The 144179-nt window shown below is 44.8% G+C and overlaps 1 protein-coding gene across 3 annotated transcripts; it reads right to left on the reverse strand.

Annotated features, from left to right (window-relative positions):
* Positions 1 to 9344: 9344 nt before the first annotated feature.
* On the reverse strand, positions 9345 to 110110 carry SPDL1 (spindle apparatus coiled-coil protein 1). Of its 3 annotated transcripts, XM_083181787.1 has the most exons (12): positions 63831 to 63986; positions 48883 to 49056; positions 47459 to 47635; positions 46261 to 46455; positions 44863 to 45012; positions 43439 to 43537; positions 34060 to 34170; positions 26292 to 26432; positions 25987 to 26090; positions 20681 to 20868; positions 20064 to 20406; positions 9345 to 11105 (listed from the first exon to the last, which is right to left on the reverse strand). In XM_083181787.1, exons 2-12 carry the CDS (start codon positions 49042 to 49044, stop codon positions 10955 to 10957), a joined length of 1821 nt encoding a protein of 606 aa, XP_083037913.1. In that variant the 5' UTR covers positions 49045 to 49056; positions 63831 to 63986; the 3' UTR covers positions 9345 to 10954. The 3 variants fall into 3 exon arrangements, with proteins under 3 accessions (XP_083037913.1, XP_083037912.1, XP_083037911.1); XM_083181786.1 differs by lacking the exons at positions 9345 to 11105; positions 63831 to 63986 and adding an exon at positions 109983 to 110110 and having other exon boundaries at positions 19563 to 20406; XM_083181785.1 differs by lacking the exon at positions 9345 to 11105 and having other exon boundaries at positions 19563 to 20406.
* Between the last annotated feature and the right edge of the window lie 34069 nt (positions 110111 to 144179).

The raw sequence follows: 144179 nt of genomic DNA on the forward strand, positions 1-144179 counted from the left end.
CAGCAGTTTCTGGGGTGGCAGTGGATGAGTATGAATCAGCCCTTTTTAGTTTGGCATTTGTGCTTGCGTTTTTTGGGGCGTTTAGGATTGGGGAGTTAGTGGCAAGAAATAAATCGTGTGTGGTCTCTGGGGTGTTGAAGGAGAATGTGGTGATTAAAAAAGATTTAGCGTTGATAAAGATTCAGAGATCAAAAACGGATCAGCTGGGTAAGGGGCGCTGGATTTCTTTGAAGGCAGAGGAGCATAAGGGGATCTGTCCGGTGGAATTAGCAAACAAATTCAATTTGGTTAGGCCAAAGGGGGGGGTTCAGTGGTTAGTGCATAGGGATGGTACGCCGTTAACTAAATTTCAATTTTCTAGTGTTTTTGGTAAATGTTTGGTGGCCTTGGGCATCCCGGAGGAAGAATATGGTACTCATTCCTTTAGAATAGGAGCAGCAACTTGCGCAGCGGTAGCAGGCAGTTCAGAGGAGGCAATAAAGAGGCTGGGTAGGTGGAGATCGTCAGCTTTTAAGGCGTATATAAGAGGGGAGAAGTTATAGAGAGCGCGCTCCTGGCGAGTTTGTTTTTTAGGTAACCCAGGGCCATAAGCCGCCTGCCTTTTATGAAGGGGGATTGGATGGCGTTTCACTTTTTTCCTCTTAAAATCTGAGGTTTTGTGTTGTTCACATCCATCTGGGTAGCCTAAACAACTCAGTTTACCTTACCTTGGCTAGTTGCTTTAGATATGTTAAGTAATTTAAGTTTCTAATGGTTATTTTATATAATTTTATTCTAGGTTCGGCTGATGTGGTGGGTAGGGTGTGGATTGTAGGACACTCATATGTATATTGGGCAGGAAAGCACGAGAACAGGACCAAAGGGGCTGGTAGAGTGAAGTGGATTGGTGTGAGAGGTCTTTGCTGGTTCAGATTATGGGACTTGTTATTGATTTCAGAGAAGAAGTGGGGTGCTCCAGATGTGCTGATCATTCACGCAGGTGGCAACGACTTAGGGTCGTGCAAAGGCGTTGAATTGATTATAGCGATTAAGATTGATCTTCAGGGCATAAAAGAGAGATGGCCCGAAGTGAGGTTGTATTGGTCGGAGATGATTCCGAGGAGGGTATGGAGAGGGACACAAGGAGGAGCTGCATTGGATAAGGTGAGGAGAAAGCTCAATGCAGCAGTGTCCAAGTTTATCTGGAGCATTGGAGGTTTTGTAATTAAGCACCCGGGGATCAGATATGAGCAGGCGGAGCTTTATAGAGCAGATGGAGTGCATCTTAATAGAGAAGGGATGAAGTTATTTGTCACAGCCTTGTTGGGAGCGCTGGGTATGTGAGGATTTCTGCTGGGTGGCGGACTCTGGCCTGCGGTGGCGGCCTTCGTTTTGGCGGAGAGCATGGCTCCTCGGTTGAAAGAGATTAGCGTGACAGAAATTGGCTAGCATTTTCCCTGGGAGAGAGGCGAGTCGGTCACTACCTTAGGGGAGGACCAGGTCACCATCTTAGGGAGGGACCAGTGCTCTGCCAGTTAAGGGAAAATTTAGCTACTCAGTTAGGTTACGCAGGGCGTGGCTATGGCCACGCCCATTTTTGCATTGATACATAGGCGATTGCCGAGGGCCATGCTTCTTGGGCCACTTTTGATTAATCCTTAAATTTCCAGCCATTCGTTTAAATAAATTTTGGCTGTGACCTTAATTTTCCAATTTACACAGTTGTCTGAGTCATTATTTATTGTCTACGAGTCAAATTATTTGTGTCCGAGTCTTTATTTCATTAGCGTAGAATTCTGAATGAATAAAACATATGGGTGACTTAATAGAATCAAAAGCTTACCTAAGCTTGAGATGAAATAAGCACCCTGTTTTTGTAGTAAGAATTAGTAGAGCAGTTGTCATTGGTGGTTTAGTGCTAGGTGCTGGTTGGTTGCAGGTCAGGTGGGTTAGCCAGTAGTGACAGAGTAGGGGGAGGAGTTTGAAAGGTTATATAAGTGTTAGCTGAGGTAAATTATCCCTCTTGCCATTTTTGGATTCCCACCCACCCACCCGAAGTAAGAAATTTTGTTGTGTAAGTGCAAAGGTTTAGGACCTTGCAGGAGGAGGAAAAGGAGAAGTTGCAAAGGCTGAGGGCCTTGCAAATTGAAGGGCGAAGGAAAAGTGCAAAGGTTTAGGACCTTGCAAGAGTGATGGAGGGCGGAGAGCATGGCTCCTCGGTTGAAAGAGATTAGCGTGACAGAAATTGGCTAGCATTTTCCCTGGGAGAGAGGCGAGTCGGTCACTACCTTAGGGGAGGACCAGGTCACCATCTTAGGGAGGGACCAGTGCTCTGCCAGTTAAGGGAAAATTTAGCTACTCAGTTAGGTTACGCAGGGCGTGGCTATGGCCACGCCCATTTTTGCATTGATACATAGGCGATTGCCGAGGGCCATGCTTCTTGGGCCACTTTTGATTAATCCTTAAATTTCCAGCCATTCGTTTAAATAAATTTTGGCTGTGACCTTAATTTTCCAATTTACACAGTTGTCTGAGTCATTATTTATGGTCTACGAGTCAAATTATTTGTGTCCGAGTCTTTATTTCATTAGCGTAGAATTCTGAATGAATAAAACATATGGGTGACTTAATTAATATTTAATATTTTTTTGAGACAACGATCCAATATTAGTTCCAAATTTATTGGCAGAATACCACCAATGAATATTCCTCAGAATACTCTTTGATTGGCTCAAAATAAGCTGGTGCTCTGTTAGATAACTTAAATCAGCAATCAGATAAGTGCTCTGTGAATAAGGGTGTGCACTGCTGAGATCCAAAAGCCATCTTCCATAAGGATCTGTACCATTCATTGCACATAAAGACTCCATTTTGTTGCGATCAGATTCCTAGTGGAAATAAACTTGTCTGAAGTACACTTTTGTTATTTCCTTAATGGGTTCAACCTTCACATTTTTTTTTTAAATCAATATATTTTTATTAAACTTTTGATATACAACTTACAATATTCAAGAGTTTCAAAAAAAAAATACATACATACATACATAAAGCGGAATAATCAACTTCCAAATTTTGCAAAGAAGAGTGTGGGCCTTATTCTAGTTCACTCTTAAGAGGCAAATTCCTTCTTAGCTGGACAAAACCATGTGCACTGCAGGGGGCAGATGTAACATGTGCAGAGAGAATTAGCTTTGGGTGTTGGTTATTTTGTTTCTGTGCATGGAATATACGGACTGCTTTATTTTACACTGCAATATAGATCTCATTTTGAAGAAAAACCCCACCCAAATCCAATTCTCTCTGCACGTTACATCTGTCCCACCTGCAGTGCACATGGTTTTGTCCAGCTAAGAAGTGCATGGCAAATTCACTTTTGCCTAAAAGTGCGTTTAAGCAAAGTTTATCACCACCGAACGGACCGGGCGATACTGAAGACTGCAGGATTTTCCTGGAGGCCAGGTAACCGCTGTAACTTTGAGGTGACTCCTGACCAGTATTAAGGGACTCGACACCCTCTGGGTTTATATGCTTGTTTTTATTTATAAGATGTGAGTGCACCAATAAATTGTTTATTGGTTTTTACCATACAATATTGTCAGTCTTTTATCAAAGTTCTCCTAGGACTCTATTGAAAGAGGAGAAAAAGGAAAAGAGACAGACCTTGTTTGGATTCGGTATGAAATGCCGGCGGTCGGAATCCCGACCGCCCAAATGCAGACAAGGGGGGGCCATGGATCGCCTCCCCCTTGCGCGCTCGCCACACAGTGGGCCCGGTGTCTTGATACGCTCGCCACACTATTTTATTCTCCCTCTATGGGTGTACATTGTCAATTATTATAATTACTGTGTAAGTGATATATTGTTTTAAAAACTTTCACCAGTGGGTGCACATATTATCTATTCTATGTATCCTATTGCTGAGTTTTTATGGTGAAGGCTTTTTTGTGTGTCATCCTGGGCAGAAATCTGTCTGTGCTGCAGATAGAAGTAATCTCCCTCTTCTTGCTGAAATATGTATTTCATGGTTTTATTAGAAGATTATATAAATAGTTAAAATTATAATTTATGTTCTGTGTGATACTGTAAATAGCGCCATTGAATATCGGTTATTTATTTACACTAACAGAACAGTCGCTGTGAGGGACGTTGGCATTTTTGGTGGATATTTTGAGGATCCCTGACAGCAACGTTGGCACTCAAACATTAATAAATCATTTACAGAGACATCTTTATTACTTTTGTGCTCAGCCAGCGCTGGTATAACCGTTTTCTCATACATATAGCTCTACCTCATGGCTCTTCAACCTGTGGCTCTCCAGATGTTGTGAAACTACATGTTCCAACATGCATTGCCACATTTTTTCCTATAAGAGCATGCTAAAAAAACAACAACCAGGGCATGCTGGGACATGTAGTTCCACAACATCTGGAGGGCCACAGGTTCAAGACCTGTTCTCTACTTCTTACCGGAAGACAGTTCAGGTCCATCCCCGTCAAAACGTCCAGATCCACAAGAAGCTTCTTTCCGTTAGCCGTCCATCACCTGAACAATGCAATCAAAGCGAATGCAATCCCAATATCAACAGCCAAACAACGTGTCCCTACTTGGCGACCGGACCACCATAGTCGCAGCTAGAAATGGAATGCATGTAATGTCTTTATGTAATATATTTAATGCCCCCCCCCTTTCACCCCTGCTTGATGCGGCACTGTAATCCACAACAAAATTCCTAATGTGCGCAAGCATACATGGCCAATAAAGTTGATTCTATTCTATTCTACTGTTTAATGTTGTTTTCAACATTTCAGTGGCAATTAAAAAAAAAAAAAATCACACATACAAGTATACAGTATTTCCACCAGTTTTGTGTCAAGTATATATATATTAGATTAGCGAATACATATTGAAGTACTCATATTTATTTAAATGGAAGTAGGGAGGCCAATCCCGGGTACGGCAGGATCCCGGGATTTAGGCCTAAAATCGTCAGGATTTGAATCCCGGGATTGAATGTTTCAATCCCGGGATTTCGGGATTAGTATCCCAGTGCTAAATGTACTTTTTTTTCAAAGCCAGGCAGCGCTGAGCACTTTAGAATGGCTCAGATGCTGCCCGGCTGTCTGCTCCGTACCCCCCGGTGGCCGATTGGTCCGCTCTCCGCTGTGTGCAGGTGCTTTGTGATGACAGGCATGATGGCGCCCAGGCTGCGCAGCGTGACCCCTGACATCATGCCACGCTGCGCAGCCCGTCCGCCGCCATGCCTGTCAGTGCACTAAATTCAGCACAAGCACACAATCGCTCAGCCGCCCGCCCGGCCGCTGGATGGATGGAGGAACATCGCTCCTGCTGCTGCCTGCCACAACTACCTCTGTAAGTGACAGCACAGGGCAGGGGGATGGGGAAGAGTGGCGGGCGGGCAGGCGGGGCGAAGTAAGAGGGCATTAATATTGATATTTGGGGGGCAGGTCATTTTTTGTTTTTATTAGGGAGGCCAATCCCGGGATTCCCGGGATTGAGCATTTTTCAATCCCGAATCCCGGGATTGAAAAAATGCCCCGGGATTGGCCTCCCTAAATGGAAGTAACTTTCTCCCACATGTCCCTGTGACTCTCCTCTACGCCCATAAAGCTGCTACACTGCTCTACAGATCTACTAATACTCGGTCTCAGTTTAATGGTTAGCTATTATTTCTACATTGGCTATACTACAATGTTTACTATATTTAAGCCTTTGTGCAACTTTTTGCTTTTCCACCTGGACCCTGATGCTACCCATTTACAATGGAAAGATAAAAGGCATAATGGATTGTAAATTCAGTTTTTTGACCCTGAAGGAATTACTGTTGATTTTCAGAACCTTTGGGCTAAATTCCATCACGCTCATACCCAATAACATACTGGCACTTGTACTTGCAATTGGCTCTTGTTGAATGCTTACTCTCCAGTCTTACGTTTACTGCAAGCGCTCTAGATGTGCTGAACACCCTCTTCATTGTAGCAGTGTGTAGCTTCATTCTTTGCTCAAATTGCAGTTGGATGTTTCGGATAACAGTTCTTCAGAATTTTTACATTTGCTATTATGATGAAAATCTTTCATGTTGCAGGAGGTTCATGTCAAGACCATAAATGTAGTGCACATCTCAAAGGAGACATAGAGAATGGTAAATCTATAATCTTAAATGTAAAAATATTGATGACACCTTTGATGGTGCCCATTTACGTTATGATAGGCACTGTGTGTTTTGAACTAGATCGCATCATATCTAGTTCAAACCACATCTGATGTGCTAAAGCACTGTGAATATGAACTAGATACGATGTCATCTAGTTCATAAAGTACCTGCAGCACATACTTTTTGGACTGTACGATGTGCTGTGCCCATCGGCAGCCCAAAATGCACCGAATATGGGCACCATTACACAATATAGAGACTTTTTAAAATATTTGTAATTGTTTATTATTATAATCACGAGCCAGTTGCCATGCTGTGTTCTTGTAATCTGGGCTCTCTCAAATGAAAATGGATTCCCTTGTTCACTGGTATAGGGGAGTATTAAATCTTCATGATTTTCACCAGGCAATAAATCTGCAATTTTCGTCTGTTTTAGGGCGAGTTATAATCACCCTATTTAATCTTACTGCTGATTTTTCACCTGGGCAAAAAAAAATCCAGCACCGGTGCAAAACTGCGTAGATCAACTAATTTGTCGTGAACACACACCCATGCCGATTCAGCTCCAAAGAAAAAAAAAAAAACTGAATGGGCGAACAGTCCTTGATTAAATACCGATTTGTGAACCAGTGCCTCATGTTTCCACGCATCTTTGCACCTCTGTTTCTTAACTCTGCCAAAACCCACAATTTCACACTCTGATCTCTTCCACCAGCTCCAATGTCTTTGCACACTTTCCCATTTATGCCCCCCTACCATTTTTTCACTTTCATTTATGTACTGTACCTCTTTCTTCTGTTCCCTTGTTAGAACTGGTGAATCCAAACTTTAGGGTAGTGACCTCCTCCAGAATGGCTTCCGTCTAAGGTGATTCTAGATGCCGCCAGGACTTACACTGCTGATGGTAGTACAAGCTCAACCCCAAATGACCTGAATCTATGCCGGCTGGAAGGAGGCTCCTACTAGGAGACTGGAGAAGGACTATAAATACAAGGTGGAAACTAGCAAGGGTATTGTACAGTGAGGAGGTAGTAACTGATAGGCTGGAAAGTGAGATAATGAAGAGAGACAATAAAAGCTAGACACGGGCTGATTGAGATGGGTAGAGCAAAGAACGCAGTGGACAAAATAATGGTGAAACTGGGACTAGTATCAGAATTGGAGATAGGAAAACTAATGTAAAGACTGGTAATAACGGTAGAATACTGAATACAATACAGGAGATCAGACAGGGTAGTAGTAGTACGTTTATTTATAAGGTGCCTTAAAGTGTCTGCAGCGCCGTACATAGCAAACAAAAAACAAATTACAAGGTAACGTACAGGGTGTGTTGAAAAATACAGTATGAATAGGGGTATAGCTGGTAGAACTAAAATCAGCATCAGTTCAGAAGTAGGTGTCAAAATTGTCAAGGAGACTGAAGATGAAGTAGAGAAAGGGAAGAACAGGACAGGAGCACAGGTGAGGTAAAGAGGAAGGGTGAGTACGTGAGAAAGGAGGACCCTTCTCATGAGAGTTAACATACGTCAGGGTAACTGACTGAAAACACAATAGAAGGGGAATGGAAAACAGAGCTTGAGAAATATTCAGGACTGGCAGGAAACAGCGCTGGAGAAATACTGAGGACTGGCTAGAAACAGCTGAAACAAATGCTGAGGATGACTGGAAACAAACTGGGACAAAGACAGAGCTGAGGGTTAAGGGCTCACATCACAACTGTAAGCTATGTCCAGCACTGGGACAGAGGCAGACCAGAAACATATAGGGATCATGGACCAATCAGGATGGCTGGAAAAACACAAGCCTCCTGAAACACAGATTAACTGCAGCTAATTAATGAGCCAATTATGTGACAGGTTTGTACAAACACACAGGAGCAAGGCCGTGGATACGAAGAACTGCCAGTGGCGGTTATTACCTATGGGCTGCAGCCCCCCCCCCCCGGTAAAATATGCCACTGTCTCTGCCTAAAGTGAAGCCAGATGCAGTCTGTGAGACTGTTCTGGCTTCACTGTGACTGGCAGTGACTTCCTATTGGAAGGCCGAACTGCCAGTCACTCAAGGCATCCCATCGGGAGGTGTTCCCTCCCTCTGGGATGCCTCTCTCTGTGCAAATGCGCGGCAGCCCCCAAAATGAGTTCTGCACATGCGCAGTATTGCGGACCATACTGCGCATGCGCGGGAACCCGATCAAGCCTCCATGGGCTGCTGCAAAGGCAGCCCCCAGAGACTTGGGCCAGCGCATGCGCAGTATGTATGAAGTTACTGCGCATGCGCTGGCCCCGTGTAGGGGACCAGCGGCAGTGGATCGCGGCGGCGGTGACAGCAGCAGCAGAGGGGGACACATTGCAGCAGCCCCTCTCCTCCAAAAAAGTAAGAGCCGCTACTGGCTGTAACTGTTGTCTGGCAACAGCCAGGGCAGAATACTGACAGAAGATGTAACACAACTTCCTTCTAATGTAGGGTACACACCAGAGCGACTATGATCATGAGCAGATTGTGAGACGATCGTACCCAGATGAAGGGATCTTTTACAAATCCTTACTGCAGCAGTTAGGATCTTCAAACCGACCGGTGGAGGCACATATCGGAATCAAATCTAAAACATGCCCAATTCACATACAAATCGGTCAAAATTCATTCTGGTGTATACCCAGCGTTACTCTCTCAGCAAATACCCCCATCTCATATATCTGCAACTTAAGTTCAAGTATGTAGCTAGAGTGTCAGTCTATTTTTGATTAAATAATTGAATCGGGGGGGGGGTCCTGCTAGTTGGTCCTGCTAGTTGAAACAGCCATTGTTGTCCTTGTTCTAGTAAGGTATTTCAACCAGCCAAATAGTTACAACATTAATGGTTTACTGTATGGCCACACATAAACCAGTTATAGTTTACACAAGACAAATATTAATCTGAAAGAATGATACACACAGCTCAGTTCAACTTTTATGAATTATCTTGTGCACATTCTGGCTACAAAGTAACCAATAAAGATGTCCACTCATACAAAACCATATTATCATAATAATAAACCATAATAATGCATATAGAAGGTGTGGGGTGTACATTAATGAGCACAGTAACCTTAAAAAAATAATGGGTACAGAATGTTTGCATTTGCTAGACAAGCAAAAAAATTCACGTGAAAAGGAAAAAACAAACTCGAAAAAGGGTTTATATTAGTTAACCAATACTTTATTAACATTAAAAACAAATAAAACACCTTACAATGTAGAATATTGCATATTTGTACTGTATTATCATTAAAAACTGAATATTATTAATATAAAAGTTATCCCGGTACATAGCAAAGAAATAGTGGATATTCACAGTGTGCCATTTTTGTTGTTGTTTATTTACAGAAACGACATCAAACAAAATGACCCTGACACATAAAACAATGTGAATATTCTGAGGGAACATTAACAATACAGGAATGAACTTTAAATAAATGCCCCCATTTATCAACAGGTGTCTGCTGTAAATTCTTATTCATCATAGCACCTTGCGCTGTTTTAAGCCAATGCTATTTTAAAATATTTGTAAATTGTAATATTATGTAAATTGCTATTGTAACCAATGGTATTTAGGAAGTGGTAGCAATCACTGGCACTATGCTAGTAGCAACCCTCAAGGAACGTCACCCCCACAGCAACCTCAAAAGAAACCAGTCATGTGTGTGTATCAGGAGAATCCTTATAGACATACACTCCATCACCTCATTAAATGCCAGTAGGTGTCAAGCACATTGATGACAACACAAGCACGGGCCCTGGGATGGAATGGTGCAGCATGTAGGAGGAGAGTTGAAGAGTACATTAGTACTTACCATTTTTTTTTATTGCCCCTCACCCACATTGACTACAGTGGAAATGGGAGGAAACTCTGCCATTCACAAGAAGTATTCAGCCTTTGAAGACCTGCACGGAGCCTTGTAGGATAAACTGCACATGTGCCAAAAGGGAAAACAATGTGCATGCCTCAGTAATACCCCGTTCTCACTGCAGCGAAATTCACAGGTCTAGCACGTCGACCCGGGAATTTGCCTTTTAACCCAGGATTTTTGGCAGTGTGAACAGGTTGCATACCCGGATCTCATACACGCTTAAAACCCTTCTTTTTACCCATGTCTGAGATCCAAGTATGTAGACACGGGTTGACCTGTTCACACTGCCGAAAAACCCGTGTTTAAAGGCAAATTTGCCTTGCAGTGAGAACGGGGGTCCAGCGTGGCAGTTCCCGGCATTTTAATGCCGGGTAAAAGCCGTGTCTTTCTCACTCGCTGGAAAAAAAAACACTTGTTCCACAACCAGCACTGTTTGGACTACAAAAGCTGCGCTGCTGGAGGTTTTAGCATCACCTCTCGCCAGCGGCAGATTCACTGCTGATTTTCTGTTTAAAACAATGTTGTTAAATGGGGGCATAAGAAAGTTAACTTACACAAATCCAAAGAAAACCAGAGTGTCTTAGGATCCAGTATGTTGAATAAAACAAACAAAAAAAATACATGAAGGCAATCCCATAGGGCAGAATTTAATATGACCAGTTCCGGTGGTTTTGCATGTTGCATCTAAGTAGACGGATTCTGTTTGCAGCCTGTGGAGGTCCAAGCAGAATCAGCCAACGGAACCTGCCAAGCTCACATGTAATTAAATCTTGCTCTAGATATCTGTCGTTTTTTCAAAAACAGACTGGATACCAAGCTTTTAGGGCTTGTTCTGCACAATAATAACTCCACCAAATAGCCATGTGTGTTTAGAATATTAAATAAAAAAAATCTATAAAACCTGCAGAGAATGTGTTATTGTTGTGGGCATTGTGTTACTGCAGAAGGTTTGGAAGACACATGCAGAATAGGAGGAGCTCTGTGTCTTGATTTCCTCTCACACTTTCTGAAGTCTGTCTCCTCATCAGTCTTTCCTTGTCCAAATCTCCACTCCTCAGCAGATAACCTACAGGTAAACAGTCATTCTAATTTCAATAACATTCAAAAAGTTTGTAACCGATTCTGAGATTTTGGCCAGAAGCTCAACATGTAGTGAAAACATTTATCTTCGCATCCAACCGATTATATATATAGCATCAATAGACAATGGGCTATCTAATTCACATTTGAGAGCACTGCAAGCTTATATACAAACCTGATAGCGTGTAATATGAATAAAAATTTGCAGCTAAGACAATAGAATTTATATTAAGTAAGAAGAGTACAAAAGATTACTTTATAATGCCATCATATACACTTCCCTGTTGCTTACTCTTATAGGGGGGCCTATGGAGTATCCCACAAACACACCGAATGTCCCATGTATAGTATTAATTGCAGCAGATGTCGACGACATCTCTTGCATTCCCCTCCATATCAGACAGCAGCCGGTACCCTCATCGGTTTATATTTAGGTTGCAAAGCTCGTTAAGCTCTGGAATGCAAATCACTAAGGAATTGTCCCCTGCAGCCAACACCATCTGAAGATTGTGTTAGCAGCACAAACTACAAGGAAATGGTTCTTTTTTAGAAGCCTCCCTGGCAATGGCAACTGTATATGCGTGGTCGGATGTAGGAGTGAAGAGACCACTGACGCGTTCACTTAACTCCAAGCACATCACAGGGACAGGCCCATTAACCTTGCATGTTAAGATTCATACAATTGGATGATACTTAAAATTTCTTATTGTTGCAAACAGAGGTGAAAATAATTTACAATGATAGGATCTAAAATGAGATAATTGCTACATACACCCTATAAACAGAATACCTTTGTTTTATAAAGACACTACATTTTGCAAACTGTAAGCATTATGTTCATAAAGCCATAACTAGGGCGGCCAATACCGGGATCACTGAAATTTGGCCCCCAAAACCCCGGGATTTCGGGATTAGACTGTGCATGTGTAGTCTAATGCCCGGCTTCCCTCGTACCGGCAGTGCGGTCTGCGCAGCGCGACGAGGTGACGAGGCACAGACAGCCTGAGCCACCCACCCACCCAAACCGTTAGCTTGAGTCCTGCGCTCCTGCCCGGCTACCCACCCGGCTCCAGGCAGCATCACCACTATGCCCAGCCACTCACCCAGCTCCCGCAGCATCAGCCCGCCTACCCACCCACCCAGCCCCTACAGCATCAGCCCACCAACCAGAGCCTATATATTGGATTCTGGTCTTCTATATGGCTTATGTTCATGTATTGTAAAGCGCAACGGAATATGCTGCGCTATATAAGAAACTGTTAATAAATAAATAAATGTATTGTAACTATATTACTATGACTGTTACTTTGTATAGCTGTACTTTAGGGGTTTGTGTGGATGCCCATGTTAACAAAATGAATGTGAAACCATTCTTAAAAAGAGATACTAAACATAGAAACATAGAATTTGACGGCAGATAAGAACCACCCATCTAGTCTGCCCCTTTTTTAAACATGTTACCTCAAACCATAGTTGATCCTTATTTTTTTGTAAGGATATCAATACGCCTATCCCAAGCATGTTTAAATTGTACTACTGTATTTGCCTCTACCACCTCTGATGGGAGGCTATTCCACTTATCTACTACTCTTTCTGTGAAGTAATTCTTCCTCACATTTCCCCTGAATCTTCCTCCCTCTAATACTAGGCTGGTCAGCTGTATGCAAGTCAGAGGTTTTAGAATATTAGAAAGGCTTTATTTGAAAGGGTTAAGAAAGAACATAATTCAGGACTTGCATAGTGACTATATCTGTGCCAGGGTCTGTGCAGTGAGGTTATGTTCTCTCTTTAATACTGGGATGAGGACTATTTGATAATTATATTGGCAATATCTATAACAGTAATTTAAAAAGTGTGTAGTCAGTTTAAACCTTATTTCAACTTCCTAAAATATTGCCAGTCCGCTATCTCAATATTTCTTTTAGTGACGTTTTATTGCCTGTTTTGTAATTGGTGGGGATTTTGCTCAGCCTTTGATTAGAACTACTGAGTACATATGGATAGAAACTGTTCTTAAAGAGATACTAGGCTGGTCGGCGGTTTTATATTAGAAGGGTTTTATTAAAAGGGTTAAGTAGAATAACAAAATTCCAGACAAGGGACAAAATCAGACAGAACCCTCCATCTTTGTGGCTAGGGAACTACCATACAACGACCTGCCTTTTACCCTCAGTTAAATTAACCTGCGTATTTAATCATACGTACATACCACTAATTACTCTGTTGTATCTCTCTAAACCAATCACATCCTTTACTATCGCTGCACAATACACATTGCTGCCTCAATTCTACACTCCTCATTTATTAATACTCATGAGATCTGTACTTGTCACACCACATTTAACCTCCTACAGCTACATCTCTCAAGCTTCTATTAGCTGGTGACATTTCACCAAACCTGGGCCACAATGGTTTGCCCTGTTCACACATCAAATGTATCCATACACTCTCCAAATCACTAAAATGTGCTTCAAGGAATGTTAAGCTGATGTACATGAGTATCAGCTGGAACTGGCAAGGCTCAGAGGCCAGAGCGCTGTTGGTGACCCAGTGGAGGAGGATACAGAGCATCATAATGGCAAACTTATACTTCGGATCATCGGCCATAACCACTGAGGTAGCCGGAGGTGGATGGGAGTACTGAACTTTTACTTTCTGTGGAAATTAATAGTGTAAAGTTGGATCATGATGTGGTCTCGGATATCAATCATGGGGACAGAGCAAGGGACAGATTCCAAATGACCGAAGACGCAAAATTTCAAGGGTCGCATGACAACCATTTCCGGAAGCCAAGTAGACGCCAGCTTGGTTGTGGATATTAAAATTTCTAATGAATAAAGAACAAGGTTAGGAAGGTGTATGAAGATGGGGGAGGGGGGGGGAGGAGAGAGACCTTCATAGGTTATTCAGTTCAATGGTGTAATTTAAACCTTTTGGCATCATGGAGCACAGACAATATATCCAGCATGCTTCGCATCTTCAGAGCTTTCCGATTCTATCTCCGCCTCTCTTAGTTGTTCTTTATTCATTAGAAATGTTAATATAACCAATTACATATTTCTGAATTATAAACATTTGAATAATGTAATGTACATCTAGTAAGGTATGATTGAACAGCCATCGAGCAATGATCAAATAAAATCTGTAATAACGTATAATTATTTATATAAGTACTAAAGGGGGGTATTCGATCCCAGGTCACGACTGTCGATCCGGCCCGACAGCCGTAACCCTGGCCAGTTTTCATTTTGCTCGACCGCAGATCACAAGGCGCGATTCAATGTCCCACATCGCAATTGGCAAAAAGTGGGCGTGTCCACATAAACGGCCGTGGATTGTCGATATTCGGCCGCAATCGAAAACAAAACGTGCCCGACTGCTTTTAAAGTTTGGCCCATTCTGTCGATCTGCCTCTTCAATGCGGTCGGGAAAGACAGCATTGAATAGGCGGTTGCCACTATTTCCCCTGTCGTAAATAGGGGGGGTATTCATTCCCGGCCACTAAGTGTACAGGATATTCTCGATATCTGATTCCGGGTACTGATAAAGCAGGTACTATGTCCACACATGTCCCTTTATGTGTGCACCGGATGCTTTATGCAGAAAAAGACCCGGTCTCTGATAGGAGACATTAAGAGAATACATTTTCTTTGAATACAAATTATCGGATTTCCTTCTTTCCTAAAAAAGAAACAATGAATATACTACCGTTGGTTCCTTAAAAGGCTAACGGTGGTGTATTTATTTACATACAGACAGGTTAAAATATATTTGAAACAAAAAATATGTCAAATAAAAACTATACCTATAAAATGGCGAGATTATACAAATATGCTAGCGGCCCTTTCATAGCAAAAGCAGATACATATAAAGTGAACTGCAAAATTTACAAACTACAGCAACAAGTATAACAAAAGTATCAATGTGAAGGGGAAAAAATTTAAGGTCCGAGACCAAAAGAAATACGCATGTGCATGCGTTCTATCTGAAACGGAGGCATGTAAAACCTGAAGTGAGAACGAGGCCTGGTTCCCACAACTGATACGGGCGTTAACTACGAAAGACGGTGCTATTTAAACAGGCTGATCAAAGCCTACACATACATCGAGGATTCTGGGGAAGCCGATGACTAATAATAGAGGCGGGGAAACACCTTACTACTGGCCGACCCCACCCTACTGCCCGGGTTCTGCACTCCTGAGAATGCTGCTTGATTGGAAGCACCAGCAGCCGGAAGCTCAACGGAGGGCGCTGACTACAGGGTGGAAGGCTTAAAGAAGCATGGAGCTATACCAACAATTATTTGTAAACCTTATATCTTTTTACTGCATGCAACTTTACAATTGGCAGCCACTAGCACTGCTTTTGCCTGTTACATTACACATAACTAATATGAATTGATCATGGTCCACCAACCCAAGCCACCCCTGTAAGTGTCCTGAGGCACCCCAGGGTGCCTAGGCACACAGTTTGGAAACCACTGGTCTAACTACTTTTCCTTCGTTTTACTCCCTGCTTGACCTATTTCAATCTGTTTTTTGTCCTCTCCACTGAAACAATCCTCACGTTAGTCAGCAATGCCCTCCTTGCTGCAAAATCCAAAGGCCACTACTTTGTGCTCATAGTCCTCAACCTCTCTGCTTCTTTTGACAATGTGGACCACCCATTCATCCTGCAAATCTTTCACTACCTTGGTCTGTATGATACTGCTCTCTGCATGTCTCAACACTTTCTTAAAAGTGGGATGTTTAAGATGGAGCTGATCAGCTTTCCACACAGGGCTGCTATCAAGGGGGTATGGTCAGGACAATTGTCCCGGGCTGCTCATACCACCAGATGCTGAATGGTGAAATGGCCCCCAGTGCAGTAAGGTGATGTTGATGGTGGGCACGCTGTTTGAGTGCGTGATTTCATGACATCATGCCACGCCACTAAAGAAAAGTAACTGCGGCCTGCATGTGTAGCAGCAAGGACACTAAGAAGATGAGTAACTTTCAAATTGGAGCCAGGAGATTTGCAGGAGAAATTAAATCTATCTGGGCTGATTGGACTGGAGCAAGAAATAGGGGGTACTGGTTGGAAGGAGAAAACAGAAGGACGACTCGCTGGAGAGAATAGATTTGGGGGGGCTGGCTAGAGCCATGCTTTGTAAGTCCCGGGTCCCACAATTTCTGATGGCAGCCATGCCCTTACATGACCTCACCTCCCACAGTTACATTATCTATAAAACACCACTATCTCCTCTAGACCCTTAAGTACACCGACTTATACGTATCCTGGACCTTCAAAACCCCACGTTCATTGCCTTTTTGCCAATCGCAGTCCTGCCATTTCCATCCAAAAAATATTTCTAGGATCCACTCGGTGGTCGTCTCCAGATTGAACTACTGTAACCCCCACCTATATGGCCTCCCTGACTACCATATCTCTCCACTCCTTTCTGTTCTTAATGCTGTTGCTTAAGTCATCTTTTCTCTCGCCAAACATACTATCCCCCTCTTACAATCACAACGCTGGTTCCTCTTCTCATTCAGAATCCATTTTATGCTTCTCTCACACTTACCAAGCCCTCAAACACACCTCTCCTATTAACATCTCCAATTTAACCTCCCTTCACTTCTTCCCACCCTCACAATATAAATGCATGCCATCTCTGCTGCCTACTGATTAGATTTTGGCTGCACTGATCATTATCAGACACTTAACAAAACATCAAAAGTGATCTCAAAACCCACTTCATCAAACCCAGCCACTTCTCATCCTATTTCTTGTTTCTGCTCACTGTCTACCCCATCTATGTCACCCCTATCTGTATGCTCCTCCCCTTTAGAATGTAAGATCTCAAGCAAGGTCCTCTCCCCTCATATGCTTTTCATTCTCTTACTTAAGGCCCATACACATTGGGCGACTGAGCTGAAAGACGCTCAAAACAGCAGGTTTGAGCGGCTTTCAGCTCAAATCCGCCCAGTGTGTATGGTCGGCGATGAGTGCTGCTGCACGCTCCCGCAACATCGCCAGGAAAGCCGTTCATCGGCTTTCAGGATGGCTTTGCATAGCGCTCTGCTATGCAACACCGTCCTCCCCCCTCCGTCGGCGCCAGGCAGGGGGAAAGCCACTCAGTGTGTATGCACTGAGCGGCTTTCCTCGCAGCGATGGACGCCATCATTGCTGTCCATACACGCTGGGCATAGTCGCCCAGTGTGTACAGACCTTTAGTTTTCTGTGTAATGCTGCAATGTTTATATACTGCAAGTCACTGTGTGTTACAGATTTGTCCACATACATCTAGCTTCTTTCCCGTTAAGCAGCCCTTCTAGTAGTGCACAACCTGGTTGCCGGGCAGCTCCTGAGCAGAGAACTGCTGGTTAAATCATGCTGCACAGATGCACAACCAATATGCATGCGGATTTTGCGCCCAAAATCTCAGGATCTCAATACTGGGATTGGCTTCCCCAACAGTGCATATAACGCACATCGCAGTACAGACAGTGTGTTCTATTATATTCAGTGGTGGCTTTAGGTGAGGAGATTAGCTTTATGGTAGATTATGTTGTACAGCACTAGAATTATAACAAAATAAAAATCTAAAGTATAATTATTTCACCACATTAAATTTCCTTCTTTTTATTTTTTACAACTCTAGAGTTTTATGTAAAAAAGAATTATAGAAAGTCCATATAGTCAACATAACTAAATGTAGCTGGAGACTTCTTAAATACAGCATTGCTATAGATTCTTCTTTATAATAGCAAAGCAGAAAAACGGATGTATTTTTTAAATGATTAATTGAACTACTTAAAAAAAAAAATCAGATGTTGCCATGCTCATCCATCCCATGCTGCGTATGTGCGCCCGCCATAGACTGTAATGGTGTGATTGCTGGCTTCCAATAGTTTGCAGTACAGTGCTACATGCATGGGCATAGAAAAAGCAGTTCACCCTGCATGTCTGGTAGTATGAGAAATCTAAAGATAAAAGTTCATAGATATCATAAAAAGCAGCAATAAAATAAAAACTACTGAAGAGGTAAACTGAAGTGAAAAAATATGGACTTCCTGTTTCCTCTAATAATGACGTTACTCTACGTTATGAAAGCTATGCAAGTACTGGGAGATTTGGGTAAATAACTAAACTATTAGCTAACAGACTTCTATTTGCCGTTATCACTTCACGTTCATATCCAACTCTGTGACACCAGTATATACCCAGCATCAGTGTACCTCTATAAATCATAATAAATAATGTTATGGAAAGTACTACTGTAGTGTTAAAATTTAAGCAAGACAAACCTTTAAAAAAAAAGAAAAAAAATAATAATTATAAAATGGATTGCTGAAAGCTTTTGAAGGTTATTCATTTTAGAATGTGCTCTACACATTTCATCATCATTAAGCCTTACTGCAGGATGAACTGATATACTATGTGTGTGTACAATACATTATCTCATCGGAGAATGGGGATGATTTCAATATGCATCATGCTAAAAAAGAACAACTTTAGCATGGATCTCAAAAGCAATGTTTTTCTCTAATAGACAAAACCATGCTACACTGCAGATGGGGCAAATGTAACATTTACAGAGAGTTAAGGCTCATACACAGTGGGAGCTTTTGAGCTGAAAGCAGCTCTCTCTTAAAAACAACCCAGTGGGTGTGGCCTGGCGATGAGCACTGATGCGTACTCCCGCATTCATCGCTGGCCATTGCCACTCATCTGCTGTATTAGCAGCAGATGAGTGATGGGTTGGACGGCTTTTTATAGTGTCATGCTATGGAAAGCCATCCAACTTGGCGAAAACCGCTTGCACTGAGCGATTTCAGCATCATTGCTCTGCATACATGCTGGGCCAAACCGCCAAGTGTATATGCACCTTTAGATTCGGGGGAGGCGTGTTCAAACTGAAATCTAAAAATTGCAGTGTAATAAAGCAGCAAGTATTTACACTGCACAGAAACAAAAATAACTCCCCACGCACCGTAGATTTTCCCTATCTGCAGTGCAGCATAGTTTTGCCCATTAGAGAAAGATTTAGCTTTATTGAGGCTTCTAGCAAACCATAATGAAAACTTAAGATTTACAGTTATTCAGGGACAGAATTATTCAGCTCGGTGCAGTGATAATGTGGCTGGTACTTTATCACCGGCCAATCAGCTAACTGTTAAGTTACAGGCTTGGTTTGCAAAATGACAGGTAGGAGCGGATTGGCCGATGATGAAGACCAGACACTTTATCACTTCACCGAGCTTAATAAATCTACCCCTAAATTCTTTATCTTTTCTAACTGCTACGCAACAGGCACGGTTATAGTTTTTTCTTCAAAATTTCTATCCACCATCACACTTTATACTCCAGAAGCTGTTTTACGGTAAAAGTCAGTCATTTGGTTGATTCTGACTGAACTAATTTCTCATTTGCATTAAACTTTCTTGGGGAAATGAAAAAACACATTTAAAATTAAAAGTTTTACGTTCGTTCTTTAACGAGTGTTTGAGGACTAGAACTTTTTAATACATACGCAAGGTTGAAAATAACACTGCTTACAAAGATTAAACAAAATAATTTAAGAAAAAGTGCATACAAATAAACATAAAAAACCAGACTTAAAGTAAATATTACGTAAGACTTCAGTTAAAATAAATATTAGTAATACTGAACGTGGACAGCTGAATTAACATACATACATGATTTGAGTACATGCACTTGTTAAATCGAAATCACAACATATAAAGCTAAAAACACTCCATTCTTTTAAAAAAATTGCGTGATTTAAAGTTTTTTAAATGGACTGAAAATTTTAAGTCTGGGAAGCCGAAGAGCAGGGACCAGACACCATGCAAAGCTTAAGAGAAACAGAAAGAGATTCATAGCATAGTTCGTAAATCGAGAGAAGATAGATCTAGGTTTCTCTTGAATGCGGTGTTCAAGAATTGGAGGAGAAACTGACCTGTTGGACGGAGCTGTTACGGTGTCACTCTTACTTAAAGTCTGGGTATCCGGGAGGTCTTCTACTATTCTTACTCTTTTCCGTTCTTTCACAGGTTGATCACCGCTGGTTTTGTCTTGGCTTGGGGGCACAGTAGACACTTCTTGCTCAGCATGCGTCTCTTCCAGAGTACAGACATTACTTTCCAATGTCAATGCTACATTTTCTTTTTCTTCTTTACTCATGCTGGGAACAAGATCAGTAGTACAGACAGATGGTCTGTTACCACTGGCTACGTCATCTAGTGGGCAATCAAGTGGAATTTGCTCTCGTCTTCGTTTCTGTGTTTTCAATTTAATGATTTCTGTTTCATGTTGAGAAAGGAAACGCTTTATTCAGTAAATGTTACATTTTAAAATAAACATGTTATTACTAAAGATGATAATTAAGCTAGTCTACGTGCAAAGTTACGGACCAAGCATGTAGCTCTACTATCATGCAAAAAACAATCATTGCTTCCTTGTAAATACAGTAAATGGAATAGATTTTGAATGAATAATAACTTAAATCTAGATTCAGATGAGCCTAGCTCACTTGTGCTATCTGACAGATACAGCTTATAGATATGGGATTAGTACCATCAGGTTCATATTTCATTTTTAGTTCATCCAAGCCGACGCGAAGCTTCATGTTTTCACCCTGGGAGAGCTTAAGATGTCTATCGTTAGTAAACAGCTTCCGTTCCAGCTCCAGGACGCGCTGGCTTTCTGCTAAGGCTTTCATCCTTTGTAGAGATAATTCATCTTTTAGGTTTTCAATTTCCTTACTGCAATGAAACCAGAAATGTTAATGGTAACCATTATGTACAGATGTTTCCTCACACCTCTAACCTAAATGTTACATGCAGCGCAAGAGTGAGCAGTCAGGCCCTGTGCAACTCTAATTTTGGGCTTTTCTTTTTTTCCTACAAAATGCGTCTCAGCCACAACACCATGCGACTAGGGCTCTTGTGAAGACTCTGCTGATAAACTTGATTTATGACATTTTTATACGGTGTACAAATGAGTCTGCATACAGGGCAGAATTTGCATAAGAAAAAAAAACAGCAGCCGATACATTGTAGCACTTTATATACAGATTCAGAGTCAGTCGCATCCAAAGTGCAGCATATCAAATGAAATATGAGACAAAGCTGCACAAGGATGTGGTCCTATTTCAACGCAGATGAAGAAGTGTTTTCTGCAAATAGACAATGGCAGCTAGAAGATTCTTGCACGACCTGGCGTACCAAAATAAGGCTGTTTGGATGCAGCAAAGATATAAGGCTATTTTGGGTGCATAGCATGAACTACATTTACTTTTTCCACAATCTCCATTAAGAAAAACAAAATCTAAAACATTACTGAAATCATGGTCACAAACTGATAGAGGCATAGAATAGAGGGTAAGAATATGGACCAGCAGATGGCTCTCCACTTTAAACATGGTCATCAATTAATATCTAGAAGAATATGAGAAGATGACAATCACTCCTACCTATCAAGCTCGCTGCCTAGGTGTTATCCTTGACTCAGAACTTTCCTTTGTACCCCACATTCAATCTGTCTCAAAATCATGCCACATGCACCTAAAAAACATATTTAAAATTCGCCCTTACCTTACACAAGACACTGCAAAAACTAATCCATGCTCTCATCATCTCATGCATTGATTATTGCAATAGTCTCCTTATTGGCCTTCCCCAATACAGACTCTCACCACTACAGTCCATTATGAATGCAGCTGCAAGACTAATCTTCCTAGCCAGACGTTCATTTCTGCAAAGCTACTCTGTCAGTCACTTCATTGGTTACCTGTATTCTACCGTATTCAATACAAAATTATTTTACTTCCACACAAAGCCATAAACCAAACTACACCAACATACATATCTTCTCTTATCTCAAAATATCATCCAACACGACCTCTACGCTCCTCCCAAGATCTGCGTCTCTCATCCACACTCATTACTCGCTCTCATTCCTGACTGCAGGACTTTCTACGGAAGAAAAGAGAGCCAGTAGGCGCCTTCTGTACACTAAAAAATGTTTTAATCAACAATCAACATACAAGTATAACAATTCACAAACACATAACATGTACCTATGCATGCATGCAAAAGAGATAAAAGCTAAAAAATAAAAAATTAAATAAAAATAAAGTAAAAAGTCTGCATCAGATAATTACCGAGTCCTGATTGGATGGTGTGGATGCCAGTAATTATAATCCCAACAAGGGTCCAGAGCTGTGCAAGATGTTAGTGTCCAGAGATGTAATACTGAACAATTTGTAATCCAAGGTAAGTAGACCACTTGCTTAGCACTCTCTGTTGGATGCCCGATATTAGTTGGTGGTGTCCATACTGTGGAATACAGCACTATCACCCGCGGGGTCGACACTTCAGTATTGTCGGTATTCAATGCTGGGTAGTTGTCACTCCAGCAGACCCGATACTCGTGGATGCGAATAGACTGAATCCCCTGGTGTTACCTTCTCACTGTCATGAGCTTGCACCCAGTATGCTGTGTCGGCGTTACCGCACTGGCCTCAGTGTACGCAGCCGGCAGTAGTAGAACACGCCGCAGTGTCTGAAGGTGCCTATCTCGGGGATCAGATCCTCGTTGGTGAACGTAGCCGGGGACTGGTGGTTAGAGGTCAATTCAATTCCTGAATTGAAAAAGCCGCCTGAGCGCAGCGAAACGTGTTTTCGGGAAGAGTCAATTGTGGACATTGCAGCCAGACACCCAAAGGGATACAGCAGCGACACATGACCGACCTCTAACCACCGGTCCCCGGCTACGTTCACCAACGAGGACCTGATCCTCGAGATAAGCACCTTCAGACACTGCGGCGTGTTCTACTACTGCCGGCCGCGTACACTGAGGCCAGTGCGGTAACGCCGACACAGCATACTGGGTGCAAGCTCATGACAGTGAGAAGGTAACACCAGGGGATTTAGTCTATTCGCATCCACGAGTATCGGGTCTGCTGGAGTGACAACTACCCAGCATTGAATACCAACAATACTGACGTGTCGACCCCGCGGGTGATAGTGCTGTATTCCACTGTACGGACGCCACCAACTAATATCGGGCATCCAACAGAGAGTGCTAAGCAAGTGGTCTACTTACCTTGGATTACAAATTGTTCAGTATTACATCTCTGGACACTAACATCTTGCACAGCTCTGGACCCTTGTTGGGATTATAATTACTGGCATCCACACCATCCAATCAGGACTCTGTAATTATCTGATGCAGACTTTATTTTTATTTAATTTTTAATTTTTTAGCTTTTATCTCTTTTGCATGCATGCATAGGTACAGGTTATGTGTTTGTGAATTGTGATACTTGTATGTTGATTAAAACATTTTTTAGTGTACAGAAGGCGCCTACTGGCTCTCTTTTCTTCGCTAAAGCTTTCTGTAAGGGCGGCAACCCTATACCAGAGGGCAGCATTCTGTACATCACACAGCACACGTGCCCCTAGCGCTCAAAATCACCCCCCAGGACTTTCTACGGGGCTGCACCCACTCTGTGGAATGCCCTACCAAGCACAATAAGACTCTCCTCCAGTCTCCAAACCTGTAAGCATTCCCTAAAAACTAATCTCTTCAGGCAAGCTTATCAAATTCCAGAACCAGTCATAGAACCTTGCATTCTGGTGGAATCGATGCAATAAAGAATACAGTATCTATCCTTATGTATCAATGCCTATTTCCCTATAGATTGTAAGCTTGCGAGCAGGGCCCTCCTACATTTTGACTGTCTGTAAATACCCTGTTTGTTGTATCACTGTCCCCTTTGTAAAGCGCAACGGAATATGCTGCGCTATATAAGAAACTGTTAATAAATAAATAATATCTTCGATATAAAATCAAAGACCACATTCCATCTGCCAATCATGAAGGAACCAGTCAGACAAATACTGAAATAATGAAAACTGCCTGTAATACCTTCATTTGATTCTAAATAGACCCTTATTCTTAAATTAAATTTTTTCTCCTAACTTTCTATTTTCATCCTTTTGTATTACTGTATGTTTATATTGTCAAGAATAAAAAAAAAGTACTCTTGTTTAGCATTGCATAGCAAACTCATGTTATTATGTATCAGTTCTTTTGCAATAATAATCATTTCATTGGACACATTCGGGGAAATTTACTAAAGGAAATGTGTAAAAAATAGGTGTAAAAATAGGTGTATTTGTATCCAGAAATACACTTATTTTTGACATTTTCTATCCCGAAAATACGGCAATTCGTACTGATGTGCTATCAATACGAATTGCCGTATTTTCGGGATAGAAAATGTCAAAAATAAGTGTATTTCTGGATACAAATACACCTATTTTTACACCTATTTTTTACACATTTCCTTTAGTAAATTTCCCCCATTGTATCTATTAGCGGTACTTTACCACTTAGGCCAGTATTCAATGCATCTGATTCACCGCAATTTTCAGCGGATCTGCCCGTTCTCCGGCAAATGTTTTCCCGGAAATTGCAATTCGCTGTATTCAACAGTGACTGTTCGTTGAAAGCAAACAGGTAATGTCTGCCAATTCGCCGTTTAATAGTCGCTACAATTCGCTGGTGGTTTTCAACAGGGTTTTTACTCCAATTCACCGAGAGTGTATTCAATGCTCAAATGGAGAACTGCTTTCTCCGTGATTTTCACCAGGTTTCTCAGTTTTACATTTGTCAGGTGAATTAGAATGTGTTTTTAAAATAAAGGTTCTTATTTTTTATTTTTTTTGGTGTAAAAAAAAAAAAAAAAAAATCAGCTATTTTATTATTTGAAGGGTCTTGCTATTTGTATGCATAAACTTGCAGCGCAGCGCTCCCTGCACTCTCCCTGTGTCCTCGGGGCCCTCCTTATCCCCCTGCTGCTGTGTGCAGCTTGCAGTGCAGGCAGGGAGGCTGCCATCTCTGCGACATTCGCTGGGGGGGTACAAATTCGCCACCAGGGACAGCGAGCCCCTGGCACGTTAAATAGGGCGGAGGGGCGGCTGGCTGCGAATCGTCCAGCTCGAAGAATGCCGGCGAATCCTAAACAGGGTTCGCTGCCGTGCTTCAACAGCGGCATTGAATACTGGCCAGAGACGGGACTTTTCATTATATTGTTACTGCATGAGGTTAAAGTGGTGCTATAGCAACTGCCAGGAATTCTGGAAAACATTTATATATACATATCTTCATAATTTGGTCTGTACTATTTTCTGACAGCCATGATGAGCAGTTTGGGTGAGAGTACAGGATTTTGTTATAGCTACAGTACCTATGTTTAAATGGAATACATATGATATCCCAGCAGTGGGCATGCAAACAGTGGCTCCGTCAATTTCCCCCCCCCGACCCTAGATGTCCCAACCGGTGCCTAACCCTTACTCCCCCTTCCCAAGCCTATCCCTAAATCCTTCCACTAAAGCTAACATCCATAAGGATAAACATTTAACAGTATCTGCAATCCAAGAAAACAGATATGTCCATAAAGGTGTTTAACCAGTCTGGAAGGAGTTTTTTGTTCTTTATCAGGTACTTTAAATATTTGATCAACAGTTGAACTGTATGTAAGCCCTCAACCTTCACCTTCCTAAATCTCGACTCCCACTCACAATCTGCTGCTCACTCAGTCAATGATTCATTTCCTCCTCACTGATGACTTTCCCTTGCTCCCATCTTCCCCAATTCTCTGGACTCAATACCATGGATCAGACATGACACTTCAAGGAAACATTAAAACTCAGATTTTCTCTGAAGCCCTCCACACTTGTCTGTATCACTCTTTATTGTACACTGTATACCCATGTCATTTTTAAGTTGACTTAGTAAGATGATCTAGAACTCTTGTGGTGCCTTGGGAATAAAAGATTGCAAAGAGTGATAATAGATGTATTACACACCTGGAATTCTCAAGTTTCATTTTAAGTAAATCCACGTAATAGACATGATCACCTTGTACCAAAGGATCAGTGCTGTTCTTCACAGATCCACTTTCAATACCTTGCTACATTAAAAAAAAAGGGTACATTAGAAATAAATATGCAATCATTTCTGTCATCCTATTACATTTTCTGAAAATTAATAAATGACTTTGGTTATAATTAGAATACCCACGTGACTGCAGCCTGATCATATCAATTCTAATCAAAGTATACTGTAGATGCTTTTGAATCAAGGATTAGGTTTTTTTTTTCTAGGGACATACCTGATATTTTTCCAGTTGGTGCACTTTCACAAGAAGTTTCTCAATTTCACTGTTCTTTTGTTCAACCATTGACTGCAAGCGCTCCAGCTGATCATGGTCAGCATGACTACCCTTCAGCTGCAGTAATGTTGCTATTTGCACCTATTGGACAAAAGAATTTCAAACAAGTTTTGAAAGCCATCAAAAACTTAATTAATAAATGGACAGTAATGTACCACAAAGCAGCTGTGAAATAACACCCACAGTCATTTCTATATAAAAAAAAAGTGGACACCTTGGTGTATAGATAGCACTGTGCAGAAACTGGCTCCCAAACATTTACAACTCATTTCAATGTAGATTCCCTCCTTCTATAGCCCCTCCATGCAATACATCATTAACTATTATCTAAAATAGCACTTAAGATAACAAAAACATAACACAACAGCAAATACAGTAAACAAGCTAAGAAGGGGGAATACACCATGTCGGCCAAATGGATACAGAGAAAAGCACTTACTCAAGTACAAAAATGCTCATTCCTTCTAGGTCCAATTTGGTATACCCCACACCCAGGGAACAATCTTAAAGATGCACAACACATACAGATGCGTTCTCATACATCTATCCTAAATACGCCATACATTGCAAAATGCGTGGCATGAGCAGAGTTGAATGGGAACTTCCGGCTCACTAACACCTGGTGCTATAGTGTTTCCCAGGAAAACAAGGGCAGGTCATGAAAAGAAGGACTGTTTAATGTGCAATGAGATGTGCAATAGATATATGTAGACACATCTGTACATGTATCTATAAACCGCTACCTTAGAAATAAAACTACTGTGTACCGTAAATGTCGGGAAGTGTGGACAAGGAATCTGCTCAGCTTGGAGTACATGGCCCACAAAGCACTCACCAATGGGGCTATATAATCCCAATGAGGCTATATAATCCCAATGAGGGAAAAACCAAGCAACCCAAGCCTGACCAGACAGTAACCACATAAATCATAGCCCTGCTAAGTTAGATGACCTCTGCTACAGACAAGGAACAAGCCATTTTGGTAGCATGTGCTATCACATTTTCAGGAAAGGCATTTTCTGCTACTGATTAATTATTTAAGAAAGCAAGAATAGTCCTATGCTGCTTTCATATTGCAAAATGAAGGTTTGCACTGGGACTTTGAAACGGGTCAGTCCCGGCGCGAACCTGCATTTCGAGATGTTCACATCTCCACAGCGCCGGTTTGATGGCGTCAATCGGGGGAGCGGCAGGGAGTTGGCGCATCATCTTGGGTGCCTCCTCCACAGAGTGAAAGGGAAACGGGTTGCTCGACCCGTTTAACCTGTTCCCACCGCCAAGCAAAACGGCAAAGAACCGGTAAGAACTCTGCTTTCTTACCAGTTCAAATTGCTGTGTTGCTACCCGTTTAAGGGACACGTAACCGCCTTTCACATCGCACTAATTACCGGATAAAAACGGCTTGTACCCGGTAATTAGTTGCGATGTGAAAAGGGTATTAGTAAATACAGACTAATAACTTGTGCAGGCGTCACAGTATAGCAAAGTTCTTGAGACTTATAAACATAAGTGTTCAAAGACTTAACATCATCCAGCAAATAAAAAATGATTTATCTTCCGAAGACCGAATAATAATAATAATCATAACAATAATATTGAGTTAAATGGAAGCAGAACAAAAATGTTTAGCAGGAAGGAAGATTTTGACTAGAAAAGCCCTATGTTCGTGAAGAATTATATATGGAGATATGCCAGATCAACCCAAAATTCTGAACCTCTACTTACTGTAGGGATGACCAAGAGAGATAGGCTGGTGACAAATTAGCTGTAGGTAGCAATTTATCGTAGGTAATATATTTGGCTGAGGCTATCCAGTTAGCCCCGATAAGCTGGAGTTATTGGGCATAATGCTTCGGATGCCTCAAGAGAGCCACTTTTTTTGCGATAATGCATGGGTCTTGGAACGAAATTGGATATATTTTTGGGCCCTTGAACCATTTTCAATGTGAGGTAAATTAAAGCAGACAATCGGACACTGGCCATAGTTTCCATATAAGAATTTCAGAACCACTCACCTCAAGTTCAACCGGGGAGCAATGCAAGTCTATTCATACAAAGTTTAGCTCCAGCCTGCTGCCATAATGTCTGTCTACCCAGTTTACCTACTTTTTAAATGAATTAGAACCCAAGGAAAACCAAAATTTCCCTGAGAGGTTCATGTAAAACAGAACCAAAGGGAGATTTATGTCTTACCAGTTAAATCTCTTTCTTCAAGGCACTCAGGAGACACAGAGCTAAAGCTGGGTTGTAGAAGATGGAGTAGGCTGACACCAAACCAGTTAAACCTTTTGCCCAGGCTCCTTCCCCTCCTATGCCCCACATCTACCCTGAGGCCATCAGTTTTGGTTAGCAAGCCCAAATCAGGAGGATGGAAGGAAGGAAGGAAGGAAGGAAGGAAGGAAGGAAGGAAGGAAGGAAGGAAGGAAGGAAGGAAGGAAGGAAGGAAGGAAGGAAGGAAGGAAGGAAGGAAAGAAAGAAAGAAAGAAAGAAAGAAAGAAAGAAAGAAAGAAAGAAAGAAAGAAAGAAAGAAAGAAAGAAAGAAAGAAAGAAAGAAAGGAGAACTACATTCAAACAGCTCCAAAACACTGGAGACCAACATTCAAGTCCACACAACAAAAGCGACTACAGAACAAATAAACAGAAAATGCCAAACTAAAGCAGGCGTGGCAGGGAGGGATCCCTGTGTCTCCTGAGTACCTTAAAGAAAGATTTAACAGGTAAGACAAATATCCCTGTATTCTTCGGCACTCAGGAGACACAGGGCTGATGCTGGACCATCCTTAAGCAACACATCAAAGGGTGGGGAAGCACCTGTGCTGCATTAAGCCCAAAGGCTGAGTCTTGGGAAGCAAAAGTGTCAAAAGCACAAAAACGCACAAAGGCATTAATGGACAACCAGGTCGCCGCTCTACAAATCTGCTCCACCCCTAACAGTCCATGAAGCACCCACAAACCTAGTGGAATGAGCACAAACCCCTTAAGGAACTGAAGAGACGAGTCCAGGTATGCCTGCCAAATGACAGAATGAAGCCAGCAGGCTATGGTCTGCTTAGTCGCAGGCCAACCATGCTTGTGAAAACAGTACAGGATAAACAGCACATCAGATCTCCTAATATTCCTGGTTCTTCGGACAGGAGATATGAAGAGGACGGACTACATCCAGGGAAGATTGCTCAGCAGAGACCCTGGACCCTTTGAAAGGCTAGGACCACAATTTCCAAGTTCACATGGAACCTAGACACTACCTTTGGAAGATGACCTGGTCTGGTCCTGAGGACAGCCTTATCCTCCTGAACAGGATGAACAAGGCCGAAATCTGGACTTTCAAGGCAGAAAGCCGTAAACCGGCTTCTAACCCCTTTTGAAGAAAAAGATCAGATCTGGGACAAGTAGAAAGTTTTGAAAAATAGTGCATATCTCACCGTGTGTACCCTTATAAAAGTACAGGCAGCGAAGTGTTAAAAAGGAGAGCCAACAGTGCAAGCACACAGTACACACTATGCAGCTCAACTCAAACAGCAGCAGCTGAAGCTTGGAGGAGAGGCACCCGGGGGCAGGAACACTAACTCTACAAACAGACTCCGGACTGGGCAATGTCCGTTCCGTGTCACTGGCTGTGTCTGAGAGAGGGAAGAAAGGTCCTGGCGGGAAGCCTGTGAGGAGATCTTCACCAGTAACCCCGGGGGAGGAGCTAGCGGTGAAAGCTTCCTCCTCCTACTGACAGAGATCTCCGGAGAAATGGACCCCTCACAGTGCAAGTACAGTGGTGGGGATCTGGCACTGCCGCCAGCTTCCCTGGTGGTCTAGGGTGGAGAATGGTGTGGCCAGACACCTGCAGCCAGTGCAGCCCAGCGCCCCACTGCACTCGGAGCTGCTGGCATCTCAATGCGCAGAGAGACACTGACATCTCCCTGTGCGCAGGAAGCCGCCATTATCTGCTGTCCACAGCATCCGGCTGCGGTCCCTCCAGTGCCCAGGGACCCAGTTGAAGTCTCTCCCCGATGTGCAGTGCTGCATCCACCGGCGCCGGGTGATGAAGCAGGATGGCTGGTGTCTATTAGAAGCCCAGCGCTGCCATCTAGGGTAAAAATAAGACTATAAAATAAATCATAAAATAAAAAAGTTAGGCTACATAAAGCATCCGCCAGTTACTGAAAGGTGCTCTGGCTCCTGCCAGTACAAAACGCAAAACTGGCAGCCTCAGAGTGGAGGCAGGGCATAGGAGGGGGAGGAGCCTATGTTGCCCAGGAGGCAAAAGGTTTGGTGCCTGGCTGCTCCGTGTGTTTCACGAGTGCCGAAGAATAAAATTTGTTATCTGTAATAAAAAAAAGTGACCAAACTGACTGTCCCGGACAGGTCGTCTGGTCTGATGGATGGTCCCGTGCACATCGGACCTGAGCAGGTGGTCGGACCAGCTGTCAGTCCGACCCCCAGATCTGGGTGCTCCCTCCTGGCGGTGAGACAGGCGGGAAGCAGGAACGCATGCGATCAATCACAACAAATTGGATGGGGGGAGGTTATATGTAAAGTATACAAACTAAATATTGAATAAAGTTTGTGAAAATATTTCCTGGTCCTTGGTGATAAGATAGAATATTTAACAGTAATTTATGTGAAAGATTAAATGTGTTCGTTGAGTGTGGTTCCATACGATTAATAATGTTTTCATGTGGAACCAACGATGGGTCTATATGGAACCAATATTGTTTATGTGTATTCATGAATATTGTTGGTTAGAATATCTATGGTTTTATAATCTGGTGTTAGATGTTGAAAGACACCGATATAGACGTTGACATGTCTCGCTTATAATGTATATGTTCTTATATAGTATTAATGGCTTTTCATATATTGTTATATTTGTATAGTTATAAATTAGTATGACTCCCCTAAATACGGAAAATAGTTAGCCAAGTGCAATATCCTAATTATTACAACATTATATGTCTAAAAAAGAACAGACAATACTGTGTTAAAATAGCGATGCTTAATATCATGCTATATGGCCATATATAAGTGGAACGCAAAATGTACTCACTAAGGAGGTCTGGAACGCATAAGAACTCCCCTAACTTCCTATGAAAGGAACGTAAAAGACCCGATAAAGAGGTCTGGTATGCATAATGATGTGAGGCGGAAACTGAGCCCGGCCGGAGTGTCCGGCGCATGCACAGTTCGGAAGAACGCACTATAAATCCCAGAACTGCACTATGGCGAACATCTATCTCCTGAGAAAGCCGCTGAGTATTCTGTGAGGCGGAGAAACGCGTAGAGGAGTGCGGGGGCTACAATCAGCAGCTGTACAACCGGAACTGGTGGTGACTCTTGGATAAGACGGCATACTTTTGGACTGCACCAGCGGTCGGAGTGATCCACCGGGGTCTGGAGGCTGAGACCCTTACCCTTACCCCAACTGAATTGCCACTAACACCATATGCACATAGGTTGGACTTACCCCAATAGAACTATTCCACTAATCTTCTAAAAGCTTATTGCTTGGAGTTCAATTTGCATGCATGCACTAACCAATAGTAAGGAAGTTTGAGGGGATACAATATGGTAACTGATTGTTTAACCAGTTGATAGCTGCTGAATTTTATGATTAATTTTATGAGTTTATTTTATCTTTATTAAATATGTATAATTATTCTGCACAAGCGCTGTTTCTATTTGTGTGTTTTTTTCGGTAAGGTGTCTATTAGAAGCCCAGCGCTGCCATCTAGTAAGACTATAAAATAAATCATAAAATAAAAGTTAGGCTACATAAAGCAGCCCCCAGTTACTAAAAGGTGCTCTGGCTCCTGCCAGTACCAAACGCAAAACTGGCAGCCTCAGAGCGGAGGTAGGGCATAGGAGGGGGAGGAGCCTATCCATTCGCAGCCTGTGCAGGCGAACCGGCACTTCGAGGGGGAGGCACGTGGGCGTTCATTCGCCGGGCGGGGTTCAGTGGACTCACAAGGCTGCGAATTCGCAGCCTAGCGAATAACCCAGAATAACCCCCACTGCTTCTGCAGCCAATTATAAAGAAATGGATTCCCAGCATATCAGTGGATAGAGGGAGAGGAGTTTCAGATTCTTACACTGTCAAAACTACTATAACTCGCAAACAAAAAAGCATTTCAGAAGTTCCTAAGCCCAAACAAAAGGTCGGTGCTGCTACCTGTACAAAAGGACAATACCTAATCTTTACACAGAATGCAATAACCAACAAAGCCACAGGTTTGGCGCTCAGCCTTGTTTAAATGTGTACATCCAAATTACAAAAATACTTAGTCTCCAAATGAGTTCTTAACAGAATGGGAGTTTTGGTTCGAAGTCCATTTAGACAATGCACCTCATGAAAAATGGAAACTATTCATAATAAATAAATTGAAACCCTTATATGAATTCAATATAGGGATGTGCTTGGATAGATGCAAAGATCCACTTTATCCCATACATTTATGGTTTTCCACACTATATATAATAAAGTGGATCCTTGCATCTATCCAAGCACATCCCTATATTGAATTCATATAAGGGTTTCAATCTATTATGAATAGTTTCCATTTTTCATGAGGTGCATTGTCTAAATGGACTTTGAACCAAAACTCCCATTCTGTTAAGAACTAATTTGGAGATTTAATTTGGATGTAAACATTGAAACGAGGCTGACCACCCGACTTATAGTTTTGTTGGATAAAGTGCCCCACAAAAGGATGATCAAAGAAAAAAAAACAAATGACTAAGGGGCATATTCAATCTCCGGCGAGCACCTCCCATCGGGGAGATGCCCGCCGGGCCCTATTCAATGCTGTCTTCCCCGACAGCATTGAGCAGGGTATCTCGGCAGAACGAGCCCGACATCACTAGCTGTCGGGCTCGTTCTGCCGAGAACAGCCGGGAACAGCCGGGAAGTGACGAGCTGCCGGCTGCAGCTCGCCTCTTCCCGGCCGCAACTCGCGGCCACGCCCCCTTTTCGCTCCCCGGCAGGCGGGACATTGAATCCCGCCTGCGTGTTCTTGGTCGAGCTGACCGAGAACGGGACTGGGTCACGGCGGTCGAGCAAGCTCGACTGCCGTGACCCTGACATTGAATACCCCCTTAACCTGGCCATACACTAGTGCAATTTGGCCACTTTTTACCTGATTCCGACGGATCGAGAAATCGGGTGAAAAGTGTTAAAATCACGTGTTTGACATCTGATCCGGTGTCCAGTGCATATTGGATCGGAGATTGGATGCGCTGCAACCTCTGAATCAAGACAGCCTCCCGGCAGCGGGGAATGGGAACGCATAGTACATAACATATATGCAAAAAGAACCGTATACAATATATTGTATGTGATCCTGCCATCCGGAAGCTCCTGGTCAGTTCAAGGGGCATCGCGTGCAACTTCTCCCCTTGGAAAAGTTGCATAGTGTATGAAGGGGCTTTACTTCTCTTCATAATGCTTCTGCCAGCTTTAAAGGGTGGGTCCTCTGTCTACAGCCACCCTACTCCATCACACGTCATCCTTCACTTTGAACAAATTCACACTAACTAATCTACTCGCACCACATACAGCAGGAGAGTCAGGACTGCCAAGAACTTCAAAAGAATCTCAAGCATAACCAATAAATACCAAAAGTGAGAAGTGCTGTGGCTACAACATTATGGAAAAGCTGCGGCCATTAAGGTTGTTTTGCTTAAGACTAATGTCACTAAAACATTATTGTGGCAGTCATACCTTCATTCTGTGCATTTGCTGTCTGGAGAAGGCATGCTGTTTCTGAAGAGACTGATACTGAACTTTCATGCTAATCAGCTGTCGCTCCATTTCTGCTCTGCGGTCTTCCACCTGGGGGAAAAAAGTACAATGACTGATAAAATGGATAATGGTATTCTAGGCAAATCTGGTCTCACCCAAACCGAATGTTGCACAACATAAAACTATTACCGCACAAGGAAAAAAAAAAAAATTCTAATAGAATAGCTCAAGGTGTAAAGGTCCAATGCTACAAGTTTTTTTTCCTTGTGCAAGAAGCGTGGCCCTAAATGTATCAAGTGACTCATTCCCATGAAATCAATCTCCCACTTCACAAATTATAGTAGATTTCTAATGTCAATTTGCATGTGTTTTGAGTGGATTTACAAAGTTTTAAATTAAATGGACTTCGTGCAAAGGTGGAAATATATGTTCCAGTATATGCCTGTGTAGTTGCATTAACCACTTCGGAAATTTTACAGGCTCAGCTGCGCTGTCGCCTACCACCAATATGAAGGTGTGCACCAATGGTGACGGCAGCTGTGCACCACTGGTCACATCACCTCTCCGGGCACCCCCCCCCCCTGACAGTGTTAGCCCCTTCTGTCCCTCGCCCCTCCGCTCCAGCAATCGTACACTGTAGCTCCCCTGCAGCTGCCCTGCCGCCATTAGTTGCAGTGAGTAGGAGGCATGCTCAAGGATGTTCAGGGGGACTCATTCTGTCTGCTGTGAATGCCGGCTGGGTCAGCAGCAGGGGAGCTCCGGCGTACGCCGGAGGTGAGATGAGGAGGAAGAGGGAATTGACGGTGCGGGGTAGCCATATGTTCTGTGGTGGGTTTTAGTGGGGCAGGACAAGCCTTCCCTGGTAGGTTTGTCCTGCCCCAGCAAAACCCACCACTCAAGGGGTTAAACTTGGGAAAAGCAACGGATTATACTTACGATAATGCCTTTTTCTTCTGAGTACTTCATGGCAGCCATTACATTGGGTTCATCCATCTCTCTCTCCCAATTAGACAAGTATTTTTTTCCCCTAAGATCTAGCTCCTCCTCTTCCTGTCCCTATATAGCTGAGCACCTCCCTATTATACATAGTCTTTGAATTTCTCCGCCCAGATCCTAGGGAAAAACACAGACAGGGAGGGCTAAAAAATATGGGCTGCCATGAAGTATTCCAAAGAAAAAAGGCATTATCGTAAGTATAATCCATTGCTTTCTTCTTCATACCTCATGGCAGCCATTACATTGGGATGTACCAAAGCAGTAGGGAGGGTTATACAATACCTCAAGCCAAAGCTTGTCTCAATACTTCACTTCCAAATCGGGTCTCGGAAACATCCAGAGCATAATGTTTGGAGAAGGTGTGCAGTGATGACCAAGTGGCCACCTGGCATATGTCTTTGGCCGAAACTTTTGCCTCTCTCGCCCACAAAACCGCCATTGCCCTTGTTGAGTGTGCTTTAATTCCTTCTGGAACCATACACCCTACTTTCTTGTAGGTGAACAAAATTACTTCTTTGAGCCATCTTGAAATAGTTTGTTTCGACGGAACAAATCCTTTCTTTGTTCCATGTGGAATTACAAATAAAGCTTCAGTCTGCCTAAAACTGACAGACCTATCCAAATAAATTTTGATGGCCCTGACGACAGAAGAAGTATGTAAGTTCTCTTCCTTCTTGTTCGAAGGATTCGGGCAAAAGCACGGCAACACAATCTCTTGATTCAAATGGAAAGAGGATACTACTTTGGGCAGAAATGATGGCTTAGTCCTAAGAACCACTCTGTCCTGGAAAAATCTTCAGATATTGATCTTTCATGCACAAGGTCTGCAGCTCATCCACTCTTCTAGCTGACGTAACTGCCACCAGGAAGGCAACCTTCCATGTCAGAAATTTCAAACTGACTCTATCCAATGGCTCAAAAGAAGCCAACATTAATCCATTTAAAACTAAATGAAGGTCCCATTGAGGAACCATAGACCTCTTAATAGCCTGGCAAAATCTGTTCACCAGACTATGGGCCTTATTCTAGTTCACTCTTAGAGGCAAATTCCTTCTCAAATGGACAAAACCATGTGCACTGCAGGTGGGGCAGATATAACATGTGCAGAGAGAATTAGATTTGGGTGGGGTTTTTCTTCAAAGTGAGATATATATTGCAGTGTAGAAATAAAGCAGTCAGTTAGTATTCCTGAACGAAACAAAATAACTCACCCAAATCTAATTCTATCTGCACCCATTACATCTGCCCCCTGCAGTGCACATGGTTTTGTCCATCTGAGAAGGAATTTGCCTCTAAGAGTGAACTAGAATAAGGCCCTATGTTCTGCAAGTCTTCTATCCAGTAATGCACTCAAGGACAAAATATGTACCTTCAGCGTGGATACTGCTAACCCTTTGTTGAAACCATCACAAAGGAATTGTAACACATGCAATATATTTGCTTTAGGAAAACAAAACTTGCCCTTGGACCACTTTGCAAATATCTTTCATATTCTGTAGTAGATAGCTGATGAAACCACCTTCCTAGATTGAAGAAGTACTTTAACAACTTCAGGGGACAGAATCTTACTCATTTGCTGTTGCTTCTCAATCTCCAAGCCGTCAAACACAACTTCTGAGGCTCTTGGCAATTGACAGGACCCTGACTGAGGAGGTCCACAGATACTAGCAGGAACAACGGATCCGCTATTGCCATGCTCTCCACCATAGGGAACCAAGCCCTCCTGGACCAATACGGTAGCACAATTATGACTTGGCTCCTTTCTGTTCTGACCTTCCACAAACCTCTGTGGATGAGAGAAAACAGAGGGAAGACATACGCTAGGGAGAATTTCCATCTCTGTATTGGGTATCTGGAGAAGAATTGAGGAAGTTTCCTGTTGAATGATGACTTATCAACTGAAACACCGACTCTTTCAGCTCCCAATCCTCTGGCACCACACTTCTGCGACTCAGGAAATCTTGGTGGGGAGGGTGTGGTTGAACCCGCACAGACTGAGAGATATGATAAGGTATTAATCAAAGAACCAATGTGGAGGACTATCTGTAGTAGATTCTGATAGTCATTGATTGGTGGTGCGCCCCAAAATTCAGTATTATAACTGAGTAGGGGTTTTTTTTGTTCACTTGGGAGAAGCGAACCAAAGAAAGAAAAAAGCTTTGTGGGCGCACTCTTATTGTTAGTAAATATGATATTAATTTAAAATTTAACTTTTATTGAGATCCTTATTAAAATAGGGTAACAAGAGTCCTTACATAGAATGGAAAAACAGATAGATTTAATAGAGACATTTTTTTTTTAATATAATGTAGTGTGCTAGCACTAATTGCTTTTTCACACGTTAATCTCCATTCAGCGCATTAGTTCCTTGTCATCATTGGTATATATACACAATGTGATTGTAGGCGAAGTTGAATGGTTTGTATCCCTCAATTGGGTGGCTGGAATTGCCTTGGGGGATATCGGTTGCCCCAGCAGCGGAGCTTTTGGGTATTTATAGCTTGTATTGCTCATGCAGTAGGCGTATCCAGTGCAATCAAATTGTGGAATAAAGTTTGTCCAATTTTTAGATACCACACCAGTGTTTCTTCAGGGGTCTCCCACTAAAACACTGAACTGGCCCTTCACTGCTTTGCTTCCAAGTTCGGGAAGTTTTTGGGCAGTTCCAGTGAGGTATGGTGGTATAATTAGGACCAAATTCCCATTCAGCAATTGCCTGGTTAACTGCAGTTAGAGCATTTATAGCTACCTATATACCATGTAGTTTTCTGAAATCACGAGGACCGGTAATGGTAAATTACAACTGTATATAGAAACAGAGATTTACCTTCATTGTAAACCGTGGGTGCCCTTAACGATACAGAGGTAATTAACAGGTAGAGGAATAATTGGGAAGTGAAAAAAAATGTATATACGTGGGAGGGGGGGGGGGGGGAGAGAAAAGAAAGGAGGAAGAAAATTATTAAATAGGGGGGGGGGGAAAGAGGAGAGGCGAAAAAAAAGAAGAAAGAAAAGAAGATGGGGGAACGGGGAGAGAAAAGGAGTTGAGTGAGAGTCAGAGAGAGGGGGAAGTGGATCAAGACGTTAAGAATGTTACATTTTAATCACAATGCAGGTGATGAGGTCACCAATTTATTGATCACCTGTATTCAAGCAGTGGGATATATAAGTCACTTGTTGGAAAAAATGAATGAAATACTCAACAAAAAATGATGTCACATAGATAAATCAATGTCACTTTGTGCTGGTATAGACACTTATCAATAATATCCCCTGACAAACAGAATATCTCAGTGGAGGCTGCTGCAAGAAAGCAGAAGCACAGTAACCCAATGCTATTGCCAGTGATACTGGCAGTCCTTAATCTGGAAGGTTTCAAGATGACTAGTGAACAAGTTTATGTCCTGGATAAATTAGCACTGAATTGTGCGTTTGCTGCAGACAAGATAGGCACAGTGATCCTGCGCTGTTGCTAGTTATACTGGCTTCAAGGTATATATGGAACACACTTATGTCCTGAACAAGTTAGCACTGAATTGTGCGTTTGTGTTAAACTAGGTGTCACTCTGCCGCTGTGCGCGGACAGGAGACACCAATACCTGAAACGCCTGGTCCTGGCGTTTAGATGTGGGGGGACCTCGGGGGTCCGGTGTGGAAGGTTGAGGTGTCCTGGCTGGTGGGGGAGCTGATAGGCACTGAAACGCTGCTGCTGCTCTGGCTGGGGTCCGTCAATACACGTGTTTCGCCGTTGGCTTCCTCAGTATGCGCCAAGAAATCTGCCACCTGATTGTTTTCTCCTGGCACATGCAGTGCTGATATCGATTGAAGACTTTCTTCTGCCCATGTCATGATATTTTGTACTTCTCCCACTAATACTTGACCTTGCGTCCCTACTTGCCGATTGATATATGAAACTGTTGTAGCGTCTGAAAAGATATGCAGGTGAGATCCTGTAAAATCTTCGCTGAATAATTTTATTGCTTGCCAGACTGCTCTTAGCTCCCTGTGCGTGGATGAGATATCCGCCTCTTGAGGTGGCCATACCCCTTGACAGGTCTTACCTAGGCCGAGTGCCCCCCAGCCTATGGCATTGGCGTCTGTGGTGATCACTTCGTATCGGGGACTCTCCAGTGACAATTTTCTTGCCCTTAACCACTCGCTCTCCCACCATGCAAGGGAATATTTTATTGTATCTGGAATTTGTATTCTTCATTCCAGGGCGATTTGCCTCTTCGTGTAGCTCAAGAGGAACCACTGCAATGGTGTCATCCTCCACCTTGCACAGCAAGCTCATTGCTGTCCTTAATGACACCTGGGAGCTCCCCTGAACTGAGAAAATTAGCTGTTGGACTTTTTTGCATCTTTTTTCAGACAACGATATCTGGAAGGACACGGTGTCTATCAGTATTCCTAAGAATTTAATCTTTTGTGTAGGAATAAGCAAACTCTTTTCACAGTTTACCAGCCACCCGTGGTCTTGAATAAATTGGATGGTATAATCTCTTGCTGCAACAAGACTCTTCCCCTTCTGTCCTGAGGCAATCTTACAGACTTGCCCCCCGACATTCTCTGGATCATCTGATCCAACTTGCTCCCAAAAATGAATGTCTCTTCATATGGGAGAGTGGCCAGTTTGTTTTTGGAGTGGGAATCAGCAGCCCATGACTTAAACCATAGGGCCCTTCTGGCTACAACACCTGATGTTAGTGACTTAGCCAAAAAGTCCAGCACATCTAAAGAAGCCTCACAAATATAGTCCACAGCTAACTGGACTTAGGCTAGATTCTTACTGATCTGCTCACGTGAAGTTCTATCTTGTACATCTTCTTGCAGCGAGGTGCACCAGATTCTAAGCGCTCTGGAAAGAGAGGCTATGGCCACGCCTGATTTCATAGAAACCGAGGTAGAAATATGTAACCTTTTCAAGGTGCTTTCCATTCTCTTCTCCTTTGCGTCCTTTAAGGATGCTCCATCCTCTAAAGGAATAGTCGTCCGCGTAGTAACCTCAGACACTGCCGCTCAATCTTTGGGATGCTACACCATTTTAAAAAGTCCTCATCAATGGGAAACATCTTATCAACTCTCTTAAATTGACCCACTGGTTTATCCACATTAAGCCATTGTTTTTTCAATATGTCCTTGACTACTTTGTGTACGGGAAAACATCTGCCTTTATTTGATCTATCCTCAAACAAGGCATCAAACGCTGTTTTTACTGGCTGTTTGTAATTCAGAGTTTTATAGAGGGTTTTTTTTAACACCATCTCCACCAATTCCAGGTTAAACAATCGCTCATCCTCCAAAATTTCACCGGATTCTGCACTAGAATCACCAGACCCTTCTTTATCAGAGTAAACTTCTACCGATCCACATTCTTCCTCTGGTACTTGCACCCGGCTACGCTATGTTTTCAGCGTAGGATAAGCTACGCTGTCAGCATAGTGACTCCACGGCAGCCCAACGGCTGTCTAGGGTAGTGACAGGACAATGGCTGCCTAGCGTACCGACTCAGTGGCAGCCCAGCTCGGTCTCCAGCATCCATGGCAAGCCTAGTGAGCGCCTCTCACACAGCGCCGGTAACCGCCAGATCCCCTGCTCTTGCGGACGCCGATGGAGAGGGGATCATGCGGGCGCCGGCGAAGAGGCGCTACATCTGTCTGAGACACAGGTGTGTCTCAGTAATTATTATGGCAGGGTACGGCAACCCCGCCCGTGTCCGCTTCAGGGAGACGGGGTTAGGGGGTTCAGTAGCACGTGAGTCTCGTGCACAAAGGGGGTATGCGGGCGCAAGTGCGTCTTATGCACAATAAAGGAGGCATTTGTCAGTGCTCCATATTACATTCTGACAAATGCCTCCTTTTCAAATCCCCACTATCCACGCCAGCCCTAATTGTGGCAAGACCCGCGAGGGGACGCGTTATGCATCCCCCCGACCTGTTCATACTACATCCACGTCGGTGTGAAGTTGATTTTATAAAGTGTGGAGAGTGCAGCGAGAACCCGAGCCCGAAGCGTGGCGAGCGCAGCGAGGGGACGCGGAATACATGTAATCCATGCCACCGGCCCGGACTTTAATAGGGCAAAGCGTCGCAATCCTTGCACTGCCCAAAGTCCAGCAGCATAACCAGCTTGCTGGAACTCTAAAATAACAAACACTTACTGTAGCTAACTACCTGTTTACAGACAGAGGAGACAGGAAAAAGACTATGGATAATAAGGAGGTGCTCAGCTATATAGGGAGAGGACGAGGAGGAGCTAGATCCTGGGGGAAAAAACTACCTGTCTAATTGGGAGAGAGGGATGAACCCAATGTAATGGCTGCCATGAAGTATGAAGAAGAAATATAGTTCTGGCAACATTGGCATAAGGAGTAACAACGGGATTTCAAGGCAAATTACCAGCTACAGTCCTTATAATAGCATACGAATCATACTATTGTATTTTTATTATATGAAACATAGAAACATAGAATTTGACGGCAGATAAGAACCATTTGGCCCATCTAGTCTGCCCCTTTTTTACCCTTCAGGTAAACTCAACCCTTTTTAATCCTTATTTCTTTGTAAGGATATTCATATGCCTATCCCAAGCATGTTTAAATTGTTCTACTGTCTTAGCCTCTACCACCTCTGATGGGAGGCTATTCCACTTATCCACTACCCTTTCTGTGAAGTAATTCTTTCTAACATTTCCCCTGAACCTACCTCCAGTTTCAGTGCATGTCCTCGTGTTTTATTACTTGTTTTCCTTTGAAGAAAATTTCCCACCTGTACTATGTTAAAACCCTTGATATATTTGAAGATTTCTATCATGTCCCCCCTTTCCCTTCTCTGCTCCAAACTATACATGTTAAGATCTTTTAGTCTATCCAGGTAAGTTTTGTGATGTAGGCCATGAACCATTTTAGTTGCCCTTCTTTGTACACTCTCCAATGTATTTATATCCTTCTGAAGATATGGCCTCCAGAACTGGACACAGTATTCCAGATGAGGTCGTACCAATGACCTATAAAGTGGCATTATTACGTCTTTTTTTCTGCTACTGATTCCTCTCCCTATGCAACCAAGCATCTGACTAGCCTTCCTCATTGCTTTGTTACATTGCCTCCCTGCCTTTAAGTCACTTGAAATAGTGACTCCTAGATCTCTTTCCTCCTCAGTAGTTTCCATTATAGTACCCTTGATACTATATTGAGCCTTTGGGTTTTTGAGTCCCAAGTGCATAATTTTGCATTTTTTAGCATTAAACTGTAGTTGCCATTCTCTTGACCAATTCTCAAGTTTACTTAGATCATCAGTCATTTGATTTACCCCTCCTGGTGTGTCTACTCTGTTGCATATCTTTGTATCATCTGCAAAAAGGCATACTTTCCCTTCAATACCATTTGCAATGTCACTAACAAAGATATTAAAGAGCACTGGTCCAAGTACAGATCCCTGGGGTACTCCACTGGTAACATGTCCCTCCATAGAATGCACTCCATTTACGACAACTGTCTGTTTTCTATCCTGCAACCAGGTTCTTATCCATTTAATTGTTTTATAATCCAATCCCACACTTTCAAGTTTATTTAGCAGCCTGCGATGTGGGACAGTGTCAAATGCCTTACTAAAGTCTAGATATGCCACATCTACAGCCCCCCCTTCATCTAGTATTTTGGTCACGGAGTCAAAAAAGTCAATGAGACTTGTTTGGCATGATCTCCCTGCAGTAAAACCATGCTGTTTTGGATCCTGTAAGTTGTTTAATTTAAGATATTCCACTATTCTTTCTTTTAATAGTGTTTCCATTATTTTCCCTACTACTGATGTAAGGCTCACTGGTCTGTAGTTACTTGCTTCTTCTTTGCTTCCGCTTTTGTGCAGTGGAACTACATTTGCTTTTCTCCAGTCCTCTGGAACTGCACCTGTATCTAGTGACTGATTGAATAAATCTGTTAATGGCGCTACCAACACATCTTTTAGTTCTTTTAGTATCCTTGGATGCACTCCGTCTGGCCCCATTGATTTATCCACTTTCAGTCTTGAAAGTTCTGTTAGGACTTTCTCCCTAGTAAATGTACCTCCATTTACCTTATTTTTATGAATGTCCTTGCAACTTAACTGTGGTCCCTTCCCTTCTCCTTCTAAAGTGAATACAGAGCAAAAGTAATTATTTAGATGATCTGCAATTGCCTTGTCTCCCTCCACCAAATTCTCAGTGTCTGTCCGCAGTCTTATTATTCCTCCATTTGATTTTCTCCTTTCATTTATATACTTAAAAAAAGTTTTGTTTCCTTTATCTACCGACTGAGCCATTTTCTCCTCAGTCCTTGAAAGTATAATGCACATCTTTCTTCTACATACTGTTTACACAGACATACCTCAGCAAACAATGAATTGCCTTTACTGTTAGGGTCTTGGGCCTGCTGCAGTGCTTGGTCAAGTTGAACCTGTAGCTCTTTGTTCGCTTCACGTACTTTCTGTAGTTTGTTGGAAAAAAAAAAAAAACCACAACAGAAAAGATCTTTGAGAATATACTTCACTACTAGCTCATTAAAGTGGTAATTTCAATGTAGGCAATGGTGGCAAAACATACATACATCTAACTCTCACTCACATGTATACAGGAGGTGGCAAATCCTGGGCATGACCTTGGTATTACAAATTAGATGTGAATTTTAAACTACCTTCTCCCTTAAATTTCAAACAATCTGATTGGCATTGTTTGGGCATCTGGAGCAAGTGAAACATGTTCTGTTACGAATAGATGCACTTATAAAATTATATGGCATACAGAGCTCTCAGACTTGACTGAGCGCAGGTGCACTATATTAGAGTGTGATATTCGTACACTTCTTTGCAGTGATATTCCTGCATAGAGTTTGGAGCACTGCACAGGTGTGCGATTTCTCCCTCTTATCTTTTGTCAACATTAATTTATGTTTTTCCTTTTATGTATGCATTCCTTACATGTGTGCAAACATATCCTATACACGATTGTGCACCATGCTCTTTTATAATCGAATAAAGTATCTATGGAAGACAGGATAAAGTACCAAGGCAATTTTTGAAGTCCACAAAGATTTAGTTGCGTTCATTGTTGCTCCGATATGGCCATTAGTGCCAGTTTGGTACAACAAGTTGCACCAGTAGCGCTGCATCTCAATGCTGCACCATCAAATGGCTTTCTAGGAGGGAATGGTGCACGTGGAGTATGTTGGAGCAACAATGAGAGTGGTTATATCAGCACAATCCCGACAGTTTCCCCTTAACACCCCATCACCACCTAAACCTCTCGCAGTGTGACTGCCACAGCAGAGCTCTTCCTCCGACGCCTGATTAATTTGTTCTGATTAAAAGAGGTGCTAGACCATCTGGTGGTGCCTCTGTATTTCACAAGTATATTATTGTGCCTAGTACCTAAGTTGTGCATCATCCTCTTCCACACATTTCATATGCTCCCAATACTGATTCAAGAATCATCTTCATCTGTATCTAGACATTATACAAATATCCCTTTAAAACAAGAAAGCCAACATTCTATGTTTTCAATAATTAATGCATACAAGAACAGCATATTACATATGACGACGCCATGGCTGGGTGTCTTCCGGTTATGCCTCCAATTTATTCAAGAATATTGAGTTAGCAAAGCAGTGCGACCTGCTAAATCAGCAGAAATAAATATACATACATGTCCCTACAAGTCACAAGCAGATTTTTTTAATAGGAAAATAAAAAATGTAACTGCATGAAAAGATTGCATAAAGACACACACACACACACACACACACACATGCACTACCTCTAAGGTATTGCAGTAACCAGAAGCTTCTTTTTCTCGATCCTCCTTTTCCATCAGCAGACGTTCAACATGTCGACTTTGGTTGGTATTGGTCAAAATCAATTGTTGTTCACGATACTGTAATTTATTGATTTCTTCTTCTAAATTTGCCTATGGTAACACGTAGAATAAAACAAAAACACATGCATATTTAATAAGTGATGTACTCATAGTAAATGTGCTTACTGGCCAAGAGCAATATTATCAACTTATGTGTGGGCAAAATAGCTTTCAAAACACATTTTCTTCAATGCACGTTAACAGTACAGGGTTTATAGATTTCTATGCTTGAGCACAGATACAGATCAATATAATAGAAAGTCCACTGCACAGATGACTATACTTAAACGGTACTTATGTTAGCCGGGCGCCCGTCTACGCTATACTGACAACGTAGCTTTAGCTACATTGTCAGCGTAGCCATTTTCCGGGTGGCCAGCTAATATCGGGCGCGGATTGTGCAGCGAGCGGGGGCAGCCGGGCAGACAGGGGGGGGGGGGGTTTACTTACATTGTTCGTGTTGAAGGACGGGCAGCGGGGATTCAGCGCCAGCCGGGCGGGGGTGAAACATCTAGGCGGCAGTGCAGCAATGGCGGCGATTTAGCGTAATCACCGCTGGGGGAGCATCACATGGTTTCCCAGCTCCCCCAGCGGCACTACACTAATAGCGTACAAGCCTGGCGCAGGGGAAGACCGTCATGGCGGGCGGGACAGCGGCGAGCCGGGGACATCATGGATGGTAAGTATCATGCACACTACACACACACACACTTACACAATCATATCCCCACTATCCACGTAGGCGTGGAGTCATTTTAGAAAGTGTGGCGAGCACAGCGAGCCCGAAGCATGGCAAGCGCAGCGAGCCCCGTGAGGGGCCGCGTATCCACGTGTGCTCGCCACGCTTCGGTGGCTCGCCACACTTTCGAAAATTAACTCCACGCGGACACTGGGGGTATGACGTGGATAGTGGGGATATGACCCTTTATGTATTAGCTGAGCTCCAGTTACGTAGTTTACGTAGCCAGCATAGTGGTGTATTGGTATTCTCAATACACCACTACGCAAACTACGTAAGGGGCGCCCAGCTAACATAAAAGTACCACCTAAACTCCTCAAGTGTACCTTGAGGAGCAATGTTGGGAAACACTGATCTATAGTAATAGTGGTTACATGGCAAGTGAAGTGGCTACTTAGCTAATTAAAACTTTAGTTTTAACCATACTAAAAAGAACAAACTTGTTTATTGTAACGTGGATTAAAAAAAATAAAAAATAAATACATCTCTTAAATGTAAATGGTTCAGGTATATAAATATAAACACGACATATGTCCCCTCCCAAAACATTAATTACTCACTTTTTCACTTTCGAGTTCATATATCTCAACCTGTAGGGTAGACATTTCAGAAGACATGGTTTCATGTGCCCGCTCAGACATCATCCGCAGCTCCTCAGATTTATTAGCCAACACCTCAGACTGATGGTCTAACTGGTGTTTAAGTTGTTTCTCACTCAGTCTTGCTTCATCTAATTCAGCTTTTAGCTTCTCCATCTGAACAAAAAGTATAAAAACAGAAGAATGTACATAGTTCACCTTTAAAAAAAAAAAAGGAATATGGTTCGATTAATCTACTTTATTACTAGGTTAAAGAACTCATTTGGATAGTGAATATTTCTCCTTTTATCCAATTCACTAAATATTGACGTGTCCACTTTACATTACCAACCAACTTGATATTTTCTACATAGTCAATCATACTTCTTAGTCACAGGTAGAGGTCTGCCAATAAAGGAAGAATAAGTTTGCTGGCAGGATCATTGGCACGCTGCAGGTCCCTCATTACTAACTTAATGATCAGCTGAAAATCCTTTTCTCAAAGGAGGCTACAATGGGGGAAATGTAATAGGATAAGAGAATCAGAAAGTGAGAGATTTGGTAAGAAATCTCCAGTTTTTTAAAGTGGCAATCATTTACACTGCAAAATCAAACTTGTTTTGCAGTGTAAAGGATTGCCGCTTTAAAAAAACTGGAGATTTCTTACCAAATCTCTCACTTTCTGATTCTCTCATCCTATTACATTTCCCCCATCTGTGTAGATGGCTCATCCTCGTCACGGGTCTCTGCACCCAACTGCCCTTTTTTTCCTCCTCTAAAAAGACACACAGAACTTTCCAACGTGGGGATCTTCTTTTATCCCTTCACTAGTTAGTGTTCCTCGGACCGGTCCCCTGGTCGGATCTCAAAATGTAACGGTGCATCTTCTCCAACTCTTTTGGCTGGTCAGAAGTAGCATGGACAAACACAGACAAGACTGTAATCAATGCCAAATTACTGAACTGTTTTGGTCTGGTCATCAAGAATAGCGCTAGTACTGGCAATAACCCTTGATGGTTAGGACTGACTTTGAATGAGGAGGCCTCGCAAGTCAATACCTGATCATTTAAAATAAGTCTGAAAATTCATTCGCACATACATGTTTTCAATGAAAATAATCATTTGTTTATATGTGTTTTTCCTACTTCTAGTTACACCCCTGACAATCTGTATTCCTTACCTTATCTTTCAGTTCACCAACTTCACGATTATGGTTCCTCTCAAGTTGTTCTTGTATCTGTTCAAGTTTAACCTTCTGTTGCTGTTTTACATTTTCCCATTCAGAGGTCAGACTTTCTAGCATGCGATTTTTAAGTTCAACCTCTCGTTGGAGCGAGTACTTTTCTTGTTCCAGGTTCTGTAACATTAAATAAAAAAAAATAGGTTTGTTAAAGCAACAAAACCAGTACAGAACTCACGGAAAGTAACAATTCTGTTCTCATCCCAAGGGCTTGCTTTATGCTTAGTTACTCCTTAGGACTTAATATGAAGAAAACTCCTCTCAAAATTAATAATAATAAAACCTGTTATCTTTCTTTTTTTAATCAATATATTTTATTCAATTAAACTTTTGATATACAGCTTAAAATGTTCAAGATAACCTGTTATCTTAAGAATCAGACCCTAGATGTACAAGCCAATTACCATCAAGAGATGTACAGTTGAACACCGGAAGAGAGGCGATAAAAGTTTAAGTATAGATGTACTTTAGCCTCATACACCATGCTGCGCGAGTGAGCTTCATAGTGCCTTCCTCAAATGCACATCTTAGATGCAATCTAATGCAACAAAACTGAATAGAAAAACTTGATGTGACACTTCAAATATATAAAATATTATTTGTAGTTGCAAACAGATGTTTGCAACAACAACAATTATTTTTTTAATGAAACTTTATACATTTAACGATCTAAAAATAGTATATGAACATAACAGAATTTGACAACAAATAAGAACCACCTGGCCCATTTAGTCTGCCTCTTTCCTAACCTTATTACTATCCCATAAATGTTTAAATTGCTCTACCGTATTAGTCTCTCTCACCTCTGATGGGAGACCCTTCCACTAGTTGGCTACCCTTTCTGTGAGGAAATTTTTCCTCTGAACCCAGTTCCCTCCATTTTCAGTGCATGTCCTTATTTATTTTCTAATACTTCCCGTACATTTAAAAAAGGTTTTTCTTTTAATGTTAAACTTATGATATGAATATTTCTAGTGTCCCACCTTTCCCTTTCTCTGCTCCAAAGTATACATATTACTGTCTTTTAGACTTCCTGGGTAAGTTTGTTCACGCAGGCCATGCACCTTTCTAATTGCCCTTCTTAGTACAGTCTTGAATATATCCCTTCTGGAGATCCAACTTACAGAACTAAAAACAATATTGTAGATGAGGCCGTACTAGTGACATAGTGGTATTACTTATTTTTTTTTGGGGGGGGGGGGGTTACAGATTGGTCTTTAACTAAGCACCTGACTCGCCTTTATCATTGACGTCAGTGAATAATTTAACAATGTTATAAAAAATTATTTAAAAACAAAAAAACACAACTTTCCCTTCAATATTCATTCAAAAGAATAGCTACAGATTTTTATTACAACTTTTACCTCAATAGTACCAGTCATCTCATTGCGCTGCTCCTCCAACTGATTTTGGAGGTCACTTTGACTTTCCAACAGCTGAAGTCCATATTGCGCAGCCTGATCCCGCAGCTCTTCTGCCTCCTTTAATTTACGTTGTAGTCTTAATATAACATCTGATTGGTCCATTGTGTCAAATCCCTAATGTAATAAAAAAAGGAATTTCATTTTATTTGATTCAGCAAGCCTCAAAATTTATCAGAGTAAATACTTAACGTATTTGTAATATGAATACAAGAAGAAATTAGATTTTTCCATTTTTAATGAAAACCATATAAAGAATATTAAATTAAAACAAACAGAAGCACAATAACAATCCAAAATTATGAGTTGTACGTGTCTGTTTTCTGAATAATTTTTTTTTTGAAACTGTGCGTTATGTGCGCCAATACTGCTTTCCCCACAGGTGATTCTGTTGCAGTGTGGGGCGGTCATAAGGCCGGTGGTTGGAATCCAGACAGACAAATACAGACGCGGGAATCCTGACCTCCGCAATGCCGGCACTTTGTCCCTTTGTCGTGGACACCCATAGAGGGAGAATAAAATAGTGTGCCGAGCGTAGCGAGGCTCCTGGCCCACTGCGTGGCGAGCGCAGAGAGCCCCCAAGGGGGGGGGGGGGGCGGTACACTGCCCCCCCTTGTCAGGATTCCGACCAGAGGGATTCACATGTGAGTGAGTGTAACTGACAAAATGGAAGAAAAAGTACCATTCATTTACGGTGTTGCACTATGGTCCTTAAAATTGTACCCTTTTTTTGGTCCCTTATGCTCTTAAAAATATTTGTAACAATCCAGATTACAACTAGGAGCTGCATATTTACTTTTATTAGATGGATAATATTTTTAATTGTTTTATTTTTGCGCCTGATTTGTTTCTATTTTCACTATGGTCCTTGTCTCTTTTTGCAGAGAAGGCCGATTCTGTAGACAAGACTCTTTTGGAATAGTATTGTCCCAATAGGGATAGCGGTGGTTGGATTTCTATAAGCATCGCCAATGTGTTACACTACTGTTTTTATCTAGATGTATTAATCTATTGGTGATGGCTTTCTTGTATTTTTATTGATTGCAGAACACATTAAGGGGGATATTCAATCACCGGCGAGCATCTCCCGTCGGGGGAGATGGCCGCCAGGCCCTATTCAATGCTGTCTTCCTTGACAGCATTGAGCAGGTGATCTCGCAGAACAAGCCCGACTTCACAAGCAGTCGGGCTCGTTCTGCCAAAAACGGCCGGGAATTGCCGAGCTCACGGCCGCAGCTCGACTATTCCCGGCCAGGCCCCATTCTCGCCCTGCGGCAGTTCACGGTTCTCAATGTCCCGCCTGCTTGTTCTAGGTCGAGCTGACCGAGAACGGGACTGGGTCAAGGTTGTCCAGCCTGCTCGACAGCCGTGACCCACAGATTGAATACCCCCCTTTATAAACTTCCTAGTTTGTTTTACTTTAGAATTAAGCGTAAATACACATTTAAAGCAATGCCTGTTAAAAGTGAAGGCGGAAACTTGAATTTGCCATTGTATTTAGATAGAACAAATTGAGATTGATAGAAAGTGATTTGAAATCTTATATTAATGGAAAAAAAAACACACACACAGGTCTGCTTACATACTTCATTATTGCATCAAGTTTAAAAACATTTAGCAAGCTTCACAGTATTTTCCGAAATCAATTGCCATGTATATAACCCTTAAACTGTACGTCACAGTTTGCTATGTCCATTATAGCAGATTACCTGGTAATCTCTTCAGAATGTAGAATCCAGTTTAAAGTGTTTACTCACCATCTGCTGAGCAATATGGTAATCATACTGCTCTTTGATATACTACAGTCACTATGAGCATAGTATAGGTTAACCCTTTAAATGCCAAGTGCCTATTTGTGAGAAAATTGCCAAACATTTTAATTATCAGAATAACCCGTTATATTTCCTACATCTATAACTTAAACCAAAATGTATTTAACATTTATTTTAACACATTTATTTGAATTTATAATACAAATATGAGCGTTGCTGGCATTTTTAGCGGATACTTTGCACATCTCTCAGATGTTGGCACTCATAGTTATATGAGATATGCCCTATTTTTCTATTCGATTTTGCTTATAGAACAATTGTTTTTCTATATTTAATGCAGATTGGATCCCAATGCGTGCTCCTGTGTAGTGTAAAATCAAATAGAAATCTGCGCTATTAGCGCAATGGATTGTGGGGCTTGTAGTCTCTGCGTTTGCCTTGCAGCCAAACTTACGCCGCTGCCAAGCAGATGTCAGGCTCTGCTATTCCGGACCTCTTACATGTAGACCTTTTAACCATTATGGAACGCCTTTATCTGCAACCTGAACAGAATCCAACCAAGGTACACTTTCAGGTAAATATTATGGGCAGGAACCCTCTCTGGGTCACGCTACCATCTTGCACTTGCCCCAGAGTGAACGCCTGTAATAAGAGGTAAGCCCTGCTAGAAAACAAACCTAATCTGCCTAGTCCTAACTGAAAACTAGGAGACAGGAAAAAAAGACAAGGAGGAAGGGGGAGGAGAGTGGATTTATACAGGAATGGGGAGGTGCTAGAAAAAAAACAGCCCGTCTATCTGAAGGGAGAGGGATGAAATCCCAAGGTCTTGGCTGGCATGCGAATCGTAGAAAAAAATAGTCTTGACAGGCAAGACTATATAGTATAGATCTGTACTTTATAGTCAAATCGAATGCATTCTGCGTATCATTCGATTTGATCCTGTTCGAATTGGGATTGAATTTCTAGTAAAAGTGCACGTCTGTACCCACTATAAAAGTTGTATTAACAAAAATCAATTTATAAATGTGTATATTCAAAAATGATCCAAATCATTAAAAAAATAATAATAATAATAATAATAATAATTGATACTGGAAAGGGTAGTTGAACATTTTCCAGGTGTTGGATTGAGAACCCTAGCCTGGTACTCTGTCCAAGACGTATCCTCATCCCATATCCATATGGGTAACATGGGTGCAAACCCTTTGCTCTTTTGTCATCTTATGCAGCATATGAAACAATCTGATGTTAGTCTGCAATATTAACACCAACTCAATAAATAGACCATGGGGGAGTTTTACCAAACCATGCAGAGATATTGGATTAGACAGAAACACACGTCAATACCTTGTCTGCCCATGTACACTAGAATTCATTTTTGTTGGAGCGAACTAACCTACCAGTACATTTTTGCACAAAGTAAATTACTATTCAAAGCTTAATGGCTGCTCGTAGTGAGGGAGGTGCATGTACTGAAGGATGCGCTCCAACCACATTGTTAGTCATAGGGTATATGGACAGCACAAACAGATTCTCCTTTTTGGATAACCGGCATTAGGAGCGAGTGTGCGCAGCCCATGCCACTTCCCCAATGGGATCTAGAAGGGCGTCAGACATTACTGAGGTGCCAGCTAAAACAGATGGACCAGTGGAAAATCCTGCAGCAAATAAAGCCCTCGCATTGCTAAAGGGAAGTGAAAATGTACTGTATGCTGCATGTCCAGAACAAGGGTCAAAAGATAGCCTATAAAGCTTTACTCTTTAAATGTACTCTAGGCTTCCTGAGTAATAACATCTATTTGAAAAATAGTTTGTAAAAAACTACTCACACATGTATGATTAACTATGGTTAGATGAAATATTACAGAGTCTGCTCTGACCACAAAATATCTGATCTTGCAGGTTTTTCAAATAGCTATTTACGTGCACCATGAAGATAGAATAACTGGATCACAAGATGTTGTTTATCAACACAGTACTTTAAAAGTAGCTTTGTAGCAAGGCTTTAAGTGAACCTGACAGATTTTTTTTTTTTTTTTGGGGGGGGTGGGGGGGGGGGGGGGGGGGGGAGGAATGTATGCCATTGGGAGCATTGAAATTAATTTTATTTATTTATTTTTATTTAATTGTTTTAATATTATACATTTATATTGCTTTTTTATGCTGGAGTGGCTGCATTGCATCCTGGGCAGTACCCACAATGTAACATAGGATCTGCCGCAATGCAACCTGGGAACTGTCACAGTGTACCAAGGTATAGTGCTCCGTGGCATTCTGTCCAGGCCATGTACCTGACCTGGAATGAAGACTCATGTGATACAGCATCCCAACAGGAGCACCGGAGTGAACTCACGCCTAAAGCTAGATGACACCTCCCCCTTGCTGGGCTTCCCCCATGGGTATGCGAGCCTGCTAAAATGGAGATCAATCCCCTGACTAATGGGGAGTGATTTCCGCCTGCGCTTAGTAACCTGGATGGTATGGGGGTGGTAACAGACAGCGATTTCTCCACTCTCCGGAGAGAGCATCTCATACCCTCCCAGATCTCCAGCCACGCTGTCCCAGAGGAGTGGTCACTCAGGCGTTGCTAGTTGCTTGTGCGGCTCCTCTGTCCGCTCTACCTAATTAGCCGGAGCTTGCAGGAGGTAATGAATGCCGGCGGAGGTGTCAAAGCAGCAGCGTCAGATGAGAGTTGCTATGGCTACTGAAGCTGCGTGTTCAGTGTAAAAATAAGTTTATAAAAAGAAAAGCTTGGGATTTGCCTGAGGCAATCTCAGGAGAGAAAACTGGTGCACCCGCTTCCTGCAGGCACCAACAAAAAAGTGAAGGCCATGCATGTGCTAGGAGGCGGGGTTATAGGATTAAAGGATCCAGGCATGCTGGGAAGCCCAAAAACTTTGGAGATTAATGCCCGGTCCTCTGGATCCACCTACAACTCGATGTCCCTGAAGAAGAAATCATCATTATGTCACTTTAGCTCAACATAAGGCAGCATACAGCAATGGGTGCTTCTAACACTTAGACAAAGGATTACATCTGTCTTATATACTTAACACAGAGGATTTCAGGCGCTGCACACTTCACCACTTCATTGGATTATGAGTTTTAGGGTCTAATCCAGAGAAAATTTATAGGAGAATAAAAACAGTGCCAGAAGCAGCGAGTCATGCAAGGGGACGTGGTGCTAATGTCCATGTTGACTGTGTCGAAGTTCGTGACAAAAAAAAATAAAAAAAAACACACGTTGACCTTTTGACGGTCAACCTTCCCCATGTCGACCTAATGCTTGTGTCAACCTTACAGCATGTCGACCTAGTTGCTGTCTATCCAATGATCCTTACACTTATTCTCGATATTGGTTGGTACAGAAGTGGTCATCTTTCCCTTTACCATTGTTTCATTGTACTGCGTGCAATACTACATAGCATACAATAATTACTAGTTTCATAGTTTTCTGTAAATAAAAGACATATGAAAGCTCAGTAGTACAAAGTATATTAGAAAAGCTTCTGTCCGTGGTAAAGTATAAGGAATATTTTTATCCAAAGAGTAGAAGATCGTTATCGGAAATTGGACTTAACAGGTAATTGCAAATTGATGCTGAAAGCTCACAGTTTCAGATGGGGAGCAGTGTTGCAGGTTGCATATCAGTCAGAAAAAGTCATAGGCCAGGGGTGGGCAATTTACGGCCCACAAAACGATCCCGCATGGCCCGCTGCCCCCCACCATTGCGCAATGACAAGCAACCCGATTGGCAGAGCTGCTTGTCCTTGCGTACACTACGCTCACAAGATCACAGGGGATACGGTCGTATTGTAGACTGCACTTAGGTCGACAGTCATTAAGACGACACCGTTTGGTCGACAGGAGACAGTGTCGACACAGCGTTAGGTCGACATGTTTTTTTTTTACTGTTTTTTGAGTCGACATGCTGTATTTTATGCCCTACCATCCACTAGGGCGTGGTGGGAGAATAAACGAGTGTGCCGAGCGCAGGGAGGCAATGTGCCCGAAGCATAGCAAGCAAAGAGAGGGGCTGTGGTGGACTTCCAACTGTGTCCATGTCGACTGTGTCGACATTCGGGTCAAAAAAACAGTAAAAAAAAACCATGTCGACCTTCCGACCTAAACCCCTGTTAACCTTCCCACCTGTCAACCCAATGGTGTTGACCTAATGACTGTCGACCTAAGTGCAGATCGAAACCCAGATTACAGTGGGATCTCGGCAAACCTGGAAGTGCGGAGCAGTGTCCAAAGGAGAGAGACGCAGAGAGTCCAGTCTCCCCAGTCGGCGGAAGTAGCAGGATCTACTGTTAGTGGCACACTTGAATGTGTGGTTCAGCAAGCCACCCCTGCACTGAGATCCTGCTCCTCATCAGCAGCAGCACTAAGCCGCTATCACCAAGGGAAAGCATTCCACGACAGCAGCTCAACTGTGCCTGCACATGTCGGGGACTCCATGAGCCGGCAGCCGCCCACACAGGGGACTCCATGAGCCGGCAGCCGCCCACACAGGGGACTCCATGAGCCGGCAGCCGCCCACACAGGGGACTCCATGAGCCGGCAGCCGCCCACACAGGGGACTCCATGAGCCGGCAGCCGCCCACACAGGGGACTCCATGAGCCGGCAGCCGCCCACACAGGGGACTCCATGAGCCGGCAGCCGCCCACACAGGGGACTCCATGAGCCGGCAGCCGCCCACACAGGGGACTCCATGAGCCGGCAGCCGGAGCCAATGCCAGAGGTTGAATGAGCCGGCAGCCGGAGCCAATGCCAGAGGTTGAATGAGCCGGCAGCCGGAGCCAATGCCAGAGGTTGAATGAGCCGGCAGCCGGAGCCAATGCCAGAGGTTGAATGAGCCGGCGGAACTATAATCCAGCAACAGCAGTCCACGCCCCAGCCAGAGGTAAGATGCCATTTGTAAACAATTGTGCCCCCAGTAGTGGCTGACTAAGGTGGTAGTGGTCTTATTTATTGTGCCTTGGTGTGGGGGTGGGGTGAAATGTATATATGTATGTATGTAAGAGAGCATCAGTGTATGTATGGATGGATGGATGTGTGAGTCAGGGTATGTTTGGATGAATGAGAGTCAGTACATGTATGTATATATGTATGACCCTATGCCTCTACTATTCATCAGTCTCTCATGATCTCACCTGCCACTCCCTGCTTCTCTAATCCATTAAGCTGTGTACACACGGGGGAGATATATTGCTTAGTGTCTCCTTTTCATCAGCGACCAGAGATGGTCGCTGATGAAAAGAAATCTCTGCCGGCGGTGCTGCAGAGGTAATCAGCTGAAAGCGGGAGCGCGCACCCGGCAATTTATCGCCGGGGCACACTCCCATCACTGGCAATACCCCCCCCCCCCAACCTTTTCCTGTCATGGTCCCCAGTTGTCCTTTTGTTCTAGATCTGCCCCTGGGCGTGGTCATTGGCAAAAGGGGCATGTCCCTGCAATGCTATTTTGTGTGGCCCTCAAAAAAATTACTGAAATAATTGCCCATCCCTGTCATAGGCCCAGTTTAACAGAGTGACAATCACAGGAATTAGCTTTGTGACAAAGGACTAATGCTGCCATTAAAGGTGACCGTTTCGATGAATCTATGATGTCTAGATCAACCATGTTATATTTGACCATGTTTCATCAAACGCGTCTAGTTAGATGCCTAAAGATAGTCAACCGCATCTAGATTGTGAGTAGAGGTAGTGTTCGAGGGTCACATGGTCTCCATGAGGTTTTCTACTTTTTTTGGCACAGGTTCACACTTTACTGTAAAATGGACATTGAATTTGATTATTATTATTATTATTATTATACAAGTGTGCCCGAAGCATGGCGAGCACAGTGAGTAGGGTTACCACCTCATTCCTTTAATTCCGGACACATTAATTACACAGGTTCTGTGGCTTGAAATCAGCCAGCCACAGAACCTGTGTAATTAATGTGTCCGGAATTAAAGGGAGGAGGTGGTAACCCTAGTGAGCCATGCGAGGGGACACCATGCACTTATACAGTGTCCATGTCAACATAGCCACATGAAATACTCATGTCGATCCCACTCCCGTCGATTTAGATACGGTTAACTATAACCTAAATAGACTGGTCTGACCATAACATGATCTAGACAGTGTTAATCCGCTATACCATAACCAGGTGAAAGAAACAAGTGGGAGCTATGTGATATGTATAGGTCCCTCACAACACAAATAGAACATAGCTTTAGGACACAGGTCTCCTCATCCCACCACTGTGACCACAGACAGGAGAGTGCTCCAGATGCATCCTCATACTTCAGTGCTACAGTTGCAGCCAACAGACCCTGTCAGCATGGGCCTTATTTTGGTTCATTCTTTCTGACAAAATCCTTCTTAGATGGGCAAAACCATGTGCACTGCAGGTGGGGCAGATGTAACATGTGCAGAGAGAATTAGATTTGGGTGGGGTTTTACTTCAAAGTGAGATCTATATTGCAGTGTAAAAATAAAGCAGCCAGTATTTTCCCTGCACAGAAACAAAATTACTCACCCAAATCTAATTCTCTCTGCACATGTTACATCTGCCCCCCCTGCAGTGCACATGGTTTTGTCCATCTAAGAAGGATTTTGTCAGAAAGAATGAACCAAAATAAGGCCCCATGTTAGGTATTTTGCTGGTGCAGGGCATCGAGGATGCACCAGGATAATCTCTTATATATTTAGCCAGATCTGTCACTCATCCCTTGTGTATATAACGTTCTCGCCCAGCAGGATACACAAACCCGCCCCCCCAGGGAAAGTGTTCTATGTGTATAACGTTCTACACACCGCACACCCTTGACATCACCTCCCCCCGCCCAGCCAGGGCTCAGTACACGCCCACCATTACTCCACAGCCACCATCCACCATTACTCCCGCACCCCCCACCCTCTGCCAGAACCCCCCCCTGCGACACACCCCCTCCCACGATTCGTGTGACCCCCCCGCGACACCCCCCCCTCCCATGATTCGCGTGACCCCCCCCCCCCCGTGACACCCCCCCCATGATTCACGGCGGGCCCCCTCCCGTGATTTGCGGACCCAAGCCCCCTACCGGGATTCGCGGACCCCCGCTATTCACGGCACCTCCCGCGAACCCCTTCCCGCGATTCACGGCCCCCCCTCCTGCGATTTGCGCCCCCCCCCCCCCAGAAATTTGCGGACCCCGCCCCCTCCCGTGATTCACAGCACCCCCCGCACCCCCCTCCTGCGATTTGTGGACCCCCTCCCGCGATTCACGGACCCCCACGGCACCTCCCGTGACACACCCCTCCCGCAATTCACACACCTCCCGCGATTCACACCGCCCCACGATTCATGACCCCCTGCATGACCTCCCTTCATTCACGGATCCCCGCGCCCCTCCCGCAATTCACTGACCCCCACAACCCCCCTCCCGCAATTTGCGGACCCCCCCTTCCAGCGATTCACGGCCCCTCCCGCTAATCGCAGATCCCCGCAAACCCCCCCCCCCGCAATTTGCAAACCCCCCTGGCCCCTTTCCGGCATCCCCCTCCCCCCCCAGCAGACTCCCGTGACCCCGCTCCTGCATTTCACATACCCCCGTGAGAATGGGGGATCCTGTACCGCCACAAGCAGGTGCCGCCCCTAGGTGGGAAATCCGGCCCTGGCTGCTGCGCTGCTGGTTCCCCCACAGTCCTCTGCACCAGCGCCACAACTTTTATCAATGTCTTGCCCACATACCACTATTATACAGCCTCCTGCTCTCATCCACCCCCTTACTCCCTCCCAGTGCGAGGAGACGTTCACCCACTGCTGGGAGCTGCATCCTGTCCCCCACCATCCTCCAGTTCTAGGGATGCCCATCGACCAGCAATGATTTCAAATCGATGGATTATGGCCGATGTTTAATACTTTTGCCATCTATGTGGGAGGACCAAATGGTTTCCCTACATCAATGGCAAAGGAGAACCGATCAAGTTCCAAATTTTTTTAAGGTGCCGGAACACGGAGCATAGCTCCGCCCCCCACACCCGGAAGTCCCGTCACCGAGTTCTGATTGACCCACGGCCTGTTCAGTCAGATATAATGGATGACCATCGATAGCTACAAAAATCGATGGTTATCCAAGTAATATGTTACTACTATCTATGGCATGGTGCAAAATCGCCATCAATGCCAACCATCGATGGCGTCTGCACGAATGCCCATCCCTACTCTGCAACAGCCAAAAACCTTTACTACCCCTCATGCCCACACACCACTATCACTGCCCTGCCTCCTGCCCTGTTACTTCCGCCAGTGGGGACCCGCTCACCCTGTGTTGCCCACATTCCCCTATCATGCTTTACCACCCAGCCTCCTGCTCTCATGCAAGGGTTTAAAGTGGATTGCGCTGCTGATTGGAAAAAAATATATATTTGAAACAACACACCGATTGGCTGAGTAAAAATGAATGCTGGACACACTGTTACTTTTGTAAATTTTATATGGAAAGAATATAAATCAGTAAAACATATACATACATTTATTACATAAAAACAATACTAAAATTATCTCATGAACATTATAGTATTGTTTTTATGTAATAAATGTATGTATATGTTTTACTGATTTATATTCTTTCCATATAGAATTACGAAAGTAACAGTGTGCCCAGCATTCATTTTTACTCAGCCAATCAGTGTGTTGTTTCAAATATATATTTTTTCCAACCAGCAGCGCAATCCACTTCAACCCCCCCCCCCCCCCCCCCCCCTTCCCCAATTTCTCTCTTGTGTGAGTCTAGACTGGCTCACAGAAGTGCATGCTGCAGCTGTAAAACCATATTATTTATCAAACCAATCTATCTGAACATACTAAAACTGCCTAGCGCCGGGAGGTGTGTCTCGGAGTGATCTATCCTATTGTCACCCCGACCCACACTCACCCCCTGTTTCCTGCTCTCATGCACCCTAACTCCCACCCAGTAGCAGGAGACACTGACTCAGGGGCACCGTCCTGTACTGCCACGCTGGACCCTCACCCAGCGACCATGAAGCTGCACAGTGTCCCCCACCTCCTCTTTAGTCCCCCTTATGCCCACACACCCCTATCACCACCCAGCCTCCTGTTTTCCTGTGTCGTGACCTCCACCAGCGGGGAGGCGCTGACTCAAAAACACCCTACTATACTATTGCACACACACACACCTCCCCCCCCCCCACACACCCACCCACAAATGTCACTGTACCCTCCACACTATCAATGTACATCTTACTCTAAGCGCTTTTTAATTCAACAAAGCAATACACACCCCCTTCCAAATCATATGCTTTCTATTTAACACATTTCACCTATAACTCAAGTTGCAATACAGGCATTTTTCATACAATTATAACCATATTTCTCACAATACAAACGTTCACAAATTAAGGGGGCGCAGCCCCTCACGACGGTGTGAAGAGCGCCCGTAGGGCGCGTTGAATCACCTAGTTAATTTGATACCTGAAACTAGAAAAGTAAAAAAAGTCATTCAGCAAAAATCAAATAACTCTCAATATACAGCAGCTGCATCTTTGGTTGCAGCTGCTGTGCGAGAATATGTAAGAGCAGCAGTAGACATCTATAGAAGAAAGACACCGATTGTATGCTTTTGTGATGAACTGTTGTGTCTAAAGACACAGCACTGGATAACGTGTGAACATCGGGCAACTGACCATCAATGGTTTCTATCGATTGAAGGACAGGCTGAAAATCCAACAAGCTGGTGACCAGTACTACCACAATGTAGCAATATGCACTTTCATACACGAGAATACATTCTCTTTTATTAAGCAGCTTTATAGTAATTTCAAACTGTATATTATGCTCACTTCTACCCTTTGTGTGTCATTCCTTTCTGTCTGCCCCTTCAATTTAAAATGTTAGCTCTCATGAACAGGGCCCTCTCTCCTCATGCTCTTTTCTTATGGGGCCTACACACGGGATGAGTTGAGTCTCTGTGCTGAGCAATCTAGCATCGTTCAGTGCTGCAGCAGGGGGGTGTGTGCTGAGTGATCTGTCATGCCCATGTTCTCTGGGAAGACATATCTAGTCTGGTGAAAGGGATGTGCAGGACCACGCATCACCATCGTCCATACACACAGAGCGATCAGTGTGTCATTTCTAAGTGATCTAGTTAGATTGCTTAGAAATGGGGCTGTAATTGCCCCTTGTGTAGGCCCCAATGAACTATACATCTGCCACTGTAATAATTTCTTCAGTGTCATGTCCCCTGATGCAACTGTCTTTATTTACCATATACTTGTCCTAAATTGCCTTGTACTGTAATTATTTTCTTCTTGCTCTTTTATGTATTGTTAGGCGCTGTAGAGCCCTGGTGGCACAATGTAAATAAACCATAATAATAAATACAGAGAGTAGCCAAATAAGACACATGGTAGGCATGGTGTGATATGTATTTGTAGACTTAATGGTGTGTACACACGGGGGAGATATATTGCTAGCAATATATTGCTGAGTAATATATTGCTCAGTGTACTTGCAATATATCTCCGCAATATATTTCTCAGCAATATATTGCTCAGTTTCCAGTTTTTCAGAGGGACCAGCAATTTTCCCTGAAAATTGCTAGCAATTTTGACTAGATTTTTTTTACCCTCTATTTAAATTCATTTATGATTGACATGGGTTGTGGGAAGTCCTTCTGGAAGGGAATAAAAGTGTATATGGTGTATATACAGATGTAGCAGGGGTCATCTTTGTATGGGCAGGATAATCTAGCAGCAGCAGCCGCTAGTGCCCCGCTCCTGCCAGGGGTGTGGGGGCACAAGACGGCCGTGCGGCCCCTGCCACCCCGACACCAATGCCCCCTTCATTTATATTGAGCCCACATACTATTGGTGTGGGGCAGCATGGTAATGCTCATGCTGCCCACCGATGGTGCAAATCACCATCGATGGGCAGCATGAACATAATCATGCTGCCCAACACCAATGCCCTCTAAACACAGCCTATGCACTGACTAGTGCGGCTGTGGGTGTGGAGGTGTGGGTGCTGGCACAGTGGGGGGGAGATTTGCGCAGCAGCTTCTGTGCTGTATGCGCGGGCAGGGACGGAGGAGGAAGCAGGGGGGGGCCGTGTTTCACACTGTGACAGGGAAGGTGGGCGGGTCCCGGCCGGCGTGTCACGCTGTGACTGGGAGGGTGGGCGGATCCCGGCCAGCGCTGGACATAGTAGGTGTCGCTTGTCGCTGGTGCACAGTGCTTTGTGCACCAGCAACTTTTAGGGAGAATCGGAGGAGCAAGCTCCTGCGACCAGCGACCATGAAGGGCTGGCCGCGGGAGCGCGCTCCCAGCCATTTATCGCTTGCTGCACATTAAATCACTGGCAATATGGTCACTGAGCGACCATTTTGCCAGCGATTTCATGACTAATTGCAGCAGTGTGTACGCACCATAAGGCCCATACACACTGGGCGATATTGAGCTGAAAGCAGCTCAGTTTTGTCTTTGGAGTTGCGTTCAACTCAAAAGCCACCCAGTGTGTATGGGCCAGCAGTGAGCATTGATGCACGCTACCGCAGATAGCAACCAGCAGATGAGCAACTGGGTGGACAGCTTTTCATAGCGTCCTGCTATGGAATGTCTCCACCCCACAAAAGAAAAAAAAAAAACGCTTAGGTGGGTGAAAATCGTAGTGTGCATGCACTCAGTGATTTTTAGACCAGCGATTTTCCCCATTATCTCTGTCCATACACGCTGGGCAAAATCATCCACTGTGTATGGACCTTAAGAATGTGCCCAATAATTATTTTGTAGCCAAAATATGTACTGCAAGCACTCTTCCATTTGCCTAGAATATGGAAAATTTAAAACTAATGACAGTGTGCAACAAGGATGTCAGAACTGTATAGATCGGGTGTGTATAAGATTCCGACAGTCAGTCAGACATCGGAATCCCGACTGCACAGCGTGGGGAGTGCAATGAAGCCCCTTGCGGGCTCGCTGCACTCACCACGCTGCGGGCACGGTGGCGAGCTGCGCTCGCCACCTATTTTATTCTCCCTCTATTGGGGTTGTGGACCCCCACGAGGGAGCAGTCGGGATTCCGACGTCGGAATACTGACTGTCGGGGAGTCGTCCGGCACCCGTATAGATCTAGGTGATTAATCCTCTAAATTTGCAATGGGTGAGAAATGCTGTCCTGCGGGTTTAAACTACACCTGATATTGCACCCTTTAAAGGCTTGTTAAAGCTCTGGGACCTTATTTTGGTTGACTATGCCCTCCCGATGTCTGCGCATACACAGTTCAAGTTCACCATCCCATTCGTACCCAACAGTGCGGGCGTGAGGCAGCGGCGGATAGCCGCACCCATGGGAACACCCAGCGTTTCATGGGTGTTGCCATGAAAACGCTGAGCATTCCCAGGGAAATGAGGCAGTGACACGGCTGCTGGGGGCGGGCAGCTGACGTCACCGGATGTCAAGTGCCTGACCTATGCTCGTCCAGGGAAACGCAAAACTAAGGCACCAGAGAGTGTCTTACTTTTGCGTGTATGTTCCACATCAATCGATGGTCGGCATACATCTAATGATGTGATCCTCGACCCCTAGGCTGCAAATGGATGTTTATGCAAAACATCCATTCGCAGCTGTGCGAAGTGGGGCAGGCAGCAATGCGAATGGCGGGCTTAAAAATACACGCAGCTCTGTGTGTCAACAAGAATAAGCTCACAAATTCTCTCATTAACCTATTGGGCAGCAAGCATGTGTGCGAATTCTGGACACCATAAAGTGTGGCCGTTAACACTGGGAATTCCTCGCTAATAATAATAATAAATAATAATAATATTGACCCGCTAAGGCTCAGAGCATTTACCTTGTATCAAAACAAATATTCCCAGGTACTAGAGACTGTAGTTAAACCAGCAACTACGGATTCCAGATAATGGTTTTCTATCCGTGCTGCCACTACAGAAGGCAAGCAGCGCTCAGCCGCAACCCCCACCCTTCATGTCACATACTGTACAGTACATCTGTCAAAGCACCATACTAACAGTACACATGGAAATATCTACTGACTTTACAGCACCGTGGTCGAGAACAAGTCACAGGTCGCGCACATATACACGGGGAGTATAGAGGGGTATACTACCTGCCGGCTGCCGTTCCCCCGTTGCCTGCTACTAGTGCTGGTGCCTTCGCTCTCGTCCGCCGGTAACCGGCGCTTGCGCTTGCTGCTCTGTTCAGTTTGAAATGGGACATAGCCTCAGACATCTCGCGAGAACAAACCCTCTCCACACCACCACAACGCCCGATTGGCTGGTGGGAGACTAGAGAGGCGTGGTTACTAGTGTACACTGACTGCGCATGTACCCGCTGTTGGGTGCCCGTCTGTTGGGCTAACGTGGATTAGTGAGACGGGGATGGCCATCGGTGGGTTTACAACGAAGAAAGTCACCGATGGCGAAACTGTTCGTTGCTATCGATAGTAACCAACTATGCCATCGGAGACTATCGATAACATAACATCCATGTTCTTGGCAGCTATCTGCTTAGGAACCCAGCCGTGCTGCTAATCAAATTCTTGAGCACATTGCTAACTGTCTTTGGTTTAAGTACTCAAATGGACTGATGGTATATCAGGATCTCTTAAAAAGGATCTCTGTCACTCTTGTGATAGCTTTTTACTTCTAGCTGACACTGTGGGGTTTGTTTAATGCGAGATAGGTGATGCAGCTACTGAACTGTGGTTTCACTCTAAAGGTGCCTATATACACGTTACAATTATTGTATACAATATTGTATACATTATCGCATCTGATCGCATCTCAGTTTTGCGATGAGATGAGATCTAGTACAAAAAGTATGTGCAGCACATACTTTTTGCACTAGATCTCATCTCATCGCAAAACCGAGATGGGATGAGATGCGATATTGTATACAATAATTGTAACGTGTATGGGCACCTTAAGTAGTATACACACGGTGCAATTTACTTTCTATTCAATCCCGATGCGATCCAGAGTGTATCGGTTTGAAATCGCTGGGTGCCCTGTACACCAGGCATGTCCAAACTATGGCCCTCCAGCTGCTGTGAAACTACACATACTAGCATGCCTTGCTACAGTTTTTCTGTTAGGCAGTGCTATTTTTATAGGAAAATAGGTTCAGGAACTGTGGGCGGGGGCAGAAAGTGGGCGGTGATGTGGGAGGAGCTACAAAAGGGGCGGGCATTACATAAAAAAAAGTGAGAGAGAAAAAAAGAAAAACATAATTCCTCACTCCGTCACGCTTATTATACATATGCCACACACAGAGATTTGCATTATACATATGCCACACACCGTGATGCCCATTATACATATGCCCCACACCGTGATGCCATTATACATATGCCCCACACTGTAACGCTTATTATACATATGCCGCACACAGAGATGCCCGTTATACATATGCCACTCACAGAGATGCCCGTTATACATATGTCACTCACAGAGATGCCCGTTATACATATGCCACTCCCAGAGATGCCCGTTATACATATGCCACTCACAGAGATGCACGTTATACATAAGGCCCACACCATGATGTCCATTATACATATGCCCCACACCGTCAAGCCCATTATACATATGCCCCACACCGTGATGCTCATTATACATATACCCCGCTCCGTAACAGTTATTATACATATGCCACACACAGAGATGCCCATTATGCATATGCCACACACAGAGATGCCCGTTATACATATGCCACACACAGATGCCCGTTATACATAAGGCCCACACAGAGACGCCCATTATATATAAGGCCCACACAGAGATGCCCATGTAGCCCACACAGAGATGCCCAAACATATGGCCCACACCAAGATGCCCATGCTGCCACACTGAGATGTTTCAGACAGCAACAGCAGTGTTAAAGATAAAATTGCATTAATCAGTGATGTTCAGTAAATTACTGTACCAATTGAGGCTGCCGCTCGGCTTGAGGGATCAGATGGGACTGGAGAGTAAGCTCCCTTAGGCAGGCAGGCGGAGGGAGAGTGGATCCTGGGGGCGCTTCAGACAGGTGGGTGGGAGAGAGGAGCAAGAGAGGCGGGAGGGCGCCCGGCGGGAGAGAGCAACAAGAGAGGCGGGCGGGCGCCGGGCGGGACAGCGTGTCTCGGAGGGCGCAGAAGTCACCATGGACGCGCACTGACACGGACGTCAGGCGCATCCATGGAGAAGGAGGCCAAGGGGCGGTGGCAGGAAGTACATCTTCCTTGCCACCGCGGAAACAGAGATTATCATTGCAGATAATCTCTGTGCGTGCAGCCTGCATCCGGCGTTGAACTTCCGGAACGCCGTTCCTGGTGAGGTCATTTTTCAGTTGAACTTCAGGAACGGCGTTCCGGACCGTTCCGCCACAAAAATAGCCCTGCTGTTAGGGAATGCTAAAACTACAATATGGCACAGGCCAATCAATCAAACACAATGGATGACCATCGATATGTAAAAATATCGATGGTCATCCATTGCATAGTTTAGCACTATCGATGGCCCGTTGTAGAATTGCCATCGATGGCAACCATCCAAGGCAATGGCAACGATGGCCATCCTTACTATATAGTCTTGCCTGCACAGTCCATTTTTGCAGCCTAAACAGCCCATAGAAGCTGGGAGTATGTGCATGCGCAGGACCAAGGCTCATAACTACAGAGATTGCCTTGGGTGCGTAGAAAATTCACACCGGACCTGCTTGTAGTGGGTTAGGACTACAAAGACATGTGCCTGTATATACCTCATTATATAAACATTATAACCATACCTCACAACTTTTTTCAAATTTGGGGACCCAACCACGCTTGAAATTTGGGGCATGGGCTACAAATCACATCACTCCCATGAGGACATGCCCCATTTTCACCACTGTGAGGGGCATGGCCAGCTCTGGCATGTCAGCTGCTGGCATGCCCCCAGCCCCACTGTCTTACTGAATTGACACTGTGCGCATGTGCACAGCTTCTATTCTCCACTACTCTGCCACAGTGACTAGCTGGGGGGATCCCAAATGCCCCCCCGCCACGAGACAATGCCAGCTCCGGGTGGGATGAGGGATCGTTCGATGGTCCTGCGAAAACAGGGACAGTTGGGTGGTATGTATAAAGCTGCAATTTTCTTACCAGCAGTCTATGAAGTCTTATTAAGAAACCAACTCTAGTGCCACCTGTTTTTGATGGGGGGACCTGTGTTACCTCTGCTCTAGCAGTATGATCACAGAGTTTGTCAGAGAGAGCACCACCCGAGGTGAAGCCTGCTTGGTGACTCTATGCTCCGGACTCCACTCACTCATGTTCCAATCCATTGAGCTTACCGGAAGCTTTCGCTCACCAAGGGTACTCAAACTCTGCGCCCCCCCCCCCCCCCCCCTGCCATTGACCCATAGGGGGGCAGAAGAAAGATGTTGGAGCAAGAGAGAGAGAGGAGGTAGGAGAAAGAGGAGAGAGACAGGGGTGGAGGGAGAGAGGGAGGCGCAAGAGAGAGACAGGGAGTGGTGTCAGCAGATGTATAAAGATTCCCATTTTTTGATAAAGAAAGCAAAAAACAGACGATAACATTCAAAACATACATACTGTGTTGAAGCACAGCCACAGCACACATGCATACAGTATAGTACATATTACAACATACAGCATAAAATTACACTATAGGCTATACTATGTACTACGCATTCTAATGGTAACATTACAAAACAGTATACATGTTGCGCGCCGCCGTCCGGGACCCCCAGCACCCGGATGGTCGGTGGATCAGGTTGCCTGGCAGCGTCCCAAGCCTCGCTCTGAGCTCAGGCGTCAGGGTGCGCGGCTGCCTCGCTGCACGCAGGCGGCGCCTGATTCAAATAAATAGCCGGCGTTTGCTGGGCACAGACGCCGGTTATAGTTCTCAGCTACCAGCTGTAACTCCCGGTCCCTGGTGTCCTCGGCCATCAGCATCTCACCCTCCTGTTCTGTGAGAGTTGGTTCCTGGTCTCCTGTTTACTTGAAGAGCTGTGTCCCTGCAGTCCTGTGCTTGCACCTTCTTCCATTCCCATCCTTCCGTGGCTGCTGATAACTCCATCCTTCCTGGGCCTTCCTTGCGGTTGATCCACTTTTCTCCATCCTTCCGTGGGTCACGTAAGTCCTCCAGTGGAGCCCGGGTATTTTGCATTTCCCTCCATAGCCCTCCGTGGCTTCTCTCTCCCTCCGTGGGTCCGTAGTTCTGTCCGGTCTCTTCTGTTCCTTTGTCCTTTCCGGTTCTTCCTTTGTCTGTCTCCCGAGTTCCCGTTAGGCAGGGGTCCACCCCTTTCCATCTGTACCCTGCGTTGGGGAGTCTCTTGCCTTTTGTGTACCCCAGTTCCGTTATCCCCATTTTCGTCTCTGGTGTCTGTGACTGGGTCGCTATTTCCGTCCTTGGCCTGGTGCCCGTAGTCAGGGGTACTTTTCCAGCTAGGCCCTGTAGTCAGAATATCCTTTTGAGCCACCCCCTGACGATCGCTCACCCCTTGTCATTTCCTAACTCCTGGCTGCATCGGGGTCGGAGCAGGCTTAACCGGCTCCTTCGGACACGGCGGCTACAGGCGAAGCCTAGCACCTGCAGGGGTGTTCCATCTGCCCGGGGGACTCAACAGAGTCAGCGTAGGTTTCGCTGTGGCCGTCCTGAACAGCGGTCCCAGCTACGGGCTCACGCCTGACCTTCTAACCTTTCCCTCCTATAGTTCCACCCAGTGCCTCGGCAGGCATCGTAACATTATAACCGGCACAAAAAATACTTCTGACTGGTTATATAGTTGGTGTATATAACCATCTTTCCTGTTGTTGTTGTGGGTTTTTCAGTGTTGTGGTAATGAATCCCTCAGCTCAAACATTTTCGGACCAAATCCAGGGTTTAACCCAGATGGTACGAGACTTGACCTTAAAGGTAGCTTCACAAGAGCAGAGGTTGCGTCCGCCTGAACCTGGGGTTCAAGAACCTAAGATGAATCTGCCAGACCGATTCTCTGGGGATCGCAAAACCTTTTTCAATTTCCGCGAAAGCTGCAAATTGTACTTTCAGCTTCGACCGTGGTCCTCGGGGTCTGAAGCTCAGCGTGTTGGTCTAGTTATCTCCTTACTTCAGGGGGACCCTCAAACTTGGGCCTTTGGGCTACCTTCCGATAGTCCAGCCTTGTCCTCGGTTGACAACTTTTTTAGTTCCCTGGGATTGTTATACGATGACCCCGACAGGGAAGCCTCTGCAGAGACTCATCTCCGGGCCCTTAAACAAGGGAAGGATCCGGCAGAGGTCTATTGCACAGAATTCCGCCGCTTGTCTAACGACTGTGGATGGAATGATCCTGCGTTGCGAAGTCAATTTCGCTGTGGTTTGTCTGAAGATATCAAAGACTGTCTCATTCAGTACCCCACACCTAAGTCCCTTGATAAGTTAATGGAGTTATCCATCAAGATCGACCGTCGCCTCCGTGAGCGGAGGTCTGAACGGGGTTCTCTGACTCGCCCAATCCCCTATGTCCCCACTGGTCCTGAGGAAAGCGAGGAGCCTATGCAGCTTGGGGCGGCCCACATTACCCCGGAGGAAAGGGCCCGCGGACTGGGCTTGGGTCTGTGTCTCTATTGTGGGAACAGTAAAAGCCCGGGCCAAGTGAACGAGGAGAGGGTTCACTTAGGCCTCCAGCTTTTTTCCTCTCTCAACTCTTTATTAGTACCAGGGTGCATCTCTTTTCAGGGGGACACTTTTTCCGGGTCTGTGTTTATTGACAGTGGTGCGGCCGGAAATTTTTTGGATTTTTCTGTAGCCCAGAGTTTGGGTGTTCCCTGCCTTAAGCTCCCCATACCTGTTACCCTACGGGGTCTAGACGGTAGTATCAGGGGCGGAGTGGGAATTAAAACCAGCCCGGGAAATATCTCGAAGTAGCCCTAAAGGGGGGGCTGTTGCGCGCCGCAGGCGCGCCAAATTTTTGGGGGTGTGGCCTATCAGTACGGGGCGTGGCCTATTTCACCAAGGCCCATTATACATATACCTCACACTGTGATGCCATTATACATATGCCACACACCGTCATGCCATTCATATGCCACACCCCTTGATGCTCCATTACACATATGCCACACCTTTATGCCCATATACATATGCCGCACCCCCTTATGCTCCATTACACATATGCCACACACCTTTATGCCATTATACATATGCCGCACACCCTGATGCCATTATACATATGCCACACACCGTGATGCCATTATACATATGCCACACACCGTGATGCCATTATACATATGCCGCACACCGTGATGCTCCATTATACATATGCCACACACCGTGATGCCATTATACATATGCCACACACCCTGATGCCATTACACCCATGCCACACAACGTGATGCACCATTATACCCATCCGCACACCCTGATGCCATTATACATATGCCACACACCTTGATGCCATTATACATATGCCACACACCCTGATGGTATTATACATATTCTGCACACCGTGATGCCCATCATACATATGCCGCACACCGTAATGCCCATCATACATATGCCACACACCGTGATGCCCATTATACATATGCCGCACACCGTAATGCCCATCATACATATGCCACACACCGTGATGCTCCATTATACATATGCCACACACCGTGATGCCATTATACCTATGCCACACACCCTGATGCCATTATACATATGCCACACACCCTGATGCCATTATACATATGCCACACACCCTGATCCCATTTTACATATGCCACACACCCTGATGCCATTATACATATGCCACACACCCTGATGCCATTATACATATGCCACACACCGTGATGCCATTATACATATGCCACACACCGTGATGCCATTATACCCAAGCCACACAACATGATGCACCATTATACCCATCCGCACACCCTGATGCCATTATACATATGCCACACACCTTGATGCCATTATACATATGCCACACACCGTGATGCCATTATACATATGCCACATACCTTGATGCCATTATACATATGCCGCACACCTTGATGGCATTATACATATGCCGCACACCATGATGCCCATCATACATATGCCACACAACGTGATGCCCATTATACATATGCCGCACACCGTAATGCCCATCATACATATGCCACACACCGTGATGCTCCATTATACATATGCCACACACCGTGATGCCATTATACCTATGCCGCACACCCTGATGCCATTATACATATGCTGTACACCCTGATGCCATTATACCCATGCCACACAACGTGATGCACCATTATACCCATCCGCACACCCTGATGCCATTATACATATGCCGCACACCTTGATGCCATTATACATATGCCGCACACCCTGATGCCATTATACATATGCCACACACCTTGATGCCATTATACATATGCCACACACCTTGATGCCATTATACATATGCCACACACCTTGATGCCATTATACATATGCCGCACACCCTGATGGCATTATACATATGCCGCACCCTGTAAAGCCCATCATACATATGCCACACACCGTAAAGCCCATCATACATATGCCACACACCGTGATGCCTATTATACATATGCCGCACACCGTAATGCCCATCATACATATGCCACACACCGTAATGCCCATCATACATATGCCACACACCGTGATGCCCATTATACATATGCCACACACCATGATGCCCTGCTTCTGAGGGTCGAGAGAAGAACAGAATCCAGCAAAATTCTGTTATGCGGTGGGAGGGGGGTCTATATGCTGTTATGCGCGGGGGGGGGGGGTCGTCTCTTCACAAGTGTAAAGGTGCCCATACACGCACCGATCCCGGCGTGCGTTCTGGGCTAAACTAGCATCCATCGCATGCCTAGTGCATGCAATGCAATGCGATAAAAAGACAGTACAAAAAGTATGTGTAGCACATACTTTTTGTACTGTGCGATGAGGTGCCGCGGAACGGGCATCTCATCGTATAGCATCGCACCACCGGGATCGGTGCGTGTATGGGCACCTATAGTTGCTGCCTGTGATGGAGTTTTGTGCCCCTTTAAAAAAAAAATATATATACACACACATAAGGGGGGCACAAAACTTCATCACATGCAGCAACTTATAAGCACTTACACGTGTGAAGAGACCCCATCACACACACCCCCTCCGCATAATAACAGCAAAAAGAACCCCCCTCCCACATGCAGTACATATACATATATATTAAACCCAGATATATATATTTTTTTGGTACTTGTGAGTTATCCGGGCTGCCGATTTTGTCCTTAAGTTTGGTTAACTTAAGGACACCCGACCGACGCGATGCCCACGATTTAGCTCCAAATCGGGGGCATCGCGTCGGTCGTGGCCGTTATAAGGGGCCGCGACGCGATGCCCACGATTTCCCATAGACAGTAATGTTAAAAGACACGATGGACCCGATTTCCCATAGACAGTAATGTTAAAAGACGCGATGGACCCGATTTCCCATAGACAGCAATGTTAAAATAAAATTACAATGTGAAATTGGGCAATATGTTTAAAAAAAATGTTTCATGGCCCCCCACCACCGTTAACGCCACCCCGCTATTGACGCCAACCCGAAGCGTGGCGAGCGCAGCGAGCCCGCGAGGGGCGGCGGTACGTGTCCTCCGACCTTTTCATGCCCTACTATCCACTAGGGCGTGGAGTGAGAATAGAATAGTGTGGCGAGCGCAGCGAGCCACCGAGCCCGAAGCGTGGCGAGCGCAGCGAGCCCCGCGAGGGGACGCGGACACCTGTGAAGCCCGCAAGGGCACGCGGATACCTGTGAAGGTGTCCGCATCCCCTCGCCACGCTTCGGGCTCGGTGGCTCGCTGCGCTCGCCACACTATTCTATTCTCACTCCACGCCCTAGTGGATAGTAGGGCGTGAAAAGGTCGGAGGACGCGTATCGCCGCCCCTCGCGGGCTCGCTGCGCTCGCCACGCTTCGGGTTGGCGTCAATAGCGGGGTGGCGTTAACGGTGGTGGGGGGCCATGAAACATTTTTTTTAAAAACATATTGGCCAATTTCACATTGTAATTTTATTTTAACATTGCTGTCTATGGGAAATCGGGTCCATCGCGTCTTTTAACATTACTGTCTATGGGAAATCGTGTCGGAAATCGGGTCCATCGTGTCTTTTAACATTACTGTCTATGGGAAATCGTGGGCATCGCGTCGCGGCTCCTTATAACGGCCACGACCGATGCGATGCCCACGATTTCGGGCGCGATGAAAAAATCAGCAGCCCGGATAACTCACAAGTACCATTTTTTTTTTTTAAACAGAGGCCAAATCCCAATCCCAAAGAAAAAGATAACAGTCCCTTACACTTTATGCTGCTTCCGCCTTCCCCCTCTTCAGCTGCTCACTCAGTCTGTCAGTCAACTGTCTCAGCCGTCCCACCCACGCTGCAGCCACTCACAATTGTAGGCGCTGAGTCAGTTTGTAGTGTACTCAGTGGCCGGGTGCGCGGTGACGTCACCCGCGCACCCGCGATCGATTTTCTGGCGTCTGGCCACCTCTGCATAAGAGCCGCGGGAGGAGCTGCGTGGAGCTGCGCATGCGCAGAAGCCCTCCCGCGGCCATCTTTAAATCTCTCAGTGCCGCAGACAGCCGCGGCCATATTTGTTGTGGCAAGTGATGCTGCGGCCGCGGCCGCTAAACGCTGTAGTCGAGCGGTCCGCGGCCCAGCCATGGAGGCGAGCGGCCTGTTCTGGTCACTTATAGACCGGCCCACCGGGATATTACCCGGTTTCCCGGTGGGCCAATCCGCCCCTGGGTAGTATCCTCTCCAACGGAGCCATATCTTTTCAGACTCCTCCTTTGCTGCTGACCATCGGCATATTTCATCAAGAGGAGATGTCCTTTCTGTTAACCTCTTGCCCATCCGTGCCCATAGTCTTGGGGTTCCCTTGGTTGAAGAGACATAACCCCGTCGTTGATTGGAATCTAGGGGAGATTGCTCGTTGGAGCCCGTACTGTTGTGCGCACTGTTTTAACACCTCTCTCCCTTTAGGTTCAGTCTCACTTTCCAATATTCCCCTTCCTTATCAGGACTTTTCAGATGTATTCTCTAAGGGTAAAGCTCATAGTCTGCTGCCACATCGCCCGTACGATTGTGCCATTCAGCTAATCCCAAATGCTCCCTTGCCCAAGGGCAGACTGTACGCCTTGTCCGTTCCCGAGACTAAGGCTATGGATGAATACGTACGGGAAAGTCTTTCTAAGGGGTTCATTCGGCCATCCAAGTCTCCTCTCAGTGCCGGATTCTTTTTTGTGGCAAAAAAAGATGGTTCATTAAGACCCTGTATTGACTTCCGTGCCCTGAATAAAATCACGGTGAAGAACACCTATCCTCTCCCCTTGATTGCGGTACTCTTTGACCAGCTCCAGTCCGCAACCATTTTTACCAAGATCGATCTGAGGGGGGCCTATAACCTCATAAGGATCAAGGAAGGGGATGAGTGGAAGACGGCTTTCAGTACGCAAACAGGGCACTATGAATATTTGGTCATGCCATTTGGCCTCTCCAACGCCCCAGCCGTCTTTCAGGACCTGATTAACGATGTCCTTCATGAATTTTTGGGCAAATTCGTGGTCGTCTATTTAGACGATATTTTAATTTTTTCGCAGGACGTGGATTCGCATAGAACCCAAGTGCGTCTGGTCCTACAGAAACTAAGGGAGAATCAGTTATTCGCGAAACTCGAAAAATGCGAGTTCGAGGTAACCCAGGTATCCTTTTTAGGGTACATAATTTCTTCTTGAGGGTTTCAAATGGACCCTAAGAAATTGCAAGCCATTACGGATTGGGTCCGGCCCACCAACTTGAAGGCGGTCCAGCGGTTTCTCGGGTTCGCTAATTATTACAGGCGCTTCATCCATTCGTTCTCCTCCATTGTGGCGCCTTTGGTGGCCCTGACCAAGAAAGGGGCCGACCCCTCTGTATGGACCCCTCAGGTGGAACAAGCTTTCAGGACCCTGAAGCAAGCCTTCATTACGGCCCCAGTCCTGAAGCATCCCAATCCCGACCTGCCTTTCATTGTTGAAGTGGATGCCTCGGAAGTAGGGGCTGGGGCTGTTCTGTCCCAAAAGGATCCTGAGTCTCTGGAGTCACACCCTTGTGCCTACATGTCCAGGAAGTTTTCCCAGGCTGAGTCCAACTATGATGTGGATAACAGGGAGCTACTCGCCATCAAGTGGGCCTTTGACGAATGGCGACATTGGCTGGAAGGGGCTGCCCATCAGATTCTTGTCTTGACGGATCATAAGAATCTGCAGTATATCGAATCAGCTAAGAGATTGAATGCCCGGCAAGCCCGATGGGCTCTCTTCTTCATGCGCTTCAATTTCATTATTTCCTACAGGCCAGGGTCGAAGAACATTAGAGCGGACGCTCTGTCCCGATGTTTTCTTCCCCAACATGAGAGTAGGTTTAGCAAAGAACCCATTATATCAGCATCCTGTATTCATGCTGGAGTAAGTCAGACGTTGGAGGGTCTTCTTCGCCAAGCTCAGGGGCAAGCTCCTACCCAAACTCCGGAGAACAAGTTATTCGTTCCTCCATCTTTAAGACGCAGAGTTTTGGCTGAGTGTCATGATTCCAGGATTGCAGGTCATCCAGGAGTGTTTAAAACTCTTGCTCTTCTCTCTCGTGTTGTCTGGTGGCCCGGGATGTCGCGAGACACCAAAGAATTTGTTTTGTCTTGACTGGACTGTGCTCGGCATAAAGTTCCACGCTCGCGACCGGTAGGAGAATTGGTACCCTTAGCCATACCTACTAGACCTTGGTCTCATTTGGCCATGGATTTTATTGTAGGACTCCCGGTCTCGTCCCAATGTCAGGTCATCTGGGTCGTTATTGATAGGTTCTCTAAGATGGCACACTTTGTGGCCTTAAGACAGTTACCCTCGGCCAGGGCGCTGGTCACTCTGTTCTTGCAGAATGTCTTTAGGTTACATGGGTTACCCAGTGATATCGTTTCCGATCGTGGCCCAATTTTGGAGACTGTTCTTTTCTGCCTTAAAGGTGAAGACCAGTCTCACTTCTGCATTTCATCCGCAGGCCAACGGCCAAACGGAGCGTCTGAATCAGTCTCTCAAACAATACTTAAGGTGTTTTGTATTCAAATTGCAAGATGATTGGGCAAATTTTCTACCGCTAGCCGAATTCGCGTATAACAACGCACATCATTCGGCCTCTAAGACCTCTCCATTTTTCGCAGTTTATGGATTCCATCCGCGGGCCAACTCTTTGGGACCTGATGCCCCCAGATCCACTTCCTCGGCTGCCTCTCGACTTAGAGTCATCTGGAGGACGGTCCACAGGGCCCATAACCCCTTCCCGACGGGAGTTCATAGTTCGTTTAAAATGATGGGTTATCTTTATTCTATGGGTCGTTACGATTCCGGTGATACCAAACTTATATAGTTTTCGTTACGTTTTACCACTAAAAAAAAAAATAGAAAATTTTACGGTTTTTCTAATTTGCGTCGCTTCGCCATGTTCTGCGGCTTATAACTTTTTTATTTTTCCACCTACGGACCTGGGTGAGGGCTCATTTTTTGCGGGCTGAAGTGTACTTTTTAATTAATACCATTATGGGATATGTGCGACTTTCTGATCTCTTTTATTTAAATTTTTTTGGGTAGGCGATGCGACCAAAAAACGTAGTTTTGGCGTTGGGAATTTTTTCCCGTTTACGCCTTTAACCGTGCGGGATAACTAATGTTATATTTTAATAGGTCGGACTTTTAGGAACGCGGCGATACCAAATATGTTTATTTTTTTTATTTTTTATTTATTTTTATTTGTGAAATGGGGAAAGGGGGGTGATTTGAACTTTTAATATTTTTTTATTTTTTTTTATTTTTAAACTTATTTTTTTTTTTTTAACTTTTACTACAAGGCCCCCTAGTGTACTTGACCACTAGGGGGCGCGATCGCCTGTACTAGGTTCAGCCATAGAGCTCTATGGCTGAACATAGTGATTTTCAGCACTTCCTATTACATCCTGCCTCAGGCAGGATGTAATAGGAATGCTGACATGGCCAGCACAGGGGTCTACATTAGACCCCTGGCTGCCATGGCAACCGATTGGCACCCTCCGATCTCGCCGCGGGGGGCCCCGATCGGCGCCGGAGGGGGGCGACCCCCCTCCGATCAGCTATTAAAGCACTGCGGGCGCTTTGCCCGCGGTGCTTAAAGGGTTAAACGGCCACGATCGGCGAACTCGCCGCTCGTGGCCGTGAGAGCAGGTACCTGTCTGTAATATACAGCCATTACCTGCTCTCTTTCAAGCCAGCTCACTCCGTGAGCTGGCTTGATTCCCCCGCAACCGACATATGACGTACATGTACGTCATATGTCGGGAAGGGGTTAAAGAAGCTTCTTTTAAGGAGAAGGTATTTGCGGACAAATCCCGACGTCCTTGCCGTCTTAAGGTGGGTGACTGGGTGTGGCTGTCTACCCGTAATATCAGGCTTCACCAACCCTAGGCGAGATTGGGACCTCGATTTATTGGTCCTTTTAGGATTGTCAAGAGGGTTAATCCGGTAGCATTTCGTCTCTCTCTACCTAAGTCCCTCAGAATTGCAAATACCTTTCATGCTTCGCTGCTGAAACCCGTGGTCTTTTCGCAGAAGTTCCTTCGCAATATCAAAAGTGGCTCTGCCCCGGTGACTGTGCAGGGACAACAGCAGTTTCTGGTAGAAAAGATCCTTGACTCCAGACTGGTGAGAGGTTCTCTGCAGTTTCTTGTGCATTGGAGGGAGTTCGGTCCTGAGGAGAGGTCCTGGGTTCCTGACAGGGACTTACATTCGCCCAACCTTAAAAGGTTTTTTTTCAGACAATTCCTGTATAAGCCCGGTGGTAAGGGGTTGTTAACCCCTCCTCAAGGGGGGGTACTGTTGCGCGCCGCCGTCTGGGACCCCCAGCACCCGGACGGTCGGCGGATGTGCGGCTGAGCAGGGAGGCCGGGGACGTTGCCTGGCAGCGTCCCGAGCCTCGCTCTGAGCTCGGGCGTCGGGGCGTTGCTAGGCAATGTCCCCGAACTTCCGCCCGGCGTCAGGGTGCGCGGCCGCCTCGCTGCACGCAGGCGGCGCCTGATTCAAATAAATAGCCGGCGTCTGCTGGGCACAGACGCCGGTTATAGTTCTCAGCTACCAGCTGTAACTCCCGGTCCCTGGTGTCCTCGGCCATCAGCATCTCACCCTCCTGTTCTGTGAGAGTTGGTTCCTGGTCTCCTGTTTGCTTGAAGAGCTGTGTCCCTGCAGTCCTGTGCTTGCACCTTCTTCCATTCCCATCCTTCCGTGGCTGCTGATAGCTCCATCCTTCCTGGGCCTTCCTTGCGGTTGATCCACTTTTCTACATCCTTCCGTGGGTCACGTAAGTCCTCCAGTGGATCCCGGGTATTTTGCTTTTTCCTCCATAGCCCTCCGTGGCTTCTCTCTCCCTCCGTGGGTCCGTAGTTCTGTCCGGTCTCTTCTGTTCCTTTGTCCTTTCCGGTTCTTCCTTTGTCTGTCTCCCGAGTTCCCGTTAGGCAGGGGTCCACCCCTTTCCATCTGTACCCTGCGTTGGGGAGTCTCTTGCCTTTTGTGTACCCCAGTTCCGTTATCCCCATTTTCGTCTCTGGTGTCTACGACTGGGTCGCTATTCCCGTCCTTGGCCTGGTGCCGGTAGTCAGGGGTACTTTTCCAGCTAGGCCCTGTAGTCAGAATATCCTTTTGAGCCACCCCCTGACGATCGCTCACCCCTTGTCATTTCCTAACTCCTGGCTGCATCGGGGTCGGAGCAGGCTTAACCGGCTCCTTCGGACGCGGCAGCTACAGGCGAAGCCTAGCACCTGCAGGGGTGTTCCATCTGCCCGGGGGACTCAACAGAGTCAGCATAGGTTTAGCTGTGGCCGTCCTGAACAGCGGTCCCAGCTACGGGCTCACGCCTGACCTTCTAACCTTTCCCTCCTATAGTTCCACCCAGTGCCTCGGCAGGCATCGTAACAATACAAGACTATGGGTGTGGAGGGTAGGGGGTGAGGGAGGGGGATTCACAAGCCCAAAGCTTTATTGACCAGACAGACACATACTGTATAAGGTTGAGGGCAATAAATAAAAAGACATAAACAAAACAACAGACATTGTGAAGTGAGGGGGAAAAGGCCACGGTCCCAAAGTCTTATAAAACAGTAAAACAAGGGGAGAAGACCAGCAGAAGGGGCTTAGTTCTCTTCTTCCTCAGGGCTATCCTGAATGGAATAGTCTCTGATCAGGCTGTGGCAGTCCTGAACGGCCATTCTCTCCCTCTGCAGTATGAGATGATTTCTGGCAAACCACAAAACGTCCCTAACACAGTTTATAAGGCGCGAGGCTTCCTGGGTCGCCCCATACGTGTGGGTGCCTGGGAATAGTCCATACAGTAGCAAAAGGTATGAAAAGTTTCTGGGCACAGAGTCTCGCGTCTCACCGGGTTAATATCAGTAGCTCGCTTGACGGCGCAGCAAGAAACTGATCTTCTTCTGCTCTGCTGAGGTAATAGTGGTGCTCGCTTGGCGGCCGGAGGTCAACCCCACAAGAAAGTGAACTCTTGCTGCGCCGCCAACATAATAGGGGTGCTCGGTTGGCGGCGGGAGGTCAAAGCTGCAAGAAAGTGATCTCCAGCTGCAAAGTGACTCACTATGCAGCCGGAGGTCACTTTCTTGCAGCGTGAGGAGGTCACTGGGCATTGCAGGAGAACATTTTGTGCCTTCTACATGCGTCTGTCCGGGCCACGTGCTGCACTCCGCCATCACCGCAGCTTCACCCGCCATAGGAGTTCTCCAGACTGGACCGCGAGGCAGCTCCCACACACAGACAGCGACAGCACTGCAGGAGGATGCCGAACTTTCCTCTCCCTGGCAGCAGCAGCAGCAACAACGGTGAGTTGTGCTGCTGGGAAACTGGCACTGTGGGGGCATACCTGGCACTGTGGGGCATACTTGTTTCTGGCACTGTGGGACATTCCTGTTTCTGGCACTGTGGGGCACACCTGTGCCCTGTGTAATGGTTAGCATGGCCGGATTAAAGGGGAGGGCAGTACCCCTGGGCTCCCCTCCAGCTAGGGGCCCCCTGTGGCTGGCATGTATTTTTTTTTTTTAGCTAAAGGTTATATGCATGGTAGTGGGGTAGTGCTGCAGTTTCATCTATCTTCCACTGTGACAATGATTAATGGTGCTAAGCATCAGGAGCCAAGGCACACCGACTGCACAAGTGTGCAGTGCATTACTGGGAGTTGACTAAGGGGGTTATTCTGATTCACTCGGAAAGGCACAATCACTCTCTAATGGACAAAACTATATGCACTGCAGGTGGGGCTGATGTAACATGTGCAGGGATAGTTAGATTTGGGTGGGGGGTGTACTTCAAACTGATATCTATATTGCAGTGTAAAAATAAAGCAGCCAGTATTTACCCTGCACAGAAACAATAAAACACCCAAATTTAACTCTCTCTGCAAATGTTACATCAGCCCCACTTGCAGTGCATATGGTTTTGTCCATTAGAGAGTGATTGTGCCTTTCCGAGTGAATCAGAATAACCCCCTAAGTACCATGACACTTTGCACAACAGGGCAGAGGCTAAGAGGTTTGTGCTGAGCTCTGATTAGTGGAGCTCATTACATGCTTCTCAAGCCCATGTAGGACAGCAGCAGCAGCCTAGTCATGGGAGGGTTTTTAATCAGAGGCAGCACTGAGTCTGTGAGGTTTTCTACAGTCCTACAGAGTAAGGTGCAGAGGGACAAACACAGACTTTTAATGTGGTATGTATGTATGTATATATGTATGTATGTATATATATATATATATATATATATCCCCTGAAGTTACCCATTGACCAAGTTTATACTGCCTTTACTCTGTGTTTTGACAGAGTAATATTCTCCCATGCAGTTTGCGGCCAGTAATGACATGTGCAAGTGGGCCCCCCTGTGTAAAGTGCCCCGGGCCCCCCGAAGGCTTAATCTGGCACTGATGCTTAGTATTACTGCCTCCCAGCACTGAGGTCATGGGTTAGATTCCCACCATGGCCCTCACTGTGCAGATTTTGTATATTCTCCCCGTGCTTGGTGGGTTTACTCCCGGTACTCTGGTTTCCTCCCACATTCCAAAGATATACAGTACTGGTAGGTTTATTGACTCCCAATATTAACCCTAGAATGAATGTGTGTGCGTGTATATTTGGTAGGGAATATAGATTTTAAGCTCCACCGGGCAGGGAATGATATGAATGCTCAAATATTCTCTGTGTGCTATACAAATAACTGTTAAAAAAATAATAATAATCCACATATGGCTTTTCTCTGTCTGTGTGCATGCAGGTGTTTGGTCATGTGTATGTGTTGGTGTGTGTGTGTGGCAGTGCACATGGTTGTATCTCTAGGGGTGTACACACGGAGAGATTTTGGCTAATGGACAATTTTGACTAAGCAATTTTTGGAGAGATTTTGGCTAGATGCACTGGAGATTTTGACTAAGCGATTTTGTCTAAGCAATGATAGTCAATGATCTAGTCAAAATTGCCTTGCCTGTATGCTAAGCAATCTCTGCTAGACAATATTGACTAAGCAGGAGAAAAATAGGGAGATTTTGGCTCACCTTCTTCATGGAGAGTTTGACTATCTAGTCAAAATCTCCTGTTAAAAGTTCTCCGTGTGTACAACCCGTTACTCTGCATGAATTCATTTGAGTGTCTATATATATATATATATATATATATATACAAACACACCACAACACACATAAATGTCAAACAAATAAACCAATTGCTCAGATACTAGTTACAACATAACTGCAGTCTTTTTCCTAACAGCACATTTAACCCCTGGAGTGGTGCGTTTTCCTACCTGGCTTGCCCTGCCCCAGAAATATTCACTACATAGGGGGCAACCCCTTCTGCAGCAGCCCCTGCTCCACTGGGGTTGCTGCTGCCAGCTTTGGCTGTTTATGGCCGCATGCAAAGGTCCAGGTCCGATTGGGGGGGGGGGGGGGGGGTTGGGGATTGGGGGATTGGGAGTGCTCAGGTGTTCGGGCACTCAACCATTCATCTGTTCGGCATTCTTGTATTTAGACGCCTGAACACATGAACGGCTGAGCGCGGCCGAACTTCCCAGAGCGTCCCTGATTCTCGCTGAGTGGGAGGATCTGTGATGGGGTGATGGCAGGGAGTATTGACAACGGGGGGAGTTTATCAGCGATAGGAGGATGGTGGTGCACCAGTGGTTCACAGCTGGAGGCACCATTGGCGCACCTTTGGTTTACAGTAGCATGCCCAGAAATTTCTCAGTAGAGCCCGCTCATGCAGCACAGCTCAGGCCGAGAAATTTCCGGGCATACCACCGAAGGTGTTAAGAGTAAACATACATCGGTACTCTTTACCTAGCAGGGCGCCCACGATTTTGATCGTGGGCATCGTTAGTAAAAAAAAATCGCGTCGGTCGCATCGCATGCGGTCAAAAAATCGCATGCGATGCGACCGACGCGATGCCCGCGATTTCCCATAGGGAACAATGTTAAATGTCCCAATTGACCCGATTTTCATGTTAAATGTCTCAATTGACCCGATTTTTCATAGGAAACAATGTTAAATGGCCCACAGAGGCCAAATAGGCACCCTGAAGTGTGAAATGGCCCCCACAATTGTTAACGCCACCCCACGATCAACGTGAACCCAAAGCGTGGCGAGCGCAGCGAGCCCGCGAGGGGCGGCGGTACGCGTCCTACGACCTTTTCATATCCCCACTATCCACGTCGGCGTGGAGTTGAGAATAGAAAGTGTGGCGAGCGCAGCGAGCCACCGCGCCCGAAGCGTGGCCACGCTTCGGGCTCGGTGGCTCGCTGCGCTCGCCACACTTTCTATTCTCAACTCCACGCCGACGTGGATAGTGGGGGTATAAAAAGGCCGTAGGACGCGTACCGCTGCGCTCGCCACGCTTCGGGTTCACGTTGATCGTGGGGTGGCGTTAACAATTGTGGGGGCCATTTCACACTTCAGGGTGCCTATTTGGCCTCTGTGGGCCATTTAACATTGTTTCCTATGGAAAAATAGGGTCAATTGAGACATTGAACAGGAAAATCGGGTCAATTGGGACATTTAACATTGTTCCCTATGGGAAATCGCGGGCATCGCGTCGGTCGCATCGTCGGCCGCCCTTCTAGGTAAAGAGTACCCATACATCAAACATATATAAAAATAGATTTATATATATGATATGATTTATATTATATAGATTTAAATAAGTAAACATTTTGTAAAAAAATTTATAAAAAATGTATGAAATAGATTGTAACAATCCCCCCCCCCTGAAAAAAATAAAAAAAGCGAACACACGCAAAACAGGAAAAACGCTTAGTAAGCAGAAACTGAGTAGTAATGCTTTTAAAGTGGTAATGGACATGTTTACAAAAAACAATATTTAATTAGATGATTCAAAGTGGCCTAATTGATTTCAATCAAAACAATGAAAGGTGATGTTTCACAAAAGAGCAAGGGCTTTTTGAGCGTATGCGTGTGCAGATATCCGAGTACACGATACCATAGTGAACGTGTGCGTATTTATGTAAATGTGTGTAAAGTATGCATACGTATATTTGCACATGGATTGGTGTGTGTACATTGGCGTTTTGTGCACTCCCCTTTTGTGTAACGTTAAGAACGCTTCGTTATGTTACAAAGAGAGCGTGCATGAGTGTAGGTGCGAACGACTGGCGGGTGTAAGTAAGCGCCAGAGTGAATAAGCGCATGATTGAGCAGGACTAAATCAGGCCCATAGAGAGAGAAAAAAAATTTAAAGGAAGAAATAAAAAAGGAAAAATGATTAACCCTGAATTTGTGAATGGATCCCTGATCTGCAAATCCATACGCAACTCACTGTCCATCCAATGATATCCCAGTCTGTGCAAGTGTGAGCAACTATGACCCTTCACAAGTCCGCAACAGAGGGCAGTATTCAATGAGACAAATTTGCTCTGTTTTATGGCGAATTTGTGCTTTTTTCGCCTTGGACGGAGCATTTTGCTCTCCAAAAGCGAGCAACCCTATTCAATGTGAAATATTCGCCATCTTTATAAGTGATTTTCGCCATATCTCTCCGTGTAGCAATTCTCCATCTTTTCATGGAGAGCTGAAATGTGAACTTTTAAACTAAAAGGTTTTTTTTTTTTTCTTTGGTGTCAAAAAATCAGGATTTTTTTTCTGTGAAGGGGCATGTTATTTTTATTCATGTGCTTATAGCACATGAATATATATTTAATAAAAAAAAATTTAATTTTTTATTTTTTTACACAGAGCAGCCAGCAGGGGGCCGGAGCTCTCGAGCCGCTCATTAGATATTCATATATTCACTGCACCCAATCATTACATATGCACGATCGGGTGCAGTGAATACTGGGTCCCCCGCTGGCTATAGGGGGGGGGCAGCTTGTCCTGCCTGGGTCCCGGGGAGCCCACCTCCCCTCCACATATGTTCTGGGGCAGCCAGGGAGACTTTAATCTTCCTGGCTGCCACCGTCCCACGGCTCCCTGCCAGCTCCCTGCCGCGGATGCTCGTCCGCTGCAGGGGTTAAGACTCGCCGCGAGTGGCGGCGAGTCTTAACCACATTGAATAGAGGGAGCAGGAGTGGCAGCGAGCCCTCCGGAACAGGGCGAGTGCATGGCGAGAGAAAAAATCTCTCGCCATGCACGGCAAATTTTTTTCATTGAATACTGCCCAGAGACAGGAGGATACCCTCTGGAAAAATGCCTGGGCATGCCTGCGTTATTTTTGACACGCCCATAAAATGGAAGGTGTCCCACCCACAAACGGTGGCTTCCTGTCAGTTAAATTGTGAGGGGATTGCAAGAAGAAGTAATCGCTGATTTTTGTCACTGTTCGGCCTTGCGCATGTGCGCTTTGATCCGTACGCATGTGCACTCATTTGATAATTGATTCGCTTACACTACAACTCTGAATAATCCTCACTACAGCATGTACCTGTTTTTCACATAGATACAGTCCTCAGGTAATAGGATGGCACTTATATTGCAGCACAATAGTTATTTTTTTTTAAATATTTGTTGTTGTTTTTTCAACTTTTTTAAAAGCGAGAAGTTATTGAATTCACCAGTTTCAACAAGGGAGTGCTCTGAGTTTAGCAGATGCCTGTTTACTATGGTAACGGACCAGTTGAAGAAACATTTAGCATTTTAAACAGGCTACATGACAAATGGTCTCAGAACAATAATGAATGAATGTTTTGTGAGTCAAAGCTACTAACAAATTAGGAAAATAATCTAGAATTTGTTTAAAGCACTTAGAATAGAATATTATTTTTATGTTATTTTATTATACATGTGTTTTCTTTTTGCTATTTCAGTGCAGATAAATAACAAAGAAGTGTTTTATAGTCTGAATATGTTCTCAGCATGCTTGATCTGAAAGTAAAAGTAGTACGATGGAAAGATTATAGATGAAAAGCAACTGAGGATGAGACAGAATGTTTCATTTGAGTCTAGTTGCAGACAATATTCCTTTTTCACAGTTGTTTCAGTAATTATTATCATATTATAACAGCAGTTTCATTGTCTAAAATCTTTTTCCAACACAGATAATACTGTCTGTAGACTACTCCACCTCTGTAGCAACGAAAATAAGTATTCATTCATCATTTCTTCTATTGAAAACAAAAATAACAACAACATACCTCCCAACTGTCCCACTTATTGCGTCCCTCCTGGGGCCAGCAGTGTCCCAAGGCAGGGGGGGGGGGGGGCAGTTGGGATGCGCACAGTGTCTATTCATGTAGCCAGAGGGGCTGGGGGCATAGCCAGCAGCTCACGGAGCTGCTGGGCATGCCCCCACAGCAGCTAACAGGGGGCATTACACACCCTTACCGATAGGCCATGCCCCCCAAATTTCCTACTGCGTGTCTTAGGCGCACGCTGTCACATCCACCATGGCGTTTACCCAAATCCCCTGTGCTGTGCCCAGCCCTAGGCTCTCTAGCTGCACTTATGATACCATGGCGCTCACCTCTGCTTATGTCCCTGGTCCCGGTGGGGTACATGTGTCCGCGCTGTCACCGCGTGGTGACACCGGTGATGTGTGCTCTGGTTCCATGCAGGGTATGAGTGGCGTGCCGCCATTTGTGTTTGTGCTTGGTTAGCTCTGTGACTGATTGCCAGCGTTTGCGCAGCTGTGTACAGTCCTGGCCGGCTGAAATATCTCGCCCTCTCTGGCGGGCGCCATCTTGTTGGTTCCCTCAGCCTCTCCTGTGCGTCTCCGCCTCCCTTGTCAATTGCCTGACCTATCGCTGCACAGTCCACCTGTTAAGTACTGACTGGCCGGGTTAGACCGGCAGTCAGTACATTGATGTCTAACCCTAAGCATCATTGCTCCAGCCTGGCTCTGTAGTTTTCCACTACACTCCTGAGCGTCTTCAAGGAAGTCTTCCTGCTGATCGTCTTATGCTTCTTCAAGTACCACGGACTCCATTGCCGCCAATGAGGATCCAGCAAGGTTAGCCCTCCAAAGGGGTATTACTTTGCTTCATATTCCCAATGGTTATTTCCCATGGTCACCTCTGTTTGCAGCCACGATCCTATTCAGCAAGGACAAGTCTTCTTCATTCATATTCTTTGTTATTCTTTCATCATCCAATCTTCAACTTAATCATCCAATCTTCAATCCAATCATTCAATCCTCAATCCAATCTTCAATCCAATCCTTAATCCAATCATCCAATCTTCAATCCAATCCTCCAATCTTCAATCCTCCATACAATCATCCAATCTTCAACCCAATCATCCAATCTTCAATTATCCAATCAACTCCTTTCTTCTTCGTTTATTCTTCAACTCTTCAAGCAACATTACAATATTCTTGCAAGTACCAAGCATCATCATATTCTACAATAACATATTGGACTATTGACTTTTTACATTTGCATAATCTGCCATATATCATTTGTGCCATCAATATCATTGTCTTTCAATATCTTTATTAAACCAAATTCATTTTATCCTAATTGTTTCACTCCCTTCTGTCGTGGATGCAACCCCCATACGTTAAAGCACCTAGCCTCCGTTATTCTACAGCTGGTGCCACTAAGAACGTGACACACGCTTTGTCCTGGCTGCCGAACTTCAAATGTTGGGAGGTATGCAGATATTCATCACAATCTGCTATTTTTACTTTGAGGCAAAATTGTACAATGAATGGACCTAATGCTGGACACACTGGACGACATTCAGTATGTAAGTAAGTTTAATTTATATAGCGCATTTTCTCCAACAGGACTCAAGGCGCTTTACAGACATTAAAAAGCAATGCACATAATGTAGAGGATGTTAGTAGCACAGTAACAGACAAGACACAGACAAAAACCTTGAGCAAACAGTAAGCATAATGTAGGATTGGGCAAGCATTTTGGATGATAACTTCCATGGTTTGTGTACTCCACCCTGACAAGGTTTCAGGTACGGCAGCCATTTTAGGCGCACTGCATAGGATTACTATGGGTGGAATAGCTTACCCCTAGAAGATATGACACAAAATGGGAGATTTCAGTGTAGACTCAGGTCCATGTATTTTTGATCCCATCCACAAATGCACCAAATGAGGCAGCCATGGTGGGCGCACTATGAAGGTAACACTGTAGGAGGCGAGCCATACAAGGATCCAATACATATATTGGAAAGCAAATACTTGTGTAGTAGTATGATAAACCATGCACAGAAACATCCACATGAAGCACCTCCTGCCCACAGAGAAACCATCTGAGGCAACAATCTGGGTGTACTGCATAGGCCAGCGCTGGCAGGGTGTGCAATCTGCGGAGGTACACATTACAGGAATAGCACATGGTTGGGTAGATGTATGCTGCATGGAGGTAGGGCATAGGCTGGCCCTCGTGCTTCCCCTCACCGATCCCTGCTGCGATCCCCCCTGCAGCGCTGCCGGCCACATCCCCCATAGGTTTCTATGGGGGATACGAAGCTGCCCGGTGTATCAACATCGGGCAGCCCGGCTTCGCACCCCTGGGCTATCGCCATTCTGGGATGGTGATAGCCCATTGTAGCCTTTGGCTACACAACGCACTGCCCGGGCGGCAGTGCGATCAGCGGGGTCGCGGGGGTCAGCGCATAACCGCGCATGCGCAGACCCCCCGGCTTCCGGCTCCGGGCATCGCAGGGACAGGCTCCTTTCGGAGCCCTGTCCCTGCACCGTCAAACTTAATACATTCAGGTGATATGATCGCATTTTACAATGCGATCCTGGGCGGTAATATTCCGCCCAGATCGCATTGTAAATGCGATCTTGATAAATGTGCCCCTTACTCACATTTGCACAGACTGAAAAAATAATTTGATGGTTTGTGAATTGCATATGGATTTGCGACAGGATATTGAATAGTGGTATTTTCGGAATGCACTTGCAGCTTTCCATGGGGCTGGTTTTCTTTCTGTCGAGGTGTTGGATATGTAGTTGCTGATAGTACCAGATTGTAAGGTTGTGTGAGATTTGATATCAGAAGTCGCATGCAGATCGTATGGCATGGACGTGCGGTGAGGTAAATGGCTCAAGAGTCCCTGGTAAGTACCAGAGCCAGATATGCACACAATATATAAGCCATGGGGTACATACCAGCATTATACACATCAGGGCCGGTGCTAGGGGGTTCGGCGCCCTCCTGCAAACTATAAATATGCGCCCACCCAAGCTTTACAAAGGGACAGCACACACCAAAAGAAAAATGTGTGATCTCTCAAGGAAGGGGAATGGCCACACAATAGTACTCCCACTCCAAATTACACCACATAGTAGCACAATATTACTCACCTTACACAGCTGTAACTACCCATTTTGGTGCCATGAGTTAAAAAAACAGGGAGAGTTTGCGCCGTAGGAGCGCGCAAAAATGTAGGAGCGTAGCTTTATGGGGAATGGGCATCTTCACATAAAAGTACCAATTACACTGTAATCCCCATAACACATTATGCTTCACACCTCAATGCCCATTACACATTATACCACACACAGTAAGGCACATTATAAATAAAGTAATGCCCATTACACATTATACATTATGTCACACATCATGATGCCCCTTACACAATATGCAGCACACCATAATGCCCATTACACATTATACCACACACAGTAAGGCACATTATAAATAAAGTAATGCCCATTACACATTATACATTATGTCACACATCATGATGCCCCTTACACAATATGCAGCATACCATAATGCCCATTACACATTATGCCACACACCGTAATTCTCCTTACAAAATATGCCAAGCACCGTAATGCCCATATGATATTGACACACATTATGCTACACATAATGCTCCGAATACTCCTGGATATACCCACATTTGAAGAGCTGCTTATTCAGAACGCCCACACCAGTTGCCAAAAGTAGTTGCTCTGCTTATACGTAGTGCTCACACCAGTTGCCAACATTAGTAGCACTGTGTAACCATATGCCCACACCAGTTGCCGACATTAGTAGCACTGTAAGTAAGTAAGTAAGTAGAATTTATATAGCACACTTTCTCCAACAGGACTCAAGGCGCTACTGTGTAAACATATGCCCACACCAGTTGCCGACATTAGTAGCACTGTGTAACCATATACCCACACCAGTTGCCAACAGCAGTAGCACTGCCTATACATGTGTCCACACCAGTTGCCGACATCACTAGCTCTGTCTACACACATGCTCACACCAGTTGCCGACATTAGTAGCGCTGACTATACACGTGCCCACACCAGTTGCAGACATTAGTAGCGCTAACTATACACGTGCCCACACCAGTTGCTGACATTAGTAGCGCTGACTTTACACGTGCCCACAGCAGTTGCCGACATTAGTAGCGCTAACTATACACGTGCCCACAGCAGTTGACGACATTAGTAGCGCTGACTATACAGGGGCGGATCCAGGATAAAATTACAGGGGGGGCACCATGATAAAAGAGGGTTTAGGTGGGGGAGGGCCAGTGTTAGTGGTGCCAGTGTACATGCTAAGAGAGCAGCAGAGAGAGGGTGGCAATGGGATTAAAAATAGGCCCTGGCATTTAAAGTGCACAGGCCCAACATGGCAACAAAAGTGAAGGATGTAGTTGTGCGCGCGCCGAAGGCGTGCTCTGGAAAAGGGGGTGTGGCCACTCAACAGGGGGCATGTCCTTGAGTGTAGTGTACAACACCATATACAACTTCTACACATTATGCAAAAAATACTAGACCCCATTATACTTGCCCCTTACACATGATGCCAAATGGAATGAGTCAAAATTCAAACAATGCCACATGGATTGTGTCAAAATTCACATAATGCCACACGGATTGAGCCAAAATTTACATAATAACACACGGATTGAGCCAAAATTCACATAATGCCAAATGGATTGAGCCAAAATTCACATAATGCCAAATGGATTGAGCCAAAATTCATATAATGCCACATGGATTGTGTCAAAATTCACATAATGCCACACGGATTGAGCCAAATTCATAAAATGCCATATGGATTGAGCCAAAATTCACATAATGCCACATGGATTGAGCCAAAATTCACATTATGCCACACGGATTGAGCCAAAATTCACATAATGCCACACGGATTGAGACAAAATTCACATAATGCCACATGGATTGAGCCAGAATTCACATAATGCCACACAGATTAAGACAAAATTCACAATACGCTTCATAAACAGGGACATTGTCCACCAAAGGCGCGCATTAAACATTTACACCATAATGTCCATTGCACGTTAAGTTACACGGCATGATGTCCATTATGTATTATGCCAAACACCATAATGCCTATTAAAAATTATGCTACATACAGTAAGTGCTGCTTATCTACATGCTCATTGCCAAGGGTTCCATGCTCATTGCTAGAGGTTCCATGCTCATTGCCATGTGGGATTACATGCTCATTGCCAACGGGGAATACATGCTCGTGGTAAATGGGGGACAGCCGCCGCCAGGCAGAAGTGATAGCCACTGACAGTGGCAGAGCCTGGCTGTATTCCGAGCACTGCAGGTCCCAGCTATTTGAAATAATACCCATTTCACACCAGAAAATGCGTTCCCATTGGCCCCTTTTACACCAGCCTAGTCCCTGCATTTTCTGGTGTGAGGGGGAGAGAAAACCACCCCCCCCCCCCCTTTAACCAGTTATCTCATTTAACCGGCTATATCTTCGGAACTAACTGACCTATTTACATGAGACAAGTATCATATTGAAGAACTTTTGAGTGGGCTTTGAATGATTTTGGTCCAGTGAATCTGGAACGTTTGGTTCCAGAGTAATCTGCCCTCAAAGAACATGAACAGCCATGAAATTACATTTCAAAAATAAAAATAAAATCGATTTACATGCTATATCTCTGGAACCAATTGACCGATATGGACTATCCTGGTATCATATTGAAGGCCCAGCTATTTGGAATTGAATGACTTCAACCACAAGCTCCTGTGATGCCAGGGGGGGAACTGGCAGCCGTCGGAACCGGGTGGGGGTCGGAATTGACTGGTCCCATATTATCCTATGGGGAAAAAATGTTACAGCTTTGCCAGGTGATATCTCCGGTTCCCGGGGGGCACGTGCCCAGGTGCCCCCCCCCCCCCTGAATCCGCCACTGTGACTATACACGTGCCCACACCAGTTGCCGACATTAATAGCGCTGACTATACATGTGCCCACACCAGTTGCTGACATTAGTAGCGCTGTCTACACACATGCTCACACCAGTTGCTGACATTAGTAGCGCTGACTATACACGTGCCCACACCAGTTGCTGACATTAGTACCGCTGACTATACACATGCCTACATCAGTTGCCAACATTAGTAGTGATGTCTACACACATGCTCACACCAGTTGCTGACATTAGTAGCGATGTCTACACACATGCTCACACCAGTTGCTGACATTAGTAGCGCTGACTATACACGTGCCCACACCAGTTGCTGACATTAGTAGCGCTGACTATACACATGCCCACACCAGTTGCAGACACTAGTAGCGCTGCCTATACATGTGTCCACACCAGTTGCCGACATTAGTAGCGCTGACTATACACATGCTCACACCAGTTGCTGACATTAGTAGCGCTGACTATACACGTGCCCACACCAGTTGCTGACATTAGTACCGCTGACTATACACATGCCTACATCAGTTGCCAACATTAGTAGTGATGTCTACACACATGCTCACACCAGTTGCTGACATTAGTAGCGATGTCTACACACATGCTCACACCAGTTGCTGACATTAGTAGCGCTGACTATACACGTGCCCACACCAGTTGCTGACATTAGTAGCGCTGACTATACACATGCCCACACCAGTTGCAGACACTAGTAGCGCTGCCTATACATGTGTCCACACCAGTTGCCGACATTAGTAGCGCTGACTATACACATGCTCACACCAGTTGCCGACATTAGTAGCACTACCTATACACATGCCCACATCAGTTGCCGACATTAGTAATGCTGCCTACACAAATGCTCACACCAGTTGCCGACATTAGTAATGCTGTCTACACAAATGCTCACACCAGTTGCTAACATTGGTAATGCTGCCTGCCTATACACGTGCCCACACCATTTGCCAACATTAGTACACTCACACTTTAGTCTGCTGTCCTGGCAGCTCAGCCTCTCCTGTGTCTCTCTTCAGTCTTGCTCCATCATAGCCCCCCCCCCCCCCCCCTCCGTCTGTGTAGCCCCGCCCCTCCGTCCGTGTAGCCCCGCCCCTTTTAGTACGTACTGCTGCCCTGATGTTTATGAGCCAGCCTGGAGGGAACTCTGTGCCTCCGGCGCTGCTGCGTGCCCTGCAGTGTGACAGGCGCAGCAGCAGCCTCAGAGACAGCAGGGGATGCAGAGCAGGGACAATGGCGCCTCTCCTGTCCTGCGCCTACCTGCTTTGCATTCTCTGCTGAGCGGGTAGCGCCGGCCCTGATACACATGTGCAGCAGTGTGTACAGCTAGAGATTGACTGAGTCTTGATAAGAGATGTGAGAAAAGGCACTGCCTCACCTGCCATAGACTTTTTACTCCAGCGTTTTGACTATAAAAATTATTAGAATAATAAAAATAAGATTTTTTTTTATAAATTATATGTATTTTTTAGATACTTTATGAATTCAAAACGCTGGCATATGCGCTAGTATGACAGGAAAGGCTGTGCCTCACCTGCCTCACCCCACCGCACGCCACTGTCGTATGCATACCTTGCAATCCCGATGCACGCTCCCGTGACAGCACAAATCGAAACCCAGATAGACAGGGCAGCAATGGCCATATAGTGCAAATCGAATGCAGACTGTGGGGGAGATTCTCTAAGAATCTCCGCCCCCCTTCGCCGCCCATCGCATATTTAATTATCGCATATGCTGTAACATATGCGATAATTAAGGCAAAGGACAGCTCTTGCGTTAAGAGCTGTCCTTTGCGGTGAGAGTCGCCGGGTCCCAGCAGGTCCCGGCGGCTCTCCCCTCCCTCCCACACCCGGCGCTGCTGCTGCTGCGCCGGGCTCTCCTCCTCCCTGCACCCGGAAGAGGATCAGTGCAGGGAGGAGGTCACAGGTCCGGGCAGCGCTGCGCTGCCCGGACACAGGTGAGGGGGGAGGGGGCGATGCGGGGCGGTGGGGGGGGGGGGGCGGCGGAGGGTTGCGGTAGAAGCCCATTGGCTTCTATGGGGCATCGCCAGATTTTTCTGGCGATGCCCCCCCGCCGCGGTAACCCGGCGGGGGATGCTTAAAGCATCCCAAAATGCGGTAAAAACCCCGATAACGGGGTTTTTGTTAGATTGCAGCGCTCAGCGCCTGTCTCCATACACTGTCTAGTGTAAGGCTTACAGTCTGCCTTGTCCCCTTGCAGCAACGTAGCTAGGCGTCACCCTGAGTGACAGCTCGCTTAAGCGAATAGCAGGGCAGAGACCCCTGACCCTGCTGGCAGCGTCCTTTTCCTGTTAGGAAGTCCCCGCGTAGTGTGTGCCTCAGAGAGAGAGCGTGTGTGACTCCGTCCATGCTGTTTGTAGCTCCACGTGCACCGGAGCGCATAGGAGCAAGCCCCGCTGTAATCCCGTTACAAGCGTGACCTTTGCACAGGGAGATCCATCATCATTGGCAGCAGCGAGACTGGGAGAGATACCGCCAGCGTAAACCAGCTAACTGTCATTAACCCTGCATAAGCCAAACGCTACAGCTAAGTAACAACCAGACACTGTGATTGCCAATGTACCAGTTGTATTACTGCCTGAAGTTAACTGCAAAAGTACTGTTGTAATCTACAAGCCTGCCACTTGAATAAATCCTTCAGTTGGTTATATCTTCGGAGTGTGTGTTTAACAACCACCCTGCACGTACTTATAGACACTCTGCCAATAGGTTATGGGCCCAGCACGTCACGTGCGCGAAGATTAACCCCCTAAAGACAAAGTGCTAGCGCAGTACATAAAAGAACACAAAGGAATTATTTCTGAATTGCCATTTGTGGAAGAGTTAACGAGAATGCACAGTACAGGGCATAGCATGAACTTTCCAAAGCTCAAAGGCTCAGAGAATTATACTACATGGAAGTTCGCTATGGAAATGCAGCTTAAGAGGGAGAAGCTATGGAAAGTCACAATAGCCCCAGGAGATAGTCCAAACCCAGAAGAGGTAGACAAGGCCATTGGCACAATAGGCCTGGCTGTGGAGCAGCATGTTTATTCTACTATCTGTGGGAAGGAGTCCGCTAAGGACATGTGGACAACTCTACAAGGTGCTTATGAGAATAAAGGCTTAATGAGAAGGATAAGTCTGAGACGCACACTGTATGGAACAAAGCTGAATGCATGCAAGGACATGAACGATTATATTGATAAGATACTATCGATAGCTCAGCAATTGGCATGTGTAGGAGCAAAAGTGGATGAGGAAGAAGTGGCGATGGTAATGCTGCAGAACTTGACAGAAGAATTTGACTTCCTAGTTGTCGCACTGGAGTCAAATGAAACCAAGCTTACAACTGAAGTTGTGAGAGCCAAGCTACTACAATTCCAAGAGAGAATCCACAAGGATGCCATAGCTGAGGGTTCTGCCTTAGTAGCAAAGGGTGCGAAACCCAAGAAATGCACATTCAAATGCTATGTGTGCCACAAAGTAAGGCACAAGGCTTCAGAATGCAGGATGAAGAACACTAGTGGCATGCACAAGCGGCATGATAAGAAGAACGAGTCAGCACTGAATGTAACAGACAAGCCAAGGAGGGATCTCTGGTACATGGACTCGGGAGCCTCTAGACACTTCAGCTGCAACAAGGAGTGGTTCAATTCTTTAACACAGTGTACACCCACAACAGTTACCGGGATTGGTGAAAAGGTCCTTACTGCATCAAATGTTGGGACAATCACAGTGAGACTAAGAATTGAGGGACAGACAGTAGTCACAGATATTCAAGACGTCCTGTATGTACCAGAATTGGGAAGTAACCTCATCGCTATCAGCGTACTTGAGGCAAAAGGCTACAGAGTCCAGTTTGCAAAGGGCAGGTGTATGGTGCATAATAAAAGAGGGACTGTAATTGCTTCAGCAACCCGATGCAACCAACTATACGTCCTAGACACAGATGAATGTGTAGCTTTGGCAGCCTCTGCTGAAAATGAGTCGATGGAACTCTGGCACAGACGTTTGGGACACTTAGGATATGATAATGTCCAGAAACTAGCTGATGGGATGGCAACAGGAATCACAGTGAAAGACACCGGAAGACCTGTGTGCGAGAGTTGCATAAAAGGCAAGCAGACCCGCAACCCATTTCCCAAGTCAGCGAGCAGAGCAGAAACACAGTTAGCTCTGGTGCACACAGATGTGTGCGGACCAATGGAAGAGGAGTCAACCAGTGGTTACAAATACTTCATGACTCTCATCGATGATGCCACAAGAATGACACACGTATACTTCATAAGGAAGAAAAGTGAGGTGATCAAGAAAATTGTGGAGTACAAGAACCTAGTGGAGACTCAGACGGGCCTAAAGCTAAAGGTCCTGAGATCCGACAATGGGGGAGAGTACGAAAATGGAGAAGTAACCGACTTCCTAAAAGGGCATGGCATAAAGCATCAGCTAACGATGGCCTATACGCCTGAACAGAATGGCGTAAGTGAAAGGGCGAACAGAACAATCGTTGAAAGAGCACGAGCGATGGTGAACGATGCTGGCCTTGAGAAGAGTTTTTGGGCAGAAGCTGTATCTACTGCAGTATACCTGAAAAACAGAACACCTACGGTGGCCGTGAAAGGGAAAACCCCCTTAGAGGCCTGGTCTGGGAAGAAGCCAGACATCAGTCATCTCCGTGTCTTTGGGAGCAGAGCTTATGCGCATATACCAAAGGAGAAAAGGAAGAAACTTGACCCAAAATCAAGACAGTGCATATTGCTAGGCTATTGTGAGGAGAGCAAAGGGTACAGGCTCTGGGATGCAGAGAACAGACGTCTTCTGAAATCAAGAGATGTGATATTTCAAGAAACAGCATCACCCACAAAAGCAAAAGAACAAGAAAAGCAAGCACTAGTAGAGGTGTGTGAAATAGAAAGCATACCTGAAACAGAAAATACTGAAGAAGGAAGCGAACCAACGAACAGAGCTTCTATAAGGAGTAACAAGGGCATACCAGCCAGAAGATATGAGGAAGAATATGCGAACATTGCTTTCAGTGAACCTCAGAGTATTAGAGAAGCGAAAGCGTGCAGTGATTGGGCGAAATGGAAATCTGAAATAGACACAGAGCTACTTGAAGAAATCTATATGGAATCGCCAGATCATTATAATGAGGATGAACTTCAGACAGAAAAGGTGTGTCTTCTGAAGAAATCCATATACGGCCTGAAGCAGAGTCGTCGTTGCTGGTACATAAAATTGGACACAGTACTACTTGAAATGAATTTTATTAGATCAGAGACTGACCACTGCCTTTATCACAAAACTCTAGGAGAAAAGTTGTTCATCATAGCAGTCTATGTGGATGATATACTTATAGCAGGTCACGAAGATCACATCACAAGTGTGAGAGATCAACTGAAACAGAGATTCAAGTTGAAAGACTTAGGTCCAGCCAATCATCTGTTGGGCATGAGAATTGTTCAAAACTTGCAAAAGGGAACAGTCACAGTCGACCAACAAATGTACATCGAGGCAACAATCTTGAAGTATGGGATGGCAGACTCCAAGTCAGTAAATACACCAATTGACAAAAGCATCAAGATTACAAAAGGTATGTCACCAACCACACAAGAAGAAGCAGAGGAAATGCAAGATGTTCCTTACAAGAACGTGGTTGGAAGTCTTATGTATGCAAGTATTGGAACCCGTCCAGACATCACTCATGCAGTCAGTCGGGTGAGCCAATTTGCAATAAATCCTGGAAGACAACACTGGATCGCAGTGAAGAGGATTCTGAGATACCTAAAAGGTACAAGTTCCTTGAAATTAAAATTCGCCAAGACAAGCAATTCAAATTTGAAAGTCTTCTGCGATGCCGACTGGGGAGCAGATGAAGATGATCGTCGTTCCCACACCGGTTACCTGTTCACACTGGCCGGAGCAGCAGTTAGTTGGGCGAGTAGAAAACAACCAACAGTTGCTCTCTCAACAACTGAGGCCGAATACATGGCTCTTACAGAGACATCAAAAGAAGCACTCTGGATCAAAGAGACTTTGTGTGAGTTAGGTCTACTTTATGAAGAAGAGACTATCAGTATCGCATGTGACAACAGGGGAGCAATAGATCTTTCCTGTACTACCAAGCATCATGGAAGGTCGAAGCACATTGCGATAAGACACCACTTCATCAGAGAACTAGTGGAGAACAAGTCCATCGATGTTGAACACATTGCAAGTGAACAGAATGTCGCTGACATGCTTACTAAAGGACTGTCGAGAAACTTGCTTATTAAGTTCGTGAAGGACTGTGGACTTGTCTAAGTTCAAAATGTTGATTTGAAGTTTTGATGTTCTGAATGTCTTTTCTCTCTAACCATATTTTCGGTTACAGGTACTACAAAAGGACAAAGCATTGTATTAAGTTCTTTTATGTAGCCGAAGACAGCCTTGAGCGAGGGGGAGTGTTAGATTGCAGCGCTCAGCGCCTGTCTCCATACACTGTCTAGTGTAAGGCTTACAGTCTGCCTTGTCCCCTTGCAGCAACGTAGCTAGGCGTCACCCTGAGTGACAGCTCGCTTAAGCGAATAGCAGGGCAGAGACCCCTGACCCTGCTGGCAGCGTCCTTTTCCTGTTAGGAAGTCCCCGCGTAGTGTGTGCCTCAGAGAGAGAGCGTGTGTGACTCCGTCCATGCTGTTTGTAGCTCCACGTGCACCGGAGCGCATAGGAGCAAGCCCCGCTGTAATCCCGTTACAAGCGTGACCTTTGCACAGGGAGATCCATCATCATTGGCAGCAGCGAGACTGGGAGAGATACCGCCAGCGTAAACCAGCTAACTGTCATTAACCCTGCATAAGCCAAACGCTACAGCTAAGTAACAACCAGACACTGTGATTGCCAATGTACCAGTTGTATTACTGCCTGAAGTTAACTGCAAAAGTACTGTTGTAATCTACAAGCCTGCCACTTGAATAAATCCTTCAGTTGGTTATATCTTCGGAGTGTGTGTTTAACAACCACCCTGCACGTACTTATAGACACTCTGCCAATAGTTTTTACCGCATTTTTAGCTTAGAGAATCTCCCCCTGTATGAATTGTATGTAAATAGTTCAGAGTTAGCAAAGATTGCATAGCACTTGAATCTTAAATCAGTAGTCGAGAAATATGAATCACTTTAGTTATTGCCAGCAAATGACCTGAACTCAATTAAAGGAATCTTCGTTAAATATTGCGCCCAGCCTCGCGGTGAGCGAGGCTGGCATTTTTACCGTATATATTTTGCACATCTCTAACAGCAATGTTGGCACTCAAAGAGTTGAGAAAATGAAGTATGATGTTAGAGGGAAAATATGGCTAAAAGATTAGCACAAGAAATTAAAATGATATTTAATTCAAAAACACTGATTCCCACAGCGCTCAGCAAGGACTCGGAGCTCAAATGGTTCATTTAGCGATTCCTTGTTGTTTTCCAGTCAGTTCCCATGAAGATTGTCGGATATGCATTTTATTCTGTCCTTATTTCTTAAGAGATTTTATCATGTTATTATGAACTATTGGACTCTATTTTATTTCATTTTTTATGTTATTTATGAAAAACCGGATGGAGAACAACAAAATGGTCATCTAAGCCTGGGACATTATATATATAAGGACCGCTTCTTCACCACTCAGGCTGCACTTCCGGGGGAACATACCGGAAACAGTTGTGTATACCATATATACTCGAGTATAAGCCTACTTTTTCAGAACATTTTTTATGCTGAAAAAGCCCCCCTCGGCTTATACTCGAGTGAGGGTCCCACTTGAGTCAATAATACCCCTTTCAGACAGAAAAAAAGACCCGGGAATTTCCCTGCTCTTGCCGTGTCGACCTGGGTTTTTCTTCTGTCTGAAAGGGTCAACACGGGTCTAAAGTTCCGGGACTTCGACCCAGGTATTTACCTGGGTTTTTCCCGTGTCAGACACGTGTTTGCGGCTGTGTGAAAGGGTCTGACCCGTGTTTTTCTCCCGACTATTAAAAAAATCATGCTGATTGTCTGTGCAGCATGGCGCTGCGTGATTGGCTGATCTTTTCAGCTTCCCTGATTGGCTGAGCGGGTGTGGCAGTGGCGTGCAGCGCAACACTGGACAAAATCAGGGCTCTCCTCCAGTGAAAATACCTGCATCGAGTGGAAGCCCTCTCCACCAAAAATTGTGCCTTCCTCCTCCTGGCATAACACTGTGCCAGGTAGCACAGTGTAAGCATCTGCATAATGCTCTGATTTGCTGTAAGCAGCAAAACACACAGAGCACTCATGACCTCCAGGTTCTGCAACTTGTCAGCCATGTTTAATGCAATGCAGTGAGCAGACACCTCCCACTTTTCATGATCTCATCTCTGTGTGCCTTTAAAACTGTCCTTTTCTTATGACACACAGAGTTTTGCAGGAAAAATCTGGCTTCTGTGTGAAAGGGGTCGACACGGGAAATACCCGGGTTTTTGCTCCTGTGTGAAAGGGGGTCAGCCCCTTGCTGCCTAGTTGTACCCAAGTTTTTGTATCCGGGAAATACCTGGGTTTTGGGGATTTTTCTGTCTGAAAGAGGTATAAGTTTTCCCAGTTTTTTTGTTGTAAAATTAGGTGCCTCGGCTTATATTCGGGTCGACTTATACTCGAGTAAATACGGTACATTATGGAGAGAATGATGCTTTTCCACTGATGTGAATGACCTGCAATATGGAATGCTAATCACAGACATCAACCCGGAAGTGAGATGGCTGGAAATGATATGGAGGACTGGGACTGGAGTGTCAGTAATACATGAGATTGATTTATATTTTGTTTTAGCATTGTAAATATTTATAGTGGATAGCTTTTACAGTGTGAGGTCCCTGGGTCGACGATGTCTAGGTCGACATCCACTGTGTCGACCACTAATGGTCAACAGTGACTAGGTCGGCACCTAAGAATGACCAACATACCCTAGGTTGACATTGACAAGAGGTCGAAACAAGCTTAAGGTCAATATTGACATGGTCGACATGAATAAGGTAAACATTTATTTTTCAATTATTTTTTTTAAAAGGTGTTTTTTTCATACTTTACTGTCCAAATGGGCATAGAGTGAGATTATAATAGTGTGGTGAGTGCAGCAAGCCATGAAAGGGGACGCAGCACACTTATAAGGTGACCATGTCAACATAAGTTGACATAGATACCAAAAGACATGAAAAATTTGCGGTGATCATGTCCATATCGACCTTATGTCAATGTCGACCTAGGGTATGTCGACTGTTCTTAGGTGTCAACCTAGTCACTGTCAACCATTAGTGGTCTACTTAGTGACTGTTGACTTAAGCTGGGTACACATATATACAATTGTCGGGCCGTTCTTCCGTTCTGGGTCGGACAGGCGTTCAATTGTATATGTGTGTACGCTGTCCCATACGAGCGATAAACGGAAAAAAACTGTCTTGACTGTCCATACTCGGTCGGTCGACGGTTCTTTGCTGTTTAATTTTCATCCGACAGGACGGCCCCATATCGGTACAAAAGTGCAGTGTGTAGGCACGTTCGACCGATATGCAGCCGTCCTTGCGACTATACTGCCAAAGCTGGAACGCCCATGTGGGTGTTCTATAGCTGCATCCTCTCTGGCAGGGTGACTAAAAAAAAAACCGGCGTGGGGTCCCCCCCACAGCCGTAACCAGCACCAGGCTGAAAGAGCCGGGGCTGGTATTAAAAAATCAGGAAACCCGACAAATAGGGCTTCGCTGATTTTTTAAAACCAGCCCCAGGCTCCAGGTCCGGGGCTGGTTCCCAAAATACGGCGGACAAAATGACAAGGGGTCCCCCATATTTTATGAACCAGCCCCAGGCCAAACCAGCCAGCAGGGTAATGCCACAGCCGGGGGGACACTTATTATATAAGGTCCCGCGGCCAAAGCATTCAGCCCTCTGACCGGTCAGCCTGGCCAGGGGCCCTGGGGGAGTGGGGACCCCCCCAATTAAGGGGTCCCCCCCTCCAGGATTTACCTGACCAGGCTGAAGCCTGGTGCTGTCCTCGATGCCCCTGGGCGGTGGGCATCGAGCTGATCTTTGTGTAAAAATAGATGAAAAAACTATTGTTTTAAACTGTGGAACTATGAGTCCCAGCAAGCCTCCCCCGCAAGCTGGGACTTGGAGAACCACAAGTCCCAGCCTGCGGGTCATTAAAGGGCCCGCTGGGTCTTGTAGTTCCACAGTAAAAAAAATAGTTAAATAAATACACACTGACACATTAGAAAAAAAAAAGTTTAATACATACATTACACAAACACACTGATACTTACCTATCTTGATCCCGTAGGTAGGTCCCAGGGTCCGGTCTGGTGGCTTGGTTCCGGGGCTGGTCCGGGTCTGGGGCTCCAGGGCTGAAGAGTCCGGGGTCCTGGAACCGTAGTAATCCAAAGGGTTACCTGGGGAAGGAAATCCTACTCACCTGCTCCTGTGGCGACCACCCCGGCATCTTCTGTTGAAGTCGCGCTGCTCCCGGCTGCAGTGGTACCCGCTCCGCCTCTGCTGTACACTTGAGACGCAGAGATCCTTCTTCCTCTGCGTCTCTACTCAGAATGATTTCTGGCCAATCAGGAGCCGAGAAAGTCGGGGGGGGGACCCCACGCCGGGTTTTTTTTTTAATAGGTAAAAGGGTGACAGCTATAATTATGCCCTAACCCAGCCAATTATGATAATTTTGGTCACATGTGACGTGTCAATAGCCCAAATCGAGACAGTGTGTACGGTGGTACAATCTTTTTCTTGCGACTGTTTGGAAGGGAGTACATCAAACGTCGCAAGTAAAATTGTACAGGTGTGTACGCGCGTGTCGACTGGATCCGACGGGAGTACGGTCGGCCGAACGGTTGCAAGAAATAGGGATTGTATAGATGTGTACCCTAGATGTATGCCCTAACCCAGCCAATTATGATAATTTTGGTCACATGTGACGTGTCAATAGCCCAAATCGAGACAGTGTGTACGGTGGTACAATCTTTTTCTTGCGACTGTTTGGAAGGGAGTACTTTAAACGTCGCAAGTAAAATTGTACAGGTGTGTACGCGCGTGTCGACTGGATCCGACGGGAGAACGGTCGGCCGAACGGTTGCAAGAAATAGGGATTGTATAGATGTGTACCCAGCTTTAGACATTGTCTATCATCTATACCAGGCGTGTCCAAACTCTGGCCCTCCAGCTGTTGTGGAACTACACATCCCAGCATGCCTTGCAATAGTTTTAAAACTGTGGCAAGACATGATGCGACTTGAAGTTTTACAACAGCTGGAGGGCCATAGTTTGGACATGCCTGATCTATACAAAAGTGAACCATCGCTATAACTTTGTTGACCCAGAATCAGGGGTTCACACACAAAATATAGAGCGGCTGTGGGGGGCATGCAAATGGAGGAACAAGCGGCATAGAGGAACGTCCCGGCAACATTTTGGAGTCATACCTCCAAGAGCTCATGTGGAGGAAGAGTCTGGATGCTGCGAATCCCTTTGCCCGTATTCTGCATGCTCTGACACTCCTACCCAAGGCAAATTCACTGCCTTCATAGTGACTGCATTTTTCTGTTTTTTTCATCATGAATTGTCATTTTTCTTGTTACTTCTCTGGATTACTGTTCATAAATGTCATTAATTATTGTGTTTCATTGATTAATAATTATTAAGTAAATTTACAGTTTATCGTTAACACATGTCCTCATTACTGTTTCAGATGTATGGTATGGCTGGTGTGAATGTGTTCCTAAACCCCCCCTCCCCCCACTCTCCACGCCACTATCCACTGAGAGGCGGTGAAAGGCGTCCTCCTGACCTTTTCATACCCGCACTATCCACATCGGCGTGGAGTTGATTTTATATAGTGTGGCGAGGGGATGCGGCAAACATGTAAAGTAATCCGTGTCCCCTTGCGGGGCTCGCCACACTAAATGTTGGAGGTGGTGGTAAGGGTCGCAGAAGAGGTGTGTGGTGTGGTTGAGGCAGTACCAGTACAGAACAATCAGTGTTCTATTTGATAATATGCCATACATACTTGCCTACCTGACCCTCTCCATGCGGGAGAAAATGTTCTGTTCCTGTGCTTCCCTGGTAATGTAGGCATGCCATCACCTGTGGTGAAACACCTTTACCTAGCTCACCACAGGTGCTGGCAATCATACATTACCAGGGAAGTCCAGGAACAGAGCATTTTCTCCCACATGGAGAGGGTCAGGTAGGCAAGTATGATGCCATATGTCATCTGAAAGGGTGTCCACTGAAAGTTGCTAAAGTCATATATGTAGGTTCAACAACACCAACATAGCCGCCAAAGTGATTGTGTATGTGACTGCCCCCTGCAGTCCATTATTTATTTGTGTGGCACCATTTCTTTGTTATCTGGATAGCAATCTTAAGACTACACGTGCCTAGGGGAAGATGTGTTGCAGCAGCTTTGGCTGTCTTTTCCTTAGCTATCTCTGTGTGTATGTGCATGAGTCATTGTTTTGAATGACCAGGTTACTGCTGGTAAAATACTGAATCATATGAGATCAAATATGATCAAAGCAAGTGGTCCTAACCCTGGCATATATTTATAGCTGGATAAATAGAGGTGCTGTATATTTAAACCTAAGCTTGGACTAAGGGCCTGATTCTGGTTCACTCGCAAAAGCAAATTCTCTAATGGAAAAAAACATATGCACTAAAGGTGGAGCAGATGTAATATGTGCAGAGAGTTAGATTTGGGTGTGGTGTGTTGAAACTGATATCTATATTGCAGTGTAAAAATAAAACAGCCAGTATTTACCCTGCACAGAAACAAAATAACTCACCCAAATCTAACTCTCTGCAAATGTTACATCTATATATGTGATAGAAGGCAGTTATGTGTGTCTTTTCCCAGCGATAACGTATTATATTGTAATGTGCATGCTCAGCAAATATAGGCAAAGGGGTCGATCCTATTCTGTGTGGATGATTCACGAGTGCAAATCATCAGGGCACCGGGCGCACTTTACGGTGGGCCGAATAAAAGTGGGGTGTGAGCAATTTTAAGCGAATTTGGCCATGTGAAGTGTGCGAGTTAGGCTTAATCCGAGTGCCGTTTTCAGTGTTAAAATGGCACCTGAACAGCAACTCGTACCCTTCGGCATAATAGGATCGACCCCAAAGTGTACTGTACAACGCCATGCAAAACACATGCATACCTAAATTGCATATGTACGCAATTGCTAAAAAATGCCATAATGTAAATGACTTTTTAAATACTTGTTTTGACCTTAACAGTGATTAATGATACGATGTGCAATATTGTGAAGGGGTGCTGTGCCTCTAAGAAGTGACGTGCCTCCCGTTGGTCACTTTGACCCTTAACCAGGGCCTCTGATTGCGGTCCAATGCAGCGCAATGCGCTCTTTAAAACTCCTTTCAGTTTTACCAACATAATAATTACTACATCGGCACAAGATTAAGTAGATTACAAATTTAGATTTTCATGACACAAAATGTTTGATCAGACTGTCTTTGCCTGTCCTGGGATGTTCGAAGGAGCTACCGGTAATTATGTCATTGCAAGTAATGCAATTCAGGCACCTAAAGCAATCCAACTTGGGTGCTTTCAGTAATCTTAATGGACTCAAATCATTCATGACATCAGCTTTCACTAAAAGATCTCTTAAGTTCCTCCCTCTGGAGAAACATTACATTATCCTTAAATCATGAAGTGGTGTTTAATCCAGATCATCACGTACTATCGGCCAGTTTTTGCTGAAGCACCTTCTGTATTACTCCTGGGGCGAAATGTAATAGGGTGTGATTTTTGGACATGTGCGATTTTGGGTCAAAAACGGCCGAAATCGCACATTTTCTGAAAATCGCACATTTAATAGGTTGAAAATCGCGGTAAAAAAATCGCACTTTTTACCGCGAAATCGCACTTTTAGAAGTGCGATTTTTAGTCACATTTCAATTCGCATCCAGATGTTTTCCCATTATAAAGTATACAACTCGCAAATGTAATAGGGTGTGATTTTTGGTAAATGTTACCAAAAATCGCAAAAAAAATAGACCAGGTTCTGACAGGCGAATTTGACAGAACCATGCACAGATCATTGAGATCTGTGCATGGTCCTGTTAATAAAAATGTGTAAAAGTGTTTTTATAAAAAAAAAAACAGCGTAGGGTCCCCCCTCCTAAGCATAACCAGCCCCGGGCTCATTGAGCCGGACCTGGTTCCAAAAATACGGGGGGACAAAAAGCATAGGGGTCCCCCGTATTTTTGAAACCAGCCCCGGACTCTTGGACCGGTCCTGGTTCCAAAAATACGGGGGACAAAAAATCTGGGGGTCCCCCGTATTTTGAAACCAGCACCGGGCTCCAACAGCCCACGGTGTCATGCCACAGCCGGGGGACACTTTTTATACAAGGTCCCCCGGCCAAAACATGAGCACCGTGGCTGGTCAGCCTTGGACGGGGTACCTGGAGGAGTGGGGACCCCCCAATAAAGGGGTCCCCCCCCCAGGCTTCACCTGTCCAGGGCTGAAGCCCGGGGCTGTCACCGGCGTCCGTGGCCAGTGGACGCCGGCCTGATAGGGTTAAATCGATCATACATATCATTACATTGCTTTATACCGGAGAACTACAAGTGCCAGCAGACCTCCCCCGCATGCTGGGACTTGGAGAACCACAAGTCCCAGCATGCGGGGCATTAATGGGCCCGCTGGGACTTGTAGTCCACCTGTAAAAAGAATGTTTATAAAAAACACACACAGAGAGAAGTAAAAGTTTATTACACACACACACCTCACTTTTACACCAGCGTTACTTACCATTCCTGGATCCAGCGCTGGTCTGGCTGCTTTACAGTCGGCTCCCCCCGCACTGACAGGCAGCGGGGAGAACCGGCTTTCTCCGTTGCCTCTAACAGCTTCTGTAGCGCTGTTCCAGCGCTACAGAGGCTGAGAGCGCGATTGGCCGATACGTCTCCATGGAGACGCATAGCTCAGTCCTGATTGGCTGAGCTATGCGTCTCCATGGAGACGCATAGCTCAGCCAATCGCGCTCTCAGCCTCTGTAGCACTCGGACAGCGCTACAGAAGCTGTTAGAGGCAACGGAGAAAGCCGGTTCTCCCCGCTGCCTGTCAGTGCGGGGGGAGCCGGCTGTGAAGCAGCCAGACCAGCGATGGATCCAGGAATGGTAAGTAACGCTGGTGTAAAAGTGAGGTGTGTGTGTGTAATAAACTTTTACTTCTCTCTGTGTGTGTTTTTTATAAACATTCTTTTTACAGGTGGACTACAAATCCCAGCGGGCCCATTAATGCCCCGCATGCTGGGACTTGTGGTTCTCCAAGTCCCAGCATGCGGGGGAGGTCTGCTGGCACTTGTAGTTCTCCGGTATAAAGCAATGTAATGATATGTATGATCGATTTAACCCTATCAGGCCGGCGTCCACTGGCCACGGACGCCGGTGACAGCCCCGGGCTTCAGCCCTGGACGGGTGAAGCCTGGGGGGGGGACCCCTTTATTGGGGGGGTCCCCACTCCTCCAGGTACCCCGTCCAAGGCTGACCAGCCACGGTGCTCATGTTTTGGCCGGGGGACCTGGTATAAAAAGTGTCCCCCGGCTGTGGCATGACACCGTGGGCTGTTGCAGCCCGGTGCTGGTTTCAAAATACGGGGGACCCCCAGATTTTTTGTCCCCCGTATTTTTGGAACCAGGACCGGTCCAAGAGTCCGGGGCTGGTTTCAGAAATATGGGGGACCCCTATGCTTTTTGTCCCCCCGTATTTTTGGAACCAGGTCCGGCTCAATGAGCCCGGGGTTGGTTATGCTTAGGAGGGGGGACCCCACGCCGTTTCTTTTAAACTTTTTTTTTTTGCACAAAATCGCATTTATGAAAATGCGCACATTTTCATGACTGAAAATGCGCACATTTTCATGACTAAAAATCGCCCAAAATCGCGGCAAATCGCATTTTTTGCCGCTAATTCGCATCTCATTACATATGCGAATTCGCGGCAAAAAACGCGATTTTTAAAGGTGCGATTTCTGGCGAGTTTGGAACTCGTCCAAAAATCACACCCTATTACATTTCGCCCCTTGCGTTAAAATGATTAACCCAAGGAATAACTTTTTAACATTCTTTCATCTTTTTAGATACTAGCAACTGGTCTTTTGGGATTTTAAGAACTTTATTACTCTGTTGTATCAGATCACTTAGCGGATATCCTCTTTCTAAGAATTTATTAGTGACATTCTTAAATTGTGTGATGACCTCATCATCATTACTGACAATAAATCTAACCCGAAGATATAGGGAATACAGTAATCCAGCCTTTAGTCTGGTAGGAAGAAAACTTTGATAGTGCAAGACCTTGTTACGATCAGTGGGTTTTGTATAAAGATCTGTGGTAATATCTCCAGATTTAAGCTGGATCATTATGTACAAAAATTGCACTTAACTATAACTGATCTCGGTACTCTTTACCTATCACGGCGCCCATCGCGGGCATCGCGGGTACATTTATGTCTGGCCGCGACGCGACCGACGCGATGCCCGCGATTTCCCATTGAAACCCATGTTAAACATGGAAATCGCGTCGGTCGCGTCCGGCCATAAATGTACCCGCGATGCCCGCGACGCGATGCACCCGATTTCCCATAGCAATCAATGTTAAATGGCCCGACCGACGCAATTTTACTGTTAAATGCCTCAATGGACCCGATGTGGCCATAGGAAACAATGTTAAATGGGCCACAGAGGCCAAATAGGCAACCTTGACTGGGAAATGGCCCCCCCAATTGTTACCGCCACCCCACGATCAACGTGAACCCGAAGCGTGGCGAGCGCAGCGAGCCCGCGAGGGGCGGCGGTACGCGTCCTCCGACCTTTTCATACCCCCACTATCCACGTCGGCGTGGAGTTGAGAATAGAATAGTGTGGCGAGCGCAGCGAGCCACCGAGCCCGAAGCGTGGCGAGCGCAGCGAGCCCCGCGAGGGGACGCGGATACCTTCACAGCTATACGCGTCCCCTCGCGGGCTTCACAGGTGTCCATGGCGACGCGGACACCTGTGAAGCCCGCGAAGGGACGCGTTTACCTGTGAAGGTATCCGCGTCCCCTCGCGGGGCTCGCTGCGCTCGCCACGCTTCGGGCTCGGTGGCTCGCTGCGCTCGCCACACTATTCTATTCTCAACTCCACGCCGACGTGGATAGTGGGGGTATGAAAAGGTCAGAGGACGCGTACCGCCGCCCCTCGCGGGCTCGCTGCGCTCGCCACGCTTCGGGTTGACGTTGATCGTGGGGTGGCGTAAACAATTGGGGGGGCCATTTCAGAGTTCAGGGTAACTATTTGGGCTCTAAGGCCCATTTAACATTGTTTCCTATGGTAAAATCGGGTCCATTCAGCCATTTAACATGAAAATCGTGTCCATCGGGCCTTTTAACATTGATTCCTATGGCAAATCGTGGGCATCGCGTCGCGGCCATCGTGTGCACATTTATGGCCGGCCGCGACGCGACCGACGCGATGTCCATGTTTAACATGGTTTTCAATGGGAAATCGTGGACATCGCGTCGGTCGCGTCGCGTCCGGGCATCTTTTGCCCGCATACGACGCGACCGACGCGATTTTTTACCTCACGATGCCCACGATCAAGATCGTGGGCGCCGTGCTAGGTAAAGAGTACCCTGATCTCATATGTAAATTTAATTGGGTTCACTAAGCTATTGTGTGTCTCAACACAAGACCTGCTCTTGGACCGGACCAGATGATGAACAGGTCATCTATATACAGTATCTGTAAAAGAGTTGTACATACCCTCCAACCAATGTTCCCTCTAATTTTACGAAGGCTGTGTGCGGCTAAAGATTTTGGCTGTGCAACTTTGGAATAAAATTTACATTTTTGTGCATCACTTATATATAACTGGAAAATTACGTTCAGCATTTGTGTTAACTTTACTTCAAAATGATATTAAACATTTAAACATTCAAAATACAGTACACAATGTAGTTAATGGGTGAAACACACATTAATTGAGTCCACAACTGCAAAAAGGGACCACTGCTGCTTTGTGCGCTCAGTTGTAATGTCTGTGCGCATGCTTGTCAAGGTGTGTGCGCGCGCACGTGCGCACAGCTTAGAGGGAACACTGCCTCCAACATCTGAAGGGTAGAAATCGGTACACATTTAGAAAGGGGGTGTGGCCACATGTAAATGGGGCGTGGTCATGGGTAAATGGGGGTGTGGTCATGCCTCCGTTCCAAATGTGTACTGGGCTTCTTTTTTTTTTTTTAATAAGGGGATACTCTTAACTTTAGGAGCACTTAAATTCCTTTAATGTAACGTGCTGCAGCTCTGTCCTATGACATGTGATGGCTGCTGGCATATTAAATAATGAATTTATTTTCAATGTTCTGCCTACAATAACTTATGAATAATCTTTTTTTTTACATTTCAGATTATTCATAATATTGTAGGCAGAAGATTGAAAATAAATGCATTATTTAATATGTTAGCAGCCATCACATGTCATAGGACTGAGCTGCAGAATGTAACTAGAATGAGAAGAGATTAATTTAAAAAAAAGTTTAACCTATGTGCTCCATGCTCCGCTGGCTGCACCTGATGACCCGGGTCCCGCGGCCGCTGTATTCCACGCTGTGTGCAGTCAGTGATAGCTGATTGAAGCAGCTTTCTCTTCGCTCAGGGAGTCCTGGGTCCTGTCCCCTGTGCGCGACGCGTCATGATGTTATGACGCGCCGCGGCCACACGCTGGTCCGGGAGTCCTCAGCCTGAAGCAGCTATCTCTGCTGCACTTCGCGCGTCCGGAGTCCTGTGTCCCCTGTGTGCGTCATGACATCATGCCGACGCCGCACATGCTGGTCCGGGAGTCGGTACCCGCAATGCACCCTTTGGAACGGGTGCTTGGCAAGCCTGGGTGTGTCGGGTGCTTGGCGCACCACTGACAGCCTGGGAGAGTCGGCTTTGGGCACAAAAACCGGTACATTCGGTACAGGTTTTATTTGCCGGTACAGACCGTTAAAAAACGGTACTGTACCGGCAAATCCGGTACAGTTGGAGGGTATGGTTGTATATCTTTAACAATCTTCGGATCCGAAAATATTGATTTCTCCATCGAGAACATATACCCTTTAGCGAACGAGGGTGCCATGGAAGAACCAATGGCACACCCTGTGTGGTAAATATTATGAGGGTAAAACGGAAAGGAGTTTTAAAGAGTGCATGGCTCTGCATCGGAGCGCAATCAGAGGGGCCCTGGCTAAGGGTAATTGTGACTAACCGGTGACACGTCTCTTCTTAGAAGCTCAGCATCCCTTAGCAACATTGCACTATTGTATAATTGATCACATACTCATTGGGGCCAGAGGCGGCGATAGGGCAAAAAAAGCTTCTCCGATTAGAATCAAAATAGATCTTTTGTCTTAAGACGCTTGCCCCTACTGGTATCAATGAAACTATAAGTCTTAGTGCTTTCTTATAAATGTCGTTTGTAGCCATGTTTTTAGCTATATTTGTAATGTGTTATTCTTAACTTTCTACTGTAAAAAGGATTTGAAGATGTGACTGCTTTTCAGGTTTATGACACTAGAGGTCACTAAAGATCATGCCTGTTTATCTTGAAGGAATGCTAACTATGAAATGACGCAGACTTCTCCTACCAAATGATCTAGTCTATGAAGTTTCATTGTGATATGTTTATATGATTTTCTTTTTTAAATTCTTAACATTTTTTGTACATGTATTGTTGTAATGTGGATGTATCTTTATGTATTTTGTGACTTAAATACTGGTTCGGGTGTAAAGACACCTATTGTTGATTTCACCTGGGAAGGAGTCCTCAGCAAAGTTTCACATGTGTCATGAGCCACCGCTGTGGCTCATTATATTTATGTCAGTTTCTGTGAGCCTTCCAAGAGTCTGTTTCTGGTTTGGGACTCTTGGGTGGCCTCCTGTGGTAGTTTGTGCTATTGCAACTCAATCCTGTGTGTGCTGCTCTGTGCACAATGCTGTTGTTTAATTAACTCGTTATCTTTGCTTTGGGCAGTTGCTTCATATCGTGAATGCAGGCCCAGAGACTGGTGCTGGTTATAGCTTTAGTTTCTATCCGAGAGTCAGCTTCTGTTTCCAGGTGCTAGCTTCCAGCATCCAGTTACCAGCACCCAGCTTCTTGTTCACTGCTTTCAGTAGTTTGGTCTATCTGGGCAATCTGGTGTCCTGTGTTCCAGGCCTGTTCTCTTATGCATGCAGTCAGTTACCAGCTTCCATTTCTGGATAGTCACCTGTCTTGCTGCTGGTTCCTGCAATCCTGATCTGTCCTAATCATCAGCTCCTGTGTTCTCTTAGTGCCTGTTCTGGTGTGTCCGGTGCAGCTGCTTCTGGGTTTCATTGTGGTTTGTCTCGGTCCAGTTCTGGTATTGCAAGTGCTCCACGTTGGAGCCCTGGTTTCATTTTCATATTATTTTGGGTCTGCTTATGTTGGACGGAGTTATTATTAATATTATTATAATATTTTTATTTATAAGGCGCCACAAGTGGTACGCAGCGCCATACATATAGAACACATTATAAGAGTACAGGGTATACAGAACTAGACATAACAGTGACAGAAAAACAGAGTACAATTAACAGCACAAATCTTGGTACACAATACAGCTGAGATATAGGGAAGTGAATGAGAATAGATGCAAGTATAGATTGTAGGTGAGTAAGAGAGCTGTAATTGAAAGACAAGAAGAGTGCTGTGAGAACAGGAGGGAGGAGGGCCCTGCTCTAAGGAGCTTTCAATATAGAAGTAGGGGGAGACAGACAGGTGACATGAGGTGCAGGTAAGGAGACCTGAGGCAAGAAGTGAGCATGGCAGGGATGGGCAGGACATGAGGCAGCAGGTAAAGAAAATGGACAAAGTAGTCCTCTCCCTCCTCCTATCCTCTTCTCCCCCCTCCACCTGCACCCTTGACCCCTAACAGCTTTGCACAGGGGTCCATGCCACAACACACCCTGCTAGGGGGCAGAAAGCATACAGAGTGAATAGGGAATGCGCAGGATTGAGGAGCCATGGCTCTGGTACAACAGTGCAGTTCAGAAAGATAGTGTTAAAATAGAGAAAAGAAAATAAGTACAAAGTTAGGGTAAGTAGTGTGAGAACAGGTGTAGAGAGACATATTCAGTGTACAAAGAACTGATATGGAATTTTGCACACAGAAATGGATACAGAGAAAATATGACTTGTGATATTAGGGTGAACAGAAAGTACTGGCTATGAGCATAGGTTTTAGAGACCTGCAGACAGGGAGCTTGTTAAGGGCTGTTCATTCAGAATGTGTTTGCGGTGGCGAAGTCCTTAGCTCACTGTTGTATGTTGATAGCAGTATGATATTAGAAGTTAGATGGGTGTCCTCCTGTCCTGTCCTGTTTATCTCCGGGATATCGCCAATATTCTTATTAATATTTCCTCACACTTTGTTTTCATTGCCAGTCTTATTCAGCTTAGTTCTCCAGTGGTTCACCAGAGGTTTTGGCACAGGCCCGTGCCATTGCCATTGCATACGTTTCACCGTTCTGGGTTATTTTCATTATACAGTACTTGTCTGTATCTTCAGTGTGGTTTGCTGTGTGTTGTTATATTGTTATTGCATGGTGTTAGTTTTTTTATGTATGTGACGAGGTCACTTATATGTTTGGTTACTTATTTCCCTGGAATTGGCTCAGGAGCCGTTAGTTAGTGTTTTACCCAGTCAGGTCCCTGTCAGACAGTTTTACCTTTTGACTTTTCCATTAGGATCTCCAGTACCTTGTCCCAACATAAGACCTGGTTGCACCAGAGTTGGGGCAGACTTAATTTGCCCTTCCAAATGTGGCAATTAAAGGTGAAGCGTTAGCCCCTGCAGGTACTGGCCACCCATTGGGACAGATCAACAAAGGCAGTGTAGGGTTCACTGTGGCTGTGCTAAACATCGGTCACAGGTGTGGGGTAACACCCAAAACCAAAACAACATGTGATGGTGGCTATATTAAGCTTGAACTTGTTCAATACTTTTGTATCCTTATGATGAAATTAATAAAAGCCTCGAAAAAGTTGATAACAGGTCTGTTTTGGTTATTAAAAGACACTGGAATGCCGTCTATCTGCACGCTGAATGTTGGAAACCTGGATGTGGTTTAAACATACTTGCCTACCCTCCCAGAATGGCCAGGAGGCTCACAAAAATCAGGCCCCCCCCCCCCCCCCGACCCCCTGGGAAGGTGAGCAAGTCTCCTGCATCACCCCCCGCACCCCCTTCTGTTATTTGGTGCAGCAGGGATTTTGTGGGTCCACAGTGAGGGGGCAGGGCTAAAATTACACAAATTGCATCATTCAGCCCCTCCCCCAATATGCGGAATCGCAAATTACTGCATTTGACTGACATGTTGTGGGACTTGGTGACATCAGTCTCGTCCCATCCCTCTGACAGTAGGCAAGCATGGGTTTGCCTAGGGAAGGCACCAGGTGCACCATACATCAATAAAATCGAATATATATATATATATATATATATATATATATATATAGCTGCGGGTGTTGTCCGGCACTCTCATCAATAGGGTAAGAGTCCTAGGTGCCCTCCTTACATGGGTAGATAATGAGGGGATTCGCTGGAGCTATTGTAATAACAACCCCAGAAGAATACAGGCAGCACTCAAGGGTCAAATGGAAGGTATCCAAAATCCAATTTTATGGCATCAGTGATACAATACATGACATGACGCTGTCTGTATTGTATCACTGATGCCATAAAACTGGATTTTGGATACCTTCCATTTGACCCTTGAGTGCCGCCTGTATTCTTCTGGGGTTGTTATTACAATAGCTCCAGCGAATCCCCTCATTATCTATATATATATATATATATATATATATATATATATATATATATATATATATATATATATATATATATGATTGCCATCCTCATTACAAGAAAGAACCAGCACTGGACCACAGGATGAAATGAAAAAATCTCTTTAGTGAAGCAATATTGTATAGGATTGTAGCATCATAATCCAAGCTTCCAGAAATACAATTCCAGCCACTGACACGGTTATTGCACAGCTCCAAATGTGACAATTGCATGGGACCAACAGGCTTCCCCACCCTCAGGCATACACATTGAATACGTTACTGTGACCGGATCTCAGTAGCAGTCTGTCAGTAGGTCCCGACGGACCGTTTCGGTGCCCTGCACACCTTCCTCAAAGGGACAAAGGACTGACACTGGATGCACTCTAGACACTGCTTAAATAGGGCAAAAAACCGGCAAATCACCTGTACTCACCTGCGCTCCGTCTCCTGTTCCATTCCTCCACGTGCGCGCGTCTTCCGGCTTCCAGGAGTGACGTCAGACGCCAGTCGGCGCAACCGCGCCCGGCAATGACGCGACTCCCTGGTCCCCGTCACGCAGCTTACATCGCGGGGAAGAAACAAAGGTTCCTAGGCGCAAGCCATACAAGCGTTACCATGGTTACTCTCGTGCATTACCCAGCGCAATCCTTCATACCCCTGTCAAAAAAGGGGGAGCGGGGCGCACCATACAAATACATCATGAACACTATATAAAGAGATTACCACACACATGACCAAACAGTACTAAATCACAAATAACATATGCTATCAAGTATATGCAAAACCACATATGTATACAAAACATATATGCACCAAATACCTAGAAAATAAGAAATACATGAAAAAATACATAAAAATGAATGAAAAATAAATGAAAAATACCTGAAAGGAAATGCAAGGATCATATATCACATCAGTAATGGTCCTATTGAATAAATAACCTAAAGCCCAAAGATATATTGTATTATGCTATATCCTATAAGAACGATGCAAAGGAAAACTCCTCATTAAGCCCATTAGGGCTCATGCAGTCAAGTTCGTAGATCCAGAAACACTCTCTCTGCATTAATTTGCCATGTCTGTCTCCACCTCTTCTCATAGGTGCCACATATTCAAGTGGCATAAACTTAAAGTCACTGATCCTGTGGCCACAATTGATAAAATGTCTGGCTACTGGGGGAGTTCCAGGTTCTAACTTGATCCCAGCTTTCTTAATCGAGCTCCGATGCATGGAGATTCTCTCCTTTAGCATTCTGATTGTTTTCCCCACATAAATTTTGTTGCAGGGGCACATGATCATATATATTACAAAGCGGGTTTCACAATTCATTCTTGTTTTCAATGTGTATTGTTTGCCTGTTATAGGGTGTTTAAAATTGTCTGTTACTTTGATGAAACCGCAGTTTGCACATCCAGTGCACCGGAAGGATCCCACAGCTTTCTGTAGCCAACTTTGTTTGGGTCCTACACAAGGACTCACATCCGTGTATAATATCCTTTGTTTAAGGTTTCTACTGCGCTTGTAACAGAACAACGGCAAAGTTCCGCAACTGGCTCCCAATACCGGGTCCGTCTGGATTATGTGCCAGTGTTTGGTTATTGACTTGCGTATCTCTTTTGACGCAATTGAATATGTGCTGGAAAACATAATTCTAGACTCATGAGCTTTTTTCTCACTGGGATTTAAAAGAACCTGTCTGCTGAGGCTCTTGGCCCGTGCTTTTGCTTCTGTTAGCTCCCCTCTACTGTAGCCTCTTGATGAAAAATCATGGCACATTGCATCTAGGGTCTCTTCTAGTTTTGTAGGATCAGAGGTGTTTCGTGCTGCCCGTACAAGCTGAGAATAGGGCAGACCCTTTTTCAGGGGCTGAGGATGGAAACTTTCTGCCAGCAAAAGAGTGTTCCTGTCTGTTGGTTTCTTAAACAGTGTGGTGACAAAACCATAGTCCTTAACATGCACCGTCACATCAAGATAATCAATACTTGTTGGGCTTTGGTTACACGTAAATCTTATTGAACCAGTTAAACAATTTAGATGGTCTACAAACTCACGCAGTCTCGTCAGTCCACCTGTCCACACCAAAAAAATATCGTCGATGTAACGTAAGTACATCGACACATATTTGCAAAAATCATTATTGGCGAGTATCTTGGAGCATTCGTAATCATACATAAAAATATTGGCGTATGATGGGGCCATATTGGACCCCATCGCCGTCCCCTTACATTGTAAGAAGAACATATTATTGAATAAAAAATAGTTCTTCTTCAGAATAGTCTCCATTAACAAAATAAGATACTCCACTGGTGGCCCCTGATAGTGTGGACACTCGCTGACGACCCTACGGGTAGCCTGCAGACCCTCTGCATGCATTATATTTGTGTACAAGCTAGTGACATCTAGTGTCACTAGCAAACATCCTTTCGGTGGTATCCCAAATTGCTGTAACCTGTTAAGAAAGTCTGTAGTATCTTTAATAAAATAAGGACTACTTTTCACCACTGGCTGCAATAGGAAATCGACATATTGGGATAAGGGTTGTCCCAATGAACCCAGTGACGAAATAATTGGTCTCCCTGGCGGGGAGACCAGTGTCTTATGCACTTTGGGTAAGACATACATAAGGGGGATTTTTGGAAATTCCTGTATCAAAAAATTACATGTTACTTCATCCACCCAACCATGGTCTACACCCATTTGAATAATGCTGCCAATTTCCTTTTTAAATCTCTCCGTAGGATCTGAGGTCAATTTTGTGTAGCAATCTACATCACTGAGCTGCCTCATAATCTCAGCGATGTAGTCATCGCGATTGAGTATTACCACACCCCCGCCCTTATCGGCGGGGCGTATGATAATATTCACATTATCGCGGAGGGACTCGATGGCTTTATTCTCTTCTCTTGTCAGATTAGAATATCTCTTTTTGCTTTTATGCATAAAGGGCATGATGTCTCGTCTTATAAGTCTGGTAAATGTATCAATGGAGGCACTGGTGGAAGGGGGGTCAAAGGTACTTTTGGACTTAAAAGGTAATTTAACTTCAATTTTATTGCTAGGGGGTTGCGGATGTTTCAAGAAAAAATCTTTTAACCTTAATTGTCGATTAAATTTATAGAGCTCAACCTCTAATTCAAAGGGAGCTTGACGATAGGTTTCAACAAAAGAAAATCCCTTGTTGAGAACCTTCATCTCTATATCTGTCGGGGTATAATTAGATAAATTGAATACCACTATTTCGCATACCTCCCCTTCTGTCCTCTTCCTTTTGTGCTTGATGCCCCCTCTCCTCCTAGATTTTTTACCACCCTTGTGGGGTTTACTCGGGTTTGTGTTTTGGACCCTAAAAAACCAGCCCCACCCTTTTGTGACTGTTCTGAGTCGCTTTGAGAAGTTTGTGAGTCCAAATCTGTATAGTTGGCCTCTCTCCTTTTTCTACCTTGCAATCTATTATCTCTCCATGTACGGCGATTAGGATGTCCTGACAGCCAGGGATACACCTTCATTTCTTTGTAATCCTCTTTGACTTTTCTATATTTAGTTTTTTTAAAGGATAACAACTCGGCTCTGAAATTATTCACATTTTCTTCTATTTTGGTTAACCATTCATTACTGGCATCGCTATTCAAGATCTCTAGACCATTGGCCTCACATGCAGCTATCTCTTTCCTGACCAATTCCATGTCAATATTTACTTGTTGTATCACGGATAACATTAAGTCAAAGCTACACTGATTTAGTATAAGGCACCATTGTTTACAAAACTCCTTGTTGGAGCGTCCCAGTGTTGGCTGATTTCTGATTCTGAAACCACGGGGAATCAAACCCTCTTTATGATATTGAGACAGGGTGAGGCCGTGTAGTTCAAGCTCCACCAACCTTCTCCTCAATTTCGTCAGATCACTATTAACCTCACTGGGAGTCTCCACATCAAATGCTAGTGCCTCGGTGCCACTAAACAGTATTTTATTAATGTCTTTGTCAAGAAACCTTTTAGTACCCGTTATATCACTTAAGTCAAATTCCATGATTGGTCAGGCTGATTTGCAGTTTACTACCATATAAAGCAGTATCACACAATAAAAGAAATATAAACAATGATTATAATAAGAAAAATAATTATACAAACAAACAACAATCATGTAAAATTGTGGTGCAACCTATAAGTCCAACATGTGGTAATATAGCAAAAATGATAGCTCGCACAACACCTTCAGAAGTAAATAAATGTCCGTGCCCGGTCATGTAGAATATATGATTGCCATCCTCATTACAAGAAAGAACCAGCACTGGACCACAGGATGAAATGAAAAAATCTCTTTAGTGAAGCAATATTGTATAGGATTGTAGCATCATAATCCAAGCTTCCAGAAATACAATTCCAGCCACTGACACGGTTATTGCACAGCTCCAAATGTGACAATTGCATGGGACCAACAGGCTTCCCCACCCTCAGGCATACACATTGAATACGTTACTGTGACCGGATCTCAGTAGCAGTCTGTCAGTAGGTCCCGACGGACCGTTTCGGTGCCCTGCACACCTTCCTCAAAGGGACAAAGGACTGACACTGGATGCACTCTAGACACTGCTTAAATAGGGCAAAAAACCGGCAAATCACCTGTACTCACCTGCGCTCCGTCTCCTGTTCCATTCCTCCACGTGCGCGCGTCTTCCGGCTTCCAGGAGTGACGTCAGACGCCAGTCGGCGCAACCGCGCCCGGCAATGACGCGACTCCCTGGTCCCCGTCACGCAGCTTACATCGCGGGGAAGAAACAAAGGTTCCTAGGCGCAAGCCATACAAGCGTTACCATGGTTACTCTCGTGCATTACCCAGCGCAATCCTTCATACCCCTGTCAAAAAAGGGGGAGCGGGGCGCACCATACAAATACATCATGAACACTATATAAAGAGATTACCACACACATGACCAAACAGTACTAAATCACAAATAACATATGCTATCAAGTATATGCAAAACCACATATGTATACAAAACATATATGCACCAAATACCTAGAAAATAAGAAATACATGAAAAAATACATAAAAATGAATGAAAAATAAATGAAAAATACCTGAAAGGAAATGCAAGGATCATATATCACATCAGTAACCATGGTAACGCTTGTATGGCTTGCGCCTAGGAACCTTTGTTTCTTCCCCGCGATGTAAGCTGCGTGACGGGGACCAGGGAGTCGCGTCATTGCCGGGCGCGGTTGCGCCGACTGGCGTCTGACGTCACTCCTGGAAGCCGGAAGACGCGCGCACGTGGAGGAATGGAACAGGAGACGGAGCGCAGGTGAGTACAGGTGATTTGCCGGTTTTTTGCCCTATTTAAGCAGTGTCTAGAGTGCATCCAGTGTCAGTCCTTTGTCCCTTTGAGGAAGGTGTGCAGGGCACCGAAACGGTCCGTCGGGACCTACTGACAGACTGCTACTGAGATCCGGTCACAGTAACGTATTCAATGTGTATGCCTGAGGGTGGGGAAGCCTGTTGGTCCCATGCAATTGTCACATTTGGAGCTGTGCAATAACCGTGTCAGTGGCTGGAATTGTATTTCTGGAAGCTTGGATTATGATGCTACAATCCTATACAATATTGCTTCACTAAAGAGATTTTTTCATTTCATCCTGTGGTCCAGTGCTGGTTCTTTCTTGTAATGAGGATGGCAATCATATATTCTACATGACCGGGCACGGACATTTATTTACTTCTGAAGGTGTTGTGCGAGCTATCATTTTTGCTATATTACCACATGTTGGACTTATAGGTTGCACCACAATTTTACATGATTGTTGTTTGTTTGTATAATTATTTTTCTTATTATAATCATTGTTTATATTTCTTTTATTGTGTGATACTGCTTTATATGGTAGTAAACTGCAAATCAGCCTGACCAATCATGGAATTTGACTTAAGTGATATAACGGGTACTAAAAGGTTTCTTGACAAAGACATTAATAAAATACTGTTTAGTGGCACCGAGGCACTAGCATTTGATGTGGAGACTCCCAGTGAGGTTAATAGTGATCTGACGAAATTGAGGAGAAGGTTGGTGGAGCTTGAACTACACGGCCTCACCCTGTCTCAATATCATAAAGAGGGTTTGATTCCCCGTGGTTTCAGAATCAGAAATCAGCCAACACTGGGACGCTCCAACAAGGAGTTTTGTAAACAATGGTGCCTTATACTAAATCAGTGTAGCTTTGACTTAATGTTATCCGTGATACAACAAGTAAATATTGACATGGAATTGGTCAGGAAAGAGATAGCTGCATGTGAGGCCAATGGTCTAGAGATCTTGAATAGCGATACCAGTAATGAATGGTTAACCAAAATAGAAGAAAATGTGAATAATTTCAGAGCCGAGTTGTTATCCTTTAAAAAAACTAAATATAGAAAAGTCAAAGAGGATTACAAAGAAATGAAGGTGTATCCCTGGCTGTCAGGACATCCTAATCGCCGTACATGGAGAGATAATAGATTGCAAGGTAGAAAAAGGAGAGAGGCCAACTATACAGATTTGGACTCACAAACTTCTCAAAGCGACTCAGAACAGTCACAAAAGGGTGGGGCTGGTTTTTTAGGGTCCAAAACACAAACCCGAGTAAACCCCACAAGGGTGGTAAAAAATCTAGGAGGAGAGGGGGCATCAAGCACAAAAGGAAGAGGACAGAAGGGGAGGTATGCGAAATAGTGGTATTCAATTTATCTAATTATACCCCGACAGATATAGAGATGAAGGTTCTCAACAAGGGATTTTCTTTTGTTGAAACCTATCGTCAAGCTCCCTTTGAATTAGAGGTTGAGCTCTATAAATTTAATCGACAATTAAGGTTAAAAGATTTTTTCTTGAAACATCCGCAACCCCCTAGCAATAAAATTGAAGTTAAATTACCTTTTAAGTCCAAAAGTACCTTTGACCCCCCTTCCACCAGTGCCTCCATTGATACATTTACCAGACTTATAAGACGAGACATCATGCCCTTTATGCATAAAAGCAAAAAGAGATATTCTAATCTGACAAGAGAAGAGAATAAAGCCATCGAGTCCCTCCGCGATAATGTGAATATTATCATACGCCCCGCCGATAAGGGCGGGGGTGTGGTAATACTCAATCGCGATGACTACATCGCTGAGATTATGAGGCAGCTCAGTGATGTAGATTGCTACACAAAATTGACCTCAGATCCTACGGAGAGATTTAAAAAGGAAATTGGCAGCATTATTCAAATGGGTGTAGACCATGGTTGGGTGGATGAAGTAACATGTAATTTTTTGATACAGGAATTTCCAAAAATCCCCCTTATGTATGTCTTACCCAAAGTGCATAAGACACTGGTCTCCCCGCCAGGGAGACCAATTATTTCGTCACTGGGTTCATTGGGACAACCCTTATCCCAATATGTCGATTTCCTATTGCAGCCAGTGGTGAAAAGTAGTCCTTATTTTATTAAAGATACTACAGACTTTCTTAACAGGTTACAGCAATTTGGGATACCACCGAAAGGATGTTTGCTAGTGACACTAGATGTCACTAGCTTGTACACAAATATAATGCATGCAGAGGGTCTGCAGGCTACCCGTAGGGTCGTCAGCGAGTGTCCACACTATCAGGGGCCACCAGTGGAGTATCTTATTTTGTTAATGGAGACTATTCTGAAGAAGAACTATTTTTTATTCAATAATATGTTCTTCTTACAATGTAAGGGGACGGCGATGGGGTCCAATATGGCCCCATCATACGCCAATATTTTTATGTATGATTACGAATGCTCCAAGATACTCGCCAATAATGATTTTTGCAAATATGTGTCGATGTACTTACGTTACATCGACGATATTTTTTTGGTGTGGACAGGTGGACTGACGAGACTGCGTGAGTTTGTAGACCATCTAAAATTTTTAACTGGTTCAATAAGATTTACGTGTAACCAAAGCCCAACAAGTATTGATTATCTTGATGTGACGGTGCATGTTAAGGACTATGGTTTTGTCACCACACTGTTTAAGAAACCAACAGACAGGAACACTCTTTTGCTGGCAGAAAGTTTCCATCCTCAGCCCCTGAAAAAGGGTCTGCCCTATTCTCAGCTTGTACGGGCAGCACGAAACACCTCTGATCCTACAAAACTAGAAGAGACCCTAGATGCAATGTGCCATGATTTTTCATCAAGAGGCTACAGTAGAGGGGAGCTAACAGAAGCAAAAGCACGGGCCAAGAGCCTCAGCAGACAGGTTCTTTTAAATCCCAGTGAGAAAAAAGCTCATGAGTCTAGAATTATGTTTTCCAGCACATATTCAATTGCGTCAAAAGAGATACGCAAGTCAATAACCAAACACTGGCACATAATCCAGACGGACCCGGTATTGGGAGCCAGTTGCGGAACTTTGCCGTTGTTCTGTTACAAGCGCAGTAGAAACCTTAAACAAAGGATATTATACACGGATGTGAGTCCTTGTGTAGGACCCAAACAAAGTTGGCTACAGAAAGCTGTGGGATCCTTCCGGTGCACTGGATGTGCAAACTGCGGTTTCATCAAAGTAACAGACAATTTTAAACACCCTATAACAGGCAAACAATACACATTGAAAACAAGAATGAATTGTGAAACCCGCTTTGTATTATATATGATCATGTGCCCCTGCAACAAAATTTATGTGGGGAAAACAATCAGAATGCTAAAGGAGAGAATCTCCATGCATCGGAGCTCGATTAAGAAAGCTGGGATCAAGTTAGAACCTGGAACTCCCCCAGTAGCCAGACATTTTATCAATTGTGGCCACAGGATCAGTGACTTTAAGTTTATGCCACTTGAATATGTGGCACCTATGAGAAGAGGTGGAGACAGACATGGCAAATTAATGCAGAGAGAGTGTTTCTGGATCTACGAACTTGACTGCATGAGCCCTAATGGGCTTAATGAGGAGTTTTCCTTTGCATCGTTCTTATAGGATATAGCATAATACAATATATCTTTGGGCTTTAGGTTATTTATTCAATAGGACCATTACTGATGTGATATATGATCCTTGCATTTCCTTTCAGGTATTTTTCATTTATTTTTCATTCATTTTTATGTATTTTTTCATGTATTTCTTATTTTCTAGGTATTTGGTGCATATATGTTTTGTATACATATGTGGTTTTGCATATACTTGATAGCATATGTTATTTGTGATTTAGTACTGTTTGGTCATGTGTGTGGTAATCTCTTTATATAGTGTTCATGATGTATTTGTATGGTGCGCCCCGCTCCCCCTTTTTTGACAGGGGTATGAAGGATTGCGCTGGGTAATGCACGAGAGTAACCATGGTAACGCTTGTATGGCTTGCGCCTAGGAACCTTTGTTTCTTCCCCGCGATGTAAGCTGCGTGACGGGGACCAGGGAGTCGCGTCATTGCCGGGCGCGGTTGCGCCGACTGGCGTCTGACGTCACTCCTGGAAGCCGGAAGACGCGCGCACGTGGAGGAATGGAACAGGAGACGGAGCGCAGGTGAGTACAGGTGATTTGCCGGTTTTTTGCCCTATTTAAGCAGTGTCTAGAGTGCATCCAGTGTCAGTCCTTTGTCCCTTTGAGGAAGGTGTGCAGGGCACCGAAACGGTCCGTCGGGACCTACTGACAGACTGCTACTGAGATCCGGTCACAGTAACGTATTCAATGTGTATGCCTGAGGGTGGGGAAGCCTGTTGGTCCCATGCAATTGTCACATTTGGAGCTGTGCAATAACCGTGTCAGTGGCTGGAATTGTATTTCTGGAAGCTTGGATTATGATGCTACAATCCTATACAATATTGCTTCACTAAAGAGATTTTTTCATTTCATCCTGTGGTCCAGTGCTGGTTCTTTCTTGTAATGAGGATGGCAATCATATATTCTACATGACCGGGCACGGACATTTATTTACTTCTGAAGGTGTTGTGCGAGCTATCATTTTTGCTATATATATATATATATATATATATATATATATATATATATATATATATATATAGAAGCCGTGGGCTGGGCACTCCCGGTAACAAATAATATCTTGCGGCCGGTGCCTTCACAAAAGTGGTTACAGGCAGCTGGAGGGTGCGGCACTCAGTCGACTTGCAAAGCGTCAGAAATAATCACACTACACACTGGTTCCGTATGTAAGTGGGTAGTGAAGATATTCACTCCCGGTATGCAACCTTCTTATTGAATAAAACAAATGGATACCTTGAAGATCCTAATATTAATGCACGACTGCATCAAATTTCATCCGTATCCATATGTAAGTGGGTCCTAAGCTTTTCAAAAATGGACTCCTCAGACTGGAACACAGCAGGCTAACAATAGATTTATTATTATTTTTTCAAAAGAGATTTTTTCATGAAAGGAAGTAGAAAACTTTTTCTTGATTAAATTAATATTATATACACTAGATAATAAAATAAAGAGAGATGATTATGTATGATTATCACACAATTCTTTTAATTTCTGATCAGACAGCACTTTTGTTTTATTATTGTTTTTTTTTGCCATGTGCACCATCTGGTGGTCACAGCATGGTAATACAGATTAATAGAAATTTTATGACATAGACACAGAGTAGTAGAATAAAAGCCAACGGTAAACGTTTTATTCATTAAGCACAATACAGGAGACATGTTATTTTTGTGTTTTAAGTGATTTCCTGTATTAGTTTGTTGTTGCTTTTGCACAGTTTGACACCTCTTTCAGCGGGGAATCCCATTTCATCACATTCGGTATGATGACCGGAAGTTGATGGCCTTGACCCTGACGGAGGAGGGGAATGACAGGCATGATTTATTTCACTTGTTTGTTAACATTTCTGCTAATGTCCTGAAGAGGAGCACACCCTTAAAACGGCGTAGACAATATACAGTTATTTTTTCACTATTATTGGGAGTCCCGGAGTGACGCTGACTTTAACTGCTACATCCCTAGTGCAATAGTGCAGTTGTGTCATACAAATAATAGACTGATAATAGTATGCAGATCTGATTTTTTTTTTTTTATAGAATATGATTGTATTTTATTTTCTATTTATTTGCAGAATTTACCAAGCCTCTTTAAACATGGAATTTTTTTTTACAAATAAACTTAAAAATGAGGATGAACATTCATACCAGAATGGGAACATTTTTATTTTTCCATAGAACACAAAGGCAAACTCCTCTGTCTGAAATGCCAGACTACAGTAAAGGTGCCCATACACGTTACAATTATTGTATACAATATTGTACACAATATCGCATCTCATCGCATCTCGGTTTTTCGAAGAAATGAGATGAGATCTAGTACAAAAAGTATGTGCAGCACATACTTTTTGTACTAGATCTCATCTCATCGCAAAACCGAGATGCGATGAGATGTGATATGGTATACAATAATTGTAAAGTGTATGGGCACCTTAACACAATTCAGTGTTGAAATCTATACCGACGTTTTAACATACATCATGCTAACATAGATCGAGAATTTCCTAAAGGTACTGAACCACGATCTCACAAGCTCAAAACTTGGTCAAATTGCAAAACAAACACGTTTTCCACACATTTCCCAAACATTCTGATACTGTTACACATGCCTCTTATAAAGTCGCTTGGAATATTGCCCGTGCTAAAATAAACCTTATAATGAGGGCGAATTTGTTAAAAAATGTCTCACAGATGTAGTGTTCTTCTTCTGCCCAGAAAATATATTTCTTTAAAAAATGGTTTAAGACCTTCAACTCTCGCGATATACAACTGAGCATAGAGTATTGGAAATAAATGTTTCTGTTGAATCTCAGTTAACGGCAGATTGTAATTAAAGGTGCAACTTCCACCACAATGTTTATGGAAGCCACTTGTACTCACAACACCTCTGGGCAGAAAATGGGCACAGACAAGATCTCACACACTGGATGCAGTGGTTCTCTGACAAAGGCCCTTATTCTGTATCGGACGGTACGGCCCGCGTGCGGCCGTACCGCCGATGTTTTGAGTCTGCACATGCGCAGAGGTCAATCTGCGCATGTGCAGCCCCATTCGCCGCAGACGTATTTCGTCCGCCGCAAAGGGGGCGTATAGGGGCGTGAGGGGCTTCATACCCTCATTTCCCTATGTATACGCCCCGCGTTTCATGGGCGTTCCCATGCAAACGCGGGGCGTATGCATGCTAATCAGGGTATGACGCCACTGATGGGGGCGGAAAGCTGACGTCGCCGGATGTCAGCTCTCAGCCCCCATACAAGCTATCACACGGACGATTGTCCGTGTGGTCTCAGCTTGCGGGAGCTGCTGTGGCGTGCGGCCCTGCCTTCGATGGTCGACGACCATCGAATGCAGGGGGCAGCTCCCACCATGGTGGAGGCGTACGCCCCACCATTTTTATGCGGATCGCCAGCCGTCCGTGTACGGACGGCCGTGGCGATCCGTCTCGTGGGCGGGGATTGGTTTGTGCGGCCGGAGCACCGTGTGCGGCTCCGGCCGCACCAACCAGAATAAGGGCCAAAGGCAGGATCTCACAGGACACCCGGCAGATATGCTTGCTGGAATACTAAGACACAGGCTGGAGCAATCTAGGACACAGCTGCTGCACTGAGGTCCTAGATACACAGGCTGGAATAAACTGGACTCTGGAATAATCTCAGACATTAGTTTGCTAGGAACTCTGAGAATCTCTGGGAACAGAAATCACCAGAAACAAGGAGTATACTAAGAGTATCAGAGGAATATAACCGGCGAGATTTAGTACTAGGAGCATACCTATATACTCAGTGGCTTAGGAGGCAGCCACACCCAAAGACTGAGGTATGCATGGAAACAAGGCAAGGTGGGTCAGCCAAAACCATGAGTGCTGATCTGGGATGCACAAATCCCACAGAACATGAATAACAGTAGCTGCTGCGGTAGCAGCCCATGAAGGCATTATGGACAATGTAAAGGTAAGCATTACTGCCTCACAGCGCTGAGATCATGAGTTTGATACCCACCTAACTGTGCGGAGTTTGTATATTCTCCCCGTTTTGCGTGCATTTACTCTGGGTACTCCAGATTCCTCCCACAATCCAAAAGTATACAGGAAAGTCAATTGGCTTCCAATACAAAAAAAATTACCCCTAGAATGTCTGTGTGTGTGTGTACATGTGGTAGGGGATAGAGATTGTAAGCTTCACTGGTGCAGGGACTGATGTGAATGTTCAACTATACTCTGTAAAGCTCTGCAGAATATGTATACGCTATTGTTAATAATAAATAAATAAAAAATAAATCCATTGGGATCAACTGGTATCTAAAAAGTTACATTTGGATCACGTAATCCACAATGGGTTTTAGACCTGGTGTTTCTTGTAGACATGCTTAAGCATCTGGACAGACTCAACCTGGAAGTTCAAGATGGTGCAAAGTACATATATTTGACTTTGTCAGCAAACTCAATTTGTTCAATGCCCAACTTTAAAAAAGCCGGGGAACTAGATTGAATTCACTTTACAACACACAGAGTGGTACGAAACAAGGAGGTGGCTGGGTGATGACCTCCCTATAGTGGTGACTTAATCGTCCTAAATATTTTGGAGGGCTCCAGATCTAGGGGCTTCGGGACATCATAACTAAATTTATTATTCAGGAGGGCGCATTACTACAGTTATAATACTCTACATATACTTATTAACCCCTTCCCGACATTTGACGTACATTTACGTCATGGCCGGGATGTACTTCCCGACACATGGCATAAATGTACGTCATGACTTTAAACTGTCACTGCGTCTCGAGACGCAGTGACAGAGGGACGATGTCTGCTGTCCCTGACAGCAGACATGTCCCTGCATGCCCAGGGGGGGCTGCGATGCCGCCCCCCCCCCGTCGGCGATCGCTGTGATTGGCTGTTCAGTGTGAACAGCCATTCACAGCGTTTTCCTGTGTTACCAGCGAATCAGACGCTCGGTAACACAGGTGTCAATCACCGCCGGGCGTCAGGGGGCATGAGGGGGTCATCGGTGACGACGACACCTCACCCCACCTGCCCCCAAGGCTGTGATTGGTCCGTGGGACCCACGGACCAATCACAGCCAAGGCGCGACATTTAAACTAACGGTGACTGCGCTGCAGACGCCATTCCGGTCTGGAATTGCGTGCAGAGCGGTCACCGTGCCTATCTGCCGTGATACTGACCTGATCCTTGCAAATACTTACCTGATCCTTGCAAATACCTTACCTGATCACCTGATCACTGCTTGTAGCGTGCTGGATGCTTCCTGGATCTGACTTCTTGTGACTTCCTGCTGCTGCTGCTGCAGTGTGATAGAGAGATAGATAGTGATAGATAGTGAGAGATAGAGAGATAGAGAGATAGTGATAGAGAGTGCTATATTTTGTGTCTGCTACCCCCCCTTTTTGGGGCTGCAGGTTTTTTTTTTATATATATAACTGTCAGTGCTGCTGCTGCAGTGTCATAGAGTGATAGATAGTGATAGATAGTGAGAGATAGAGAGATAGAGAGATAGTGATAGAGAGTGCTATATTTTGTGTCTGCTACCCCCCCTTTTTGGGGCTGCAGGTTTTTTTTTATATATATAACTGTCAGTGCTGCTGCTGCAGTGTCATAGAGTGATAGATAGTGATAGATAGTGAGAGATAGAGAGATAGAGAGATAGTGATAGAGAGTGCTATATTTTGTGTCTGCTACCCCCCCTTTTTGGGGCTGCAGGGTTTTTTTTATATATATAACTGTCAGTGCTGCTGCTGCAGTGTCATAGAGTGATAGATAGTGAGAGATAGAGAGATAGATAGAGAGAGATAGTGACAGAGAGTGATAGAGAGTGCTATATTTTGTGTCTGCTACCCCCCCTTTTGTGCTGATCAGTATATCTGTGCTGATCAGCAACTTTTTGGGGGTGCAGGGTTTTTTTTTTATATATACCTGCCAGTTGCACTGTCAGTTGCACCAAAGGTTGTGCACCTGCTGCCCCTCACTGGTAATCAGTGTCGCATCACTGATCACCTTTTTTTTTTTTTTTTTGAGGGTGCTGTGGGGTCTTTTTTTAATTTTTTTTGATCAAATTTTTTTGATCAAATTCCTGTTGCCTTTGAGCGCTGTTCAGTGACGGACGTTACTGACCAACATCTGTGCTCAATTTTTGGCGCAGGACCTTTTTTTTTTTTTTTCTGCACTACATACACACTACACACTACATACTACATTGAAATAAAGGTTGTACCCCCCCTACACTATACACGTGTTGAAACATTTCACTACCAGAAACACAAAAATAAAAATGGCATCCCAAATGTCATCCCAAATGTCATCCCAAATGTTATCCCAAATGTCATCCCAGTCATCCAGAAGAATGTATTCAGCGGAGGAGGCATATGCCATGCTTGCCTCTGACTCTGACACAGCCAGTGAGGCAAGCGGGGAATTTGAAGGATTCATCTTAAGCTCCTCTTCCTCCTCTAGTGATGAGGGACCCCCTCAAAGACGCCCCCGTAGAGCAGCTGAGACCCCCCCCCAATAATTGATCTCGTATGGACCCCACCACCAGACAATTTTGAGCCCCAGGTTCCTGAGTTTTTGGCCATCCCAGGAATCCAATTTGATTCCACAGGTCTCAGAGAAATTGACTTTTTCAAATTATTTTTCTCTGATGATTTTATAAATTTAATGGTGGACCAAACTAATTTATATGCCCAGCAGTTTATTGCTCAAAACCCCACGTCATCATTTGCTAGGTGGACCCCTGTAGATGCAGTAGAGATGATGACGTTTTGGGGTCTGGTGTTTCATATGGGCATAGTAAAAAAGCCAGAAATTAGGCAATATTGGAGTACAGATGTTCTGTACAGCACCCCACTTTACCGTATGGCCATGACCCGGAATCGTTTTGAGTTAATCCTTAAATTTTTGCATTACAACGATAATGCACAGTGCCCACCCAGAGATGATCCCACCTTTGACCGGCTATTCAAAGTCAGGCCAGTCATTGATCACTTCAGTGCCAAATTTGAAGAGATGTACATCCCAGATAAATTCATTTGCATAGACGAGTCCCTTATACATTTTAAAGGAAGGGTTAAATTCCGCCAGTACCTTCCCAGTAAGAGGGCAAGGTATGGCATAAAAATGTATAAGCTGTGTGAAAGCACCTCAGGGTACACCCACAGGTTTAGGGTATATGAAGGGAAGGATTCAAGAATTGAACCGCCAGAATGCCCCCCCCCTCCCTCGTAGGTGTTAGTGGAAAAATTGTCTGGGATTTAGTGCACCCCTTCCTGGATAAAGGTTATCACCTCTATGTGGATAACTTTTACACCAGCATCCCCCTGTTTAAGGCCCTTGGTTCAAGAGGTACAGCAGCTTGCGGTACTGTGCGCAAGAACCAAAGAGGCCTCCCAAAAACGCACATTGCCCAAGTAATGAGAAGGGGTGAAAGCAGGGGAATATGCACCGAAAATATGTTGTTGGTCAAATATAAGGACAAGAGGGATGTCCTTATACTGACAACAATTCACGGAGACAGTACCAGCTCCGTCCCTGTACGAGGTACCAGTACCCACACCTCAAAACCTAATTGTATCCTGGATTACAATAGGTACATGGGCGGAGTGGATCTTTCAGATCAGGTACTGAAGCCGTACAGTGCCCTGCGGAAAACAAAAATCTGGTACAAGAAGCTGGCCGTGTATATCATCCAGATGGCACTGTATAACGCTTACGTGCTATTCCGTTCTACCAGCCAGAGGGGGACATTTATGCACTTTCAAGAGGAAGTCATAAAGGGCCTAATATTTGGGAACCAGCAGGCAGAGGGCCCCAGTACTTCTAGTACTGGCCCCCGTATTGTACCAGGGCAGCATTTTCCTGATGAAATCCCCTCCACTGGAAAAAAGGGCAGGACACAAAAAAGGTGCAAAGTTTGCTATAAAAAGGGAATAAGAAAGCAAACTATTTTCCAGTGTGACACTTGCCCTGACAAACCCGGCCTATGTATAAAGGAGTGTTTTAAAATATACCACACATCTATGGATTTTTAGGTTCATCATTTCACCGTGCTTCGGGGGTCTTGCTAATGCCACATAGCACCCACCATTCATTCCACCAGAATCTGAGCCGCAAAATCCAAAAATCACTCCTTCCCTTCTGAGTCCTGCCATGCACCCAACTGGTATTTTTTGGTCACATGTGAGGCATTGCCGTACTCGGGAGGAATTGGGGCACAGATTTTGGGGTGCTTTTTCTCCTTCATACCTTATGAAAATGAAAAATTTTGAGCCAGAACTGCATTTTTGTGTAAAAAAATGTAATTTTTCATTTTCACTGCCCAGTTGTATCAAAATTGGTGAAACCCCTGGGGGTTTGAAAAGTACACTATACCCCTAGATGAATTCCCTGAGGGGTTTAGTTTGCAAAATGGGGTCACTTGTGGGGGGGTTCCACTGTATTGGTGCTTCGGGGGTCTTGCTAATGCGACATAGCACCCACCAAAATTCCACCAGAATCTGAGCTGCAAAATCCAAATATCACTCCTTCCCTTCTGAGTCCTGCCATTTTTTGGTCACACATGAAGCATTGCCGTACTCGGGAGAAATTGGGGCACAGATTTTGGGGTGCTTTTTCTCCTTCATACCTTCTGAAAATGAAAAATTTTGAGCCAGAACTGCATTTTTGTGTAAAAAATTAAATTTTTAATTTTCACTGCCCAGTTGTACCACAATTGGTGAAACCCCTGGGGGTTTGAAATGTACATTATACCCCTAGATGAATTCCCAGAGGGGTGTAGTTTGCAAAATGGGGTCACTTGTGGGGGGGGTTCCACTGTATTGGTGCTTCGGGGGTCTTGCTAATGCGACATAGCACCCACCAACATTCCACCAGAATCTGAGCTGCAAAATCCAAAAATCACTCCTTCCCTTCTGAGTCCTGCCATGCACCCAACTGGTATTTTTTGGTCACATGTGAGGCATTGCCGTACTCGGGAGAAATTGGGGCACAGATTTTGGGGTGCTTTTTCTCCTTCATTCCTTGTTAAAATGACAAATTTGGAGCCAGAACTGCATTTTTGTGTAAAAAAATGTAATTTTTCATTTTCACTGCCCAGTTGTATCAAAATTGGTGAAACCCCTGGGGGTTTGAAATGTACACTATACCCCTAGATGAATTCCCTGAGGGGTGTAGTTTGCAAAATGGGGTCACTTGTGGGGGGGTTCCACTGTATTGGTGCTTTGGGGGTCTTGCTAATGCGACATAGCACCCACCAACATTCCACCACCAAAAATCACTCCTTCCCTTCTGAGTCCTGCCATGCACCCAACTGGTATTTTTTGGTCACATATGAGGCATTGCCATACTCGGGAGAAATTGGGGCACAGATTTTGGGGTGCTTTTTCTCCTTTATACCTTATGAAAATGAAAAATTTTGAGCCAGAACTGCATTTTTGTGTAAAAAAATGTAATTTTTCATTTTCACTGCCCAGTTGTATCAAAATTGGTGAAACCCCTGGGGGTTTGAAATGTACACTATACCCCTAGATGAATTCCCTGAGGGGTGTAGTTTGCAAAATGGGGTCACTTGTGGGGGGGTTCCACTGTATTGGTGCTTTGGGGGTCTTGCTAATGCGACATAGCACCCACCAACATTCCACCAGAATCTGTGCTGCAAAATCCAAATATCACTCCTTCCCTTCTGAGTCCTGCCATGCACCCAACTGGTATTTTTTGGTCACATGTGAGGCATTGCCATACTCGGGAGAAATTGGGGCACAGATTTTGGGGTGCTTTGTCACCTTCATTTCTTGTGAAAATGAAAAATTTTGAGCCAGAACTGCATTTTTGTGTAAAAAATGTAATTTTTCATTTGCACAGCCCAGTTGTATCAAAATTGGTGAAACCCCTGGGGGTTTGAAATGTACACTATACCCCTAGATGAATTCCCTGAGGGGTGTAGTTTGCAAAATGGGGTCACTTGTGGGGGGGTTCCACTGTATTGGTGCTTCGGGGGTCTTGCTAATGCGACATAGCACCCACCAACATTCCACCAGAATCTGAGCTGCAAAATCCAAAAATCACTCCTTCCCTTCTGAGTCCTGCCATGCACCCAACTGGTATTTTTTGGTCACATATGAGGCATTGCCATACTCAGGAGAAATTGGGGCACAGATTTTGGGGTGCTTTGTCTCCTTCATTCCTTGTGAAAATGACAAATTTGGAGCCAGAACTGCATTTTTGTGTAAAAAAATTAATTTTTCATTTTCACTGCCCAGTTGTACCACAATTGGTGAAACCCCTGGGGGTTTGAAATGTACACTATACCCCTAGATGAATTCCCTGAGGGGTGTAGTTTGCAAAATGGGGTCACTTGTGGGGGGGTTCCTAACTTTTAGCATCTTATGGTGCCTAGAAACCTACATGGTGCCTAAAAAATAATCTCATAAAAAGGAGGCTCCAAAATCAAGTAGGTGCTCCTTCTATTATGAAGCCTGTGGTTTGGTCAACGTGCACACTAGGGCCACATATAGGATATTTATGAAAACAAAATAATTGGGGGAATCAATTTTTAGTCACATTTCTCTAGTAAAATGTACTGTGTTCCTTAGAAAAATGTATTAAAATTGCAAATCTGCAAAAAAAAATGAAATTTTGAAATTTCACCTACACTTTGTTTTAATTCCTGTGAAACACCTAAAGGGTTAACAAACTTCCAAAATGCTGTTTTGAATACTGTGAGGGGTGCAGTTTTTGAAATGGCATCATTTATGGGGGTGTCTCACATACAAGTCCCTCAAAGTCACATCAGAACTGAACTGGTCCCTAAAAAAATCAGTGTTTGAAATTTTCTTGAAAATTTGCTATTCATATTGTAAGCCTCCTAGTGTCCAAAAAAATTAAAAGGAAGTTGAAATAATGATGGAAACATAAAGTAGACATATGGTCTATGTTAGTTATTAACTATTTTGAGTGGTATGATTATTTGTCTCACAAGCAGAAAATTTAACATTTTGCAAATTGCTAAATTTTCCATTTTTTTCCGACATTTTGGTATTTTTCACAAAAAAACACAGACTGTATCGACGAAAATTTACCACTAACTTGAAGTACAATGTGTCACGAAAAAACAATCTCAAAATCACTGGGATAAGTAAAAGCAAAAAAAAGTTATCCCCACTTAAGTGATACATGTCAGATTTGAAAAAAAGGGCTCTGTCAGGAAGGCAAAAACATGCTGTGTCAGGAAGGGGTTAAAGGTCTATCATAAATAATCACTCATAAGAGATTTTAGGTAATTTCACATGTGACTTTATTTTGATGAAGAGTGTACATGTAATGTTCAAACAATGGCCCTTATTCTGATTGATGCGTACTTTTCCGCATACTTTCGGATCGCGTCTTTACGGCGTCTGCGCATGCGTGGAGAACGCTACGCGCATGTGCCACGCCTTGACTCCGTACCTGTTCGGGCAAATCCCGTACAAAACTGGTCCCCGCAATCATTCGGGAAATATGGGCGTATTATGGGCGTCATGCGGAATGACACATGGGCGTAGTTTCAAAGTGGGCAAAACGGGGCGGAAACATGGGCGGACACGGGGGAGTACACTTATGTTGGGGGGCGTACATTCGGATAGCACTCCGAATGCACGCGAACAAAAAGGGAAGAAATGTGCGGTGTCCAAAAGGCCACTATTGCTTTGCGGACACCACTCGTTCCTGCGGGAGGCGAACGGACCGCCTAATGACTACAAGCATTAACACCTGAAACCAATAAAATCGACTCCTTTACTCATTAATCACTAATAGGACGCTTGTCAGTGCTTTAATTTAATTGAAACCATTGCTGCTTCAAGGAAACCTTACTATTATTTGCACATTAAACAGTATATGTGTAGATTGTTTATAATCTTTTACACAGGGTCTAATACAAACCATTGCACTTAAATTGCTGTAAGGGTTAATGTGTGCAATGCATGTGTTAGGCATGCTTGTAAGGATATATTGGCATCTAATTGATTCCAATTCAAAATAAGCAGTTTTTTATGAGGATAGGTAATTGAATAAGTGGGTCATGTGATGTATTGCAGAAGATACATAATAGTGGGTTGTTTGGCGTAAATACTCCGCTTACGGGCGGTAGCACCGCTTGGTTCCCGTTCTGATGCGGTATTCCCGAGCATACTCTGTAATACTCTGTAATACCGTGCAGAATCGGAGTGTTTCTCCCGCACACGCATGGTTTGTATGTCGTCCGTAAACACGCCCTGTTCTTAAAGAGTGAGTCCGTCCGAATGCGGAGGACACGTGGGCGTTTCTACGGGCGATGGCCGCACGCGGCAGAACACCGTGGCGTGCGGACCGCTCCGTAAGAATGCGGGAATATCCGCATCAATCAGAATAAGGGCCAATGTCAAACAGCCAGTTAATTGTCTTTCAAATGAAGCTGATTGTTATATTATTGTAAAATGTTACATCTTGAAACCAAGACAATGTATGACTATACAATGCAATGCACAATAAAAGATATAAAAAAAAAAAAAGGGGGGGAACTAACACATTTTCCCTTACTGTTACGGTATGCAACATTGAAGAACTTAAAGATGGCTTTCTGGAAAGATTCCATTATCTACAGCTGAATTCAGAATAGGTTTCTAGTTGACCCTTTGAATACTGATAAAAACACTTTGAAAGTCCCTTTATTCACAGATGAAGTAAGATCAGATTGAGGTGCTTGAACTTTCTAAGGATGACAGACTTATGCTGTGTACACATGGTGAGATTTGACATTAGATTTTGACTATATAGTCAAAAGCGCATGCAGATCGCACAGGTTTTTTTACCTTGCGATCCCGATGCGTTCTCCTGTGACAGCACAAATCAAAACCCAGATCAAGCGGGATGCTGCACCTGTGCCAACCGATAATCGACTTTGATCACCAACCCCCTACCCACCCCCGGTATTCTCATTCCGGACCCCATACCCAGACCCACCAACCGGGAACCCTGTTCCAGGAACACCCAACCCCCTTCCCACTTGATAACTTATTAATTATCGTTGTTTCCTTTGCGTTATTGTCAGTATACAATTTGTTTCTCCCATATATATATATGTATATCGATTGATTGAACCGACGTTTGTATGTTTTAATTTTCTGTAACCATTTGCACTATTAAGTAAAGCTTTTTAACACCAATACCTGCCCATTGTTCATTTACCAACCACGCCAGCACAAAAGGGGCAGAGCGCTGCACTTAATCCACCACTTAATTGTACAACCCTAACCGGACGGTCATCCGGTAAGTGAAGCAGCTAACCCCGACCAACCGGGAGCAGTGCGCAGGGACCAGAAAACCGATGCATAAAGAGAAACATAGAGAAAATTGTCCAATTTCTCAAAATATTCATAACTAAATTCGGACTGTGCAATACCAGAAAAGAAAAAAAAATGGATGCTGGATCAGCCGGATATCCAATAAAAATGTATTAAAGGAAAGGGGAGGTATATTTCCAGCTATTACCCATAACCTCAGTCAGTTTAAATTTTTATTCTACCTTTAATGTTGCAGTATATTGGTTATGATCAAGGGCCCTTATTCTGGTTCACTTGCAAAGGCAAATTCCTTCTCAAATGGACAAAACCATGTGCACTGCAGGTGGGGCAGACGTAACTTGTGCAGAGAGATTTAGATTTGGGTGAGTTATTTGTTTCTGTGCATGGAAAATACTGACTGCTTTATTTTTACACTGTAATATAGATCTCACTAAAACCCCACCCAAATCTAATTCTCTCTGCACAAGTTACGTCTGCACCACCTGCAGTGCACATGGTTTTGTCCATTTGCGAAGGAATTTGCCTTTGCGAGTGAAGCAGAATAAGGGCCAGAGTGGAGGAGACAGGGTTTGGTAATGATACAAACATTGGTATGGATTCCAAGAGTCTTTCTCAAGGTCACAAAAGAGGTCTGCTCACCATGGGGTTCAGTGTGAAAGATTTTCATCTGTAACATACTGCATTTGTAAAACTCGTGATCCTATTATAGAAGAAGGCTGTATTCAAAGGTGCCAATCCACAGATGATCACTCATTTGTTGGACGCCCTTTAGAACACTACCATTTCCTAATAGGGAAGGTATTACACCAGAATGATTTTTGGGTGTGCTCACATGTGCCTCATGGACGAGATAATGTAGGTTTAGTTCCCATTCCATTAGAAGGTCCTGAGCTGTTGAACATCCACTAAGGAGGCCCACTGAAGGGAAGTCCAATGTAAGCAAGTTCCCTTGCTTGAGGTTTTACCAATTCTCTGTAGATAAATCCTTGGTTTGTATTACCTTTATGGACTCTAGGAGATATAGGTATTATGACATTGTATGGTATAATCAGACAATAACTTATTTGCAGCGGGCAGATGGTAAGGAAATTGATCTCGAAATAGTACAACTCATTAAACAGGTAATGGTTATCAAAGGCAAGATACATAAACAAAACAAGGAAGGTGTTGGTAGGTAAGGTGTCATCTGGGTATTGTGCTGTCACTATTCAGGAAAGTACATTTTATGCACAGATGAAGTCTTTGGGCTCAGCTGACTTCATATTATGTAATAACATCCTATGTTACTCCATATCTTACATCCTTCCCAATTACATTTATTTGGTACCACTTTGAAAAACTGGAGGGGAATAAAGCAAAATTCAGGTACTGTAAAAATATACTGGCTTTATCTGCAGGATTCACGGTAAACCTGAAAAGGCACCTGTCAAAGAAACATGTAACAGTCTCTATCGGAGATCAGAGACGCTCTTGTTCGCCTTCAACCTCCAGCGATTGAAGTGTTGATGACCCTGCACAAAATCTATCCACATCCACTGCGTCAGGGCTGCTTCCAATTCCAAGTCCTTCTTTAAATACCAGCAACCAACTTCTCTTTCGGCGGCAGCTTCGCCTTCATCCTCTATGGCAGGCTTTTCCAACCACGGCCCTCAAGGCACACCAACAGTGCAGGTTTTAGTGATATCCAGGCTTCAGCACAGATGGTTTAATCAGAATCACTCAGATACTAATTAAGTCACCTGTGCTCAAGCCTGGATATCACTAAAACCTGCACTGTTGGTGTGTCTTGAGGACTGTGGTTGGGAAAGCCTGCTCTATGGTAACAAGTACACCTCGATCATTCCAGCCATCTCGGTCCCAGTCATCCATAAGTAGGTTTGTTGATGTAATCCATCCACTTCCAGTGTCAAAAAAAGTTTAATTGATGTTCAACTGGTCAAAATGATTTGCAAAGAATATCATCCTTGAGGAAAAAGAGTTTAACAATTTCATAAATTTTGCCAAGTCTCTATAACGAGATTTTAGAAAAAAATTAAAACTGCTCTGGTAGATGCTCCAGCTGTTTCTCTCACATGCAATGGATGGACAAATATTAATAATGTGAGTTTGTATGCTCTTACAGCTCTGTACATTGATGCATCCACTTGTCTACATTCAGGTTTAGTAGAATGTTTGGAGTTTCCTGAGCGACATACGAGTCAAAATATTTATTATTTGATTCAGAATGTCCTCAAAATATTTAAATTTAGCATACAATTTGTGCAGTGGTAATGGACATTGTTGCAAATATGAAAACAGCAATCTCAGATCTAGGTCTTAGAAACGATGGTTGTTTCACACATACTTTAAACTTATTTGTCAAGGAAGCTTTCTATGGATCCATAAATGAACACGTTGATAAGGCTAAAAAGATTGTCCAATATTTTAAGCAGAGTAGCTCAGCCATGGTTTGCGTATAAGCCGGGTTAGCTGCAAATATTAAGTATCCCCCAAATGTATCAAAGGGGGACCGCAGCAGGAATCTCTGATCCCTGCTGCTATCCCCCCTGCACCGGCCGCATCCCCCATAGGTTTCTATGGGGGATGCAAAGCTGCCCGATGTATCAACATCAGGCAGCCCGGCTTCGCACCCCTGGGCTATCGCCATTCTGATATGGCGATAGCCCATTGTAGCCTATGGCTACACATCGCACTGCCGAGCGGGGAAGTGCGGTCACAGGGGTTGGCGGGGGGTCAGCGCATAGCCGTGCATGCGCAGACCCCCCGGCTTCCGGGTCAGGGCTTCGCAGCTACGGGCTCCTTTCGGAGCACTGTAACTGCGCCCCCATAATGATACATCCCGGCGGTATTACAAGGAACCGCAATGCGATGCCCGGTGATGTCACCACGCCGGCATCGCACATTAATGATAAATGCGCCCCTATGTGAAATGCAAGCATCACTTAAAAAGCCTCTTAGGCTGAAACAAGATGTCCTTACTTGTCTCATTATCAAAGAGTAATGGGGAGAAGTGTAAAAAAATACCTAGAAGATTAACCGGGTGTTCTGGAGATTATTGCTGAGTTAGGAAAGGCATTGTTAGGTGGTTTGACGAAGCATTTTTGTAATTGTGAATCAAATGATCTTGTTTCAAAATAAATTATTCTGGATCCCCGATTTAAGTCTCAAGGATAAGGTAACCAATCAAAGTGTCAGTCAACCCATAGAGTGCTTGTTAATAAAGTAAAAATCACAATAGAAAATAACCCACTACCAAGCAGTCTCCATGTATAGGTCCTTTTCTTAATTGAATGAATTTGATGCTGCATTAATCACATTACAAGCAAAACATGATCCCACTACCCAAGCCATTGTGAAAGTTGACAAATATCTAAATGAGACATATCTTTTCCGTACAAGTGATCTGCTAGGCTGGTGGGAAAGCAGAAAATGTACATATCCCAACGTGTATTCAATTGTTTTGAAAAGGCTCTGTAGTAGTAGTAGTAGTAGTACGTTTATTTATAAGGCACCACAAAGTGTCCGCAGCGCCGTACATAGCAAACAAAAAAACAAAAACAAATTACAAGGTAACGTACAGGGGGTGTTGAAAGATACAGTATAAATAGGGGTATAGCTGGTAGAACTAAAATCAGCATCAGTTCAGAAGTAGGTGTCAAAATTGTCAAGGAGACTGAAGATGAAGTAGAGGAAGGGAAGAACAGGACAGGAGCACAGGTGGGGTAATGAGGTAGGGTGAGTACGTGAGGAAGGAGGGCCCTGCTCATAAGAGTTAACATACTAAAAATAGGTGGGTGGACGAACGAAATACAATAGGATAAGTAGGAACGGAGGGGAACGGAGGCAGGATAGGAGGATCAAAAGAGGTTAGGAGGAGGGATAGGCTAGTCGAAAAAAGTGGGTTTTGAGGGAGCGCTTGAAGGAGGTAAGGGAATCAGATAGCCTGATGGGTGGCGGGAGGTTGTTCCAGTGCAGGGGGGCAGCGCGAGAGAAATCTTGGACACGGGAGTGGGAGGAGGTGATTAGGTGAGAGGTCAGTCGGCGGTCAGCGATGGAGCCAAGAGGACGGGAGGGAGTGTGGATAGAGATCAGTGAAGAGAGGTAGGGAGCTGTGGAGGAGGAGAGAGCCTTGTAGGTGGTGGTAAAGAGTTTAAAGAGAACTCGGAAAGGAATGGGGAGCCAGTGAAGAGATAAACAGAGGGGGGAGGCGGAGGTAGAGCGGCGGGAGAGGAAGATGAGCCTAGCAGCAGCGTTAAGAATGGATTGGAGAGGTGCGAGGCGGGTGAGAGGTAGCCCAGAGAGAAGGAGGTTGCAGTAGTCAAGGCGGGAGATGACAAGAGAGTGAATGAGAATTTTGGTCGCGTCAGTGGAGAGGAATGGTCTGATGCGTGAGATGTTGCGTAGGTGAAAGCGGCAAGACTGTGAGAGAGCACGAATGTGGGGGGTGAAAGAGAGGGAGGAGTCAATGATGACACCGAGGCAGCGCGTTTGGTCGGTGGACGTGATCTCGGTTTCACCAATGCTGATGGAGATAGTGGGAGAAGAGGGGATGTTCGGGGGATGGAAGATTAGAAGTTCAGTTTTAGCCATGTTTCAGGAAGCGTTGGGTCATCCAGGCTGAGATGGCCGTGAGGCATTCGGAGACCTTGGACAGGAGTGATGGGGATAAGTCGGGGGAGGAGAGATAGATTAGGGTATCATCAGCATAAAGGTGGTAATGAAAACCATAGGAGCTGATGAGGGTGCCCAGAGAGGTGGTGTAGAGGGAGAAGAGGAGAGGGCCAAGGACTGACCCTTGGGGAACACCGACTGGCTGGGGGGTAGTAGGAGAGGAGGAGCTCGGAGTGGAGACGGAGAAGGAGCGATCGGAGAGGTATGAGGTGAACCAGGAGAAGACCGTGCCAGTGATGCCAAAGGAGCGGAGGGTGTTGAGCAGGAGAGGGTGGTCAACAGTGTCAAAGGCAGCCGACAGATCAAGCTGGATGAGGATAGAGAAGAGGCCTTTGGATTTAGCCGATAGTAGATCGTTAGTGACTTTGGTCAGGGCAGTTTCAGTGGAATGTAAAGGGCGGAACCCGGATTGGAGGGGGTCTAGAATGGAGTTAGCAGTAAGGTGGCTTAGGAGACGATTATAGGTCAGACGTTCTAGGAGTTTGGAGGCAAAAGGGAGGAGGGAGATGGGCCTGTAGTTGGATGGAGAGTTGGGGTCCAGATTTGTTTTTTTGAGAATTGGGGAGACAAGAGCGTGTTTGAAGGAGGAAGGGAAGATCCCAGAGGATAGGGAAAGATTAAAGAGGTGAGCCAGGTGAGAGCAGACTGATGGACTGAGACAACGGATAATATTGGAGGGGATAGGATCGAGCGGGCAGGTGGAGGGAGAAGCGGATTGAAGGATAGAGTGGACTTCAGCAGCAGTGGTGGGGTAAAATGAGGACAGGGGTTGGAAGGAGGGGAGTGGAGATGTAGGAGGGGAGGAGGGAGAGGGTGAGGTCATGGCAGCCTGTATACCGGCCACAAGCATTCCTTGTGAACTAATTTTTTCCAAAGTAGGCCAAATTTGTACAGATAAAAGCAGTCTTTGAAATCAGATACAATTAGTAAGATACTTTTCATGAACAATAATTCACATATGCTATAAATTAAAATATTGATGTTCAACATTTATACTGTGTCCAATTGTATATGATATATATGTCTTTTGAATGCTCAATCCTAAATAAATAAATACAATTTATAATAATGAGCATATAATGGAGTCAAGAATAAGGTACTTGTTTCCTAGCACGGCGCCCATCGGGTCCCATCGCATACCTTAACTTTCAGGCTTTTTTTGAGGTTTCCCGACAAATGTAAAATCGGGTCCATCGCATGCCATTATAATGGCATGCATCGCATGCCATTATAATGGCATGCGACGCGACCGACCCGATTTTACATTGTAAGCATTGTATGTAATGTTAAATTCCTATGTAAAATCAGGTCCATTGTATGCCATTATAATGGCATACAATGCGACCTATGCGATGGACTCGGTTTTTCATAGGAACCATTGTTAAATGGCCCCCCATACCCAATTTTTGATTGTTTACCCACTCTGTTGGGTAATTTCTATGTCAAATGCCCCCCCCATTTTTAATGCCATACCACGATGAACGCCAACCCGAAGCGTGGCGAACGCAGCGAGCCCGATAGGGGCAGCGGTACGCGTCCTCCGACCTTTTCATACCCCCCACTATCCACGTCGGTGTGGAGTTGATCTTATATAGTGTGGCGAGCGCAGCGAGGCAGAAGCGTGGCGAGTGCACCGAGCCCCGCGAGTCTGAAGTAATGCGCGTCCGCTCGCCACACTTCGGGCTCGACGTGGATAGTGGGGGTATGAAAAGGTCGGAAGACGCGTACCGCTGCGCTCGCCACTCTTCGGGTTCACGTTGATCGTGGCGTTAACAATGGGCGGGCATACAATGAAAAATGGGGTCTGGGGGGCATTTAACATTGGGGCCAATGTAAAATCGGGTCTCAGGGACCATTTAACATTGGTTCCAATGTAAAAAATCAGGTCGGTCCGGTCAATCGCATCGCATACAATTTGGTTGCATGCGATGCGATTGACCCGATTTTTACAACCCAATTGCATACAATTAAAATCGGTGGCGCCGTGGTAGGAAACAAGTACCAAGAATAATTGATTGTATAATGTTATGGTTGTTGGTTCTCAAGTTCTACACTATTACATTACCTTGTATAAACAAATTATGAGAGATTGACCTATTGAAGATGCCTTGGATGTGACATCACCTTTGTGTAATCTTAATGGGCAGTATTCAATGCTCTTTATTTGCCGCTTTTTCCGGGCGAACAGGGCAAATTTTTGGCAAAATAGTGAATTATTTAGCCGAAAATTGTTGTTAGCCATATTCAACGCTCCCTGTTCGCCAAAATTGAACAGCGAGCATCGGCCTGTTCGCCGTTTTATAGTCACCGATATTCGCTGTTGTTTTTCTTATGGGAATTTAGCGTAGTTTGCCAAAAGTGTATTAAATGCTAAAATGGAGAATAGTGTTCCCATCTTTTTTGATGTAGTTCACTGTTTTGCTCTTTTTTTTTTTTGAGGTAACTGAAAATTGTACTTATAAAGTAATTGTTTTTTATTATTTTTTTTTTGGTGTCTATAAGTACATTTATATATTATTTGAAGGATCTTGATCATTTTATTTATTTTCATATATATACACATATTTTTTTTTTGTAATTTATTTTCCTCCATGATGCATTTGATTGACATGCTCTCTGCCAGGGGGGTAACATGCTCACTGCCAGGGGGATAACATGACCTCTGCCAGGAGGGATAACATCATACTTGCCTACTTTAAAACTCTCCTCCCTGGGAGAAGCCCGGAGAGGAGACTGACAGCATCACTTCTGGGGGCGGGGCTGGATGAAGAAGTCATCCAGCCCCGCCCCCAGTGCAGGAAATCCCCCCGATTTGGAGGACCTCGGGGAGGGGCAGGGCTAAATGACTATATTTGCATATTTAGCCCCACCCCCTCCTCGTGGAAACCCACGATTAACGGTAATTCAACAA

The sequence above is a fragment of the Crinia signifera genome, chromosome 4 (genome assembly GCF_055691185.1).
Source record: "Crinia signifera chromosome 4, ASM5569118v1, whole genome shotgun sequence".
Classification (NCBI taxonomy): domain Eukaryota; kingdom Metazoa; phylum Chordata; class Amphibia; order Anura; family Myobatrachidae; genus Crinia; species Crinia signifera.

What these genes read in the sequence shown, in the direction of transcription:
- SPDL1 (XM_083181786.1), bottom strand. Translation starts at nt 49,044, where the DNA reads ATGGACCAATCAGATGTTATATTAAGACTACAACGTAAATTAAAGGAG. An exon ending in AGCAAATGCACAGAATGAAG is followed by an intron (nt 26,433 to 34,059) that starts GTATGACTGCCA and finishes TTTGTCCAATAG; the next exon opens with GTGCAAATAGCAACATTACT. An exon ending in ACCAACTGGAAAAATATCAG is followed by an intron (nt 26,091 to 26,291) that starts GTATGTCCCTAG and finishes TTTTTAATGTAG; the next exon opens with CAAGGTATTGAAAGTGGATC.